The following is a 144179-nucleotide window of genomic DNA, read 5'->3' on the forward strand; positions in this document are numbered from 1 at the left end:
CTACTAGTGAATGTAATGTAACACACACCCATACAATGCGCACCACCCCGTGATGTTTTTCTCACTGCTACTAGTGAATGTAATGTAACACACACCCATACAATGCGCAGCACCCCGTGATGTTTTTCTCACTCCTACTAGTGAATATAATGTAACACACACCCATACAATGCACACCACCCCGTGATGTTTTTCTCACTCCTAATAGTGAATGTAATGTTACACACACCCATACAATGCGCACCACCCCGTGATGTTTTTCTCACTCCTACTAGTGAATGTAATGTAACACACACCCATACAATGCGCACCACCCCGTGATGTTTTTCTCACTGCTACTAGTGAATGTAATGTAACACACACCCATACAATGCGCAGCACCCCGTGATGTTTTTCTCACTCCTACTAGTGAATATAATGTAACACACACCCATACAATGCACACCACCCCGTGATGTTTTTCTCACTCCTAATAGTGAATGTAATGTTACACACACCCATACAATGCGCACCACCCCGTGATGTTTTTCTCACTCCTACTAGTGAATGTAATGTAACACACACCCATACAATGCGCACCACCCCGTGATGTTTTTCTCACTGCTACTAGTGAATCTAATGTAACACACACCCATACAATGCACACCACCCCGCGATGTTTTTCAGAAACCTATCCTACATTGGCACTGCATGTTCCCTGACCTCCCCATGCTGACCACCCCGCGGTGCTTTTCTCCATCCTACATTGCCACTCACTGCCTAACCTAATTCAGCCCCTCCGATTCACACCACGCCGTGATGTTTTTCTCACTCCTACTAGTGAATGTAATGTAACACACACCCATACAATGCGCACCACCACGTGATGAGTTTCTCACTCCTAGTAGTGAATGTAATGTAACACACACCCATACAATGCGCACCACCCCGTGATGTTTTTCTCACTCCTACTAGTGAATGTAATGTAGCACACACCCATACAATGCGCACCAGCCCGTGATGTTTTTCTCACTCCTACTACTGAATGTAATGTAACACACACCCTTACAATGCGCACCACCCCGTGATGTTTTTCTCACTCCTACTAGTGAATGTAATGTAGCACACACCCATACAATGCGAACTAGCCCGTGATGTTTTTCTCCTCCTACTAGTGAATGTAATGTAACACACACCCATACAATGCGCACCACCCCGTGATGTTTTTCTCACTGCTACTAGTGAATGTAATGTAACACACACCCATACAATGCGCAGCACCCCGTGATGTTTTTCTCACTCCTACTAGTGAATGTAATGTAACACACACCCATACAATGCGCACCACCCCGTGATGTTTTTCTCACTCCTAATAGTGAATGTAATGTAACACACACCCATACAATGCGCAGCACCCCGTGATGTTTTTCTCACTCCTACTAGTGAATGTAATGTAACACACACCCATACAATGCGCTCCACCCCGTGATGTTTTTCTCACTGCTACTAGTGAATCTAATGTAACACACACCCATACAATGCGCACCACCCCGCGATGTTTTTCAGAAACCTATCCTACATTGCCACTGCATGTTCCCTGACCTCCCCATGCTGACCACCCCGCCGTGCTTTTCTCCATCCTACATTGCCACTCACTGCCTAACCTAATTCAGACCCTCCGATTCACACCACCCCGTGATGTTTTTCTCACTCCTACTAGTGAATGTAATGTAACACACACCCATACAATGCGCACCACCCCGTGATGAGTTTCTCACTCCTAGTAGTGAATGTAATGTAGCACACACCCATACAATGCGCACCACCCCGCGATGTTTTTCAGAAACCTATCCTACATTGCCACTGCATGTTCCCTGACCTCCCCATGCTGACCACCCCGGGGTGCTTTTCTCCATCCTACATTGCCACTCACTGACTATCCTAATTCACACCCTCCGATTCACACCACCCCGTGATGTTCTTCTCACTCCTACTAGTGAATGTAATGTAACACACACCCATACAATGCGCACCACCTCGTGATGTATTTCTCACTCCTAATAGTGAATGTAATGTAACACACACCCATACAATGCGCACCACCCCGTGATGTTTTTCTCACTCCTACTAGTGAATGTAATGTAACACACACCCATACAATGCGCACCACCCCGTGATGTTTTTCTCACTCCTATTAGTGAATGTAATGTAACACACACCCATACAATGCGCACCACCCCGTGATGTGTTTCTCACTCCTACTAGTGAATGTAATGTAACACACACCCATACAATGCGCACCACCCCGTGATGATTTTCTCACTCCTACTAGTGAATGTAATGTAACACACACCCATACAATGCGCACCACCCCGTGATGTTTTTCTCACTCCTACTAGTGAATGTAATGTAGCACACACCCATACAATGCACACCACCCCGTGATGTTTTTCTCACTCCTACTAGTGAATGTAATGTAACACACACCCATACAATGCGCACCACCCCGTGATGTTTTTCTCACTCCTACTAGTGAATGTAATGTAACACACACCCATACATTGCGCACCACCGCGTGATGTTTTTCTCACTCCTAATAGTGAATGTAATGTAACACACACCCATACAATGCGCACCACCCCGTGATGTTTTTCTCACTCCTACTAGTGAATGTAATGTAACACACACCCATACAATGCGCACCACCCCGTGATGTTTTTCTCACTGCTACTAGTGAATCTAATGTAACACACACCCATACAATGCGCACCACCCCGCGATGTTTTTCAGAAACCTATCCTACATTGGCACTGCATGTTCCCTGACCTCCCCATGCTGACCACCCCGCGGTGCTTTTCTCCATCCTACATTGCCACTCACTGCCTAACCTAATTCAGACCCTCCGATTCACACCACCCCATGATGTTTTTCTCACTCCTACTAGTGAATGTAATGTAACACACACCCATACAATGCGCACCACCCCGTGATGTTTTTCTCACTCCTACTACTGAATGTAATGTAGCACACACCCATACAATGCGCACCAGCCCGTGATGTTTTTCTCACTCCTACTACTGAATGTAATGTAACACACACCCATACAATGCGCACCACCCCGTGATGTTTTTCTCACTCCTACTACTGAATGTAATGTAACACACACCCATACAATGCGCACCAGCCCGTGATGTTTTTCTCACTCCTACTACTGAATGTAATGTAACACACACCCTTACAATGCGCACCACCCCGTGATGTTTTTCTCACTCCTACTAGTGAATGTAATGTAGCACACACCCATACAATGCGCACCACCCCGTGATGAGTTTCTCACTCCTAGTAGTGAATGTAATGTAACACACACCCATACAATGCGCACCACCCCGTGATGTTCTTCTCACTCCTACTAGTGAATGTAATGTAGCACAAACCCATACAATGCGCACCAGCCCGTGATGTTTTTCTCACTCCTACTACTGAATGTAATGTAACACACACCCTTACAATGCGCACCACCCCGTGATGTTCTTCTCACTCCTACTAGTGAATGTAATGTAGCACACACCCATACAATGCGCACCACCCCGTGATGTTTTTCTCACTCCTACTAGTGAATGTAATGTAACACACACCCATACAATGCGCACCACCCCGTGATGTTTTTCTCACTGCTACTAGTGAATGTAATGTAACACACACCCATACAATGCGCAGCACCCCGTGATATTTTTCTCACTCCTACTAGTGAATGTAATGTAACACACACCCATACAATGCGCACCACCCCGTGATGTTTTTCTCACTCCTAATAGTGAATGTAATATAACACACACCCATACAATGCGCACCACCCCGTGATGTTTTTCTCACTCCTACTAGTGAATGTAATGTAACACACACCCATACAATGCGCACCACCCCGTGATGTTTTTCTCACTGCTACTAGTGAATCTAATGTAACACACACCCATACAATGCGCACCACCCCGTGATGTTTTTCTCACTCCTACTAGTGAATGTAATGTAACACACACCCATACAATGCGCACCACCCCGTGATGTTTTTCTCACTGCTACTAGTGAATCTAATGTAACACACACCCATACAATGCGCACCACCCCGTGATGTTTTTCTCACTCCTACTACTGAATGTAATGTAACACACACCCATAAAATGCGCACCAGCCCGTGATGTTTTTCTCACTCCTACTACTGAATGTAATGTAACACACACCTTTACAATGCGCACCACCCCGTGATGTTTTTCTCACTCCTACTAGTGAATGTAATGTAGCACACACCCATACAATGCGCACCACCCCGTGATGAGTTTCTCACTCCTAGTAGTGAATGTAATGTAACACACACCCATACAATGCGCACCACCCCGTGATGTTTTTCTCACTCCTACTAGTGAATGTAATGTAGCACACACCCATACAATGCGCACCAGCCCGTGATTTTTTTCTCAATCCTACTACTGAATGTAATGTAACACACACCCATACAATGCGCACCAGCCCGTGATGTTTTTCTCACTCCTACTACTGAATGTAATGTAACACACACCCTTACAATGCGCACCACCCCGTGATGTTTTTCTCACTCCTACTAGTGAATGTAATGTAGCACACACCCATACAATGCGCACCACCCCGTGATGAGTTTCTCACTCCTAGTAGTGAATGTAATGTAACACACACCCATACAATGCGCACCACCCCGTGATGTTTTTCTCACTCCTACTAGTGAATGTAATGTAGCACACACCCATACAATGCACACCAGCCCGTGATGTATTTCTCACTCCTACTACTGAATGTAATGTAATACACACCCTTACAATGCGCACCACCCCGTGATGTTTTTCTCACTCCTACTAGTGAATGTAATGTAGCACACACCCATACAATGCTCACCACCCCGCGATGTTTTTCTCACTCATACTAGTGAATGTAATGTAACACACACCCATACAATGCGCACCACCCCGTGATGTTTTTCTCACTCCTACTACTGAATGTAATGTAACACACACCCTTACAATGCGCACCACCCCGTGATGTTTTTCTCACTCCTACTAGTGAATGTAATGTAGCACACACCCATACAATGCGCACTAGCCCGTGATGTTTTTCTCACTCCTACTACTGAATGTAATGTAACACACACCCTTACAATGCGCACCACCCCGTGATGTTTTTCTCACTCCTACTAGTGTATGTAATGTAACACACACCCATACAATGCGCACCACCCCGTGATGTTTTTCTCACTGCTACTAGTGAATGTAATGTAACACACACCCATACAATGTGCAGCACCCCGTGATGTTTTTCTCACTCCTACTAGTGAATGTAATGTAACACACACCCATACAATGCGCACCACCCCGTGATGTTTTTCTCACTCCTAATAGTGAATGTAATGTAACACACACCCTTACAATGCGCACGACCCCGTGATGTTTTTCTCACTCCTACTAGTGTATGTAATGTAACACACACTCATACAATGCGCACCACCCCGTGATGTTTTTCTCACTGCTACTAGTGAATCTAATGTAACACACACCCATACAATGCGCATCACCCCGCGATGTTTTTCAGAAACCTATCCTACATTGGCACTGCATGTTCCCTGACCTCCCCATGCTGACCACCCCGCGGTGCATTTCTCCATCCTACATTGCCACTCACTGCCTAACCTAATTCAGACCCTCTGATTCACACCACCCCGTGATGTTTTTCTCACTCCTACTAGTGAATGTAATGTAACACACACCCATACAATGCGCACCACCCCGTGATGTTTTTCTCACTCCTACTAGTGAATGTAATGTAACACACACCCATACAATGCGCACCACCCCGTGATGTTTTTCTCACTCCTACTAGTGAATGTAATGTAACACACCCCCATACAATGCGCACCACCCCGTGATGTTTTTCTCACTCTTACTAGTGAATGTAATGTAACACACACCCATACAATGCGCACCACCCCGTGATGTTTTTCTCACTCCTATTAGTGAATGTAATGTAACACAAACCCATACAATGAGCACCAGCCCGTGATGCTTTTCTCACTCCTATTAGTGAATGTAATGTAACACACACCCTTACAATGCGCACCACCCCGTGATGTTTTTCTCACTCCTACTAGTGAATGTAATGTAACACACACCCATACAATGTGCACCACCCCGTGATGTTTTTCTCACTCCTACTAGTGAATGTAATGTAACACACACCCATACAATGCGCACCACCCCGCGATGTTTTTCAGAAACCTATCCTACATTACCCCTGCATGTTCCCTGACATCCCCATGCTGACCACCCCGCGGTGCTTTTCTCCATCCTACATTGCCACTCACTGTCTGTCCTAATTCAGACACTCTGATTCACACCACCCCGTGATGATTTTCTCACTCCTACTAGTGAATGTAATGTAACACACACCCATACAATGCGCATCACCCCGTGATGTTTTTCTCAATCCTTCTAGTGAATGTAATGTAACACACACCCATACAATGCGCACCACCCCGTGATGTTTTTCTCACTCCTACTAGTGAATGTAATGTAACACACACCCATACAATGCGCACCACCCCGTGATGTTTTTCTCACTCCTACTACTGAATGTAATGTAACACACACCCTTACAATGCGCACCACCCCGTGATGTTCTTCTCACTCCTACTAGTGAATGTAATGTAGCACACACCCATACAATGCGCACCACCCCGTGATGTTTTTCTCACTCCTACTAGTGAATGTAATGTAACACACACCCATACAATGCGCACCACCCCGTGATGTTTTTCTCACTGCTACTAGTGAATGTAATGTAACACACACCCATACAATGCGCAGCACCCAGTGATATTTTTCTCACTCCTACTAGTGAATGTAATGTAACACACACCCATACAATGCGCACCACCCCGTGATGTTTTTCTCACTCCTAATAGTGAATGTAATGTAACACACACCCATACAATGCGCACCACCCCGTGATGTTTTTCTCACTCCTACTAGTGAATGTAATGTAACACACACCCATACAATGCGCACCACCCCGTGATGTTTTTCTCACTGCTACTAGTGAATCTAATGTAACACACACCCATACAATGCGCACCACCCCGCGATGTTTTTCAGAAACCTATCCTACATTGGCACTGCATGTTCCCTGACCTCCCCATGCTGACCACCCCGCGGTGCTTTTCTCCATCCTACATTGCCACTCACTGCCTAACCTAATTCAGACCCTCCGATTCACACCACCCCGTGATGTTTTTCTCACTCCTACTAGTGAATGTAATGTAGCACACACCCATACAATGCGCACCAGCCCGTGATGTTTTTCTCACTCCTACTACTGAATGTAATGTAACACACACCCATACAATGCGCACCACCCCGTGATGTTTTTCTCACTCCTACTACTGAATGTAATGTAACACACACCCATAAAATGCGCACCAGCCCGTGATGTTTTTCTCACTCCTACTACTGAATGTAATGTAACACACACCTTTACAATGCGCACCACCCCGTGATGTTTTTCTCACTCCTACTAGTGAATGTAATGTAGCACACACCCATACAATGCGCACCACCCCGTGATGAGTTTCTCACTCCTAGTAGTGAATGTAATGTAACACACACCCATACAATGCGCACCACCCCGTGATGTTTTTCTCACTCCTACTAGTGAATGTAATGTAGCACACACCCATACAATGCGCACCAGCCCGTGATTTTTTTCTCAATCCTACTACTGAATGTAATGTAACACACACCCATACAATGCGCACCAGCCCGTGATGTTTTTCTCACTCCTACTACTGAATGTAATGTAACACACACCCTTACAATGCGCACCACCCCGTGATGTTTTTCTCACTCCTACTAGTGAATGTAATGTAGCACACACCCATACAATGCGCACCACCCCGTGATGAGTTTCTCACTCCTAGTAGTGAATGTAATGTAACACACACCCATACAATGCGCACCACCCCGTGATGTTTTTCTCACTCCTACTAGTGAATGTAATGTAGCACACACCCATACAATGCACACCAGCCCGTGATGTATTTCTCACTCCTACTACTGAATGTAATGTAATACACACCCTTACAATGCGCACCACCCCGTGATGTTTTTCTCACTCCTACTAGTGAATGTAATGTAGCACACACCCATACAATGCGCACCACCCCGCGATGTTTTTCTCACTCATACTAGTGAATGTAATGTAACACACACCCATACAATGCGCACCACCCCGTGATGTTTTTCTCACTCCTACTACTGAATGTAATGTAACACACACCCTTACAATGCGCACCACCCCGTGATGTTTTTCTCACTCCTACTAGTGAATGTAATGTAGCACACACCCATACAATGCGCACTAGCCCGTGATGTTTTTCTCACTCCTACTACTGAATGTAATGTAACACACACCCTTACAATGCGCACCACCCCGTGATGTTTTTCTCACTCCTACTAGTGTATGTAATGTAACACACACCCATACAATGCGCACCACCCCGTGATGTTTTTCTCACTGCTACTAGTGAATGTAATGTAACACACACCCATACAATGCGCAGCACCCCGTGATGTTTTTCTCACTCCTACTAGTGAATGTAATGTAACACACACCCATACAATGCGCACCACCCCGTGATGTTTTTCTCACTCCTAATAGTGAATGTAATGTAACACACACCCTTACAATGCGCACGACCCCGTGATGTTTTTCTCACTCCTACTAGTGTATGTAATGTAACACACACCCATACAATGCGCACCACCCCGTGATGTTTTTCTCACTGCTACTAGTGAATCTAATGTAACACACACCCATACAATGCGCATCACCCCGCGATGTTTTTCAGAAACCTATCCTACATTGGCACTGCATGTTCCCTGACTTCCCCATGCTGACCACCCCGCGGTGCATTTCTCCATCCTACATTGCCACTCACTGCCTAACCTAATTCAGACCCTCTGATTCACACCACCCCGTGATGTTTTTCTCACTCCTACTAGTGAATGTAATGTAACACACACCCATACAATGCGCACCACCCCGTGATGTTTTTCTCACTCCTACTAGTGAATGTAATGTAACACACACCCATACAATGCGCACCACCCCGTGATGTTTTTCTCACTCCTACTAGTGAATGTAATGTAACACACCCCCATACAATGCGCACCACCCCGTGATGTTTTTCTCACTCTTACTAGTGAATGTAATGTAACACACACCCATACAATGCGCACCACCCCGTGATGTTTTTCTCACTCCTATTAGTGAATGTAATGTAACACAAACCCATACAATGAGCACCAGCCCGTGATGCTTTTCTCACTCCTATTAGTGAATGTAATGTAACACACACCCTTACAATGCGCACCACCCCGTTATGTTTTTCTCACTCCTACTAGTGAATGTAATGTAACACACACCCATACAATGTGCACCACCCCGTGATGATTTTCTCACTCCTACTAGTGAATGTAATGTAACACACACCCATACAATGCGCACCACCCCGCGATGTTTTTCAGAAACCTATCCTACATTACCCCTGCATGTTCCCTGACATCCCCATGCTGACCACCCCGCGGTGCTTTTCTCCATCCTACATTGCCACTCACTGTCTGTCCTAATTCAGACACTCTGATTCACACCACCCCGTGATGATTTTCTCACTCCTACTAGTGAATGTAATGTAACACACACCCATACAATGCGCATCACCCCGTGATGTTTTTCTCAATCCTTCTAGTGAATGTAATGTAACACACACCCATACAATGCGCACCACCCCGTGATGTTTTTCTCACTCCTACTAGTGAATGTAATGTAACAGACACCCATACAATGCGCACCACCCCGTGATGTTTTTCTCACTGCTACTAGTGAATGTAATGTAACACACACCCATACAATGCGCACAACCCCGTGATGTTTTTCTCACTCCTACTAGTGAATGTAATGTAACACACACCCATACAATGCGCACAACCCCGTGATGTTTTTCTCACTCCTACTAGTGAATATAATGTAACACACACCCATACAATGCGCACCACCCCGTGATGTTTTTCTCACTCCTACTAGTGAATGTAATGTAACACACACCCGTACAATGCGCACCAGCTTGTGATGTTTTTCTCACTCCTACTACTGAATGTAATGTAACACACACCCTTACAATGCGCACCACCCCGTGTTTTTCTCACTCCTATTGTGAATGTAATGTAGCACACACCCATACAATGCGCACCACCCCGTGATGTTTTTCTCACTCCTACTAGTGAATGTAATGTAACACACACCCATACAATGCGCACCACCCCGTGATGTTTTTCTCACTGCTACTAGTGAATGTAATGTAACACACACCCATACAATGCACACCAGCCCGTGATGTTTTTCTCACTCCTACTACTGAATGTAATGTAACACACACCCTTACAATGCGCACCACCCCGTGATGTTCTTCTCACTCCTACTAGTGAATGTAATGTAGCACACACCCATACAATGCGCACCACTGTGATGTTTTTCTCACTCCTACTAGTGAATGTAATGTAACACACACCCATACAATGCGCACCACCCCGTGATGTTTTTCTCACTGCTACTAGTGAATGTAATGTAACACACACCCATACAATGTGCAGCACCCCGTGATATTTTTCTCACTCCTACTAGTGAATGTAATGTAACACACACCCATACAATGCGCACCACCCCGTGATGTTTTTCTCACTCCTAATAGTGAATGTAATGTAACACACACCCATACAATGCGCACCACCCCGTGATGTTTTTCTCACTCCTACTAGTGAATGTAATGTAACACACACCCATACAATGCGCACCACCCCGTGATGTTTTTCTCACTGCTACTAGTGAATCTAATGTAACACACACCCATACAATGCGCACCACCCCGCGATGTTTTTCAGAAACCTATCCTACATTGGCACTGCATGTTCCCTGACCTCCCCATGCTGACCACCCCGCGGTGCTTTTCTCCATCCTACATTGCCACTCACTGCCTAACCTAATTCAGACCCTCCGATTCACACCACCCCGTGATGTTTTTCTCACTCCTACTAGTGAATGTAATGTAGCACACACCCATACAATGCGCACCAGCCCGTGATGTTTTTCTCACTCCTACTACTGAATGTAATGTAACACACACCCATACAATGCGCACCACCCCGTGATGTTTTTCTCACTCCTACTACGGAATGTAATGTAACAACACACCCATAAAATGCGCACCAGCCCGTGATGTTTTTCTCACTCCTACTACTGAATGTAATGTAACACACACCCTTACAATGCGCACCACCCCGTGATGTTTTTCTCACTCCTACTAGTGAATGTAATGTAGCACACACCCATACAATGCGCACCACCCCGTGATGAGTTTCTCACTCCTAGTAGTGAATGTAATGTAACACACACCCATACAATGCGCACCACCCCATGATGTTTTTCTCACTCCTACTAGTGAATGTAATGTAGCACACACCCATACAATGCGCACCAGCCCGTGATTTTTTTCTCAATCCTACTACTGAATGTAATGTAACACACACCCATACAATGCGCACCAGCCCGTGATGTTTTTCTCACTCCTACTACTGAATGTAATGTAACACACACCCTTACAATGCGCACCACCCCGTGATGTTTTTCTCACTCCTACTAGTGAATGTAATGTAGCACACACCCATACAATGCGCACCACCCCGTGATGAGTTTCTCACTCCTAGTAGTGAATGTAATCTAACACACACCCATACAATGCGCACCACCCCGTGATGTTTTTCTCACTCCTACTAGTGAATGTAATGTAGCACACACCCATACAATGCACACCAGCCCGTGATGTATTTCTCACTCCTACTACTGAATGTAATGTAACACACACCCTTACAATGCGCACCACCCCGTGATGTTTTTCTCACTCCTACTAGTGAATGTAATGTAGCACACACCCATACAATGCGAACCACCCCGCGATGTTTTTCTCACTCCTACTAGTGAATGTAATGTAACACACACCCATACAATGCGCACCACCCCGTGATGTTTTTCTCACTCCTACTACTGAATGTAATGTAACACACACCCTTACAATGCGCACCACCCCGTGATGTTTTTCTCACTCCTACTAGTGAATGTAATGTAGCACACACCCATACAATGCGCACCAGCCCGTGATGTTTTTCTCACTCCTACTACTGAATGTAATGTAACACACACCCTTACAATGCGCACCACCCCGTGATGTTTTTCTCACTCCTACTAGTGTATGTAATGTAACACACACCCATACAATGCGCACCACCCCGTGATGTTTTTCTCACTGCTACTAGTGAATGTAATGTAACACACACCCCTACAATGCGGAGCACCCCGTGATGTTTTTCTCACTCCTACTAGTGAATGTAATGTAACACACACCCATACAATGCGCACCACCCGGTGATGTTTTTCTCACTCCTAATAGTGAATGTAATGTAACACACACCCATACAATGCGCACCACCCCGTGATGTTTTTCTCACTCCTACTAGTGAATGTAATGTAACACACACCCATACAATGCGCACCACCCCGTGATGTTTTTCTCACTGCTACTAGTGAATGTAATGTAACACACACCCATACAATGCGCAGCACCCCGTGATGTTTTTCTCACTCCTACTAGTGAATGTAATGTAACACACACCCATACAATGCGCACCACCCCGTGATGTTTTTCTCACTCCTAATAGTGAATGTAATGTAACACACACCCATACAATGCGCACCACCCTGTGATGTTTTTCTCACTCCTACTAGTGAATGTAATGTAACACACAGCCATACAATGCGCACCACCCCGTGATGTTTTTCTCACTGCTACTAGTGAATCTAATGTAACACACACCCATACAATGCGCATCACCCCGCGATGTTTTTCAGAAACCTATCCTACATTGGCACTGCATGTTCCCTGACCTCCTCATGCTGACCACCCCGCGGTGCTTTTCTCCATCCTACATTGCCACTCACTGCCTAACCTAATTCAGACCCTCTGATTCACACCACCCCGTGATGTTTTTCTCACTCCTACTAGTGAATGTAATGTAACACACACCCATACAATGCGCACAACCCCGTGATGTTTTTCTCACTCCTACTAGTGAATGTAATGTAACACACACCCATACAATGCGCACCACCCCGTGATGTTTTTCTCACTCCTACTAGTGAATGTAATGTAACACACCCCCATACAATGCGCACCACCCCGTGATGTTTTTCTCACTCTTACTAGTGAATGTAATGTAACACACACCCATACAATGCGCACCACCCCGTGATGTTTTTCTCACTCCTATTAGTGAATGTAATGTAACACAAACCCATACAATGCGCACCAGCCCGTGATGCTTTTCTCACTCCTATTAGTGAATGTAATGTAACACACACCCTTACAATGCGCACCACCCCGTGATGTTTTTCTCACTCCTACTAGTGAATATAATGTAACACACACCCATACAATGCGCACCACCCCGTGATGTTTTTCTCACTCCTACTAGTGAATTTAATGTAACACACACCCATACAATGTGCACCACCCCGTGATGTTTTTCTCACTCCTACTAGTGAATGTAATGTAACACACACCCATACAATGCGCACCACCCCGCGATGTTTTTCAGAAACCTATCCTACATTACCCCTGCATGTTCCCTGACATCCCCATGCTGACCACCCCGCGGTGCTTTTCTCCATCCTGCATTGCCACTCACTGTCTGTCCTAATTCAGACACTCTGATTCACACCACCCCGTGATGATTTTCTCACTCCTACTAGTGAATGTAATGTAACACACACCCATACAATGCGCATCACCCCGTGATGTTTTTCTCAATCCTTCTAGTGAATGTAATGTAACACACACGCATACAATGCGCACCACCCCGTGATGTTTTTCTCACTCCTACTAGTGAATGTAATGTAACACACACCAATACAATGCGCACCACCCCGCGATGTTTTTCTCACTCCTACTAGTGAATGTAATGTAACACACACCCATACAATGCGCATCACCCCGTGATGTTTTTCTCACTCCTACTAGTGAATATAATGTAACACACACCCATACAATGCGCACCACCCCGTGATGTTTTTCTCACTCCTACTAGTGAATGTAATGTAACACACACCCGTACAATGCGCACCAGCTTGTGATGTTTTTCTCACTCCTACTACTGAATGTAATGTAACACACACCCTTACAATGCGCACCACCCCGTGTTTTTCTCACTCCTACTAGTGAATGTAATGTAGCACACACCCATACAATGCGCACCACCCCGTGATGTTTTTCTCACTCCTACTAGTGAATGTAATGTAACACACACCCATAAAATGCGCACCACCCCGTGATGTTTTTCTCACTGCTACTAGTGAATGTAATGTAACACACACCCATACAATGCGCACCAGCCCGTGATGTTTTTCTCACTCCTACTACTGAATGTAATGTAACACACACCCTTACAATGCGCACCACCCCGTGATGTTTTTCTCACTCCTACTAGTGAATGTAATGTATCACACACCCATACAATGCGCACCACCCCGTGATGTTTTTCTCACTCCTACTAGTGAATGTAATGTAACACACACCCATACAATGCGCACCACCCCGTGATGTTTTTCTCACTGCTACTAGTGAATGTAATGTAACACACACCCATACAATGCGCAGCACCCCGTGATATTTTTCTCACTCCTACTAGTGAATGTAATGTAACACACACCCATACAATGCGCACCACCCCGTGATGTTTTTCTCACTCCTAATAGTGAATGTAATGTAACACACACCCATACAATGCGCACCACCCCGTGATGTTTTTCTCACTCCTACTAGTGAATGTAATGTAACACACACCCATACAATGCGCACCACCCCGTGATGTTTTTCTCACTGCTACTAGTGAATCTAATGTAACACACACCCATACAATGCGCACCACCCCGCGATGTTTTTCAGAAACCGATCCTACATTGGCACTGCATGTTCCCTGACCTCCCCATGCTGACCACCCCGCGGTGCTTTTCTCCATCCTACATTGCCACTCACTGCCTAACCTAATTCAGACCCTCCGATTCACACCACCCCTTGATGTTTTTCTCACTCCTACTAGTGAATGTAATGTAGCACACACCCATACAATTCGCACCAGCCCATGATGTTTTTCTCACTCCTACTACTGAATGTAATGTAACACACACCCATACAATGCGCACCACCCCGTGATGTTTTTCTCACTCCTACTAGTGAATGTAATGTAACACACACCCATACAATGCGCACCAGCCCGTGATGTTTTTCTCACTCCTACTACTGAATGTAATGTAACACACACCCTTACAATGCGCACCACCCCGTGATGTTTTTCTCACTCCTACTAGTGAATTTAATGTAGCACACACCCATACAATGCGCACCACCCCGTGATGAGTTTCTCACTCCTAGTAGTGAATGTAATGTAACACACACCCATACAATGCGCACCACCCCGTGATGTTTTTCTCACTCCTACTAGTGAATGTAATGTAGCACACACCCATACAATGCGCACCAGCCCGTGATGTTTTTCTCACTCCTACTACTGAATGTAATGTAACACACACCAATACAATGCGCACCACCCCGTGATGTTTTTCTCACTCCTACTACTGAATGTAATGTAACACACACCCTTACAATGCGCACCACCCCGTGATGTTTTTCTCACTCCTACTAGTGAATGTAATGTAGCACACACCTATACAATGCGCACCACCCCGTGATGAGTTTCTCACTCCTAGTAGTGAATGTAATGTAACACACACCCATACAATGCGCACCACCCCGTGATGTTTTTCTCCCTCCTACTAGTGAATGTAATGTAGCACACACCCATACAATGCGCACCAGCCCGTGATGTTTTTCTCACTCCTACTACTGAATGTAATGTAACACACACCCTTACAATGCGCACCACCCCGTGATGTTTTTCTCACTCCTACTAGTGAATGTAATGTAGCACACACCCATACAATGCGCACCACACCGTGATGTTTTTCTCACTCCTACTAGTGAATGTAATGTAACACACACCCATACAATGCCCACCACCCCGTGAAGTTTTTCTCACTCCTACTACTGAATGTAATGTAACACACACCCTTACAATGCACACCACCCCGTGATGTTTTTCTCACTCCTACTAGTGAATGTAATGTAGCACACACCCATACAATGCGCACCAGCCCGTGACGTTTTTCTCACTCCTACTACTGAATGTAATGTAACACACACCCTTACAATGCGCACCACCCCGTGATGTTTTTCTCACTCCTACTAGTGAATGTAATGTAGCACACACCCATACAATGCGCACCACCCCGTGATGTTTTTCTCACTCCTACTAGTGAATGTAATGTAACACACACCCATACAATGCGCACAACCCCGTGATGTTTTTCTCACTCCTACTAGTGTATGTAATGTAACACACACCCATACAATGCGCACCACCCCGTGATGTTTTTCTCACTGCTACTAGTGAATGTAATGTAACACACACCCATACAATGCGCAGCACCCCGTGATGTTTTTCTCACTCCTACTAGTGAATATAATGTAACACACACCAATACAATGTGCACCACCCCGTGATGTTTTTCTCACTCCTAATAGTGAATGTAATGTAACACACACCCATACAATGCGCACCACCCCGTGATGTTTTTCTCACTCCTAATATTGATTGTAATGTAACACACACCCATACAATGCGCACCACCCCGTGATGTTTTTCTCACTGCTACTAGTGAATCTAATGTAACACACACCCATACAATGCGCACCACCCCGCGATGTTTTTCAGAAACCTATCCTACATTGGCACTGCATGTTCCCTGACCTCCCCATGCTGACCACCCCGCGGTACTTTTCTCCATCCTACATTGCCACTCACTGCCTAACCTAATTCAGACCCTCCGATTCACACCACCCCGTGATGTTTTTCTCACTCCTACTAGTGAATGTAATGTAACACACACCCATACAATGCGCACCACCACGTGATGAGTTTCTCACTCCTAGTAGTGAATGTAATGTAACACACACCCATACAATGCGCACCACCCCGTGATGTTTTTCTCACTCCTACTAGTGAATGTAATGTAGCACACACCCATACAATGCGCACCAGCCCGTGATGTTTTTCTCACTCCTACTACTGAATGCAATGTAACACACACCCATACAATGCGCACCAGCCCGTGATGTTTTTCTCACTCCTACTAGTGAATATAATGTAACACACACCCATACAATGCGCACCACCCCGTGATGTTTTTCTCACTCCTACTAGTGAATGTAATGTAACACACACCCATACAATGTGCACCACCCCGTGATGTTTTTCTCACTCCTACTAGTGAATGTAATGTAACACACACCCATACAATGCGCACCACCCCGCGATGTTTTTCAGAAACCTATCCTACATTGCCCCTGCATGTTCCCTGACATCCCCATGCTGACCACCCCGCGGTGCTTTTCTCCATCCTACATTGCCACTCACTGTCTGTCCTAATTCAGACACTCTGATTCACACCACCCCGTGATGTTTTTCTCACTCCTACTACTGAATGTAATGTAACACACACCCTTACAATGCGCACCACCCCGTGATGTTTTTCTCACTCCTACTAGTGAATGTAATGTAGCACACACCCATACAATGCGCACCACCCCGTGATGTGTTTCTCACTCCTACTAGTGAATGTAATGTAACACACACCCATACAATGCGCACCACCCCGTGATGTTTTTCTCACTGCTACTAGTGAATGTAATGTAACACACACCCATACAATGCGCACCAGCCCGTGATGTTTTTCTCACTCCTACTACTGAATGTAATGTAACACACACCCTTACAATGCGCACCACCCCGTGATGTTTTTCTCACTCCTACTAGTGAATGTAATGTAGCACACACCCATACAATGCGCACCACCCCGTGATGTTTTTCTCACTCCTACTAGTGAATGTAATGTAACACACACCCATACAATGCGCACCACCCCGTGATGTTTTTCTCACTGCTACTAGTGAATGTAATGTAACACACACCCATACAATGCGCAGCACCCCGTGATATTTTTCTCACTCCTACTAGTGAATCTAATGTAACACACACCCATACAATGCGCACCACCCCGCGATGTTTTTCAGAAACCTATCCTACATTGGCACTGCATGTTCCCTGACCTCCCCATGCTGACCACCCCGCGGTGCTTTTCTCCATCCTACATTGCCACTCACTGCCTAACCTAATTCAGACCCTCCGATTCACACCACCCCGTGATGTTTTTCTCACTCCTACTAGTGAATGTAATGTAGCACACACCCATACAATGCGCACCAGCCCGTGATGTTTTTCTCACTCCTACTACTGAATGTAATGTAACACACACCCATACAATGCGCACCACCCCGTGATGTTTTTCTCACTCCTACTACTAAATGTAATGTAACACACACCCATACAATGCGCACCAGCCCGTGATGTTTTTCTCACTCCTACTACTGAATGTAATGTAACACACACCCTTACAATGCGCACCACCCCGTGATGTTTTTCTCACTCCTACTAGTGAATGTAATGTAGCACACACCCATACAATGCGCACCACCGCGTGATGAGCTTCTCACTCCTAGTAGTGAATGTAATGTAACACACACCCATACAATGCGCACCACCCCGTGATGTTTTTCTCACTCCTACTAGTGAATGTAATGTAGCACACACCCATACAATGCGCACCAGCCCGTGATGTTTTTCTCACTCCTACTACTGAATGTAATGTAACACACACCCATACAATGCGCACCAGCCCGTGATGTTTTTCTCACTCCTACTACTGAATGTAATGTAACACACACCCTTACAATGCGCACCACCCCGTGATGTTTTTCTCACTCCTACTAGTGAATGTAATGTAGCACACACCTATACAATGCGCACCACCCCGTGATGAGTTTCTCACTCCTAGTAGTGAATGTAATGTAACACACACCCATACAATGCGCACCACCCCGTGATGTTTTTCTCACTCCTACTAGTGAATGTAATGTAGCACACACCCATACAATGCGCACCAGCCCGTGATGTTTTTCTCACTCCTACTACTGAATGTAATGTAACACACACCCATACAATGCGCACCACCCCGTGATGTTTTTCTCACTCCTACTAGTGAATGTAATGTAGCACACACCCATACAATGCGCACCACCCCGTGATGTTTTTCTCACTCCTACTAGTGAATGTAATGTAACACACACCCATACAATGCGCACCACCCTGTGAAGTTTTTCTCACTCCTACTACTGAATGTAATGTAACACACACCCTTACAATGCGCACCACCCCGTGATGTTTTTCTCACTCCTACTAGTGAATGTAATGTAGCACACACCCATACAATGCGCACCAGCCCGTGATGTTTTTCTCACTCCTACTCCTGAATGTAATGTAACACACACCCTTACAATGCGCACCACCCCGTGATGTTTTTCTCACTCCTACTAGTGAATGTAATGTAGCACACACCCATACAATGCGCACCACCCCGTGATGTTTTTCTCACTCCTACTAGTGAATGTAATGTAACACACACCCATACAATGCGCACCACCCCGTGATGTTTTTCTCACTCCTACTAGTGTATGTAATGTAACACACACCCATACAATGCGCACCACCCCGTGATGTTTTTCTCACTGCTACCAGTGAATGTAATGTAACACACACCCATACAATGCGCAGCACCCCGTGATGTTTTTCTCACTCCTACTAGTGTATGTAATGTAACACACACCCATACAATGCGCACCACCCCGTGATGTTTTTCTCACTCCTAATAGTGAATGTAATGTAACACACACCCATACAATGCGCACCACCCCGTGATGTTTTTCTCACTCCTACTAGTGAATGTAATGTAACACACACCCATACAATGCGCACCACCCCGTGATGTTTTTCTCACTGCTACTAGTGAATCTAATGTAACAAACACCCATACAATGCGCACCACCCCGCGATGTTTTTCAGAAACCTATCCTACATTGGCACTGCATGTTACCTGATCTCCCCATGCTGACCACCCCGCGGTACTTTTCTCCATCCTACATTGCCACTCACTGCCTAACCTAATTCAGACCCTCCGATTCACACCACCCCGTGATGTTTTTCTCACTCCTACTAGTGAATGTAATGTAACACACACCCATACAATGCGCACCACCACGTGATGAGTTTCTCACTCCTAGTAGTGAATGTAATGTAACACACACCCATACAATGCGCACCACCCCGTGATGTTTTTCTCACTCCTACTAGTGAATGTAATGTAGCACACCCCCATACAATGCGCACCAGTCCGTGATGTTTTTCTCACTCCTACTACTGAATGTAATGTAACACACACCCATACAATGCGCACCAGCCCGTGATGTTTTTCTCACTCCTACTACTGAATGTAATGTAACAAACACCCTTACAATGCGCACCACCCCGTGATGTTTTTCTCACTCCTACTAGTGAATGTAATGTAGCACAAACCCATACAATGCGCACCACCCCGTGATGAGTTTCTCACTCCTAGTAGTGAATGTAATGTAACACACACCCATACAATGCGCACCACCCCGTGATGTTTTTCTCACTCCTACTAGTGAATGTAATGTAGCACACACCCATACAATGCGCACCAGTCAGTGATGTTTTTCTCACTCCTAATACTGAATGTAATGTAACACACACCCTTACAATGCGCACCACCCCGTGATGTTTTTCTCACTCCTACTAGTGAATGTAATGTAGCACACACCCATACAATGCGCACCACCCCGTGATGTTTTTCTCACTCCTACTAGTGAATGTAATGTAACACACACCCATACAATGCGCACCACCCCGTGATGTTTTTCTCACTGCTACTAGTGAATGTAATGTAACACACACCCATACAATGCGCAGCACCCCGTGATGTTTTTCTCACTCCTACTAGTGAATGTAATGTAACACACACCCATACAATGCGCACCACCCCGTGATGTTTTTCTCACTCCTAATAGTGAATGTAATGTAACACACACCCATACAATGCGCACCACCCCGTGATGTTTTTCTCACTCCTACTAGTGAATGTAATGTAGCACACACCCATACAATGCGCACCAGCCCGTGATGTTTTTTTCACTCCTACTACTGAATGTAAAGTAACACACACCCATACAATGCGCACCAGCCCGTGATGTTTTTCTCACTCCTACTACTGAATGTAATGTAACACACACCCTTACAATGCGCACCACCCCGTGATGTTTTTCTCACTCCTACTAGTGAATGTAATGTAGCACACACCCATACAATGCGCACCACCCCGTGATGAGTTTCTCACTCCTAGTAGTGAATGTAATGTAACACACACCCATACAATGCGCACCACCCCGTGATGTTTTTCTCACTCCTACTAGTGAATGTAATGTAGCACACACCCATACAATGCGCACCAGCCCGTGATGTTTTTCTCACTCCTACTACTGAATGTAATGTAACACACACCCTTACAATGCGCACCACCCCGTGATGTTTTTCTCACTCCTACTAGTGAATGTAATGTAGCACACACCCATACAATGCGCACCACCCCGTGATGTTTTTCTCACTCCTACTAGTGAATGTAATGTAACACACACCCATACAATGCGCACCACCCCGTGATGTTTTTCTCACTGCTACTAGTGAATGTAATGTAACACACACCCATACAATGCGCAGCACCCCGTGATGTTTTTCTCACTCCTACTAGTGAATGTAATGTAACACACACCCATACAATGCGCACCACCCCGTGATGTTTTTCTCACTGCTACTAGTGAATCTAATGTAACACACACCCATACAATGCGCACCACCCGGCGATATTTTTCAGAAACCTATCCTACATTGGCACTGCATGTTCCCTGACCTCCCCATGCTGACCACCCGGCGGTGCTTTTCTCCATCCTACATTGCCACTCACTGCCTATCCTAATTCACACCCTCCGATTCACACCACCCCGTGATGTTCTTCTCACTCCTACTAGTGAATGTAATGTAACACACACCCATACAATGCGCACCACCCGGTGATGATTTTCTCACTCCTAATAGTGAATGTAATGTAACACACACCCATACAATGCGCAGCACGCCGTGATGTTTTTCTCACTCCTACTAGTGAATGTAATGTAACACACACCCATACAATGCGCACCACCCCGTGATGTTTTTCTCACTCCTATTAGTGAATGTAATGTAACACACACCCATATAATGCGCACCACCCCGTGATGTTTTTCTCACTCCTACTAGTGAATGTAATGTAACACACACCCATAAAATGCGCACCACCCCGTGATGATTTTCTCACTCCTACTAGTGAATGTAATGTAACGCACACCCATAAAATGCGCACCACCCCGTGATGTTTTTCTCACTCCTACTAGTGAATGTAATGTAGCACACACCCATACAATGCACACCACCCCGTGATGTTTTTCTCACTCCTACTATTGAATGTAATGTAACACACACCCATACAATGCGCACCACCCCGTGATGTTTTTCTCACTCCTAATAGTGAATGTAATGTAACACACACCCATACAATGCGCACCACCCCGTGATGTTTTTCTCACTCCTACTAGTGAATGTAATGTAGCACACACCAATACAATGCGCACCAGCCCGTGATGTTTTTCTCACTCCTACTACTGAATGTATTCACTAGTAGGAGTGAGAAAAATAAAACGGGGTGATGTGACTCGAAGGCCTGAATCAGGAGAGGCATTGAGTGGCAATGTAGGATGGAGAGCACCACCCCGTGATGTTTTTCTCACTCCTACTAGTGAATGTAATGTAGCACACACCCATACAATGCGCACCACCCCGTGATGTTTTTCTCACTCCTACTAGTGAATGTAATGTAACACACACCCATACAATGCGCACCACCCCGTGATGTTTTTCTCACTCCTACTAGTGTATGTAATGTAACACACACCCATACAATGCGCACCACCCCGTGATGTTTTTCTCACTGCTACTAGTGAATGTAATGTAACACACACCCATACAATGCGCAGCACCCCGTGATGTTTTTCTCACTCCTACTAGTGAATGTAATGTAACACACACCAATACAATGCGCACCACCCCGTGATGTTTTTCTCACTCCTAATAGTGAATGTAATGTAACACACACCCATACAATGCGCACCACCCCGTGATGTTTTTCTCACTCCTACTAGTGAATGTAATGTAACACACACCCATACAATGCGCACCACCCCGTGATGTTTTTCTCACTGCTACTAATGAATGTAATGTAACACACATCCATACAATGCGCAGCACCCCGTGATGTTTTTCTCACTCCTACTAGTGAATGTAATGTAACACACACCCATACAATGCGCACCACCCCGTTATGTTTTCCTCACTCCTAATAGTGAATTTAATGTAACACACACCCATACAATGCGCACCAACCCGTGATGTTTTTCTCACTCCTACTAGTGAATGTAATGTAACACACACCCATACAATGCGCACCACCCCGTGATGTTTTTCTCACTCCTACTCGTGAATGTAATGTAACACACACCCATACAATGCGCACCACCCCGCGATGTTTTTCAGAAACCTATCCTACATTGCCCCTGCATGTTCCCTGTCATCCCCATGCTGACCACCCCGCGGTGATTTTCTCCATCCTACATTGCCACTCAATGTCTGTCCTAATTCAGACACTCTGATTCACACCACCCCGTGATGATTTTCTCACTCCTACTAGTGAATGTAATGTAACACACACCCATACAATGCGCACCACCCCGTGATGTTTTTCTCACTCCTTCTAGTGAATGTAATGTAACACACACCCATACAATGCGCACCACCCCGTGATGTTTTTCTCACTCCTACTAGTGAATGTAATGTAACACACACCCATACAATGCGCACCACCCCGCGATGTTTTTCTCACTCCTACTAGTGAATGTAATGTAACACACACCCATACAATGCGCACCACCCCGTGATGTTTTTCTCACTCCTACTAGTGAATATAATGTAACACACACCCATACAATGCGCACCACCCCGTGATGTTTTTCTCACTCCTACTAGTGAATGTAATGTAACACACACCCGTACAATGCGCACCAGCCCGTGATGTTTTTCTCACTGCTACTACTGAATGTAATGTAACACACACCCATACAATGCGCACCACCCCGTGATGTTTTTCTCACTCCTACTACTGAATGTAATGTAACACACACCCATACAATGCGCACCAGCCCGTGATGTTTTTCTCACTCCTACTACTGAATGTAATGTAACACACACCCTTACAATGCGCACCACCCCGTGATGTTTTTCTCACTCCTACTAGTGAATGTAATGTAGCACACACCCATACAATGCGCATCACCCCGTGATGAGTTTCTCACTACTAGTAGTGAATGTAATGTAACACACACCCATACAATGCGCACCACCCCGTGATGTTTTTCTCACTCCTACTACTGAATGTAATGTAACACACACCCATACAATGCGCACCAGCCCGTGATGTTTTTCTCACTCCTACTACTGAATGTAATGTAACACACACCCTTACAATGCGCACCACCCCGTGATGTTTTTCTCACTGCTACTAGTGAATCTAATGTAACACACACCCATACAATGCGCACCACCCGGCGATATTTTTCAGAAACCTATCCTACATTGGCACTGCATGTTCCCTGACCTCCCCATGCTGACCACCCGGCGGTGCTTTTCTCCATCCTACATTGCCACTCACTGCCTATCCTAATTCACACCCTCCGATTCACACCACCCCGTGATGTTCTTCTCACTCCTACTAGTGAATGTAATGTAACACACACCCATACAATGCGCACCACCCGGTGATGATTTTCTCACTCCTAATAGTGAATGTAATGTAACACACACCCATACAATGCGCAGCACGCCGTGATGTTTTTCTCACTCCTACTAGTGAATGTAATGTAACACACACCCATACAATGCGCACCACCCCGTGATGTTTTTCTCACTCCTATTAGTGAATGTAATGTAACACACACCCATATAATGCGCACCACCCCGTGATGTTTTTCTCACTCCTACTAGTGAATGTAATGTAACACACACCCATAAAATGCGCACCACCCCGTGATGATTTTCTCACTCCTACTAGTGAATGTAATGTAACGCACACCCATAAAATGCGCACCACCCCGTGATGTTTTTCTCACTCCTACTAGTGAATGTAATGTAGCACACACCCATACAATGCACACCACCCCGTGATGTTTTTCTCACTCCTACTATTGAATGTAATGTAACACACACCCATACAATGCGCACCACCCCGTGATGTTTTTCTCACTCCTAATAGTGAATGTAATGTAACACACACCCATACAATGCGCACCACCCCGTGATGTTTTTCTCACTCCTACTAGTGAATGTAATGTAGCACACACCAATACAATGCGCACCAGCCCGTGATGTTTTTCTCACTCCTACTACTGAATGTAATGTAACACACACCCTTACAATGCGCACCACCCCGTGATGTTTTTCTCACTCCTACTAGTGAATGTAATGTAGAACACACCCATACAATGCGCACCACCCCGTGATGTTTTTCTCACTCCTACTAGTGAATGTAATGTAGCACACACCCATACAATGCGCACCACCCCGTGATGTTTTTCTCACTCCTACTAGTGAATGTAATGTAACACACACCCATACAATGCGCACCACCCCGTGATGTTTTTCTCACTCCTACTAGTGTATGTAATGTAACACACACCCATACAATGCGCACCACCCCGTGATGTTTTTCTCACTGCTACTAGTGAATGTAATGTAACACACACCCATACAATGCGCAGCACCCCGTGATGTTTTTCTCACTCCTACTAGTGAATGTAATGTAACACACACCAATACAATGCGCACCACCCCGTGATGTTTTTCTCACTCCTAATAGTGAATGTAATGTAACACACACCCATACAATGCGCACCACCCCGTGATGTTTTTCTCACTCCTACTAGTGAATGTAATGTAACACACACCCATACAATGCGCACCACCCCGTGATGTTTTTCTCACTGCTACTAATGAATGTAATGTAACACACATCCATACAATGCGCAGCACCCCGTGATGTTTTTCTCACTCCTACTAGTGAATGTAATGTAACACACACCCATACAATGCGCACCACCCCGTTATGTTTTCCTCACTCCTAATAGTGAATTTAATGTAACACACACCCATACAATGCGCACCAACCCGTGATGTTTTTCTCACTCCTACTAGTGAATGTAATGTAACACACACCCATACAATGCGCACCACCCCGTGATGTTTTTCTCACTCCTACTCGTGAATGTAATGTAACACACACCCATACAATGCGCACCACCCCGCGATGTTTTTCAGAAACCTATCCTACATTGCCCCTGCATGTTCCCTGTCATCCCCATGCTGACCACCCCGCGGTGATTTTCTCCATCCTACATTGCCACTCAATGTCTGTCCTAATTCAGACACTCTGATTCACACCACCCCGTGATGATTTTCTCACTCCTACTAGTGAATGTAATGTAACACACACCCATACAATGCGCACCACCCCGTGATGTTTTTCTCACTCCTTCTAGTGAATGTAATGTAACACACACCCATACAATGCGCACCACCCCGTGATGTTTTTCTCACTCCTACTAGTGAATGTAATGTAACACACACCCATACAATGCGCACCACCCCGCGATGTTTTTCTCACTCCTACTAGTGAATGTAATGTAACACACACCCATACAATGCGCACCACCCCGTGATGTTTTTCTCACTCCTACTAGTGAATATAATGTAACACACACCCATACAATGCGCACCACCCCGTGATGTTTTTCTCACTCCTACTAGTGAATGTAATGTAACACACACCCGTACAATGCGCACCAGCCCGTGATGTTTTTCTCACTGCTACTACTGAATGTAATGTAACACACACCCATACAATGCGCACCACCCCGTGATGTTTTTCTCACTCCTACTACTGAATGTAATGTAACACACACCCATACAATGCGCACCAGCCCGTGATGTTTTTCTCACTCCTACTACTGAATGTAATGTAACACACACCCTTACAATGCGCACCACCCCGTGATGTTTTTCTCACTCCTACTAGTGAATGTAATGTAGCACACACCCATACAATGCGCATCACCCCGTGATGAGTTTCTCACTACTAGTAGTGAATGTAATGTAACACACACCCATACAATGCGCACCACCCCGTGATGTTTTTCTCACTCCTACTACTGAATGTAATGTAACACACACCCATACAATGCGCACCAGCCCGTGATGTTTTTCTCACTCCTACTACTGAATGTAATGTAACACACACCCTTACAATGCGCACCACCCCATGATGTTTTTCTCACTCCTACTAGTGAATGTAATGTAGCACACACCCATACAATGCGCATCACCCCGTGATGAGTTTCTCACTACTAGTAGTGAATGTAATGTAACACACACCCATACAATGCGCACCACCCCGTGATGTTTTTCTCACTCCTATTAGTGAAAGTAATGTAGCACACACCCATACAATGCGCACCAGCCCGTGATGTTTTTCTCACTCCTATTAGTGAATCTAATGTAACACACACCCATACAATGCGCACCACCCCGCGATGTTTTTCAGAAACCTATCCTACATTGGCACTGCATGTTACCTGACCTCCCCATGCTGACCACCCCGCGGTACTTTTCTCCATCCTACATTGCCACTCACTGCCTAAACTAATTCAGACCCTCCGATTCACACCGCCCCGTGATGTTTTTCTCACTCCTACTAGTGAATGTAATGTAACACACACCCATACAATGCGCACCACCACGTGATGAGTTTCTCACTCCTAGTAGTGAATGTAATGTAACACACACCCATACAATGCGCACCACCCCGTGATGTTTTTCTCACTCCTACTAGTGAATGTAATGTAGCACACACCCATACAATGCGCACCAGCCCGTGATGTTTTTCTCACTCCTACTACTGAATGTAATGTAACACACACCCATACAATGCGCACCAGCCCGTGATGTTTTTCTCACTCCTACTACTGAATGTAATGTAACACACACCCTTACAATGCGCACCACCCCGTGATGTTTTTCTCACTCCTACTAGTGAATGTAATGTAGCACACACCCATACAATGCGCACCACCCCGTGATGAGTTTCTCACTCCTAGTAGTGAATGTAATGTAACACACACCCATACAATGCGCACCACCCCGTGATGTTTTTCTCACTCCTACTAGTGAATGTAATGTAACACACACCCATACAATGCGCACCACCCCGTGATGTTTTTCTCACTCCTACTAGTGAATCTAATGTAACACACACCCATACAATGCGCACCACCCCGTGATGTTTTACTCACTCCTACTAGTGAATGTAATGTAACACACACCCATACAATGCGCACCACCCCGTGATGTTTTTCTCACTCCTATTAGTGAATGTAATGTAACACACACCCATACAATGCGCACCACCCCGTGATGTTTTTCTCACTCCTACTAGTGAATGTAATGTAACACACACCCATACAATGCGCACCACCCCGTGATGATTTTCTCACTCCTACTAGTGAATGTAATGTAACACACACCCATACAATGCGCACCACCCCGTGATGTTTTTCTCACTCCTACTAGTGAATGTAATGTAGCACACACCCATACAATGCACACCGCCCCGTGATGTTTTTCTCACTCCTACTAGTGAATGTAATGTAACACACACCCATACAATGCGCACCACCACGTGATGAGTTTCTCACTCCTAGTAGTGAATGTAATGTAACACACACCCATACAATGCGCACCACCCCGTGATGTTTTTCTCACTCCTACTAGTGAATGTAATGTAGCACACACCCATACAATGCGCACCAGCCCGTGATGTTTTTCTCACTCCTACTACTGAATGTAATGTAACACACACCCATACAATGCGCACCAGCCCGTGATGTTTTTCTCACTCCTACTACTGAATGTAATGTAACACACACCCTTACAATGCGCACCACCCCGTGATGTTTTTCTCACTCCTACTAGTGAATGTAATGTAGCACACACCCATACAATGCGCACCACCCCGTGATGAGTTTCTCACTCCTAGTAGTGAATGTAATGTAACACACACCCATACAATGCGCACCACCCCGTGATGTTTTTCTCACTCCTACTAGTGAATGTAATGTAGCACACACCCATACAATGCGCACCAGTCCGTGATGTTTTTCTCACTCCTACTACTGAATGTAATGTAACACACACCCTTACAATGCGCACCACCCCGTGATGTTTTTCTCACTCCTACTAGTGAATGTAATGTAGCACACACCCATACAATGCGCACCACCCCGTGATGTTTTTCTCACTCCTACTAGTGAATGTAATGTAACACACACCCATACAATGCGCACCACCCCGTGATGTTTTTCTCACTGCTACTAGTGAATGTAATGTAGCACACACCCATACAATGCGCACCACCCCGTGATGTTTTTCTCACTCCTACTAGTGAATGTAATGTAACACACACCCATACAATGCGCACCACCCCGTGATGTTTTTCTCACTGCTACTAGTGAATCTAATGTAACACACACCCATACAATGCGCACCACCCCGCAATGTTTTTCAGAAACCTATCCTACATTGCCACTGCATGTTCCCTGACCTCCCCATGCTGACCATCCCGGGGTGCTTTTCTCCATCCTACATTGCCACTCACTGCCTATCCTAATTCACACCCTCCGATTCACACCACCCCGTGATGTTCTTCTCACTCCTACTAGTGAATGTAATGTAACACACACCCATACAATGCGCACCACCCCGTGATGTTTTTCTCACTCCTACTAGTGAATCTAATGTAACACACACCCATACAATGCGCACCACCCCGTGATGTTTTACTCACTCCTACTAGTGAATGTAATGTAACACACACCCATACAATGCGCACCACCCCGTGATGTTTTTCTCACTCCTATTAGTGAATGTAATGTAACACACACCCATACAATGCGCACCACCCCGTGATGTTTTTCTCACTCCTACTAGTGAATGTAATGTAACACACACCCATACAATGCGCACCACCCCGTGATGATTTTCTCACTCCTACTAGTGAATGTAATGTAACACACACCCATACAATGCGCACCACCCCGTGATGTTTTTCTCACTCCTACTAGTGAATGTAATGTAGCACACACCCATACAATGCACACCACCCCGTGATGTTTTTCTCACTCCTACTAGTGAATGTAATGTAACACACACCCATACAATGCGCAGCACCCCGTGATGTTTTTCTCACTCCTAATAGTGAATGTAATGTAACACACACCCATACAATGCGCACCACCCCGTGATGTTTTTCTCACTCCTACTAGTGAATGTAATGTAGCACACACCCATACAATGCGCACCAGCCCGTGATGTTTTTCTCACTCCTACTACTGAATGTAATGTAACACACACCCTTACAATGCGCACCACCCCGTGATGTTTTTCTCACTCCTACTAGTGAATGTAATGTAACACACACCCATACAATGCGCACCACCCCGTGATGTTTTTCTCACTCCTACTAGTGAATGTAATGTAGCACACACCCATACAATGCGCACCACCCCGTGATGTTTTTCTCACTCCTACTAGTGAATGTAATGTAACACACACCCATACAATGCGCACCACCCCGTGATCTTTTTCTCACTGCTACTAGTGAATCTAATGTAACACACACCCATACAATGCGCACCACCCCGCGATGTTTTTCAGAAACCTATCCTACATTGCCACTGCATGTTCCCTGACCTCCCCATGCTGACCACCCCGGGGTGCTTTTCTCCATCCTACATTGCCACTCACTGCCTATCCTAATTCACACCCTCCGATTCACACCACCCCGTGATGTTCTTCTCACTCCTACTAGTGAATGTAATGTAACACACACCCATACAATGCGCACCACCCCGTGATGTTTTTCTCACCCCTAATAGTGAATGTAATGTAACACACACCCATACAATGCGCACCACCCCGTGATGTTTTTCTCACTCCTACTAGTGAATGTAATGTAACACACACCCATACAATGCGCACCAACCCTTGATGTTTTTCTCACTCCTATTAGTGAATGTAATGTAACACACACCCATACAATGAGCACCACCCCGTGATGTTTTTCTCACTCCTACTAGTGAATGTAATGTAACACACACCCATACAATGCGCACCACCCCGTGATGATTTTCTCACTCCTACTAGTGAATGTAATGTAACACACCCATACAATGCGCACCACCCCGTGATGTTTTTCTCACTCCTACTAGTGAATGTAATGTAGCACACACCCATACAATGCACACCACCCCGTGATGTTTTTCTCACTCCTACTAGTGAATGTAATGTAACACACACCCATACAATGCGCACAACCCCGTGATGTTTTTCTCACTCCTACTAGTGAATGTAATGTAACACACACCCATACAATGCGCACCACCGCGTGATGTTTTTCTCACTCCTACTAGTGAATGTAATGTAACACACACCCATACAATGCGCACCACCCCGTGATGTTTTTCTCACTCCTACTAGTGAATGTAATGTAACACACACCCATACAATGCGCACCACCCCGTGATGTTTTTCTCACTCCTACTAGTGAATGTAATGTAACACACACCCATACAATGCGCACCACCGCGTGATGTTTTTCTCACTCCTACTAGTGAATGTAATGTAACACACACCCATACAATGCGCACCACCCCGTGATGTTTTTCTCACTCCTATTAGTGAATGTAATGTAACACAAACCCATACAATGCGCACCAGCCCGTGATGCTTTTCTCACTCCTATTAGTGAATGTAATGTAACACACACCCTTACAATGCGCACCACCCCGTGATGTTTTTCTCACTCCTACTAGTGAATATAATGTAACACACACCCATACAATGCGCACCACCCGTGATGTTTTTCTCACTCCTAATAGTGAATGTAATGTAACACACACCCATACAATGTGCACCACCCCGTGATGTTTTTCTCACTCCTACTAGTGAATGTAATGTAACACACACCCATACAATGCGCACCACCCCGCGATGTTTTTCAGAAACCTATCCTACATTGCCCCTGCATGTTCGCTGACATCCCCATGCTGACCACCCCGCGGTGCTTTTCTCCATCCTACATTGCCACTCACTGTCTGTCCTAATTCAGACACTCTGATTCACACCACCCCGTGATGTTTTTCTCACTCCTACTAGTGAATGTAATGTAGCACACACCCATACAATGCGCACCACCCCGTGATGAGTTTCTCACTCCTAGTAGTGAATGTAATGTAACACACACCCATACAATGCGCACCACCCCGTGATGTTTTTCTCACTCCTACTAGTGAATGTAATGTAGCACACACCCATACAATGCTCACCAGCCCGTGATGTTTTTCTCACTCCTACTACTGAATGTAATGTAACACACACCCTTACAATGCGCACCACCCCGTGATGTTTTTCTCACTCCTACTAGTGAATGTAATGTAGCACACACCCATACAATGCGCACCACCCCGTGATGTTTTTCTCACTCCTACTAGTGAATGTAATGTAACACACACCCATACAATGCGCACCACCCCGTGATGTTTTTCTCACTGCTACTAGTGAATGTAATGTAACACACACCCATACAATGCGCAGCACCCCGTGATGTTTTTCTCACTCCTACTAGTGAATGTAATGTAACACACACCCATACAATGCGCACCACCCCGTGATGTTTTTCTCACTCCTAATAGTGAATGTAATGTAACACACACCCATACAATGCGCACCACCCCGTGATGTTTTTCTCACTCCTACTAGTGAATGTAATGTAACACACACCCATACAATGCGCACCACCCCGTGATGTTTTTCTCACTGCTACTAGTGAATCTAATGTAACACACACCCATACAATGCGCACCACCCCGCGATGTTTTTCAGAAACCTATCCTACATTGCCACTGCATGTTCCCTGACCTCCCCATGCTGACCACCCCGGGGTGCTTTTCTCCATCCTACATTGCCACTCACTGCCTATCCTAATTCACACCCTCCGATTCACACCACCCCGTGATGTTCTTCTCACTCCTACTAGTGAATGTAATGTAACACACACCCATACAATGCGCACCACCCCGTGATGTTTTTCTCACTCCTAATAGTGAATGTAATGTAACACACACCCATACAATGCGCACCACCCCGTGATGTTTTTCTCACTCCTACTAGTGAATGTAATGTAACACACACCCATACAATGCGCACCAACACTTGATGTTTTTCTCACTCCTATTAGTGAATGTAATGTAACACACACCCATACAATGAGCACCACCCCGTGATGTTTTTCTCACTCCTACTAGTGAATGTAATGTAACACACACCCATACAATGCGCACCACCCCGTGATGTTTTTCTCACTCCTACTAGTGAATGTAATGTAGCACACACCCATACAATGCTCACCAGCCCGTGATGTTTTTCTCACTCCTACTACTGAATGTAATGTAACACACACCCTTACAATGCGCACCACCCCGTGATGTTTTTCTCACTCCTACTAGTGAATGTAATGTAGCACACACCCATACAATGCGCACCACCCCGTGATGTTTTTCTCACTCCTACTAGTGAATGTAATGTAACACACACCCATACAATGCGCACCACCCCGTGATGTTTTTCTCACTGCTACTAGTGAATGTAATGTAACACACACCCATACAATGCGCAGCACCCCGTGATGTTTTTCTCACTCCTACTAGTGAATGTAATGTAACAAACACCCATACAATGCGCACCACCCCGTGATGTTTTTCTCACTCCTAATAGTGAATGTAATGTAACACACACCCATACAATGCGCACCACCCCGTGATGTTTTTCTCACTCCTACTAGTGAATGTAATGTAACACACACCCATACAATGCGCACCACCCCGTGATGTTTTTCTCACTGCTACTAGTGAATCTAATGTAACACACACCCATACAATGCGCACCACCCCGCGATGTTTTTCAGAAATCTATCCTACATTGCCACTGCATGTTCCCTGACCTCCCCATGCTGACCACCCCGGGGTGCTTTTCTCCATCCTACATTGCCACTCAGTGCCTATCCTAATTCACACCCTCCGATTCACACCACCCCGTGATGTTCTTCTCACTCCTACTAGTGAATGTAATGTAACACACACCCATACAATGCGCACCACCCCGTGATGTTTTTCTCACTCCTAATAGTGAATGTAATGTAACACACACCCATACAATGCGCACCACCCCGTGATGTTTTTCTCACTCCTACTAGTGAATGTAATGTAACACACACCCATACAATGCGCACCAACACTTGATGTTTTTCTCACTCCTATTAGTGAATGTAATGTAACACACACCCATACAATGAGCACCACCCCGTGATGTTTTTCTCACTCCTACTAGTGAATGTAATGTAACACACACCCATACAATGCGCACCACCCCGTGATGATTTTCTCACTCCTACTAGTGAATGTAATGTAACACACCCATACAATGCGCACCACCCCGTGATGTTTTTCTCACTCCTACTAGTGAATGTAATGTAGCACACACCCATACAATGCACACCACCCCGTGATGTTTTTCTCACTCCTACTAGTGAATGTAATGTAACACACACCCATACAATGCGCACAACCCCGTGATGTTTTTCTCACTCCTACTAGTGAATGTAATGTAACACACACCCATACAATGTGCACCACCCCGTGATATTTTTCTCACTCCTACTAGTGAATGTAATGTAACACACACCCATACAATGCGCACCACCCCGCGATGCTTTTCAGAAACCTATCCTACATGCATGTTCGCTGACATCCCCATGCTGACCACCCCGCGGTGCTTTTCTCCATCCTACATTGCCACTCACTGTCTGTCCTAATTCAGACACTCTGATTCACACCACCCCGTGATGATTTTCTCACTCCTACTAGTGAATGTAATGTAACACACACCCATACAATGCGCACCACCCCGTGATGTTTTTCTCACTCCTTCTAGTGAATGTAATGTAACACACACCCATACAATGCGCACCACCCCGTGATGTTTTTCTCACTCCTACTAGTGAATGTAATGTAGCACACACCCATACAATGCGCACCAGCCCGTGATGTTTTTTTCACTCCTACTACTGAATGTAATGTAACACACACCCATACAATGCGCACCAGCCCGTGATGTTTTTCTCACTCCTACTACTGAATGTAATGTAACACACACCCTTACAATGCGCACCACCCCGTGATGTTTTTCTCACTCCTACTAGTGAATGTAATGTAGCACACACCCATACAATGCGCACCACCCCGTGATGAGTTTCTCACTCCTAGTAGTGAATGTAATGTAACACACACCCATACAATGCGCACCACCCCGTGATGTTTTTCTCACTCCTACTAGTGAATGTAATGTAGCACACACCCATACAATGCGCACCATCCCGTGATGTTTTTCTCACTCCTACTACTGAATGTAATGTAACACACACCCTTACAATGCGCACCACCTCGTGATGTTTTTCTCACTCCTACTAGTGAATGTAATGTAACACACACCCATACAATGCGCACCACCCCGTGATGAGTTTCTCACTCCTAGTAGTGAATGTAATGTAGCACACACCCATACAATGCGCACCACCCCGCGATGTTTTTCAGAAACCTATCCTACATTGCCACTGCATGTTCCCTGACCTCCCCATGCTGACCACCCCGGGGTGCTTTTCTCCATCCTACATTGCCACTCACTGCCTATCCTAATTCACACCCTCCGATTCACACCACCCCGTGATGTTCTTCTCACTCCTACTAGTGAATGTAATGTAACACACACCCATACAATGCGCACCACCCCGTGATGTTTTTCTCACTCCTACTAGTGAATGTAATGTAAAACACACCCATACAATGCGCACCACCCCGTGATGTTTTTCTCACTCCTATTAGTGAATGTAATGTAACACACACCCATACAATGCGCACCACCCCGTGATGTTTTTCTCACTCCTACTAGTGAATGTAATGTAACACACACCCATACAATGCGCACCACCCCGTGATGATTTTCTCACTCCTACTAGTGAATGTAATGTAACACACACCCATACAATGCGCACCACCCCGTGATGTTTTTCTCACTCCTACTAGTGAAAGTAATGTAGCACACACCCATACAATGCACACCACCCCGTGATGTTTTTCTCACTCCTACTAGTGAATGTAATGTAACACACACCCATACAATGCGCACAACCACGTGATGCTTTTCTCACTCCTACTAGTGAATGTAATGTAACACACACTCATACAATGCGCACCACTGCGTGATGTTTTTCTCACTCCTACTAGTGAATGTAATGTAACACACACCCATACAATGCGCACCACCCCGTGATGTTTTTCTCACTCCTACTAGTGAATGTAATGTAAAACACACCCATACAATGCGCACCACCCCGTGATGTTTTTCTCACTCCTATTAGTGAATGTAATGTAACACACACCCATACAATGCGCACCACCCCGTGATGTTTTTCTCACTCCTACTAGTGAATGTAATGTAACACACACCCATACAATGCGCACCACCCCGTGATGATTTTCTCACTCCTACTAGTGAATGTAATGTAACACACACCCATACAATGCGCACCACCCCGTGATGTTTTTCTCACTCCTACTAGTGAAAGTAATGTAGCACACACCCATACAATGCACACCACCCCGTGATGTTTTTCTCACTCCTACTAGTGAATGTAATGTAACACACACCCATACAATGCGCACAACCACGTGATGCTTTTCTCACTCCTACTAGTGAATGTAATGTAACACACACTCATACAATGCGCACCACTGCGTGATGTTTTTCTCACTCCTACTAGTGAATGTAATGTAACACACACCCATACAATGCGCACCACCCCGTGATGTTTTTCTCACTCCTACTAGTGAATGTAATGTAACACACACCCATACAATGCGCACCACCCCGTGATGTTTTTCTCACTCCTACTAGTGAATGTAATGTAACACACACCCATACAATGCGCACCACCCCGTGATGTTTTTGTCACTCCTACTAGTGAATCTAATGTAACACACACCCATACAATGCGCACCGCCCCGTGATGTTTTTCTCACTCCTACTAGTGAATGTAATGTAACACACACCCATACAATGCGCACCACCCCGTGATGTTTTTCTCACTCCTACTAGTGAATGTAATGTAACACACACCCATACAATGCGCACCACCCCGTGATGAGTTTCTCACTCCTAGTAGTGAACCTAATGTAACACACACCCATACAATGCGCACCACCCCGCGATGTTTTTCAGAAACCTATCCTGCATTGCCACTGCATGTTCCCTGACCTCCCCATGCTGACCACCCCGCGGTGCTTTTCTCCATCCTACATTGCCACTCACTGCCTATCCTAATTCAGACCCTCCGATTCACACCACCCCGTGATGTTTTTCTCACTCCTACTAGTGAATGTAATGTAACACACACCCATACAATGCGCACCACCCCGTGATGTTTTTCTCCCTCCTACTAGTGAATGTAATGTAACACACACCCATACAATGCGCACCAGCCCGTGATGTTTTTCTCACTCCTACTAGTGAATGTAATGTAACACACACCCATACAATGCGCACCAGCCCGTGATGTTTTTCTCACTCCTACTAGTGAATGTAATGTAACACACACCCATACAATGCGCACCACCCCGTGATGTTTTTCTCACTCCTACTAGTGAATGTAATGTAACACACACCCATACAATGCGCACCACCCCGTGATGTTTTTCTCACTCCTACTAGTGAATGTAATGTAACACACACCCATACAATCCGCACCACCCCGTGATGTTTTTCTCACTCCTACTAGTGAATGTAATGTAACACACACCCATACAATGCGCACCACCCCGTGATGTTTTTCTCACTCCTACTAGTGAATGTAATGTAACACACACCCATACAATGCGCACCAGCCCGTGATGTTTTTCTCACTCCTACTAGTGAATGTAATGTAACACACACCCATACAATGCGCACCACCCCGTGATGTTTTTCTCACTCCTACTAGTGAATGTAATGTAACACACACCCATACAATGCGCACCACCCCGTGATGTTTTTCTCACTCCTACTAGTGAATGTAATGTAGCACACACCCATAAAATGCGCACCACCCCGTGATGAGTTTCTCACTCCTAGTAGTGAATGTAATGTAACACACACCCATACAATGCGCACCACCCCGTGATGTTTTTCTCACTCCTACTAGTGAATGTAATGTAGCACACACCCATACAATGCTCACCAGCCCGTGATGTTTTTCTCACTCCTACTACTGAATGTAATGTAACACACACCCTTACAATGCGCACCACCCCGTGATGTTTTTCTCACTCCTACTAGTGAATGTAATGTAGCACACACCCATACAATGCGCACCACCCCGTGATGTTTTTCTCACTCCTACTAGTGAATGTAATGTAACACACACCCATACAATGCGCACCACCCCGTGATGTTTTTCTCACTGCTACTAGTGAATGTAATGTAACACACACCCATACAATGCGCAGCACCTCGTGATGTTTTTCTCACTCCTACTAGTGAATGTAATGTAACACACACCCATACAATGCGCACCACCCCGTGATGTTTTTCTCACTCCTAATAGTGAATGTAATGTAACACACACCCATACAATGCGCACCACCCCGTGATGTTTTTCTCACTCCTACTAGTGAATGTAATGTAACACACACCCATACAATGCGCACCACCCCGTGATGTTTTTCTCACTGCTACTAGTGAATCTAATGTAACACACACCCATACAATGCGCACCACCCCGCGATGTTTTTCAGAAACCTATCCTACATTGCCACTGCATGTTCCCTGACCTCCCCATGCTGACCACCCCGGGGTGCTTTTCTCCATCCTACATTGCCACTCACTGCCTATCCTAATTCACACCCTCCGATTCACACCACCCCGTGATGTTCTTCTCACTCCTACTAGTGAATGTAATGTAACACACACCCATACAATGCGCACCACCCCGTGATGTTTTTCTCACTCCTAATAGTGAATGTAATGTAACACACACCCATACAATGCGCACCACCCCGTGATGTTTTTCTCACTCCTACTAGTGAATGTAATGTAACACACACCCATACAATGCGCACCAACACTTGATGTTTTTCTCACTCCTATTAGTGAATGTAATGTAACACACACCCATACAATGAGCACCACCCCGTGATGTTTTTCTCACTCCTACTAGTGAATGTAATGTAACACACACCCATACAATGCGCACCACCCCGTGATGTTTTTCTCACTCCTACTAGTGAATGTAATGTAGCACACACCCATACAATGCTCACCAGCCCGTGATGTTTTTCTCACTCCTACTACTGAATGTAATGTAACACACACCCTTACAATGCGCACCACCCCGTGATGTTTTTCTCACTCCTACTAGTGAATGTAATGTAGCACACACCCATACAATGCGCACCACCCCGTGATGTTTTTCTCACTCCTACTAGTGAATGTAATGTAACACACACCCATACAATGCGCACCACCCCGTGATGTTTTTCTCACTGCTACTAGTGAATGTAATGTAACACACACCCATACAATGCGCAGCACCCCGTGATGTTTTTCTCACTCCTACTAGTGAATGTAATGTAACAAACACCCATACAATGCGCACCACCCCGTGATGTTTTTCTCACTCCTAATAGTGAATGTAATGTAACACACACCCATACAATGCGCACCACCCCGTGATGTTTTTCTCACTCCTACTAGTGAATGTAATGTAACACACACCCATACAATGCGCACCACCCCGTGATGTTTTTCTCACTGCTACTAGTGAATCTAATGTAACACACACCCATACAATGCGCACCACCCCGCGATGTTTTTCAGAAACCTATCCTACATTGCCACTGCATGTTCCCTGACCTCCCCATGCTGACCACCCCGGGGTGCTTTTCTCCATCCTACATTGCCACTCACTGCCTATCCTAATTCACACCCTCCGATTCACACCACCCCGTGATGTTCTTCTCACTCCTACTAGTGAATGTAATGTAACACACACCCATACAATGCGCACCACCCCGTGATGTTTTTCTCACTCCTAATAGTGAATGTAATGTAACACACACCCATACAATGCGCACCACCCCGTGATGTTTTTCTCACTCCTACTAGTGAATGTAATGTAACACACACCCATACAATGCGCACCAACACTTGATGTTTTTCTCACTCCTATTAGTGAATGTAATGTAACACACACCCATACAATGAGCACCACCCCGTGATGTTTTTCTCACTCCTACTAGTGAATGTAATGTAACACACACCCATACAATGCGCACCACCCCGTGATGATTTTCTCACTCCTACTAGTGAATGTAATGTAACACACCCATACAATGCGCACCACCCCGTGATGTTTTTCTCACTCCTACTAGTGAATGTAATGTAGCACACACCCATACAATGCACACCACTTCGTGATGTTTTTCTCACTCCTACTAGTGAATGTAATGTAACACACACCCATACAATGCGCACAACCCCGTGATGTTTTTCTCACTCCTACTAGTGAATGTAATGTAACACACACCCATACAATGTGCACCACCCCGTGATATTTTTCTCACTCCTACTAGTGAATGTAATGTAACACACACCCATACAATGCGCACCACCCCGCGATGCTTTTCAGAAACCTATCCTACATGCATGTTCGCTGACATCCCCATGCTGACCACCCCGCGGTGCTTTTCTCCATCCTACATTGCCACTCACTGTCTGTCCTAATTCAGACACTCTGATTCACACCACCCCGTGATGATTTTCTCACTCCTACTAGTGAATGTAATGTAACACACACCCATACAATGCGCACCACCCCGTGATGTTTTTCTCACTCCTTCTAGTGAATGTAATGTAACACACACCCATACAATGCGCACCACCCCGTGATGTTTTTCTCACTCCTACTAGTGAATGTAATGTAGCACACACCCATACAATGCGCACCAGCCCGTGATGTTTTTTTCACTCCTACTACTGAATGTAATGTAACACACACCCATACAATGCGCACCAGCCCGTGATGTTTTTCTCACTCCTACTACTGAATGTAATGTAACACACACCCTTACAATGCGCACCACCCCGTGATGTTTTTCTCACTCCTACTAGTGAATGTAATGTAGCACACACCCATACAATGCGCACCACCCCGTGATGAGTTTCTCACTCCTAGTAGTGAATGTAATGTAACACACACCCATACAATGCGCACCACCCCGTGATGATTTTCTCACTCCTACTAGCGAATGTAATGTAGCACACACCCATACAATGCGCACCATCCCGTGATGTTTTTCTCACTCCTACTACTGAATGTAATGTAACACACACCCTTACAATGCGCACCACCCCGTGATGTTTTTCTCACTCCTACTAGTGAATGTAATGTAACACACACCCATACAATGCGCACCACCCCGTGATGAGTTTCTCACTCCTAGTAGTGAATGTAATGTAGCACACACCCATACAATGCGCACCACCCCGCGATGTTTTTCAGAAACCTATCCTACATTGCCACTGCATGTTCCCTGACCTCCCCATGCTGACCACCCCGGGGTGCTTTTCTCCATCCTACATTGCCACTCACTGCCTATCCTAATTCACACCCTCCGATTCACACCACCCCGTGATGTTCTTCTCACTCCTACTAGTGAATGTAATGTAACACACACCCATACAATGCGCACCACCCCGTGATGTTTTTCTCACTCCTACTAGTGAATGTAATGTAAAACACACCCATACAATGCGCACCACCCCGTGATGTTTTTCTCACTCCTATTAGTGAATGTAATGTAACACACACCCATACAATGCGCACCACCCCGTGATGTTTTTCTCACTCCTACTAGTGAATGTAATGTAACACACACCCATACAATGCGCACCACCCCGTGATGATTTTCTCACTCCTACTAGTGAATGTAATGTAACACACACCCATACAATGCGCACCACCCCGTGATGTTTTTCTCACTCCTACTAGTGAAAGTAATGTAGCACACACCCATACAATGCACACCACCCCGTGATGTTTTTCTCACTCCTACTAGTGAATGTAATGTAACACACACCCATACAATGCGCACAACCACGTGATGCTTTTCTCACTCCTACTAGTGAATGTAATGTAACACACACTCATACAATGCGCACCACTGCGTGATGTTTTTCTCACTCCTACTAGTGAATGTAATGTAACACACACCCATACAATGCGCACCACCCCGTGATGTTTTTCTCACTCCTACTAGTGAATGTAATGTAAAACACACCCATACAATGCGCACCACCCCGTGATGTTTTTCTCACTCCTATTAGTGAATGTAATGTAACACACACCCATACAATGCGCACCACCCCGTGATGTTTTTCTCACTCCTACTAGTGAATGTAATGTAACACACACCCATACAATGCGCACCACCCCGTGATGATTTTCTCACTCCTACTAGTGAATGTAATGTAACACACACCCATACAATGCGCACCACCCCGTGATGTTTTTCTCACTCCTACTAGTGAAAGTAATGTAGCACACACCCATACAATGCACACCACCCCGTGATGTTTTTCTCACTCCTACTAGTGAATGTAATGTAACACACACACATACAATGCGCACAACCACGTGATGCTTTTCTCACTCCTACTAGTGAATGTAATGTAACAGACACTCATACAATGCGCACCACTGCGTGATGTTTTTCTCACTCCTACTAGTGAATGTAATGTAACACACACCCATACAATGCGCACCACCCCGTGATGTTTTTCTCACTCCTACTAGTGAATGTAATGTAACACACACCCATACAATGCGCACCACCCCGTGATATTTTTCTCACTCCTACTAGTGAATGTAATGTAACACACACCCATACAATGCGCACCACCCCGTGATGTTTTTGTCACTCCTACTAGTGAATCTAATGTAACACACACCCATACAATGCGCACCGCCCCGTGATGTTTTTCTCACTCCTACTAGTGAATGTAATGTAACACACACCCATACAATGCGCACCACCCCGTGATGTTTTTCTCACTCCAACTAGTGAATGTAATCTAACACACACACATACAATGCGCACCAGCCCGTGATGTTTTTTTCACTCCTACTACTGAATGTAATGTAACACACACCCATACAATGCGCACCAGCCCGTGATGTTTTTCTCACTCCTACTACTGAATGTAATGTAACACACACCCTTACAATGCGCACCACCCCGTGATGTTTTTCTCACTCCTACTAGTGAATGTAATGTAGCACACACCCATACAATGCGCACCACCCCGTGATGAGTTTCTCACTCCTAGTAGTGAATGTAATGTAACACACACCCATACAATGCGCACCACCCCGTGATGTTTTTCTCACTCCTACTAGTGAATGTAATGTAGCACACACCCATACAATGCGCACCATCCCGTGATGTTTTTCTCACTCCTACTACTGAATGTAATGTAACACACACCCTTACAATGCGCACCACCCCGTGATGTTTTTCTCACTCCTACTAGTGAATGTAATGTAACACACACCCATACAATGCGCACCACCCCGTGATGAGTTTCTCACTCCTAGTAGTGAATGTAATGTAGCACACACCCATACAATGCGCACCACCCCGCGAAGTTTTTCAGAAACCTATCCTACATTGCCACTGCATGTTCCCTGACCTCCCCATGCTGACCACCCCTATGTGCTTTTCTCCATCCTACATTGCCACTCACTGCCTATCCTAATTCACACCCTCCGATTCACACCACCCCGTGATGTTCTTCTCACTCCTACTAGTGAATGTAATGTAACACACACCCATACAATGCGCACCACCCCGTGATGTTTTTCTCACTCCTACTAGTGAATGTAATGTAAAACACACCCATACAATGCGCACCACCCCGTGATGTTTTTCTCACTCCTATTAGTGAATGTAATGTAACACACACCCATACAATGCGCACCACCCCGTGATGTTTTTCTCACTCCTACTAGTGAATGTAATGTAACACACACCCATACAATGCGCACCACCCCGTGATGATTTTCTCACTCCTACTAGTGAATGTAATGTAACACACACCCATACAATGCGCACCACCCCGTGATGTTTTTCTCACTCCTACTAGTGAAAGTAATGTAGCACACACCCATACAATGCACACCACCCCGTGATGTTTTTCTCACTCCTACTAGTGAATGTAATGTAACACACACCCATACAATGCGCACAACCACGTGATGCTTTTCTCACTCCTACTAGTGAATGTAATGTAACACACACTCATACAATGCGCACCACTGCGTGATGTTTTTCTCACTCCTACTAGTGAATGTAATGTAACACACACCCATACAATGCGCACCACCCCGTGATGTTTTTCTCACTCCTACTAGTGAATGTAATGTAAAACACACCCATACAATGCGCACCACCCCGTGATGTTTTTCTCACTCCTATTAGTGAATGTAATGTAACACACACCCATACAATGCGCACCACCCCGTGATGTTTTTCTCACTCCTACTAGTGAATGTAATGTAACACACACCCATACAATGCGCACCACCCCGTGATGATTTTCTCACTCCTACTAGTGAATGTAATGTAACACACACCCATACAATGCGCACCACCCCGTGATGTTTTTCTCACTCCTACTAGTGAAAGTAATGTAGCACACACCCATACAATGCACACCACCCCGTGATGTTTTTCTCACTCCTACTAGTGAATGTAATGTAACACACACCCATACAATGCGCACAACCACGTGATGCTTTTCTCACTCCTACTAGTGAATGTAATGTAACACACTCATACAATGCGCACCACTGCGTGATGTTTTTCTCACTCCTACTAGTGAATGTAATGTAACACACACCCATACAATGCGCACCACCCCGTGATGTTTTTCTCACTCCTACTAGTGAATGTAATGTAACACACACCCATACAATGCGCACCACCCCGTGATGTTTTTCTCACTCCTACTAGTGAATGTAATGTAACACACACCCATACAATGCGCACCACCCCGTGATGTTTTTGTCACTCCTACTAGTGAATCTAATGTAACACACACCCATACAATGCGCACCGCCCCGTGATGTTTTTCTCACTCCTACTAGTGAATGTAATGTAACACACACCCATACAATGCGCACCACCCCGTGATGTTTTTCTCACTCCTACTAGTGAATGTAATGTAACACACACCCATACAATGCGCACCACCCCGTGATGAGTTTCTCACTCCTAGTAGTGAACCTAATGTAACACACACCCATACAATGTGCACCACCCCGCGATGTTTTTCAGAAACCTATCCTGCATTGCCACTGCATGTTCCCTGACCTCCCCATGCTGACCACCCCGCGGTGCTTTTCTCCATCCTACATTGCCACTCACTGCCTATCCTAATTCAGACCCTCCGATTCACACCACCCCGTGATGTTTTTCTCACTCCTACTAGTGAATGTAATGTAACACACACCCATACAATGCGCACCACCCCGTGATGTTTTTCTCCCTCCTACTAGTGAATGTAATGTAACACACACCCATACAATGCGCACCAGCCCGTGATGTTTTTCTCACTCCTACTAGTGAATGTAATGTAACACACACCCATACAATGCGCACCAGCCCGTGATGTTTTTCTCACTCCTACTAGTGAATGTAATGTAACACACACCCATACAATGCGCACCACCCCGTGATGTTTTTCTCACTCCTACTAGTGAATGTAATGTAACACACACCCATACAATGCGCACCACCCCGTGATGTTTTTCTCACTCCTACTAGTGAATGTAATGTAACACACACCCATACAATCCGCACCACCCCGTGATGTTTTTCTCACTCCTACTAGTGAATATAATGTAACACACACCCATACAATGCGCACCACCCCGTGATGTTTTTCTCACTCCTACTAGTGAATGTAATGTAACACACACCCATACAATGCGCACCAGCCCGTGATGTTTTTCTCACTCCTACTAGTGAATGTAATGTAACACACACCCATACAATGCGCACCACCCCGTGATGTTTTTCTCACTCCTACTAGTGAATGTAATGTAACACACACCCATACAATGCGCACCACCCCGTGATGTTTTTCTCACTCCTACTAGTGAATGTAATGTAACACACACCCATACAATCCGCACCACCCCGTGATGTTTTTCTCACTCCTACTAGTGAATATAATGTAACACACACCCATACAATGCGCACCACCCCGTGATGTTTTTCTCACTCCTACTAGTGAATGTAATGTAACACACACCCATACAATGCGCACCAGCCCGTGATGTTTTTCTCACTCCTACTACTGAATGTAATGTAACACACACCCTTACAATGCGCACCACCACGTGATGTTTTTCTCACTCCTACTAGTGAATGTAATGTAGCACACACCCATACAATGCGCACCACCCCGTGATGTTTTTCTCACTCCTACTAGTGAATGTAATGTAACACACACCCATACAATGCGTACCACCCCGCGATGTTTTTCAGAAACCTATCCTACATTGCCACTGCATGTTCCCTGACCTCCCCATGCTGACCACCCCGCGGTGCTTTTCTCCATCCTACATTGCCACTCACTGCCTAACCTAATTCAGACCCTCCGATTCACACCACCCCGTGATGTTTTTCTCACTCCTACTAGTGAATGTAATGTAACACACACCCTTACAATGCGCACCACCCCGTGATGTTTTTCTGACTCCTACTAGTGAATATAATGTAACACACACCCATACAATGCGCACCACCCCGTGATGTTTTTCTCACTCCTACCAGTGAATGTAATGTAACACACACCCATACAATGTGCACCACCCGGTGATGTTTTTCTCACTCCTACTAGTGAATGTAATGTAACACACACCCATACAATGCGCACCACCCCGCGATGTTTTTCAGAAGCCTATCCTACATTGCCCCTGCATGTTCCTTGACATCCCCATGCTGACCACCCCGTGGTGCTTTTCTCCATCCTACATTGCCACTCACTGTCTATCCTAATTCAGACACTCTGATTCACACCACCCCGTGATGATTTTCTCACTCCTACTAGTGAATGTAATGTAACACACACCCATACAATGTGCACCACCCCGTGATGTTTTTCTCACTCCTTCTAGTGAATGTAATGTAACACACACCCATACAATGCGCACCACCCCGTGATGTTTTTCTCACTCCTACTAGTGAATGTAATGTAACACACACCCATACAATGCGCACCACCCCGCGATGTTTTTCTCACTCCTACTAGTGAATGTAATGTAACACACACCCATACAATGCGCACCACCCCGTGATGTTTTTCTCACTCCTACTAGTGAATATAATGTAACACACACCCATACAATGCGCACCACCCCGTGATGTTTTTCTCACTCCTACTAGTGAATGTAATGTAACACACACCCGTACAATGCGCACCAGCCCGTGATGTTTTTCTCACTCCTACTACTGAATGAAATGTAACACACACCCTTACAATGCGCACCACCCCGTGATGTTTTTCTCACTCCTACTAATGAATGTAATGTAGCACACACCCATACAATGCGAACCACCCCGTGATGTTTTTCTCACTCCTACTAGTGAATGTAATGTAACACACACCCATACAATGCGCACCACCCCGTGATGTTTTTCTCACTCCTACGAGTGAATGTAATGTAACACACACCCATACAATGCGCACCACCCCGTGATGTTTTTCTCACTGCTACTAGTGAATGTAATGTAACACACACCCATACAATGCGCAGCACCCCGTGATGTTTTTGTCACTCCTACTAGTGAATGTAATGTAACACACACCCATACAATGCGCAGCACCCCGTGATGTTTTTCTCACTCCTAATAGTGAATGTAATGTAACACACACCCATACAATGCGCACCACCCCGTGATGTTTTTCTCACTCCTACTATTGAATGTAATGTAGCACACACCCATACAATGCGCACCACCCCGTGATATTTTTCTCACTGCTACTAGTGAATCTAATGTAACACACACCCATACAATGCGCACCACCCCGCGATGTTTTTCAGAAACCTATCCTACATTGCCACTGCATGTTCCCTGACCTCCCCATGCTGACCACCCCGCGGTGCTTTTCTCCATCCTACATTGCCACTCACTGCCTAACTTAATTCAGACCCTCCGATTCACACCACCCCGTGATGTTTTTCTCACTCCTACTAGTGAATGTAATGTAACACACACCCATACAATGCGCACAACCCCGTGATGAGTTTCTCACTCCTAGTAGTGAATGTAATGTAGCACACACCCATACAATGCGCACCACCCCGCGATGTTTTTCAGAAACCTATCCTACATTGCCACTGCATGTTCCCTGACCTCTCCATGCTGACCACCCCGGGGTGCTTTTCTCCATCCTACATTGCCACTCACTGCCTATCCTAATTCACAACCTCCGATTCACACCACCCCGTGATGTTCTTCTCACTCCTACTAGTGAATGTAATGTAACACACACCCATACAATGCGCACCACCCCGTGATGTTTTTCTCACTCCTAATAGTGAATGTAATGTAACACACACCCATACAATGCGCACCACCCCGTGATGTTTTTCTCACTCCTACTAGTGAATGTAATGTAACACACACCCATACAATGCGCACCACCCCGTGATGTTTTTCTCACTCTTATTAGTGAATGTAATGTAACACACACCCATACAATGCGCACCACCCCGTGATGTTTTTCTCACTCCTAATAGTGAATGTAATGTAACACACACCCATACAATGCGCACCACCCAGTGATGATTTTCTCACTCCTGCTAGTGAATGTAATGTAACACACACCCATACAATGCGCACCACCCCGTGATGTTTTTCTCACTCCTACTAGTGAATGTAATGTAGCACACACCCATTCAATGCACACCACCCCGTGATGTTTTTCTCACTCCTACTAGTGAATGTAATGTAACACTCACCCATACAATGCGCACAACCACGTGATGTTTTTCTCACTCCTACTAGTGAATGTAATGTAACACACACTCATACAATGCACACCACCCCGTGATGTTTTTCTCACTCCTACTAGTGAATGTAATGTAACACACACCCATACAATGCGCACCAGCCCGTGATGTTTTTCTCACTCCTACTACTGAATGTAATGTAACACACACCCTTACAATGCGCACCACCACGTGATGTTTTTCTCACTCCTACTAGTGAATGTAATGTAGCACACACCCATACAATGCGCACCACCCCGTGATGTTTTTCTCACTCCTACTAGTGAATGTAATGTAACACACACCCATACAATGCGTACCACCCCGCGATGTTTTTCAGAAACCTATCCTACATTGCCACTGCATGTTCCCTGACCTCCCCATGCTGACCACCCCGCGGTGCTTTTCTCCATCCTACATTGCCACTCACTGCCTAACCTAATTCAGACCCTCCGATTCACACCACCCCGTGATGTTTTTCTCACTCCTACTAGTGAATGTAATGTAACACACACCCTTACAATGCGCACCACCCCGTGATGTTTTTCTGACTCCTACTAGTGAATATAATGTAACACACACCCATACAATGCGCACCACCCCGTGATGTTTTTCTCACTCCTACTAGTGAATGTAATGTAACAAACACCCATACAATGTGCACCACCCCGTGATGTTTTTCTCACTCCTACTAGTGAATGTAATGTAACACACACCCATACAATGCGCACCACCCCGCGATGTTTTTCAGAAGCCTATCCTACATTGCCCCTGCATGTTCCTTGACATCCCCATGCTGACCACCCCGTGGTGCTTTTCTCCATCCTACATTGCCACTCACTGTCTATCCTAATTCAGACACTCTGATTCACACCACCCCGTGATGATTTTCTCACTCCTACTAGTGAATGTAATGTAACACACACCCATACAATGTGCACCACCCCGTGATGTTTTTCTCACTCCTTTTAGTGAATGTAATGTAACACACACCCATACAATGCGCACCACCCCGTGATGTTTTTCTCACTCCTACTAGTGAATGTAATGTAACACACACCCATACAATGCGCACCACCCCGCGATGTTTTTCTCACTCCTACTAGTGAATGTAATGTAACACACACCCATACAATGCGCACCACCCCGTGATGTTTTTCTCACTCCTACTAGTGAATATAATGTAACACACACCCATACAATGCGCACCACCCCGTGATGTTTTTCTCACTCCTACTAGTGAATGTAATGTAACACACACCCGTACAATGCGCACCAGCCCGTGATGTTTTTCTCACTCCTACTACTGAATGAAATGTAACACACACCCTTACAATGCGCACCACCCCGTGATGTTTTTCTCACTCCTACTAATGAATGTAATGTAGCACACACCCATACAATGCGAACCACCCCGTGATGTTTTTCTCACTCCTACTAGTGAATGTAATGTAACACACACCCATACAATGCGCACCACCCCGTGATGTTTTTCTCACTCCTACGAGTGAATGTAATGTAACACACACCCATACAATGCGCACCACCCCGTGATGTTTTTCTCACTGCTACTAGTGAATGTAATGTAACACACACCCATACAATGCGCAGCACCCCGTGATGTTTTTGTCACTCCTACTAGTGAATGTAATGTAACACACACCCATACAATGCGCACCACCCCGTGATGTTTTTCTCACTCCTAATAGTGAATGTAATGTAACACACACCCATACAATGCGCACCACCCCGTGATGTTTTTCTCACTCCTACTATTGAATGTAATGTAGCACACACCCATACAATGCGCACCACCCCGTGATATTTTTCTCACTGCTACTAGTGAATCTAATGTAACACACACCCATACAATGCGCACCACCCCGCGATGTTTTTCAGAAACCTATCCTACATTGCCACTGCATGTTCCCTGACCTCCCCATGCTGACCACCCCGCGGTGCTTTTCTCCATCCTACATTGCCACTCACTGCCTAACTTAATTCAGACCCTCCGATTCACACCACCCCGTGATGTTTTTCTCACTTCTACTAGTGAATGTAATGTAACACACACCCATACAATGCGCACCACCCCGTGATGAGTTTCTCACTCCTAGTAGTGAATGAAATGTAGCACACACCCATACAATGCGCACCACCCCGTGATGTTTTTCTCACTCCTAATAGTGAATGTAATGTAACACACACCCATACAATGCGCACCACCCAGTGATGATTTTCTCACTCCTGCTAGTGAATGTAATGTAACACACACCCATACAATGCGCACCACCCCGTGATGTTTTTCTCACTCCTACTAGTGAATGTAATGTAGCACACACCCATTCAATGCACACCACCCCGTGATGTTTTTCTCACTCCTACTAGTGAATGTAATGTAACACTCACCCATACAATGCGCACAACCACGTGATGTTTTTCTCACTCCTACTAGTGAATGTAATGTAACACACACTCATACAATGCACACCACCCCGTGATGTTTTTCTCACTCCTACTAGTGAATGTAATGTAACACACACCCATACAATGCGCACCAGCCCGTGATGTTTTTCTCACTCCTACTACTGAATGTAATGTAACACACACCCTTACAATGCGCACCACCACGTGATGTTTTTCTCACTCCTACTAGTGAATGTAATGTAGCACACACCCATACAATGCGCACCACCCCGTGATGTTTTTCTCACTCCTACTAGTGAATGTAATGTAACACACACCCATACAATGCGTACCACCCCGCGATGTTTTTCAGAAACCTATCCTACATTGCCACTGCATGTTCCCTGACCTCCCCATGCTGACCACCCCGCGGTGCTTTTCTCCATCCTACATTGCCACTCACTGCCTAACCTAATTCAGACCCTCCGATTCACACCACCCCGTGATGTTTTTCTCACTCCTACTAGTGAATGTAATGTAACACACACCCTTACAATGCGCACCACCCCGTGATGTTTTTCTGACTCCTACTAGTGAATATAATGTAACACACACCCATACAATGCGCACCACCCCGTGATGTTTTTCTCACTCCTACTAGTGAATGTAATGTAACAAACACCCATACAATGTGCACCACCCCGTGATGTTTTTCTCACTCCTACTAGTGAATGTAATGTAACACACACCCATACAATGCGCACCACCCCGCGATGTTTTTCAGAAGCCTATCCTACATTGCCCCTGCATGTTCCTTGACATCCCCATGCTGACCACCCCGTGGTGCTTTTCTCCATCCTACATTGCCACTCACTGTCTATCCTAATTCAGACACTCTGATTCACACCACCCCGTGATGATTTTCTCACTCCTACTAGTGAATGTAATGTAACACACACCCATACAATGTGCACCACCCCGTGATGTTTTTCTCACTCCTTTTAGTGAATGTAATGTAACACACACCCATACAATGCGCACCACCCCGTGATGTTTTTCTCACTCCTACTAGTGAATGTAATGTAACACACACCCATACAATGCGCACCACCCCGCGATGTTTTTCTCACTCCTACTAGTGAATGTAATGTAACACACACCCATACAATGCGCACCACCCCGTGATGTTTTTCTCACTCCTACTAGTGAATATAATGTAACACACACCCATACAATGCGCACCACCCCGTGATGTTTTTCTCACTCCTACTAGTGAATGTAATGTAACACACACCCGTACAATGCGCACCAGCCCGTGATGTTTTTCTCACTCCTACTACTGAATGAAATGTAACACACACCCTTACAATGCGCACCACCCCGTGATGTTTTTCTCACTCCTACTAATGAATGTAATGTAGCACACACCCATACAATGCGAACCACCCCGTGATGTTTTTCTCACTCCTACTAGTGAATGTAATGTAACACACACCCATACAATGCGCACCACCCCGTGATGTTTTTCTCACTCCTACGAGTGAATGTAATGTAACACACACCCATACAATGCGCACCACCCCGTGATGTTTTTCTCACTGCTACTAGTGAATGTAATGTAACACACACCCATACAATGCGCAGCACCCCGTGATGTTTTTGTCACTCCTACTAGTGAATGTAATGTAACACACACCCATACAATGCGCACCACCCCGTGATGTTTTTCTCACTCCTAATAGTGAATGTAATGTAACACACACCCATACAATGCGCACCACCCCGTGATGTTTTTCTCACTCCTACTATTGAATGTAATGTAGCACACACCCATACAATGCGCACCACCCCGTGATATTTTTCTCACTGCTACTAGTGAATCTAATGTAACACACACCCATACAATGCGCACCACCCCGCGATGTTTTTCAGAAACCTATCCTACATTGCCACTGCATGTTCCCTGACCTCCCCATGCTGACCACCCCGCGGTGCTTTTCTCCATCCTACATTGCCACTCACTGCCTAACTTAATTCAGACCCTCCGATTCACACCACCCCGTGATGTTTTTCTCACTTCTACTAGTGAATGTAATGTAACACACACCCATACAATGCGCACCACCCCGTGATGAGTTTCTCACTCCTAGTAGTGAATGAAATGTAGCACACACCCATACAATGCGCACCACCCCGCGATGTTTTTCAGAAACCTATCCTACATTGCCACTGCATGTTCCCTGACCTCCCCATGCTGACCACCCCGGGGTGCTTTTCTCCATCCTACATTGCCACTCACTGCCTATCCTAATTCACAACCTCCGATTCACACCACCCCGTGATGTTCTTCTCACTCCTACTAGTGAATGTAATGTAACACACACCCATACAATGCGCACCACCCCGTGATGTTTTTCTCACTCCTAATAGTGAATGTAATGTAACACACACCCATACAATGCGCACCACCCCGTGATGTTTTTCTCACTCCTACTAGTGAATGTAATGTAACATACACCCATACAATGCGCACCACCCCGTGATGTTTTTCTCACTCTTATTAGTGAATGTAATGTAACAAACACCCATACAATGCGCACCACCCCGTGATGTTTTTCTCACTCCTAATAGTGAATGTAATGTAACACACACCCATACAATGCGCACCACCCAGTGATGATTTTCTCACTCCTGCTAGTGAATGTAATGTAACACACACCCATACAATGCGCACCACCCCGTGATGTTTTTCTCACTCCTACTAGTGAATGTAATGTAGCACACACCCTTTCAATGCACACCACCCCGTGATGTTTTTCTCACTCCTACTAGTGAATGTAATGTAACACTCACCCATACAATGCGCACAACCACGTGATGTTTTTCTCACTCCTACTAGTGAATGTAATGTAACACACACTCATACAATGCGCACCACCGCGTGATGTTTTTCTCACTCCTACTAGTGAATGTAATGTAACAGACACCCATACAATGCGCACCACCCCGTGATGTTTTTCTCACTCCCACTAGTGAATGTAATGTAACACACACCCATACAATGCGCACCACCCCGTGATGTTTTTCTCACTCCTACTAGTGAATGTAATGTAACACACACCCATACAATGCGCACCACCCCGTGATGTTTTTGTCACTCCTACTAGTGAATCTAATGTAACACACACCCATACAATGCGCACCGCCCCGTGATGTTTTTCTCACTCCTACTAGTGAATGTAATGTAACACACACCCATACAATGCGCACCACCCCGTGATGTTTTTCTCACTCCTACTAGTGAATGTAATGTAACACACACCCATACAATGCGCACCACCCCGTGATGTTTTTCTCACTCCTACTAGTGAATGTAATGTAACACACACCCATACAATGCGCACCACCCCGTGATGTTTTTCTCACTCCTACTAGTGAATGTAATGTAACACACACCCATACAATGCGCACCACCCCGTGATGATTTTCTCACTCCTAGTAGTGAATCTAATGTAACACACACCCATACAATGCGCACCACCCCGCGATGTTTTTCAGAAACCTATCCTGCATTGCCACTGCATGTTCCCTGACCTCCCCATGCTGACCACCCCGCGGTGCTTTTCTCCATCCTACATTGCCACTGACTGCCTATCCTAATTCAGACCCTCTGATTCAAACCACCCCGTCATGTTTTTCTCACTCCTACTAGTGAATGTAATGTAACACACACCCATACAATGCGCACCACCCCGTGATGTTTTTCTTACTCCTACTAGTGAATGTAATGTAACACACACCCATACAATGCGCACCAGCCCGTGATGCTTTTCTCACTCCTATTAGTGTATGTAATGTAACACACACCCATACAATGCGCACCACCCCGTGATGTTTTTCTCACTCCTACTAGTGAATGTAATGTAACACACACCCATACAATGCGCACCACCCCGTGATGTTTTTCTCACTCCTACTAGTGAATGTAATGTAACACACACCCATACAATGCGCACCACCCCGTGATGTTTTTCTCACTCCTACTAGTGAATGTAATGTAACACACACCCATACAATGCGCACCACCCCGTGATGTTTTTGTCACTCCTACTAGTGAATCTAATGTAACACACACCCATACAATGCGCACCGCCCCGTGATGTTTTTCTCACTCCTACTAGTGAATGTAATGTAACACACACCCATACAATGCGCACCACCCCGTGATGTTTTTCTCACTCCTACTAGTGAATGTAATGTAACACACACCCATACAATGCGCACCACCCCGTGATGTTTTTCTCACTCCTACTAGTGAATGTAATGTAACACACACCCATACAATGCGCACCACCCCGTGATGTTTTTCTCACTCCTACTAGTGAATGTAATGTAACACACACCCATACAATGCGCACCACCCCGGGATGATTTTCTCACTCCTAGTAGTGAATCTAATGTAACACACACCCATACAATGCGCACCACCCCGCTATGTTTTTCAGAAACCTATCCTGCATTGCCACTGCATGTTCCCTGACCTCCCCATGCTGACCACCCCGCGGTGCTTTTCTCCATCCTACATTGCCACTGACTGCCTATCCTAATTCAGACCCTCTGATTCAAACCACCCCGTGATGTTTTTCTCACTCCTACTACTGAATGTAATGTAACACACACCCATACAATGCGCACCACCCCGTGATGTTTTTCTCACTCCTACTAGTGAATGTAATGTAACACACACCCATACAATGCGCACCACCCCGTGATGTTTTTCTCACTCCTACTAGTGAATGTAATGTAACACACACCCATACAATGCGCACCACCCCGTGATGTTTTTCTCACTGCTACTAGTGAATCTAATGTAACACACACCCATACAATGCGCACCACCCCGCGATGTTTTTCAGAAAACTATCCTACATTGCCACTGCATGTTCCCTGACCTCCCCATGCTGACCACCCCGCGGTGCTTTTCTCCATCCTACATTGCCACTCACTGCCTAACCTAATTCAGACCCTCCGATTCACACCACCCCGTGATGTTTTTCTCACTCCTACTAGTGAATGTAATGTAACACACACCCTTACAATGCGCACCACCCCGTGATGTTTTTCTCACTCCTACTAGTGAATATAATGTAACACACACCCATACAATGCGCACCACCCCGTGATGTTTTTCTCACTCCTACTAGTGAATGTAATGTAACACACACCCATACAATGTGCACCACCCCGTGATATTTTTCTCACTCCTACTAGTGAATGTAATGTAACACACACCCATACAATGCGCACCACCCCGCGATGTTTTTCAGAAACCTATCCTACATTGCCCCTGCATGTTCCTTGACATCCCCATGCTGACCACCCCGCGGTGCTTTTCTCCATCCTACATTGCCACTCACTGTCTATCCTAATTCAGACACTCTGATTCACACCACACCGTGATGATTTTCTCACTCCTACTAGTGAATGTAATGTAACACACACCCATACAATGCGCACCACCCCGTGATGTTTTTCTCACTCCTTCTAGTGAATGTAATGTAACACACACCCATACAATGCGCACCACCCCGTGATGTTTTTCTCACTCCTACTAGTGAATGTAATGTAACACACACCCATACAATGCGCACCACCCCGTGATGTTTTTCTCACTCCTATTAGTGAATGTAATGTAACACACACCCATACAATGCGCACCACCCCGTGATGTTTTTCTCACTCCTACTACTGAATGTAATGTAACACACACCCATACAATGCGCACCACCCCGTGATGATTTTCTCACTCCTACTAGTGAATGTAATGTAACACACACCCATACAATGCGCACCACCCCGTGATGTTTTTCTCACTCCTACTAATGAATGTAATGTAGCACACACCCATACAATGCGCACCACCCCGTGATGTTTTTCTCACTCCTACTAGTGAATGTAATGTAACACACACCCATACAATGCGCACCAGCCCGTGATGTTTTTCTCACTCCTATTAGTGAATGTAATGTAACACACACCCATACAATGCGCACCACCCCGTGATGTTTTTCTCACTCCTACTAGTGAATGTAATGTAACACACACCCATACAATGCGCACCACCCCGTGATGATTTTCTCACTCCTACTAGTGAATGTAATGTAACACACACCCATACAATGCGCACCACCCCGTGATGTTTTTCTCACTCCTACTAGTGAATGTAATGTAGCACACACCCATACAATGCGCACCACCCCGTGATGTTTTTCTCACTCCTACTAATGAATGTAATGTAGCACACACCCATACAATGCGCACCACCCCGTGATGTTTTTCTCACTCCTACTAGTGAATGTAATGTAACACACACCCATACAATGCGCACCAGCCCGTGATGTTTTTCTCACTCCTACTAGTGAATGTAATGTAACACACACCCATACAATGCGCACCAGCCCGTGATGTTTTTCTCACTCCTACTACTGAATGAAATGTAACACACACCCATACAATGCGCACCACCCCGTGATGTTTTTCTCACTCCTACTAGTGAATGTAATGTAACACACACCCATACAATGCGCACCAGCCCGTGATGTTTTTCTCACTCCTACTAGTGAATGTAATGTAACACACACCCATACAATGCGCACCACCCCGTGATGTTTTTCTCACTCCTACTAGTGAATGTAATGTAACACACACCCATACAATGCGCACCAGCCCGTGATGTTTTTCTCACTCCTACTACTGAATGAAATGTAACACACACCCATACAAAGCGCACCACCCCGTGATGTTTTTCTCACTCCTACTAGTGAATGTAATGTAACACACACCCATACAATGCGCACCACCCCGTGAAATTTTTCTCACTCCTACTAGTGAATGTAATGTAACACACACCCATACAATGCGCACCACCCCTTGATGTTTTTCTCACTGCTACTAGTGAATCTAATGTAACACACACCCATACAATGCGCACCACCCCGCGATGTTTTTCAGAAACCTATCCTACATTGCCACTGCATGTTCCCTGTCCTCCACATGCTGACCACCCCGCGGTGCTTTTCTCCATCCTACATTGCCACTCACTGCCTATCCTAATTCAGACCCTCCGATTCACACCACCCCGTGATGTTTTTCTCACTCCTAGTAGTGAATGTAATGTAACACAAACCCATACAATGCGCACCGCCCCGTGATGTTTTTCTCACTCCTACTAGTGAATGTAATGTAACACACACCCATACAATGCGCACAACCCCGTGATGTTTTTCTCACTCCTACTAGTGAATGTAATGTAACACACACCCATACAATGCGCACCACCCCGTGATGTTTTTCTCACTCCTACTAGTGAATGTAATGTAACACACACCCATACAATGCGCACCACCCCGAGATGTTTTTCTCACTCCTACTAGTGAATGTAATGTAACACACACCCATACAATGCGCACCACCCCGTGATGATTTTCTCACTCCTAGTAGTGAATCTAATGTAACACACACCCATACAATGCGCACCACCCCGCGATGTTTTTCAGAAACCTATCCTGCATTGCCACTGCATGTTCCCTGACCTCCCCATGCTGACCACCCCGCGGTGCTTTTCTCCATCCTACATTACCACTCACTGCCTATCCTAATTCAGACCCTCCGATTCAAACCACCCCGTGATGTTTTTCTCACTCCTACTAGTGAATGTAATGTAACACACACCCATACAATGCGCACCACCCCGTGATGTTTTTCTCACTCCTACTAGTGAATGTAATGTAACACACACCCATACAATGCGCACCACCCCGTGATGTTTTTCTCACTCCTACTAGTGAATGTAATGTAACACACACCCATACAATGCGCACCGCCCCGTGATGTTTTTCTCACTCCTACTAGTGAATCTAATGTAACACACACCCATACAATGCGCACCGCCCCGTGATGTTTTTCTCACTCCTACTAGTGAATGTAATGTAACACACACCCATACAATGCGCACCACCCCGTGATGTTTTTCTCACTCCTACTAGTGAATGTAATGTAACACACACCCATACAATGCGCACCACCCCTTGATGTTTTTCTCACTGCTACTAGTGAATCTAATGTAACACACACCCATACAATGCGCACCACCCCGCGATGTTTTTCAGAAACCTATCCTACATTGCCACTGCATGTTCCCTGTCCTCCACATGCTGACCACCCCGCGGTGCTTTTCTCCATCCTACATTGCCACTCACTGCCTATCCTAATTCAGACCCTCCGATTCACACCACCCCGTGATGTTTTTCTCACTCCTAGTAGTGAATGTAATGTAACACACACCCATACAATGCGCACCGCCCCGTGATGTTTTTCTCACTCCTACTAGTGAATGTAATGTAACACACACCCATACAATGCGCACCACCCCGTGATGTTTTTCTCACTCCTACTAGTGAATGTAATGTAACACACACCCATACAATGCGCACCACCCCGTGATGTTTTTCTCACTCCTACTAGTGAATCTAATGTAACACACACCCATACAATGCGCACCGCCCCGTGATGTTTTTCTCACTCCTACTAGTGAATGTAATGTAACACACACCCATACAATGCGCACCACCCCGTGATGTTTTTCTCACTCCTACTAGTGAATGTAATGTAACACACACCCATACAATGCGCACCACCCCTTGATGTTTTTCTCACTGCTACTAGTGAATCTAATGTAACACACACCCATACAATGCGCACCACCCCGCGATGTTTTTCAGAAACCTATCCTACATTGCCACTGCATGTTCCCTGTCCTCCACATGCTGACCACCCCGCGGTGCTTTTCTCCATCCTACATTGCCACTCACTGCCTATCCTAATTCAGACCCTCCGATTCACACCACCCCGTGATGTTTTTCTCACTCCTAGTAGTGAATGTAATGTAACACACACCCATACAATGCGCACCGCCCCGTGATGTTTTTCTCACTCCTACTAGTGAATGTAATGTAACACACACCCATACAATGCGCACAACCCCGTGATGTTTTTCTCACTCCTACTAGTGAATGTAATGTAACACACACCCATACAATGCGCACCACCCCGTGATGTTTTTCTCACTCCTACTAGTGAATGTAATGTAACACACACCCATACAATGCGCACCACCCCGAGATGTTTTTCTCACTCCTACTAGTGAGTGTAATGTAACACACACCCATACAATGCGCACCACCCCGTGATGATTTTCTCACTCCTAGTAGTGAATCTAATGTAACACAAACCCATACAATGCGCACCACCCCGCGATGTTTTTCAGAAACCTATCCTGCATTGCCACTGCATGTTCCCTGACCTCCCCATGCTGACCACCCCGCGGTGCTTTTCTCCATCCTACATTACCACTCACTGCCTATCCTAATTCAGACCCTCCGATTCAAACCACCCCGTGATGTTTTTCTCACTCCTACTAGTGAATGTAATGTAACACACACCCATACAATGCGCACCACCCCGTGATGTTTTTCTCACTCCTACTAGTGAATGTAATGTAACACACACCCATACAATGCGCACCACCCCGTGATGTTTTTCTCACTCCTACTAGTGAATGTAATGTAACACACACCCATACAATGCGCACCACCCCGTGATGTTTTTCTCACTCCTACTAGTGAATGTAATGTAACACACACCCATACAATGCGCACCAGCCCGTGATGTTTTTCTCACTCCTACTAGTGAATGTAATGTAACACACACCCTTACAATGCGCACCACCCCGTGATGTTTTTCTCACTCCTACTAGTGAATGTAATGTAGCACACACCCATACAATGCGCACCACCCCGTGATGTTTTTCTCACTCCTACTAGTGAATGTAATGTAGCACACACCCATACAATGCGCACCACCCCGTGATGCTTTTCTCACTCCTACTAGTGAATGTAATGTAACACACACCCTTACAATGCGCACCACCCCGTGATGTTTTTCTCACTCCTACTAGTGAATGTAATGTAGCACACACCCATACAATGCGCACCACCCCGTGATATTTTTCTCACTCCTACTAGTGAATGTAATGTAAAACACACCCATACAATGCGCACCACCCCGTGATGATTTCCTCACTCCTAGTAGTGAATCTAATGTAACACACACCCATACAATGCGCACCACCCCGCGATGTTTTTCAGAAACCTATCCTGCATTGCCACTGCATGTTCCCTGACCTCCCCATGCTGACCACCCCGCGGTGCTTTTCTCCATCCTACATTGCCACTCACTGCCTAACCTAATTCAGACCCTCCGATACACACCACCCCGTGATGTTTTTCTCACTCCTACTAGTGAATGTAATGTAACACACACCCTTACAATGCGCACCACCCCGTGATGTTTTTCTGACTCCTACTAGTGAATATAATGTAACACACACCCATACAATGCGCACCACCCCGTGATGTTTTTCTCACTCCTACTAGTGAATGTAATGTAACACACACCCATACAATGTGCACCACCCCGTGATGTTTTTCTCACTCCTACTAGTGAATGTAATGTAACACACACCCATACAATGCGCACCACCCCGCGATGTTTTTCAGAAGCCTATCCTACATTGCCCCTGCATGTTCCTTGACATCCCCATGCTGACCACCCCGCGGTGCTTTTCTCCATCCTACATTGCCACTCACTGTCTATCCTAATTCAGACACTCTGATTCACACCACCCCGTGATGATTTTCTCACTCCTACTAGTGAATGTAATGTAACACACACCCATACAATGTGCACCACCCCGTGATGTTTTTCTCACTCCTTCTAGTGAATGTAATGTAACACACACCCATACAATGCGCACCACCCCGTGATGTTTTTCTCACTCCTACTAGTGAATGTAATGTAACACACACCCATACAATGCGCACCACCCCGCGATGTTTTTCTCACTCCTACTAGTGAATGTAATGTAACACACACCCATACAATGCGCACCACCCCGTGATGTTTTTCTCACTCCTACTAGTGAATATAATGTAACACACACCCATACAATGCGCACCACCCCGTGATGTTTTTCTCACTCCTACTAGTGAATGTAATGTAACACACACCCGTACAATGCGCACCAGCCCGTGATGTTTTTCTCACTCCTACTACTGAATGAAATGTAACACACACCCTTACAATGCGCACCACCCCGTGATGTTTTTCTCACTCCTACTAATGAATGTAATGTAGCACACACCCATACAATGCGCACCACCCCGTGATGTTTTTCTCACTCCTACTAGTGAATGTAATGTAACACACACCCATACAATGCGCACCACCCCGTGATGTTTTTCTCACTCCTACGAGTGAATGTAATGTAACACACACCCATACAATGCGCACCACCCCGTGATGTTTTTCTCACTGCTACTAGTGAATGTAATGTAACACACACCCATACAATGCGCAGCACCCCGTGATGTTTTTGTCACTCCTACTAGTGAATGTAATGTAACACACACCCATACAATGCGCACCACCCCGTGATGTTTTTCTCACTCCTAATAGTGAATGTAATGTAACACACACCCATACAATGCGCACCACCCCGTGATGTTTTTCTCACTCCTACTATTGAATGTAATGTAGCACACACCCATACAATGCGCACCACCCCGTGATGTTTTTCTCACTGCTACTAGTGAATCTAATGTAACACACACCCATACAATGCGCACCACCCCGCGATGTTTTTCAGAAACCTATCCTACCTTGCCACTGCATGTTCCCTGACCTCCCCATGCTGACCACCCCGCGGTGCTTTTCTCCATCCTACATTGCCACTCACTGCCTAACTTAATTCAGACCCTCCGATTCACACCACCCCGTGATGTTTTTCTCACTCCTACTAGTGAATGTAATGTAACACACACCCATACAATGCGCACCACCCCGTGATGAGTTTCTCACTCCTAGTAGTGAATGTAATGTAGCACACACCCATACAATGCGCACCACCCCGCGATGTTTTTCAGAAACCTATCCTACATTGCCACTGCATGTTCCCTGACCTCCCCATGCTGACCACCCCGGGGTGCTTTTCTCCATCCTACATTGCCACTCACTGCCTATCCTAATTCACAACCTCCGATTCACACCACCCCGTGATGTTCTTCTCACTCCTACTAGTGAATGTAATGTAACACACACCCATACAATGCGCACCACCCCGTGATGTTTTTCTCACTCCTAATAGTGAATGTAATGTAACACACACCCATACAATGCGCACCACCCCGTGATGTTTTTCTCACTCCTACGAGTGAATGTAATGTAACACACACCCATACAATGCGCACCACCCCGTGATGTTTTTCTCACTCCTATTAGTGAATGTAATGTACCACACACCCATACAATGCGCACCACCCCGTGATGTTTTTCTCACTCCTAATAGTGAATGTAATGTAACACACACCCATACAATGCGCACCACCCAGTGATGATTTTCTCACTCCTGCTAGTGAATGTAATGTAACACACACCCATACAATGCGCACCACCCCGTGATGTTTTTCTCACTCCTACTAGTGAATGTAATGTAGCACACACCCATACAATGCACACCACCCCGTGATGTTTTTCTCACTCCTACTAGTGAATGTAATGTAACACTCACCCATACAATGCGCACAACCACGTGATGTTTTTCTCACTCCTACTAGTGAATGTAATGTAACACACACTCATACAATGCGCACCACCGCGTGATGTTTTTCTCACTCCTACTAGTGAATGTAATGTAACACACACCCATACAATGCGCACCACCCCGTGATGTTTTTCTCACTCCTACTAGTGAATGTAATGTAACACACACCCATACAATGAGCACCACCCCGTGATGTTTTTCTCACTCCTACTAGTGAATGTAATGTAACACACACCCATACAATGCGCACCGCCCCGTGATGTTTTTGTCACTCCTACTAGTGAATCTAATGTAACACACACCCATACAATGCGCACCGCCCCGTGATGTTTTTCTCACTCCTACTAGTGAATGTAATGTAACACACACCCATACAATCCGCACCACCCCGTGATGTTTTTCTCACTCCTACTAGTGAATGTAATGTAACACACACCCATACAATGCGCACCACCCCGTGATGTTTTTCTCACTCCTACTAGTGAATGTAATGTAACACACACCCATACAATGCGCACCACCCCGTGATGTTTTTCTCACTCCTACTAGTGAATGTAATGTAACACACACCCATACAATGCGCACCACCCCGTGATGATTTTCTCACTCCTAGTAGTGAATCTAATGTAACACACACCCATACAATGCGCACCACCCCGCGATGTTTTTCAGAAACCTATCCTGCATTGCCACTGCATGTTCCCTGACCTCCCCATGCTGACCACCCCGCGGTGCTTTTCTCCATCCTACATTGCCACTGACTGCCTATCCTAATTCAGACCCTCTGATTCAAACCACCCCGTCATGTTTTTCTCACTCCTACTAGTGAATGTAATGTAACACACACCCATACAATGCGCACCACCCCGTGATGTTTTTCTCACTCCTACTAGTGAATGTAATGTAACACACACCCATACAATGCGCACCAGCCCGTGATGCTTTTCTCACTCCTATTAGTGTATGTAATGTAACACACACCCATACAATGCGCACCACCCCGTGACGTTTTTCTCACTCCTACTAGTGAATGTAATGTAACACACACCCATACAATGCGCACAACCACGTGATGTTTTTCTCACTCCTACTAGTGAATGTAATGTAACACACAGTCATACAATGCGCACCACCGCGTGATGTTTTTCTCACTCCTACTAGTGAATGTAATTTAACACACACCCATACAATGCGCACCACCCCGTGATGTTTTTCTCACTCCTACTAGTGAATGTAATGTAACACACACCCATACAATGCGCACCACCCCGTGATGTTTTTCTCACTCCTACTAGTGAATGTAATGTAACACACACCCATACAATGCGCACCACCCCGTGATGTTTTTCTCACTCCTAATAGTGAATGTAATGTAACACACACCCATACAATGCGCACCACCCCGTGATGTTTTTCTCACTCCTACTATTGAATGTAATGTAGCACACACCCATACAATGCGCACCACCCCGTGATGTTTTTCTCACTGCTACTAGTGAATCTAATGTAACACACACCCATACAATGCGCACCACCCCGCGATGTTTTTCAGAAACCTATCCTACATTGCCACTGCATGTTCCCTGACCTCCCCATGCTGACCACCCCGCGGTGCTTTTCTCCATCCTACATTGCCACTCACTGCCTAACTTAATTCAGACCCTCCGATTCACACCACCCCGTGATGTTTTTCTCACTCCTACTAGTGAATGTAATGTAACACACACCCATACAATGCGCACCACCCCGTGATGAGTTTCTCACTCCTAGTAGTGAATGTAATGTAGCACACACCCATACAATGCGCACCACCCCGCGATGTTTTTCAGAAACCTATCCTACATTGCCACTGCATGTTCCCTGACCTCCCCATGCTGACCACCCCGGGGTGCTTTTCTCTATCCTACATTGCCACTCACTGCCTATCCTAATTCACAACCTCCGATTCACACCACCCCGTGATGTTCTTCTCACTCCTACTAGTGAATGTAATGTAACACACACCCATACAATGCGCACCACCCCGTGATGTTTTTCTCACTCCTAATAGTGAATGTAATGTAACACACACCCATACAATGCGCACCACCCCGTGATGTTTTTCTCACTCCTACTAGTGAATGTAATGTAACACACACCCATACAATGCGCACCACCCCGTGATGTTTTTCTCACTCCTATTAGTGAATGTAATGTACCACACACCCATACAATGCGCACCACCCCGTGATGTTTTTCTCACTCCTAATAGTGAATGTAATGTAACACACACCCATACAATGCGCACCACCCAGTGATGATTTTCTCACTCCTGCTAGTGAATGTAATGTAACACACACCCATACAATGCGAACCACCCCGTGATGTTTTTCTCACTCCTACTAGTGAATGTAATGTAGCACACACCCATACAATGCACACCACCCCGTGATGTTTTTCTCACTCCTACTAGTGAATGTAATGTAACACTCACCCATACAATGCGCACAACCACGTGATGTTTTTCTCACTCCTACTAGTGAATGTAATGTAACACACACTCATACAATGCGCACCACCGCGTGATGTTTTTCTCACTCCTACTAGTGAATGTAATGTAACACACACCCATACAATGCGCACCACCCCGTGATGTTTTTCTCACTCCTACTAGTGAATGTAATGTAACACACACCCATACAATGAGCACCACCCCGTGATGTTTTTCTCACTCCTACTAGTGAATGTAATGTAACACACACCCATACAATGCGCACCACCCCGTGATGTTTTTGTCACTCCTACTAGTGAATCTAATGTAACACACACCCATACAATGCGCACCGCCCCGTGATGTTTTTCTCACTCCTACTAGTGAATGTAATGTAACACACACCCATACAATCCGCACCACCCCGTGATGTTTTTCTCACTCCTACTAGTGAATGTAATGTAACACACACCCATACAATGCGCACCACCCCGTGATGTTTTTCTCACTCCTACTAGTGAATGTAATGTAACACACACCCATACAATGCGCACCACCCCGTGATGTTTTTCTCACTCCTACTAGTGAATGTAATGTAACACACACCCATACAATGCGCACCACCCCGTGATGATTTTCTCACTCCTAGTAGTGAATCTAATGTAACACACACCCATACAATGCGCACCACCCCGCGATGTTTTTCAGAAACCTATCCTGCATTGCCACTGCATGTTCCCTGACCTCCCCATGCTGACCACCCCGCGGTGCTTTTCTCCATCCTACATTGCCACTGACTGCCTATCCTAATTCAGACCCTCTGATTCAAACCACCCCGTCATGTTTTTCTCACTCCTACTAGTGAATGTAATGTAACACACACCCATACAATGCGCACCACCCCGTGATGTTTTTCTCACTCCTACTAGTGAATGTAATGTAACACACACCCATACAATGCGCACCACCCCGTGATGTTTTTCTCACTCCTACTAGTGAATGTAATGTAACACACACCCATACAATGCGCACCACCCCGTGATGTTTTTCTCACTCCTACTAGTGAATGTAATGTAACACACACCCATACAATGCGCACCACCCCGTGATGTTTTTCTCACTCCTACTAGTGAATGTAATGTAACACACACCCATACAATGCGCACCACCCCGTGATGATTTTCTCACTCCTAGTAGTGAATCTAATGTAACACACACCCATACAATGCGCACCACCCCGCTATGTTTTTCAGAAACCTATCCTGCATTGCCACTGCATGTTCCCTGACCTCCCCATGCTGACCACCCCGCGGTGCTTTTCTCCATCCTACATTGCCACTGACTGCCTATCCTAATTCAGACCCTCTGATTCAAACCACCCCGTGATGTTTTTCTCACTCCTACTACTGAATGTAATGTAACACACACCCATACAATGCGCACCACCCCGTGATGTTTTTCTCACTCCTACTAGTGAATGTAATGTAACACACACCCATACAATGCGCACCAGCCCGTGATGTTTTTCTCACTCCTATTAGTGTATGTAATGTAACACACACCCATACAATGCGCACCACAACGTGATGTTTTTCTCACTCCTACTAGTGAATGTAATGTAACACACACCCATACAATGCGCACCACCCCGTGATGTTTTTCTCACTCCTACTAGTGAATGTAATGTAACACACACCCATACAATGCGCACCACCCCGTGATGTTTTTCTCACTCCTACTAGTGAATGTAATGTAACACACACCCATACAATCCGCACCACCCCGTGATGTTTTTCTCACTCCTACTAGTGAATATAATGTAACACACACCCATACAATGCGCACCACCCCGTGATGTTTTTCTCACTCCTACTAGTGAATGTAATGTAACACACACCCATACAATGCGCACCAGCCCGTGATGTTTTTCTCACTCCTACTACTGAATGTAATGTAACACACACCCTTACAATGCGCACCACCCCGTGATGTTTTTCTCACTCCTACTAGTGAATGTAATGTAGCACACACCCATACAATGCGCACCAGCCCGTGATGTTTTTCATACTCCTACTACTGAATGTAATGTAACACACACCCTTACAATGCGCACCACCCCGTGATGTTTTTCTCACTCCTACTAGTGAATGTAATGTAGCACACACCCATACAATGCGCACCACCCCGTGATGTTTTTGTCACTCGTACTAGTGAATGTAATGTAACACACACCCATACAATGCGCACCACCCCGTGATGTTTTTGTCACTGCTATTAGTGAATGTAATGTAACACACACCCATACAATGCGCAGCACCCCGTGATGTTTTTCTCACTCCTACTAGTGAATGTAATGTAACACACACCCATACAATGCGCACCACCCCGTGATGTTTTTCTCACTCCTACTAGTGAATGTAATGTAACACACACCCATACAATGCGCACCACCCCGTGATGTTTTTCTCACTGCTACTAGTGAATCTAATGTAACACACACCCATACAATGCGCACCACCCCGCGATGTTTTTCAGAAAACTATCCTACATTGCCACTGCATGTTCCCTGACCTCCCCATGCTGACCACCCCGCGGTGCTTTTCTCCATCCTACATTGCCACTCACTGCCTAACCTAATTCAGACCCTCCGATTCACACCACCCCGTGATGTTTTTCTGACTCCTACTAGTGAATGTAATGTAACACACACCCTTACAATGCGCACCACCCCGTGATGTTTTTCTCACTCCTACTAGTGAATATAATGTAACACACACCCATACAATGCGCACCACCCCGTGATGTTTTTCTCACTCCTACTAGTGAATGTAATGTAACACACACCCATACAATGTGCACCACCCCGTGATATTTTTCTCACTCCTACTAGTGAATGTAATGTAACACACACCCATACAATGCGCACCACCCCGCGATGTTTTTCAGAAACCTATCCTACATTGTCCCTGCATGTTCCTTGACATCCCCATGCTGACCACCCCGCGGTGCTTTTCTCCATCCTACATTGCCACTCACTGTCTATCCTAATTCAGACACTCTGATTCACACCACCCCGTGATGATTTTCTCACTCCTACTAGTGAATGTAATGTAACACACACCCATACAATGCGCACCACCCCGTGATGTTTTTCTCACTCCTTCTAGTGAATGTAATGTAACACACACCCATACAATGCGCACCAACCCGTGATGTTTTTCTCACTCCTACTAGTGAATGTAATGTAACACACACCCATACAATGCGCACCACCCCGTGATGTTTTTCTCACTCCTATTAGTGAATGTAATGTAACACACACCCATACAATGCGCACTACCCCGTGATGTTTTTCTCACTCCTACTAGTGAATGTAATGTAACACACACCCATACAATGCGCACCACCCCGTGATGATTTTCTCACTCCTACTAGTGAATGTAATGTAACACACACCCATACAATGCGCACCACCCCGTGATGTTTTTCTCACTCCTACGAATGAATGTAATGTAGCACACACCCATACAATGCGCACCACCCCGTGATGTTTTTCTCACTCCTACTAGTGAATGTAATGTAACACACACCCATACAATGCGCACCAGCCCGTGATGTTTTTCTCACTCCTATTAGTGAATGTAATGTAACACACACCCATACAATGCGCACCACCCCGTGATGTTTTTCTCACTCCTACTAGTGAATGTAATGTAACACACACCCATACAATGCGCACCACCCCGTGATGATTTTCTCACTCCTACTAGTGAATGTAATGTAACACACACCCATACAATGCGCACCACCCCGTGATGTTTTTCTCACTCCTACTAGTGAATGTAATGTAGCACACACCCATACAATGCGCACCACCCCGTGATGTTTTTCTCACTCCTACTAATGAATGTAATGTAGCACACACCCATACAATGCGCACCACCCCGTGATGTTTTTCTCACTCCTACTAGTGAATGTAATGTAACACACACCCATACAATGCGCACCAGCCCGTGATGTTTTTCTCACTCCTACTACTGAATGAAATGTAACACACACCCTTACAATGCGCACCACCCCGTGATGTTTTTCTCACTCCTACTAATGAATGTAATGTAGCACACACCCATACAATGCGCACCACCCCGTGATGTTTTTCTCACTCCTACTTGTGAATGTAATGTAACATACACCCATACAATGCGCACCACCCCGTGATGTTTTTCTCACTGCTACTAGTGAATGTAATGTAACACACACCCATACAATGCGCACCACCCCGTGATGTTTTTCTCACTCCTACTAGTGAATGTAATGTAACACACACCCATACAAAGCGCACCACCCCGTGATGTTTTTCTCACTCCTACTAGTGAATGTAATGTAACACACACCCATACAATGCGCACCACCCCGTGAAATTTTTCTCACTCCTACTAGTGAATGTAATGTAACACACACCCATACAATGCGCACCACCCCTTGATGTTTTTCTCACTGCTACTAGTGAATCTAATGTAACACACACCCATACAATGCGCACCACCCCGCGATGTTTTTCAGAAACCTATCCTACATTGCCACTGCATGTTCCCTGTCCTCCACATGCTGACCACCCCGCGGTGCTTTTCTCCATCCTACATTGCCACTCACTGCCTATCCTAATTCAGACCCTCCGATTCACACCACCCCGTGATGTTTTTCTCACTCCTAGTAGTGAATGTAATGTAACACACACCCATACAATGCGCACCGCCCCGTGATGTTTTTCTCACTCCTACTAGTGAATGTAATGTAACACACACCCATACAATGCGCACAACCCCGTGATGTTTTTCTCACTCCTACTAGTGAATGTAATGTAACACACACCCATACAATGCGCACCACCCCGTGATGTTTTTCTCACTCCTACTAGTGAATGTAATGTAACACACACCCATACAATGCGCACCACCCCGAGATGTTTTTCTCACTCCTACTAGTGAATGTAATGTAACACACACCCATACAATGCGCACCACCCCGTGATGATTTTCTCACTCCTAGTAGTGAATCTAATGTAACACACACCCATACAATGCGCACCACCCCGCGATGTTTTTCAGAAACCTATCCTGCATTGCCACTGCGTGTTCCCTGACCTCCCCATGCTGACCACCCCGCGGTGCTTTTCTCCATCCTACATTACCACTCACTGCCTATCCTAATTCAGACCCTCCGATTCAAACCACCCCGTGATGTTTTTCTCACTCCTACTAGTGAATGTAATGTAACACACACCCATACAATGCGCACCACCCCGTGATGTTTTTCTCACTCCTACTAGTGAATGTAATGTAACACACACCCATACAATGCGCACCACCCCGTGATGTTTTTCTCACTCCTATTAGTGAATGTAATGTAACACACACCCATACAATGCGCACCACCCCGTGATGTTTTTCTCACTCCTACTAGTGAATGTAATGTAACACACACCCATACAATGCGCACCAGCCCGTGATGTTTTTCTCACTCCTACTAGTGAATGTAATGTAACACACACCCTTACAATGCGCACCACCCCGTGATGTTTTTCTCACTCCTACTAGTGAATGTAATGTAGCACACACCCATACAATGCGCACCACCCCGTGATGTTTTTCTCACTCCTACTAGTGAATGTAATGTAGCACACACCCATACAATGCGCACCACCCCGTGATGTTTTTCTCACTCCTACTAGTGAATGTAATGTAACACACACCCTTACAATGCGCACCACCCCGTGATGTTTTTCTCACTCCTACTAGTGAATGTAATGTAGCACACACCCATACAATGCGCACCACCCCGTGATATTTTTCTCACTCTTACTAGTGAATGTAATGTAAAACACACCCATACAATGCGCACCACCCCGTGATGATTTCCTCACTCCTAGTAGTGAATCTAATGTAACACACACCCATACAATGCGCACCACCCCGCGATGTTTTTCAGAAACCTATCCTGCATTGCCACTGCATGTTCCCTGACCTCCCCATGCTGACCACCCGGCGGTGCTTTTCTCCATCCTACATTGCCACTCACTGCCTATCCTAATTCAGACCCTCCGATTCACACCACCCCGTGATGTTTTTCTCACTCCTACTAGTGAATGTAATGTAACACACACCCATAAAATGCGCACCACCCCGTGATGTTTTTCTCACTCCTACTAGTGAATGTAATGTAACACACACTCATACAATGCGCACCACCGCGTGATGTTTTTCTCATTCCTATTAGAGAATGTAATGTAACACACACACATACAATGCGCACCACCCCGTGATGTTTTTCTCACTCCTATTAGTGAATGTAATGTAACACACACCCATACAATGCGCACCACCCCGCGATGTTTTTCAGAAACCTCTCCTGCATTGCCACTGCATGTTCCCTGACCTCCCCATGCTGACAACCCCGCGGTGCTTTTCTCCATCCTACATTGCCACTTACTGCCTATCTTAATACAGACCCTCCGATTCACACCACCCCGTGATGTTTTTCTCACTCCTACTAGTGAATGTAATGTAACACACACCCATACAATGCGCACCACCCCGTGATGTTTTTCTCACTCCTACTAGTGAATGTAATGTAACACACACCCATTCAATGCGCACCACCCCGTGATGTTTTTCTCACTCCTACTAGTGAATGTAATGTAACACACACCCATACAATGCGCACCACCCCGTGATGTTTTTCTCACTCCTACTACTGAATGTAATGTAACACACACCCATACAATGCGCACCACCCCGTGATGTTTTTCTCACTCCTACTAGTGAATGTAATGTAACACACACCCATACAATGCGCACCACCCCGTGATGTTTTTCTCACTCCTACTAGTGAATATAATGTAACACACACTCATACAATGCGCACCACCCCGTGATGTTTTTCTCACTGCCACTAGTGAATGTAATGTAACACACACCCATACAATGCGCACCAGCCCATGATGTTTTTCTCACTCCTACTAGTGAATGTAATGTAACACACACCCATACAATGCGCACCACCCCGTGATGATTTTCTCACTCCTAGTAGTGAATGTAATGTAACACACACCCATACAATGGGCACCACCCCGTGATGTTTTTCTCACTCCTACTAGTGAATCTAATGTAACACACACCCATACAATGCGCACCACCCCGCGATGTTTTTTAGAAACCTATCCTGCATTGCCACTGCATGTTCCGTGACCTCCCCATGCTGACGACCCCGCGGTGCTTTTCTCCATCCTACATTGCCACTCACTGCCTATCCTAATTCAGACCCTCCGATTCACACCACCCCGTGATGTTTTTCTCACTCCTACTAGTGAATGTAATGTAACACACACCCATACAATGCGCACCGCCCCGTGATGTTTTTCTCACTCCTACTAGTGAATGTAATGTAACACACACCCATACAATGCGCACCACCCCGTGATGTTTTTCTCACTGCTACTAGTGAATGTAATGTAACACACACCCATACAATGCGCACCACCCCGTGATGTTTTACTCACTCCTACTAGTGAATGTAATGTAACACACACCCTTACAATGCGCACCACCCCGTGATGTTTTTCTCACTCCTACTAGTGAATGTAATGTAGCACACACCCATACAATGCGCACCACCTCGTGATGTTTTTCTCACTCCTACTAGTGAATGTAATGTAGCACACACCCATACAATGCGCACCACCCCGTGATGTTTTTATCACTCCTACTAGTGAATGTAATGTAGCACACACCCTTACAATGCGCACCACCCCGTGATGTTTTTCTCACTCCTACTAGTGAATGTAATGTAGCACACATCCATACAATGCGCACCACCCCATGATGTTTTTCTCACTCCTACTAGTGAATGTAATGTAACACACACCAATACAATGCGCACCACCCCGTGATGTTTTTCTCACTCCTAATAGTGAATGTAATGTAACACACACCCATACAATGCGCACCACACCGTGATGTTTTTCTCACTCCTACTAGTGAATGTAATGTAACACACACGCATACAATGCGCACCAGCCCGTGATGTTTTTCTCAGTCCTATTAGTGAATGTAATGTAACACACACCCATACAATGCGCACCACCCCGTGATGTTTTTCTCACTCCTACTAGTGAATGTAATGTAAAACACACCCATACAATGCGCACCACCCCGTGATGATTTCCTCACTCCTAGTAGTGAATCTAATGTAACACACACCCATACAATGCGCACCACCCCGCGATGTTTTTCAGAAACCTATCCTGCATTGCCACTGCATGTTCCCTGACCTCCCCATGCTGACCACCCCGCGGTGCTTTTCTCCATCCTACATTGCCACTTACTGCCTATCCTAATTCAGACCCTCCGATTCACACCGCCCCGTGATGTTTTTCTCACTCCTACTAGTGAATGTAATGTAACACACACCCATACAATGCGCACCACCCCGTGATGTTTTTCTCACTCCTACTAGTGAATGTAATGTAACACACACCCATACAATGCGCACCACCCCGTGATGTTTTTCTCACTCCTACTAGTGAATCTAATGTAACACACACCCATACAATGCGCACCGCCCCGTGATGTTTTTCTCACTCCTACTAGTGAATGTAATGTAACACACACCCATACAATGCGCACCACCCCGTGATGTTTTTCTCACTCCTACTAGTGAATGTAATGTAACACACACCCATACAATGCGCACCACCCCGTGATGTTTTTCTCACTCCTACTAGTGAATGTAATGTAACACACACCCATACAATGCGCACCACCCCGTGATGTTTTTTTCACTCCTACTACAGAATGTAATGTAACACACACCCATACAATGCGCACCAGCCCGTGATGTTTTTCTCACTCCTACTAGTGAATGTAATGTAACACACACCCATACAATGCGCACCACCCCGTGATGTTTTTCTCACTCCTATACTGAATGTAATGTAACACACACCCATACATTGCGCACCACCCCGTGATGTTTTTCTCACTCCTACTAGTGAATGTAATGTAACTCACACCCATACAATGCGCACCACCCCGTGATGTTTTTCTCACTCCTACTAGTGAATATAATGTAACACACACCCATATAATGCGCACCACCCCGTGATGTTTTTCTCACTGCTACTAGTGAATGTAATGTAACACACACCCATACAATGCGCACCAGCCCGTGATGTTTTTCTCACTCCTACTACTGAATGTAATGTAACACACACCCTTACAATGCGCACCACCCCGTGATGTTTTTCTCACTCCTACTAGTGAATGTAATGTAACACACACCCATACAATGCGCACCACGCTGTGATGTTTTTCTCACTCCTACTAGTGAATGTAATGTAAAACACACCCATACAATGCGCACCACCCCGTTATGATTTTCTCACTCCTAGTAGTGAATCTAATGTAACACACACCCATACAATGCGCACCACCCCGCGATGTTTTTCAGAAACCTCTCCTGCATTGCCACTGCATGTTCCCTGACCTCCCCATGCTGACCACCCCGCGGTGCTTTTCTCCATCCTACATTGCCACTTACTGCCTATCTTAATACAGACCCTCCGATTCACACCACCCCGTGATGTTTTTCTCACTCCTACTAGTGAATGTAATGTAACACACACCCATACAATGCGCACCACCCCGTGATGTTTTTCTCACTCCTACTAGTGAATGTAATGTAACACACACCCATACAATGCGCACCACCCCGTGATGTTTTTCTCACTCCTACTAGTGAATGTAATGTAACACACACCCATACAATGCGCACCACCCCGTGATGTTTTTCTCACTCCTACTAGTGAATCTAATGTAACACACACCCATACAATGCGCACCACCCCGTGATGTTTTTCTCACTCCTACTAGTGAATGTAATGTAACACACACCCATACAATGCGCACCACCCTGTGATGTTTTTCTCACTCCTACTAGTGAATGTAATGTAACACACACCCATACAATGCGCACCACCCCGTGATGTTTTTCTCACTCCTACTAGTGAATGTAATGTAACACACACCCATACAATGCGCACCACCCCGTGATGTTTTTTTCACTCCTACTACTGAATGTAATGTAACACACACCCATACAATGCGCACCAGCCCGTGATGTTTTTCTCACTCCTACTAGTGAATGTAATGTAACACACACCCATACAATGCGCACCACCCCGTGATGTTTTTCTCACTCCTATACTGAATGTAATGTAACACACACCCATACAATGCGCACCACACCGTGATGTTTTTCTCACTCCTACTAGTGAATGTAATGTAACTCACACCCATACAATGCGCACCACCCCGTGATGTTTTTCTCACTCCTACTAGTGAATATAATGTAACACACACTCATACAATGCGCACCACCCCGTTTTGTTTTTCTCACTGCTACTAGTGAATGTAATGTAACACACACCCATACAATGCGCACCAGCCCGTGATGTTTTTCTCACTCCTACTAGTGAATGTAATGTAACACACACCCATACAATGCGCACCACCCCGTGATGATTTTCTCACGCCTAGTAGTGAATGTAATGTAACACACACCCATACAATGGGCACCACCCCGTGATGTTTTTCTCACTCTTACTAGTGAATCTAATGTAACACACACCCATACAATGCGCACCACCCCGCGATGTTTTTTAGAAACCTATCCTGCATTGCCACTGCATGTTCCGTGACCTCCCCATGCTGACCACCCCGCGGTGCTTTTCTCCATTCTACATTGCACTCACTGCCTATCCTAATTCAGACCCTCCGATTCACACCACCCCGTGATGTTTTTCTCACTCCTACTAGTGAATGTAATGTAACACACACCCATACAATGCGCACCACCCCGTGATGTTTTTCTCACTCCTACTAGTGAATGTAATGTAACACACACCCATACAATGCGCACCACCCCGTGATGTTTTTCTCACTCCTACTAGTGAATGTAATGTAACACACACCCATACAATGCGCACCACCCCGTGATGTTTTTCTCACTCCTACTAGTGAATGTAATGTAACACACACCCATACAATGCGCACCACCCCGTGATGTTTTTCTCACTCCTACTAGTGAATGTAATGTAACACACACCCATACAATGCGCACCAGCCCGTGATGTTTTTCTCACTCCTACTAGTGAATGTAATGTAACACACACCCTTACAATGCGCACCACCCCGTGATGTTTTTCTCACTCCTAATAGTGAATGTAATGTAGCACACACCCATAAAATGCGCACCACCTCGTGATGTTTTTCTCACTCCTACTAGTGAATGTAATGTAGCACACACCCATACAATGCGCACCACCCCGTGATGTTTTTATCACTCCTACTAGTGAATGTAATGTAGCACACACCCTTACAATGCGCACCACCCCGTGATGTTTTTCTCACTCCTACTAGTGAATGTAATGTAGCACACATCCATACAATGCGCACCACCCCATGATGTTTTTCTCACTCCTACTAGTGAATGTAATGTAACACACACCAATACAATGCGCACCACCCCGTGATGTTTTTCTCACTCCTACTAGTGAATGTAATGTAACACACCCCCATACAATGCGCACCACCCCGTGATGTTTTTCTCACTCCTACTAGTGAAGGTAATGTAACACACACGCATACAATGCGCACCAGCCCGTGATGTTTTTCTCACTCCTATTAGTGAATGTAATGTAACACACACCCATACAATGCGCACCAGCCCGTGATGTTTTTCTCACTCCTACTAGTGAATGTAATGTAACACACACCCATACAATGCGCACCACCCCGTGATGTTTTTCTCACTCCTACTAGTGAATGTAATCTAACACACACCCATACAATGCGCACCACCCCGTGATGTTTTTCTCACTCCTACTAGTGAATATAATGTAACACACACCCATACAATGCACACCACCCCGTGATGGTTTTCTCACTCCTACTAGTGAATGTAATGTAACACACACCCATACAATGCGCACCACCCCGTGATGTTGTTCTCACTCCTATTAGTGAATGTAATGTAACACACACCAATACAATGCGCACCACCCCGTGATGTTTTTCTCACTCCTACTAGTGAATGTAATGTAACACACACCCATACAATGCGCACCAGCCCGTGATGTTTTTCTCACTCCTACTAGTGAATGTAATGTAACACACACCCTTACAATGCGCACCACCCCGTGATTTTTTTCTCACTCCTACTAGTGAATGTAATGTAGCACACACCCATACAATGCGCACCACCCCGTGATGTTTTTCTCACTCCTACTAGTGAATGTAATGTAACACACACCCATACAATGCGCACCACCCCGTGATGTTTTTCTCACTCCTACTAGTGAATGTAATGTAACACACACCAATACAATGCGCACCACCCCGCGATGTTTTTCTCACTCCTACTAGTGAATGTAATGTAACACACACCCATACAATGCGCACCACCCCGTGATGTTTTTCTCACTCCTACTAGTGAATGTAATGTAACACACACGCATACAATGCGCACCAGCCCGTGATGTTTTTCTCACTCCTATTAGTGAATGTAATGTAACACACACCCATACAATGCGCACCACCCCGTGATGTTTTTCTCACTCCTACTAGTGAATGCAATGTAACACACACCCATACAATGCGCACCACCCCGTGATGTTTTTCTCACTCCTACTAGTGAATGTAATGTAACACACACCCATACAATGCGCACCACCCCGTGATGTTTTTCTCACTCCTACTAGTGAATATAATGTAACACACACCCATACAATGCACACCACCCCGTGATGTTTTTCTCACTCCTACTAGTGAATGTAATGTAACACACACCCATACAATGCGCACCACCCCGTGATGTTTTTCTCACTCCTAGCAGTGAATGTAATGTAACACACACCTATACAATGCGCACCACCCCGTGATGTTTTTCTCACTCCTACTAGTGAATCGAATGTAACACACCCCCATACAATGCGCACCACCCCGCAATGTTTTTCCGAAACCTATCCTACATTGCCACTGCATGTTCCCTGACCTCCCCATGCTGACCACCCCGCGGTGCTTTTCTCCGTCTTACATTGGCACTCACTGCCTATCCTAATTCAAACCCTCCGATTCACACCACCCCGTGATGTGTTTCTCACTCCTACTAGTGAATGTAATGTAACACACACCCATACAATGCGCACCACCCCGTGATGTTTTTCTCACTCCTACTAGTGAATGTAATGTAACACACACCCATACAATGCGCACCAGCCCGTGATGTTTTTCTCACTCCTACTAGTGAATGTAATGTATCACACACCCTTACAATGCGCACCACCCCGTGATGTTTTTCTCACTCCTACTAGTGAATGTAATGTAGCACACACCCATACAATGCGCACCACCCCGTGATGTTTTTCTCACTCCTACTAGTGAATGTAATGTAACACACACCCATACTAAACGCACCACCACGCGATGTTTTTCTCACTCCTACTAGTGAATGTAATGTAACAAACACCAATACAATGCGCACCACCCCGTGATGTTTTTCTCACTCCTACTAGTGAATGTAATGTAACACACACCCATACAATGCGCACCACCCCGTGATGTTTTTCTCACTCCTACTAGTGAATGTAATGTAACACACACGCATACAATGCGCACCAGCCCGTGATGTTTTTCTCACTCCTATTAGTGAATGTAATGTAACACACACCCATACAATGCGCACCACCCCGTGATGTTTTTCTCACTCCTACTAGTGAATGCAATGTAACACACACCCATACAATGCGCACCACCCCGTGATGTTTTTCTCACTCCTACTAGTGAATGTAATGTAACACACACCCATACAATGCGCACCACCCCGTGATGTTTTTCTCACTCCTACTAGTGAATATAATGTAACACACACCCATACAATGCACACCACCCCGTGATGTTTTTCTCACTCCTACTAGTGAATGTAATGTAACACACACCCATACAATGCGCACCAGCCCGTGATGTTTTTCTCACTCCTAGCAGTGAATGTAATGTAACACACACCTATACAATGCGCACCACCCCGTGATGTTTTTCTCACTCCTACAAGTGAATCGAATGTAACACACCCCCATACAATGCGCACCACCCCGCAATGTTTTTCCGAAACCTATCCTACATTGCCACTGCATGTTCCCTGACCTCCCCATGCTGACCACACCGCGGTGCTTTTCTCCGTCTTACATTGGCACTCACTGCCTATCCTAATTCAAACCCTCCGATTCACACCACCCCGTGATGTTTTTCTCACTCCTAGTAGTGAATGTAATGTAATACACACCAATACAATGCGCACCACCCCGTGATGTTTTTCTCACTCCTACTAGTGAATGTAATGTAACACACACCCATACAATGCGCACCACCCCGTGATGTTTTTCTCACTCCTACTAGTGAATGTAATGTAACACACACCCATACAATGCGCACCACCCCGTGATGTTTTTCTCCCTGCTACTAGTGAATGTAATGTAACAAACACCCATACAATGCGCACCACCCCGTGATGTTTTTCTCACTCCTAGTAGTGAATGTAATGTAACACACACCAATGCAATGCGCACCACCCCGTGATGTTTTTCTCACTCCTACTAGTGAATGTAATGTAACACACACCCATACAATGCGCACCACCCCGTGATGTTTTTCTCACTCCTATTAGTGAATGTAATGTAACACACACACATACAATGCGAACCACACCGTGATGTTTTTCTCACTCCTATTAGTGAATGTAATGTAACACACACCCATACAATGCGCACCACCCCGTGACGTATTTCTCACTCCTACTAGTGAATGTAATGTAACACACACCCATACAATGCGCACCACCCCGTGATGTTTTTCTCACTCCTACTACTGAATGTAATGTAACACACACCCATACAATGCGCACCACCCCGTGATGATTTTCTCACTCCTAGTAGTGATTATAATGTAACACACACCCATACAAAGCGCACCACCCCGCGATGTTTTTCAGAAACCTATCCTGCATTGCCACTGCATGTTCCCTGACCTCCCCATGCTGAACACCCCGCGGTGCTTTTCTCCATCCTACATTGCCACTCACTGCCTATCCTAATTCAGACCCTCCGATTAACACTACCCCGTGATGTTTTTCTCACTCCTACTAGTGAATGTAATGTAACACACACCCATACAATGCGCACCACCCCGTGATGTTTTTCTCACTCCTATTAGTGAATGTAATGTAACACACACCCATACAATGCGCACCACCCCGTGATGTTTTTCTCACTCCTACTAGTGAATGTAATGTAACACACACCCATACAATGCGCACCACCCCGTGATGTTTTTCTCACTCCTACTACTGAATATAATGTAACACACACCCATACAATGCACACCACCCCGTGATGTTTTTCTCACTCCTAATAGTGAATGTAATGTAACACACACCCATACAATGCGCACCAGCCCGTGATTTTTTTCTCACTCCTACTACTGAATGTAATGTAACACACACCCTTACAATGCGCACCACCGCGTGATGTTTTTCTCACTCCTACTAGTGAATGTAATGTAGCACACACCCATACAATGCGCACCACCCCGTGATGTTTTTCTCACTCCTACTAGTGAATGTAATGTAACACACACCCATACAATATGCACCACCCCGTGATGTTTTTCTCAGTGCTACTAGTGAATGTAATGTAACACACACCCATACAAGGCGCACCACCCCGTGATGTTTTTCTCACTCCTACTAGTGAATGTAATGTAACACACACCCATACAATGCACACCACCCCGTGATGTTTTTCTCACTCCTACTATTGAATGTAATGTAACACACACCCTTTCAATGCGCACCACCCCGTGATGTTTTTCTCACTCCTACTAGTGAATGTAATGTAACACACACCCATACAATGCGCACCACCCCGTGATGTTTTTCTCACTGCTACTGGTGAATCTAATGTAACACACACCGATACAATGCGCACCACCCCGCGATGTTTTTCAGAAACCTATCCTACATTGCCACTGCATGTTCCCTGACCTCCCCATGCTGACCACCCCGCGGTGCTTTTCTCCATCCTACATTGCCACTCACTGCCTATCCTAATTCAGACCCTCCGATTCACACCACCCCGTGATGTTTTTCTCACTCCTACTAGTGAATGTAATGTAATACACACCCATACAATGCGAACCACCCCGTGATGTATTTCTCACTCCTACTAGTGAATGTAATGTAACACACACCCATACAATGCGCACCGCCCCGTGATGTTTTTGTCACTCCTACTAGTGTATCTAATGTAAGACACACCCATACAATGCGCACCGCCTCGTGATGTTTTTCTCACTCCTACTAGTGAATGTAATGTAACACACACCGATACAATGCGCACCGCCCCGTGATGTTTTTCTCACTACTACTAGTGAATGTAATGTAACACACACCCATACAATGCGCACCACCCCGTGATGTTTTTCTCACTCCTACTAGTGAATGTAATGTAACACACACCTATACAATGCCCACCACCCCGTGATGTTTTTCTCACTCCTACTAGTGAATGTAATGTAACACACACCCATACAATGCGCACCACCCCGTGATGTTTTTCTCACTCCTACTAGTGAATGTAATGTAACACACACCCATACAATGCGCACCACCCCATGATGTTTTTCTCACTCCTATTATTGAATGTAATGTAACACACACACATACAATGCGCACCACCCCGTGATGTTTTTCTCACTCCTATTAGTGAATGTAATGTAACACACACCCATACAATGCGCACCACCCCGTGATGTTTTTCTCACTCCTACTAGTGAATGTAATGTAACACACACCCATACAATGCGCACCACCCCGTGATGTTTTTCTCACTCCTACTAGTGAATGTAATGTAACACACACCCATACAATGCGCACCACCCCGTGATGTTTTTCTCCCTCCTTCTTGTGAATGTAATGTAACACACACCCATACAATTCGCACCACCCCGTGATGATTTTCTCACTCCTAGTAGTGAATGTAATGTAACACACACCCATACAATGCGCACCACCCCGTGATGTTTTTCTCACTCCTACTAGTGAATCTAATGTAACACACACCCATACAATGCGCACCACCCCGCGATGTTTTTCAGAAACCTATCCTGCATTGCCACTGCATGTTCCCTGACCTACCCATACTGACCACCCCGTGGTGATTTTCTCCATCCTACATTGCCACTCACTGCCTATCCCAATTCAGACCCTCCGATTCACACCACCCCGTGATGTTTTTCTCACTCCTACTAGTGAATGTAATGTAACACACACCCATAAAATGCGCACCACCCCGTGATGTTTTTCTCACTCCTACTAAGTGAAAGTAATGTAACACACACCCATACAATGCGCACCACCCTGTGATGTTTTTCTCACTCCTACTAGTGAATGTAATGTAACACACACCCATACAATGCGCACCACCCAGTGATGTTTTTCTCACTCCTATTAGTGAATGTAATGTAACACACACACATACAATGCGCACCACCCCGTGATGTTTTTCTCACTCCTATTAGTGAATGTAATGTAACACACACCCATACAATGCGCACCACCCCGTGATGTTTTTCTCACTCCTCCTAGTGAATGTAATGTAACACACACCCATACAATGCGCACCACCCCGTGATGTTTTTGTCACTCCTACTAGTGAATGTAATGTAACACACACCCATACAATGCGCACCACCCCGTGATGATTTTCTCACTCCTAGTAGTGATTCTAATGTAACATACACCCATACAATGCGCACCACCCCGCGATGTTTTTCAGAAACCTATCCTGCATTGCCACTGCATGTTCCCTGACCTCCCCATGCTGACCACCCCGAGGTGCTTTTCTCCATCCTACATTGCCACTCACTGCCTATCCTAATTCAGACCTTCCGATTCACACCACCCCGTGATGTTTTTCTCACTCCTACTAGTGAATGTAATGTAACACACACCCATACAATGCGCACCACGCCGTGATGTTTTTCTCACTCCTACTAGTGAATGTAATGTAACACACACCCATACAATGCGCACCACCCCGTGATGTTTTTCTCACTCCTATTAGTGAATGTAATGTAACACACACCCATACAATGCGCACCATCCCGTGATGTTTTTCTCACTCCTACTAGTGAATGTAATGTAACACACACCCATACAATGCGCACCACCCCGTGATGTTTTTCTCACTCCTACTACTGAATGTAATGTAACACACACCCTTACAATGCGCACCACCCCATGATGTTTTTTTCACTCCTACTAGTGAATGTAATGTAGCACACACCCATACAATGCGCACCACCCCGTGATGTTTTTCTCACTCCTACTAGTGAATGTAATGTAGCACACACCCATACAATGCGCACCACCCCGTGATGTTTTTCTCACTGCTACTAGTGAATGTAATGTAACACACACCCATACAATGCGCACCACCCCGTGATGTTTTTCTCACTCCTACTAGTGAATGTAATGTAGCACACACCCATACAATGCGCACCACCCCGTGATGTTTTTCTCACTCCTACTAGTGAATGTAATGTAACACACACCCATACAATGCGCACCACCCCGTGATGTTTTTCTCACTCCTACTAGTGAATGTAATCTAACACACACCCATACAATGCGCACCACACCGTGATGTTTTTCTCACTGCTACTAGTGAATCTAATGTAACACACACCCATACAATGCGCACCACCCCGCGATGTTTTTCAGAAACCTATCCTACATTGCCACTGCATGTTCCCTTACCTCCCCATGCTGACCACCCCGCGGTGCTTTTCTCCATCCTACATTGCCACTCTCTGCCTATCCTAATTCAGACCCTCCGATTCACACCACCCCGTGATGTTTTTCTCACTCCTACTAGTGAATGTAATGTAACACACACCCATACAATGCGCACCACCCCGTGATGTTTTTCTCACTCCTACTAGTGAATGTAATGTAACACACACCCATACAATGCGCACCACCCCGTGAAGTTTTTCTCACTCCTAGTAGTGAATGTAATGTAACACACACCCATACAATACGCACCACCCCGTGATGTTTTTCTCACTCCTACTAGTGAATCTAATGTAACACACACCCATACAATGCGCACCACCCCGCGATGTTTTACAGAAACCTATCCTGCATTGCAACTGCATGTTCCCTGACCTCCCCATGCTGACCACCCTGCAGTGCTTTTCTCCATCCTACATTGCCACTCACTGCCTATCCTAATTCAGCCCCTCCGATTCACACCACCCCGTGATGTTTTTCTCACTGCTAGTAGTGAATGTAATGTAACACACACCCATACAATGCGCAACACCCCGTGATGTTTTTCTCACTCCTACTAGTGAAAGTAATGTAACACACACCCATACAATGCGCACCACCCTGTGATGTTTTTCTCACTCCTACTAGTGAATGTAATGTAACACACACCCATACAATGCGCACCACCCAGTGATGTTTTTCTCACTCCTATTAGTGAATGTAATGTAACACACACACATACAATGCGCACCACCCCGTGATGTTTTTCTCACTCCTATTAGTGAATGTAATGTAACACACACCCATACAATGCGCACCACCCCGTGATGTTTTTCTCACTCCTCCTAGTGAATGTAATGTAACACACACCCATACAATGCGCACCACCCCGTGATGTTTTTCTCACTCCTACTAGTGAATGTAATGTAACACACACCCATAGAATGCGCACCACCCCGTGATGATTTTCTCACTCCTAGTAATGATTCTAATGTAACATACACCCATACAATGCGCACCACCCCGCGATGTTTTTCAGAAACCTATCCTGCATTGCCACCGCATGTTCCCTGACCTCCCCATGCTGACTACCCCGAGGTGCTTTTCTCCATCCTACATTGCCACTCACTGCCTATCCTAATTCAGACCCTCCGATTCACACCACCCCGTGATGTTTTTCTCACTCCTACTAGTGAATGTAATGTAACACACACCCATACAATGCGCACCACCCCGTGATGTTTTTCTCACTCCTACTAGTGAATGTAATGTAACACACACCCATACAATGCGCACAACCCCGTGATGTTTTTCTCACTCCTATTAGAGAATGTAATGTAACACACACCCATACAATGCGCACCAGCCCGTGATGTTTTTCTCACTCCTACTAGTGAATGTAATGTAACACACACCCATACAATGCGCACCAGCCCGTGATGTTTTTCTCACTCTTACTACTGAATGTAATGTAACACACACCCTTACAATGCGCACCACCCCGTGATGTTTTTCTCACTCCTACTATTGAATGTAATGTAGCACACACCCATACAATGCGCACCACCCAGGGATGATTTCTCACTCCTACTAGTGAATGTAATGTAACACACACCCATACAATGCGCACCACCGCATGATGTTTTACTCACTCATACTAGTGAATGTAATGTAACACACACCCATACAATGCGCACCACCCCGTGATGTTTTTCTCACTCCTACTAGTGAATGTAATGTAACACACACCCATACAATGTGCACCACCTAGTGATGTTTTTCTCACTTCTACTAGTGAATGTAATGTAACACACACCCATACAATGCGCACCACCGCATGATGTTTTACTCACTCATACTAGTGAATGTAATGTAACACACACCCATACAATGCGCACCACCCCGTGATGTTTTTCTCACTCCTACTAGTGAATGTAATGTAACACACACCCATACAATGTGCACCACCCAGTGATGTTTTTCTCACTTCTACTAGTGAATGTAATGTAACACACACCCATACAATGCGCACCACCCCGTGATGTTTTTCTCACTCCTACTAGTGAATGTAATGTAACACCAATCCATACAATGCGCACCACCCCGTGATGTTTTTCTCACTCCTACTAGTGAATGTAATGTAACACACACCCATACAATACGCACCACCCCATGATGTTTTTCTCACTCCTACTAGTGAATGTAATGTAACACACAATCATACAATGCGCACCACCCCGTGATGTTTTTCTCACTCGTACTCGTGAATGTAATGTAACACACACCCATAGAATGCGCACCACCCCGTGATGTTTTTCTCACTCCTACTAGTGAATGTAACGTAACACACACCCATACAATGCGCACCACCCCGTGATGATTTTCTCACTCCTACTGGTGAATGTAATGTAACACACACCCATACAATGCGCACCACTTCGTGATGTTTTTCTCACTCCTACTGGTGAATGTAATGTAACACACACCCATACAATGCGCACCACCCCGTGATGTTTTTCTCACTCCTACTGGTGAATGTAATGTAACACACACCCATACAATGCGCACCACCCCGTGATGTTTTTCTCACTCCTACTAGTGAATGTAATGTAACACACACCCATACAATGCGCACCACCCCGTGATGTTTTTCTCACTCCTACTGGTGAATGTAATGTAACACACACCCATACAATGCGCACCACCGCGTGATGTTTTTCTCACTCCTACTAGTGAATATAATGTAACACACACCCATACAATGCGCACCACCCCGTGATGTTTTTCTCACTCCTACTTGTGAATGTAATGTAACACACACCCATACAATGCGCACCACCTCGTGATGTTTTTCTCACTCCTACTAGTGAATGTAATGTAACACACAGCCATACAATGCGGACCACCCCGTGATGTTTTTCTCACTCCTACTAGTGAATGTAATGTAACACACACCCATAAAATGCGCACCACCCCGTGATGTTTTTCTCACTCCTACTAGTGAATGTAATGTAACACACACCCATACAATGCTCACCACCCCGTGATGTTTTTCTCACTCCTACTAGTGAATGTAATGTAACACACACCCATACAATGCGCACCAGCCCGTGATGTTTTTCTCACTCCTACTACTGAATGTAATGTAACACACACCCTTACAATGCGCACCACCCCGTGATGTTTTTCTCACTCGTACTAGTGAATGTAATGTACCACACACCCATACAATGCGCACCACCCCGTGATGTTTTTCTCACTCCTACTAGTGAATGTAATGTAACACACACCCATACAATGCGCACCACCCCGTGATGTTTTTCTCACTGCTACTAGTGAATGTAATGTAACACACACCCATACAATGCGCACCACCCCGTGATGTTTTTCTCACTCCTACTAGTGAATGTAATGTAACACACACCCATACAATGCGCACCACCACGTGATGATTTTCTCACTCCTACTAGTGAATGTAATGTAACACACACCCATACAATGCGCACCACGCCGTGATGTTCTTCTCACTGCTACTAGTGAATCTAATGTAACACACACCCATACAATGCGCACCACCCCGCGATATTTTTCAGAAACCTATCCTAAATTGCCACTGCTTGTTCCCTGACCTCCCCATGCTAACCACCCCGTGGTGCTTTTCTCCATCCTACATTGCCACTCACTGCCTATCCTAATTCAGACCCTCCGATTCACACCACCCCGTGATGTTTTTCTCACTCCTACTAGTGAATGTAATGTAATACACACCCATACAATGCGCACCACCCCGTGATGTTTTTCTCACACCTACTAGTGAATGTAATGTAACACACACCCATACAATGCGCACCACCCCGTGATATTTTTGTCACTCCTACTAGTGAATCTAATGTAACACACACCCATACAATGCGCACCGCCCCGTGATGTTTTTCTCACTCCTACTAGTGAATGTAATGTAACACACACCCATACAATGCGCACCACCCCGTGATGTTTTTCTCACTCCTACTAGTGAATGTAATGTAACACACACCCATACAATGCGCACCACCCCGTGATGTTTTTCTCACTCCTACTAGTGAATGTAATGTAACACACACCCATACAATGCGCACCACCCCGTGATGTTTTTCTCACTCCTACTAGTGAATCTAATGTAACACACACCCATACAATGCGCACCACCCCGCGATGTTTTTCAGAAACCTATCCTGCATTGCCACTGCATGTTCCCTGACCTACCCATACTGACCACCCCGTGGTGATTTTCTCCATCCTACATTGCCACTCACTGCCTATCCCAATTCAGACCCTCCGATTCACACCACCCCGTGATGTTTTTCTCACTCCTACTAGTGAATGTAATGTAACACACACCCATAAAATGCGCACCACCCCGTGATGTTTTTCTCACTCCTACTAAGTGAAAGTAATGTAACACACACCCATACAATGCGCACCACCCTGTGATGTTTTTCTCACTCCTACTAGTGAATGTAATGTAACACACACCCATACAATGCGCACCACCCAGTGATGTTTTTCTCACTCCTATTAGTGAATGTAATGTAACACACACACATACAATGCGCACCACCCCGTGATGTTTTACTCACTCCTATTAGTGAATGTAATGTAACACACACCCATACAATGCGCACCACCCCGTGATGTTTTTCTCACTCCTCCTAGTGAATGTAATGTAACACACACCCATACAATGCGCACCACCCCGTGATGTTTTTCTCACTCCTACTAGTGAATGTAATGTAACACACACCCATACAATGCGCACCACCCCGTGATGATTTTCTCACTCCTAGTAGTGATTCTAATGTAACATACACCCATACAATGCGCACAACCCCGCGATGTTTTTCAGAAACCTATCCTGCATTGCCACTGCATGTTCCCTGACCTCCCCATGCTGACCACCCCGAGGTGCTTTTCTCCATCCTACATTGCCACTCACTGCCTATCCTAATTCAGACCTTCCGATTCACACCACCCCGTGATGTTTTTCTCACTCCTACTAGTGAATGTAATGTAACACACACCCATACAATGCGCACCACCCCGTGATGTTTTTCTCACTCCTACTAGTGAATGTAATGTAACACACACCCATACAATGCGCACCACCCCGTGATGTTTTTCTCACTCCTATTAGTGAATGTAATGTAACACACACCCATACAATGCGCACCATCCCGTGATGTTTTTCTCACTCCTACTAGTGAATGTAATGTAACACACACCCATACAATGCGCACCACCCCGTGATGTTTTTCTCACTCCTACTACTGAATGTAATGTAACACACACCCTTACAATGCGCACCACCCCATGATGTTTTTTTCACTCCTACTAGTGAATGTAATGTAGCACACACCCATACAATGCGCACCACCCCGTGATGTTTTTCTCACTCCTACTAGTGAATGTAATGTAGCACACACCCATACAATGCGCACCACCCCGTGATGTTTTTCTCACTGCTACTAGTGAATGTAATGTAACACACACCCATACAATGCGCACCACCCCGTGATGTTTTTCTCACTCCTACTAGTGAATGTAATGTAGCACACACCCATACAATGCGGACCACCCCGTGATGTTTTTCTCACTCCTACTAGTGAATGTAATGTAACACACACCCATACAATGCGCACCACCCCGTGATGTTTTTCTCACTCCTACTAGTGAATGTAATCTAACACACACCCATACAATGCGCACCACACCGTGATGTTTTTCTCACTGCTACTAGTGAATCTAATGTAACACACACCCATACAATGCGCACCACCCCGCGATGTTTTTCAGAAACCTATCCTACATTGCCACTGCATGTTCCCTTACCTCCCCATGCTGACCACCCCGCGGTGCTTTTCTCCATCCTACATTGCCACTCTCTGCCTATCCTAATTCAGACCCTCCGATTCACACCACCCCGTGATGTTTTTCTCACTCCTACTAGTGAATGTAATGTAACACACACCCATACAATGCGCACCACCCCGTGATGTTTTTCTCACTCCTACTAGTGAATGTAATGTAACACACACCCATACAATGCGCACCACCCCGTGAAGTTTTTCTCACTCCTACTAGTGAATGTAATGTAACACACACCCATACAATGCGCACCACCCCGTGATGTTTTTCTCACTCCTACTAGTGAATCTAATGTAACACACACCCATACAATGCGCACCACCCCGTGATGTTTTTCTCACTCCTACTAGTGAATGTAATGTAACACACACCCATACAATGCGCACCACCCCGTGATGATTTTCTCACTCCTAGTAGTGAATGTAATGTAACACACACCCATACAATGCGCACCACCCCGTGATGTTTTTCTCACTCCTACTAGTGAATCTAATGTAACACACACCCATACAATGCGCACCACCCCGCGATGTTTTTCAGAAACCTATCCTGCATTGCCACTGCATGTTCCCTGACCTCCCCATGCTGACCACCCTGCGGTGCTTTTCTCCATCCTACATTGCCACTCACTGCCTATCCTAATTCAGCCCCTCCGATTCACACCACCCCGTGATGTTTTTCTCACTGCTAGTAGTGAATGTAATGTAACACACACCCAAACAATGCGCAACACCCCGTGATGTTTTTCTCACTCCTACTAGTGAAAGTAATGTAACACACACCCATACAATGCGCACCACCCTGTGATGTTTTTCTCACTCCTACTAGTGAATGTAATGTAACACACACCCATACAATGCGCACCACCCAGTGATGTTTTTCTCACTCCTATTAGTGAATGTAATGTAACACACACACATACAATGCGCACCACCCCGTGATGTTTTTCTCACTCCTATTAGTGAATGTAATGTAACACACACCCATACAATGCGCACCACCCCGTGATGTTTTTCTCACTCCTCCTAGTGAATGTAATGTAACACACACCCATACAATGCGCACCACCCCGTGATGTTTTTCTCACTCCTACTAGTGAATGTAATGTAACACACACCCATACAATGCGCACCACCCCGTGATGATTTTCTCACTCCTAGTAGTGATTCTAATGTAACATACACCCATACAATGCGCACCACACCGCGATGTTTTTCAGAAACCTATCCTGCATTGCCACCGCATGTTCCCTGACCTCCCCATGCTGACTACCCCGAGGTGCTTTTCTCCATCCTACATTGCCACTCACTGCCTATCCTAATTCAGACCCTCCGATTCACACCACCCCGTGATGTTTTTCTCACTCCTACTAGTGAATGTAATGTAACACACACCCATACAATGCGCACCACCCCGTGATGTTTTTCTCACTCCTACTAGTGAATGTAATGTAACACACACCCATACAATGCGCACAACCCCGTGATGTTTTTCTCACTCCTATTAGAGAATGTAATGTAACACACACCCATACAATGCGCACCAGCCCGTGATGTTTTTCTCACTCCTACTAGTGAATGTAATGTAACACACACCCATACAATGCGCACCAGCCCGTGATGTTTTTCTCACTCTTACTACTGAATGTAATGTAACACACACCCTTACAATGCGCACCACCCCGTGATGTTTTTCTCACTCCTACTATTGAATGTAATGTAGCACACACCCATACAATGCGCACCACCCCGTGATGTTTTTCTCACTCCTACTAGTGAATGTAATGTAGCACACACCCATACAATGCGCACCACCCCGTGATGTTTTTCTCACTGCTACTAGTGAATGTAATGTAACACACACCCATACAATGCGCACCACCCCGTGATGTTTTTCTCACTCCTACTAGTGAATGTAATGTAACACACACCCATACAATGCGCACCACCCCGTGATGTTTTTGTCACTCCTACTAGTGAATCTAATGTAACACACACCCATACATTGCGCACCGCCACGTGATGTTTTTCTCACTCCTACTAGTGAATGTAATGTAACACACACCCATACAATGCGCACCACCCCGTGATGTTTTTCTCACTCCTACTAGTGAATGTAATGTAACACACACCCATACAATGCGCACCACCCCGCGATGTTTTTCAGAAACCTATCCTACATTGCCACTGCATGTTCCCTGACCTCCGCATGCTGACCACCCCGCGGTGCTTTTCTCCATCCTACATTGCCACTCTCTGCCTATCCTAATTCAGACCCTCCGATTCATACCACCCCGTGATGTTTTTCTCACTCCTACTAGTGAATGTAATGTAACACACACCCATACAATGCACACCACCCCGTGATGTTTTTCTCACTCCTACTAGTGAATGTAATGTAACACACACCCATACAATGCGCACCACCCCGTGATATTTTTGTCACTCCTACTAGTGAATCTAATGTAACACACACCCATACAATGCGCACCGCCCCGTGATGTTTTTCTCACTCCTACTTGTGAATGTAATGTAACACACACCCATACAATGCGCACCACCCCGTGATGTTTTTCTCACTCCTACTAGTGAATGTAATGTAACACACACCCATACAATGCGCACCACCCCGTGATGATTTTCTCACTCCTAGTAGTGATTCTAATGTAACATACACCCATACAATGCGCACCACCCCGCGATGTTTTTCAGAAACCTATCCTGCATTGCCACTGCATGTTCCCTGACCTCCCCATGCTGACCACCACGAGGTGCTTTTCTCCATCCTACATTGCCACTCACTGCCTATCCTAAATCAGACCCTCCGATTCACACCACCCCGTGATGTTTTTCTCACTCCTACTAGTGAATGTAATGTAACACACACCCATACAATGCGCACCACCCCGTGATGTTTTTCTCACTCCTACTAGTGAATGTAATGTAACACACACCCATACAATGCGCACCACGCCGTGATGTTTTTCTCACTGCTACTAGTGAATCTAATGTAACACACACCCATACAATGCGCACCACCCCGCGATGTTTTTCAGAAACCTATCCTACATTGCCACTGCATGTTCCCTGACCTCCCCATGCTGACCACCCCGCGGTGCTTTTCTCCATCCTACATTGCCACTCTCTGCCTATCCTAATTCAGACCCTCCGATTCACACCACCCCGTGATGTTTTTCTCACTCCTACTAGTGAATGTAATGTAACACACACCCATACAATGCGCACCACCCCGTGATGTTTTTCTCACTCCTACTGGTGAATGTAATGTAACACCAATCCATAAAATGCGCACCACCCCGTGATGTTTTTCTCACTCCAACTAGTGAATGTAATGTAACACACACCCATACAATGCGCACCACCCCGTGATGTTTTTCTCACTCCTACTAGTGAATGTAATGTAACACACACCCATACAATGCGCACCACCCCGTGATGTTTTTCTCACTCCTACTAGTGAATGTAATGTAACACACCCATACAATGCGCACCACCCCGTGATGTTTTTCTCACTGCTACTAGTGAATGTAATGAAACACCAATCCATACAATGCGCACCACCCCGTGATGTTTTTCTCACTCCTACTAGTGAATGTAATGTAACACACACCCATACAATGCGCACCACCCCATGATGTTTTTCTCACTCCTACTAGTGAATGTAATGTAACACACACCCATACATTGCGCACCACCCCGTGATGTTTTTCTCACTCGTACTAGTGAATGTAATGTAACACACACCCATACAATGCGCACCACCCGGTGATGTTTTTCTCAGTCCTACTCGTGAATGTAATGTAACACACACCCATACAATGCGCACCACCCCGTGATGTTTTTCTCACTCCTACTCGTGAATGTAATGTAACACACACCCATACAATGCGCACCACCCCGTGATGTTTTCTCACTCCTACTAGTGAATGTAATGTAACACACACCCATACAATGCGCACCACCCCGTGATGTTTTTCGCACTCCTACTAGTGAATATAATGTAACACACACCCATAGAATGCGCACCACCCCGCGATGTTTTTCAGAAACCTATCCTACATTGCCACTGCATGTTCCCTGACCTCCCCATGTTGACCACCCCTCGGTGCTTTTCTCCATGATACATTGCCACTCAATGCCTATCCTAATTCAGACACACCGATTCACAACACCCCGTGATGTTTTTCTCACTCCTAGTAGTGAATGTAATGTAACACACACCCATACAATGCGCACCACCCCGTGATGTTTTTCTCAGTCCTACTAGTGAATGTAATGTAACATACACCCATCCAATGCGCACCACCCCGTGATGTTTTTCTCACTCCTAGTAGTGAATGTAATGTAACACACACCCATACAATGCGCACCACCCCGTGATGTTTTTCTCACTCCTACTAGTGAATGTAATGTAACACACACCCATACAATGCGCACCACCCCGTGATGTTTTTCTCACTCCTACTAGTGAATGTAATGTAACACACACCCATACAATGCGCACCACCCCGTGATGTTTTTCTCACTCTTACTAGTGAATGTAATGTAACACACACCCATACAATGCGCACCACCCCGTGATGATTTCTCACTCCTACTAGTGAATGTAATGTAACACACACCCATACAATGCGCACCACCGCATGATGTTTTACTCACTCATACTAGTGAATGTAATGTAACACACACCCATACAATGCGCACCACCCCGTGATGTTTTTCTCACTCCTACTAGTGAATGTAATGTAACACACACCCATACAATGCGCACCACCCAGTGATGTTTTTCTCACTTCTACTAGTGAATGTAATGTAACACACACCCATACAATGCGCACCACCCCGTGATGTTTTTCTCACTCCTACTAGTGAATGTAATGTAACACCAATCCATACAATGCGCACCACCCCGTGATGTTTTTCTCACTCCTACTAGTGAATGTAATGTAACACACACCCATACAATGCGCACCACCCCATGATGTTTTTCTCACTCCTACTAGTGAATGTAATGTAACACACACCCATACAATGCGCACCACCCCGTGATGTTTTTCTCACTCGTACTCGTGAATGTAATGTAACACACACCCATAGAATGCGCACCACCCCGTGATGTTTTTCTCACTCCTACTAGTGAATGTAACGTAACACACACCCATACAATGCGCACCACCCCGTGATGTTTTTCTCACTCCTACTGGTGAATGTAATGTAACACACACCCATACAATGCGCACCATTTCGTGATGTTTTTCTCACTCCTACTGGTGAATGTAATGTAACACACACCCATACAATGCGCACCACCCCGTGATGTTTTTCTCACTCCTGGTGAATGTAATGTAACACACACCCATACAATGCGCACCACCCCGTGATGTTTTTCTCACTCCTACTAGTGAATGTAATGTAACACACACCCATACAATGCGCACCACCCCGTGATGTTTTTCTCACTCCTACTGGTGAATGTAATGTAACACACACCCATACAATGCGCACCACCCCGTGATGTTTTTCTCACTCCTACTAGTGAATATAATGTAACACACACCCATACAATGCGCACCACCCCGTGATGTTTTTCTCACTCCTACTTGTGAATGTAATGTAACACACACCCATACAATGCGCACCACCTCGTGATGTTTTTCTCACTCCTACTAGTGAATGTAATGTAACACACAGCCATACAATGCGGACCACCCCGTGATGTTTTTCTCACTCCTACTAGTGAATGTAATGTAACACACACCCATAAAATGCGCACCACCCCGTGATGTTTTTCTCACTCCTACTAGTGAATGTAATGTAACACACACCCATACAATGCTCACCACCCCGTGATGTTTTTCTCACTCCTACTAGTGAATGTAATGTAACACACACCCATACAATGCGCACCAGCCCGTGATGTTTTTCTCACTCCTACTACTGAATGTAATGTAACACACACCCTTACAATGCGCACCACCCCGTGATGTTTTTCTCACTCGTACTAGTGAATGTAATGTACCACACACACATACAATGCGCACCACCCCGTGATGTTTTTCTCACTCCTACTAGTGAATGTAATGTAACACACACCCATACAATGCGCACCACCCCGTGATGTTTTTCTCACTGCTACTAGTGAATGTAATGTAACACACACCCATACAATGCGCACCACCCCGTGATGTTTTTCTCACTCCTACTAGTGAATGTAATGTAACACACACCCATACAATGCGCACCACCACGTGATGATTTTCTCACTCCTACTAGTGAATGTAATGTAACACACACCCATACAATGCGCACCACGCCGTGATGTTCTTCTCACTGCTACTAGTGAATCTAATGTAACACACACCCATACAATGCGCACCACCCCGCGATATTTTTCAGAAACCTATCCTAAATTGCCACTGCTTGTTCCCTGACCTCCCCATGCTAACCACCCCGTGGTGCTTTTCTCCATCCTACATTGCCACTCACTGCCTATCCTAATTCAGACCCTCCGATTCACACCACCCCGTGATGTTTTTCTCACTCCTACTAGTGAATGTAATGTAATACACACCCATACAATGCGCACCACCCCGTGATGTTTTTCTCACTCCTACTAGTGAATGTAATGTAACACACACCCATACAATGCGCACCACCCCGTGATATTTTTGTCACTCCTACTAGTGAATCTAATGTAACACACACCCATACAATGCGCACCGCCCCGTGATGTTTTTCTCACTCCTACTAGTGAATGTAATGTAACACACACCCACACAATGCGCACCACCCCGTGATGTTTTTCTCACTCCTACTAGTGAATGTAATGTAACACACACCCATACAATGCGCACCACCCCGTGATGTTTTTCTCACTCCTACTAGTGAATGTAATGTAACACACACCCATACAATGCGCACCACCCCGTGATGTTTTTCTCACTCCTACTAGTGAATGTAATGTAACACACACCCATACAATGCGCACCACCTCGTGATGTTTTTCTCACTCGTACTAGTGAATGTAATGTAACACACACACATACAATGCGCACCACCCCGTGATGTTTTTCTCACTCCTACTAGTGAATGTAATGTAACACACACCCATACAATGAGCACCACCCCGTGATGTTTTTCCCACTCCTACTAGTGAATCTAATGTAACACACACCCATACAATGCGCACCACCCCGTGATGTTTTTCTCACTCCTACTAGTGAATGTAATGTAACACACACCCATACAATGCGCACCACCCCGTGATGTTTTTCTCACTCCTACTACTGAATGTAATGTAACACACACCCATACAATGAGCACCAGCCCGTGATGTTTTTCTCACTCCTACTAGTGAATGTAATGTAACACACACCCATACAATGCGCACCACCCCGTGATGTTTTTCTCACTCCTACTAGTGAATGTAATGTAACACACACCCATACAATGCGCACCACCCCGTGATGTTTTTCTCACTCCTACTAGTGAATGTAATGTAACACACACGCATACAATGTGCACCACCCCGCGATGTTTTTCAGAAACCTATCCTACATTGCCACTGCATGTTCCCTGACCTCCCCATGCTGACCACCCCGCGGTGCTGTTCTCCATCCTACATTGCCACTCACTGCCTATCCTAATTCAGACCCTCCGATTCACACCACCCCGTGATGTTTTTCTCACTCCTAATAGTGAATGTAATGTAACACACACCCATACAATGCGCACCACCCCGTGATGTTTTTCTCACTCCTATTAGTGAATGTAATGTAACACACACCCATACAATGCGCACCACCCCGTGATGTTTTTCTCACTCCTCCTAGTGAATGTAATGTAACACACACCCATACAATGCGCACCACCCCGTGATGTTTTTCTCACTCCTACTAGTGAATGTAATGTAACACACACCCATACAATGCGCACCACCCCGTGATGATTTTCTCACTCCTAGTAGTGATTCTAATGTAACACACACCCATACAATGCGCACCACCCCGCGATGTTTTTCAGAAACCTATGCTGCATTGCCACTGCATGTTCCCTGACCTCCCCATGCTGACCACCCCGAGGTGCTTTTCTCCATCCTACATTGCCACTCACTGCCTATGCTAATTCAGACCCTCCGATTCACACCACCCCGTGATGTTTTTCTCACTCAAACTAGTGAATGTAATGTAACACACACCCGTACAATGCGCACCATCCCGTGATGTTTTTCTCACTCCTACTAGTGAATGTAATGTAACACACACCCATACAATGCGCACCACCCCGTGATGTTTTTCTCACTCCTACTAGTGAATGTAATGTAACACACACCCATACAATGCGCACCAGCCCGTGATGTTTTTCTCACTCCTACTACTGAATGTAATGTAACAAACACCCTTACAATGCGCACCACCCCGTGATGTTTTTCTCACTCCTACTAGTGAATGTAATGTAGCACACACCCATACAATGCGCACCACCCCGTGATGTTTTTCTCACTCCTACTAGTGAATGTAAAGTAACACACACCCATACAATGCGCACCACCCCGTGATGTTTTTGTCACTGCTTCTAGTGAATGTAATGTAACACACACCCATACAGTGCGCACCACCCCGTGATGTTTTTCTCACTCCTACTAGTGAATGTAATGTAACACACACCCATACAATGCGCACCACCCCGTGATGTTTTTCTCACTCCTACTAGTGAATGTAATGTAACACACACCCATACAATGCGCACCACCCCGTGATGTTTTTCTCACTCCTACTAGTGAATGTAATGTAACACACACCCATACAATGCGCACCACCCCGTGATGTTTTTCTCACTCCTACTAGTGAATGTAATGTAACACACACCCATACAATGCGCACCATGCCGTGATGTTTTTCTCACTGCTACTAGTGAATCTAATGTAACACACACCCATACAATGCGCACCACCCCGCGATGTTTTTCAGAAACCTATCCTACATTGCCACTGCATGTTCCCTGACCTCCCCATGCTGACCACCCCGCGGTGCTTTTCTCCATCCTACATTGCCACTCACTGCCTATCCTAATTCAGCCCCTCCGATTCATACCACCCCGTCATGTTTTTCTCACTCCTACTAGTGAATGTAATGTAATACACACCCATACAATGCGCACCACCCCGTGATGTTTTTCTCACTCCTACTAGTGAATGTAATGTAATACACACCCATACAATGCGCACCACCCCGTGATATTTTTGTCACTCCTACTAGTGAATCTAATGTAACACACACCCATACAATGCGCACCGCCCCGTGATGTTTTTCTCACTCCTACTAGTGAATGTAATGTAACACACAACCATACAATGCGCACCACCCCGTGATGTTTTTCTCACTCCTACTAGTGAATGTAATGTAACACACACCCATAAAATGCGCACCACCCCGTGATGTTTTTCTCACTCCTACTAGTGAATGTAATGTAACACACACCCATAGAATGCGCAGCACCCCGTGATGTTTTTCTCACTCCTACTAGTGAATGTAATGTAACACACACCCATACAATGCGCACCACCCCGTGATGTTTTTCTCACTCCTACTAGTGAATGTCATGTAACACAAACCCATACAATGCACACCACCCCGTGATGTTTTTCTCACTCCTACTAGTGAATGTAATGTAACACACACCCATACAATGCGCACCACCCCGTGATGTTTTTCTCACTCCTACTACTGAATGTAATGTAACACACACCCATACAATGCGCACCACCCCGTGATGTTTTTCTCACTCCTACTAGTGAATGTAATGTAACACACACCCATACAATGCGCACCACCCCGTGATGTTTTTCTCACTCCTACTAGTGAATGTAATGTAACACACACCCATACAATGCGCACCACCCCGTGATGTTTTTCTCACTCCTACTACTGAATGTAATGTAACACACACCCATACAATGCGCACCACCCCGTGATGTTTTTCGCACTCCTACTAGTGAATGTAATGTAACACACACCCATACAATGCCCACCACCCCGCGATGTTTTTCAGAAACCTATCTTACATTGCCACTGCATGTTCCCTGACCTCCCCATGTTGACCACCCCGCGGTGCTTTTCTCCATGCTACATTGCCACTCACTGCCTATCCTAATTCAGACCCTCCGATTCACACCACCCCGTGATGTTTTTCTCACTCCTAGTAGTGAATGTAATGTAACACACACCCATACAATGCGCACCACCCCGTGATGTTTTTCTCAGTCCTACTAGTGAATGTAATGTAACACACACCCATCCAATGCGCACCACCCCGTGGTGTTTTTCTCACTGCTACTAGTGAATGTAATGTAACACACACCCATACAATGCGCACCACCCCGTGATGTTTTTCTCACTCCTACTAGTGAATGTAATGTAACACACACCCATAAAATGCGCACCACCCCGTGATGTTTTTCTCACTCTTACCAGTGAATGTAATGTAACACACACCCATACAATGCGCACCACCCCGTGATGATTTCTCACTCCTACTAGTGAATGTAATGTAACACACACCCATACAATGCGCACCACCGCATGATGTTTTACTCACTCATACTAGTGAATGTAATGTAACACACACCCATACAATGCGCACCACCCCGTGATGTTTTTCTCACTCGTACTCGTGAATGTAATGTAACACACACCCATAGAATGCGCACAAACCCCGTGATGTTTTTCTCACTCCTACTAGTGAATGTAATGTAAAACACACCCATACAATGCGCACCACCCCGTGATGATTTTCTCACTCCTAGTAGTGATTCTAATGTAACACACACCCATACAATGCGCACCAACCCGCGATGTTTTTCAGAAACCTATCCTGCATTGCCACTGCATGTTCCCTGACCTCCCCATGCTGACCACCCCGAGGTGCTTTTCTCCATCCTACATTGCCACTCACTGCCTATCCTAATTCAGACCCTCCGATTCACACCACCCCGTGATGTTTTTCTCACTCCTACTAGTGAATGTAATGTAATACACACCCATACAATGCGCACCACCCCGTGATGTTTTTCTCACTCCTACTAGTGAATGTAATGTAACACACACACATACAATGCGCACCACCCCGTGATGTTTTTCTCACTCCTACTAGTGAATGTAATGTAACACACACCCATACAATGCGCACCACCCCGTGATGTTTTTCTCACTCCTACTAGTGAATGTAATGTAACACACACCCATACAATGCGCACCATGCCGTGATGTTTTTCTCACTGCTACTAGTGAATCTAATGTAACACACACCCATACAATGCGCACCACCCCGCGATGTTTTTCAGAAACCTATCCTACATTGCCACTGCATGTTCCCTGACCTCCCCATGCTGACCACCCCGCGGTGCTTTTCTCCATCCTACATTGCCACTCACTGCCTATCCTAATTCAGACCCTCCGATTCATACCACCCCGTGATGTTTTTCTCACTCCTACTAGTGAATGTAATGTAATACACACCCATACAATGCGCACCACCCCGTGATGTTTTTCTCACTCCTACTAGTGAATGTAATGTAATACACACCCATACAATGCGCACCACCCCGTGATATTTTTGTCACTCCTACTAGTGAATCTAATGTAACACACACCCATACAATGCGCACCGCCCCGTGATGTTTTTCTCACTCCTACTAGTGAATGTAATGTAACACACAACCATACAATGCGCACCACCCCGTGATGTTTTTCTCACTCCTACTAGTGAATGTAATCTAACACACACCCATACAATGCGCAGCACCCCGTGATGTTTTTCTCACTCCTACTAGTGAATGTAATGTAACACACACCCATACAATGCGCACCACCCCGTGATGTTTTTCTCACTCCTACTAGTGAATGTAATGTAACACACACCCATACAATGCGCACCACCCCGTGATGTTTTTCTCACTCCTACTAGTGAATGTAATGTAACACACACCCATACAATGCGCACCACCCCGTGATGTTTTTCTCACTCCTACTAGTGAATGTAATGTAACACACACCCATACAATGCGCACCACCCCGTGATGTTTTTCTCACTCCTACTAGTGAATGTAATGTAACACAAATCCATACAATGCGCACCACCCCGTGATGTTTTTCTCACTCCTACTACTGAATGTAATGTAACACACACCCATACAATGCGCACCACCCCGTGATGTTTTTCGCACTCCTACTAGTGAATGTAATGTAACACACACCCATACAATGCCCACCACCCCGCGATGTTTTTCAGAAACCTATCCTACATTGCCACTGCATGTTCCCTGACCTCCCCATGTTGACCACCCCGCGGTGCTGTTCTCCATGCTACATTGCCACTCACTGCCTATCCTAATTCAGACCCTCCGATTCACACCACCCCGTGATGTTTTTCTCACTCCTAGTAGTGAATGTAATGTAACACACACCCATACAATGCGCACCACCCCGTGATGTTTTTCTCAGTCCTACTAGTGAATGTAATGTAACACACACCCATCCAATGCGCACCACCCCGTGGTGTTTTTCTCACTGCTACTAGTGAATGTAATGTAACACACACCCATACAATGCGCACCACCCCGTGATGTTTTTCTCACTCCTACTAGTGAATGTAATGTAACACACACCCATAAAATGCGCACCACCCCGTGATGTTTTTCTCACTCTTACCAGTGAATGTAATGTAACACACACCCATACAATGCGCACCACCCCGTGATGATTTCTCACTCCTACTAGTGAATGTAATGTAACACACACCCATACAATGCGCACCACCGCATGATGTTTTACTCACTCATACTAGTGAATGTAATGTAACACACACCCATACAATGCGCACCACCCCGTGATGTTTTTCTCACTCGTACTCGTGAATGTAATGTAACACACACCCATAGAATGCGCACCAGCCCTGAATGTTTTTCTCACTCCTACTAGTGAATGTAATGTAAAACACACCCATACAATGCGCACCACCCCGTGATGATTTTCTCACTCCTAGTAGTGATTCTAATGTAACACACACCCATACAATGCGCACCAACCCGCGATGTTTTTCAGAAACCTATCCTGCATTGCCACTGCATGTTCCCTGACCTCCCCATGCTGACCACCCCGAGGTGCTTTTCTCCATCCTACATTGCCACTCACTGCCTATCCTAATTCAGACCCTCCGATTCACACCACCCCGTGATGTTTTTCTCACTCCTACTAGTGAATGTAATGTAATACACACCCATACAATGCGCACCACCCCGTGATGTTTTTCTCACTCCTACTAGTTAATGTAATGTAACACACACACATACAATGCGCACCACCCCGTGAGGTTTTTCTCACTCCTATTAGTGAATGTAATGTAACACACAACCATACAATGCGCACCACCCCGTGATGTTTTTCTCACTCCTACTAGTGAATGTAATGTAACACACACCCATACAATGCGCACCAGCCCGTGATGTTTTTCTCACTCCTACTACTGAATGTAATGTAACACACACCCATACAATGCGCACCACCCCGTGATGTTTTTCTCACTCCTACTAGTGAACGTAATGTAGCACACACCCATACAATGCGCACCACCCCGTGATGTTTTTCTCACTCCTACTAGTGAATGTAATGTAACACACACCCATACAATGCGCACCACCCCGTGATGTTTTTCTCACTGCTACTAGTGAATGTAATGTAACACACACCCATACAATGCGCACCACCCCGTGATGTTTTTCTCACTCCTACTAGTGAATGTAATGTAACACACACCCATACAATGCGCACCACCCCGTGATGTTTTTCTCACTCGTACTAGTGAATGTAATGTAACACACACCCATACAATGCGCACCACGCCGTGATGTTTTTCCCACTGCTACTAGTGAATCTAATGTACCACACACCCATACAATGCGCAGCACCCCCCGATGTTTTTCAGAAACCTATCCTACATTGCCACTGCATGTTCCCTGACCTCCCCATGCTGACCACCCCGCGGTGCTTTTCTCCATCCTACATTGCCACTCACTGCCTATCCTAATTCAGACCTTCCGATTCACACCACCCCGTGATGTTTTTCTCACTCCTACTAGTGAATGTAATGTAACACACACCCATACAATGCGCACCACCCCGTGATGTTTTTCTCACTCCTACTAGTGAATGTAATGTAACACACACACATACAATGCGCACCACCCCGTGATGATTTTCTCATTCCTAGTAGTGATTCTAATGTAACATACACCCATACAATGCGCACCACCCCGCGATGTTTTTCAGAAACCTATCCTGCATTGCCACTGCATGTTCCCTGACCTCCCCTGCTGACCACCCCGAGGTGCTTTTCTCCATCCTACATTGCCACTCACTGCCTATCCTAAATCAGACCCTCCGATTCACACCACCCCGTGATGTTTTTCTCACTCCTACTAGTGAATGTAATGTAACACACACCCATACAATGCGCACCACCCCGTGATGTTTTTCTCACTCCTACTAGTGAGAGTAATGTAACACACACCCATACAATGCGCACCACCCCGTGATGTTTTTCTCACTCCTATTAGTGAATGTAATGTAACACACACCCATACAATGCGCACCACCCCGTGATGTTTTTCTCACTCCTACTAGTGAATGTAATGTAACACACACCCATACAATGCGCACCAGCCCGTGATGTTTTTCTCACTCCTACTACTGAATGTAATGTAACACACACCCTTACAATGCGCACCACCCCGTGATGTTTTTCTCACTCCTACTAGTGAATGTAATGTAGCACACACCCATACAATGCGCACCACCCCTTGATGTTTTTCTCACTCCTACTAGTGAATGTAATGTAGCACACACCCATACAATGCGCACCACCCCGTCATGTTTTTCTCACTGCTACTAGTGAATGTAATGTAACACACACCCATACAATGCGCACCACCCCGTGATGTTTTTCTCACTCCTACTAGTGATTGTAATGTAACACACACCCTTACAATGCGCACCACCCCGTGATGTTTTTCTCACTCCTACTAGTGAATGTAATGTAACACACACCCATACAATGCGCACCACCCCGTGATGTTTTTCTCACTCCTACTAGTGAATGTAATGTAACACACACCCATACAATGCGCACCACGCCGTGATGTTTTTCTCACTGCTACTAGTGAATCTAATGTAACACACACCCATACAATGCGCACCACCCCGCGATGTTTTTCAGAAACCTATCCTACATTGCCACTGCATGTTCCCTGACCTCCCCATGCTGACCACCCCGCGGTGCTTTTCTCCATCCTACATTGCCACTCTCTGCCTATCCTAATTCAGACCCTCCGATTCACACCACCCCGTGATGATTTTCTCACTCCTACTAGTGAATGTAATGTAATACACACCCATACAATGCGCACCACCCCGTGATGTTTTTCTCACTCCTACTAGTGAATGTAATGTAACACACACCCATACAATGCGCACCACCCCGTGATATTTTTGTCACTCCTACTAGTGAATCTAATGTAACACACACCCATACAATGCGCACCGCCCCGTGATGTTTTTCTCACTCCTACTAGTGAATGTAATGTAACACACACCCATACAATGCGCACCACCCCGTGATGTTTTTCTCACTCCTACTAGTGAATGTAATGTAACACCAATCCATACAATGCGCACCACCTCGTGATGTTTTTCTCACTCCTACTAGTGAATGTAATGTAACACACACCCATACAATGCGCACCACCCCGTGATGTTTTTCTCACTCCTACTAGTGAATGTAATGTAACACACACCCATACAATGCGCACCACCCCGTGATGTTTTTCTCACTCCTACTAGTGAATGTAATGTAACACACACCCATACAATGCGCACCACCCCGTGATGTTTTTCTCACTGCTACTAGTGAATGTAATGAAACACCAATCCATACAATGCGCACCACCCCGTGATGTTTTTCTCACTCCTACTAGTGAATGTAATGTAACACACACCCATACAATGCGCACCACCCCATGATGTTTTTCTCACTCCTACTCGTGAATGTAATGTAACACACACCCATACATTGCGCACCACCCCGTGATGTTTTTCTCACTCGTACTAGTGAATGTAATGTAACACACACCCATACAATGCGCACCACCCGGTGATGTTTTTCTCACTCCTACTCGTGAATGTAATGTAACACACACCCATACAATGCGCACCACCCCGTGATGTTTTTCTCACTCCTACTCGTGAATGTAATGTAACACACACCCATACAATGCGCACCACCCCGTGATGTTTTTCTCACTCCTACTAGTGAATGTAATGTAACACACACCCATACAATGCGCACCACCCCGTGATGTTTTTCGCACTCCTACTAGTGAATATAATGTAACACACACCCATAGAATGCGCACCACCCCGCGATGTTTTTCAGAAACCTATCCTACATTGCCACTGCATGTTCCCTGACCTCCCCATGTTGACCACCCCTCGGTGCTTTTCTCCATGATACATTGCCACTCAATGCCTATCCTAATTCAGACCCTCCGATTCACACCACCCCGTGATGTTTTTCTCACTCCTAGTAGTGAATGTAATGTAACACACACCCATACCATGCGCACCACCCCGTGATGTTTTTCTCAGTCCTACTAGTGAATGTAATGTAACACACACCCATCCAATGCGCACCACCCCGTGATGTTTTTCTCACTCCTAGTAGTGAATGTAATGTAACACACACCCATACAATGCGCACCATCCCGTGATGTTTTTCTCACTCCTACTACTGAATGTAATGTAACACACACCCATACAATGCGCACCACCCCGTGATGTTTTTCGCACTCCTACTAGTGAATGTAATGTAACACACACCCATACAATGTGCACCACCCCGTGATGTTTTTCTCACTCCTACTACTGAATGTAATGTAACACACACCCATACATTGCGCACCACCCCGTGATGTTTTTCGCACTCCTACTAGTGAATGTAATGTAACACACACCCATACAATGCGCACCACCCCGTGATGTTTTTCTCACTCCTACTAGTGAATGTAATGTAACACACACCCATACAATGCGCACCACCCCGTGATGTTTTTCTCACTCCTACTACTGAATGTAATGTAACACACACCCATACAATGCGCACCACCCCGTGATGTTTTTCGCACTCCTACTAGTGAATGTAATGTAACACACACCCATACAATGCCCACCACCCCGCGATGTTTTTCAGAAACCTATCCTACATTGCCACTGCATGTTCCCTGACCTCCCCATGTTGACCACCCCGCGGTGCTTTTCTCTATGCTACATTGCCACTCACTGCCTATCCTAATTCAGACCCTCCGATTCACACCACCCCGTGATGTTTTTCTCACTCCTAGTAGTGAATGTAATGTAACACACACCCATACAATGCGCACCACCCCGTGATGTTTTTCTCAGTCCTACTAGTGAATGTAATGTAACACACACCCATCCAATGCGCACCACCCCGTGGTGTTTTTCTCACTGCTACTAGTGAATGTAATGTAACACACACCCATACAATGCGCACCACCCCGTGATGTTTTTCTCACTCCTACTAGTGAATGTAATGTAACACACACCCATAAAATGCGCACCACCCCGTGATGTTTTTCTCACTCTTACCAGTGAATGTAATGTAACACACACCCATACAATGCGCACCACCCCGTGATGATTTCTCACTCCTACTAGTGAATGTAATGTAACACACACCCATACAATGCGCACCACCGCATGATGTTTTACTCACTCATACTAGTGAATGTAATGTAACACACACCCATACAATGCGCACCACCCCGTGATGTTTTTCTCACTCGTACTCGTGAATGTAATGTAACACACACCCATAGAATGCGCACCACCCCGTGATGTTTTTCTCACTCCTACTAGTGAATGTAATGTAAAACACACCCATACAATGCGCACCACCCCGTGATGATTTTCTCACTCCTAGTAGTGATTCTAATGTAACACACACCCATACAATGCGCACCAACCCGCGATGTTTTTCAGAAACCTATCCTGCATTGCCACTGCATGTTCCCTGACCTCCCCATGCTGACCACCCCGAGGTGCTTTTCTCCATCCTACATTGCCACTCACTGCCTATCCTAATTCAGACCCTCCGATTCACACCACCCCGTGATGTTTTTCTCACTCCTACTAGTGAATGTAATGTAATACACACCCATACAATGCGCACCACCCCGTGATGTTTTTCTCACTCCTACTAGTGAATGTAATGTAACACACACACATACAATGCGCACCACCCCGTGAGGTTTTTCTCACTCCTATTAGTGAATGTAATGTAACACACAACCATACAATGCGCACCACCCCGTGATGTTTTTCTCACTCCTACTAGTGAATGTAATGTAACACACACCCATACAATGCGCACCAGCCCGTGATGTTTTTCTCACTCCTACTACTGAATGTAATGTAACACACACCCATACAATGCGCACCACCCCGTGATGTTTTTCTCACTCCTACTAGTGAACGTAATGTAGCACACAACCATACAATGCGCACCACCCCGTGATGTTTTTCTCACTCCTACTAGTGAATGTAATGTAACACACACCCATACAATGCGCACCACCCCGTGATGTTTTTCTCACTGCTACTAGTGAATGTAATGTAACACACACCCATACAATGCGCACCACCCCGTGATGTTTTTCTCACTCCTACTAGTGAATGTAATGTAACACACACCCATACAATGCGCACCACCCCGTGATGTTTTTCTTACTCGTACTAGTGAATGTAATGTAACACACACCCATACAATGCGCACCACGCCGTGATGTTTTTCCCACTGCTACTAGTGAATCTAATGTACCACACACCCATACAATGCGCACCACCCCCCGATGTTTTTCAGAAACCTATCCTACATTGCCACTGCATGTTCCCTGACCTCCCCATGCTGACCACCCCGCGGTGCTTTTCTCCATCCTACATTGCCACTCACTGCCTATCCTAATTCAGACCTTCCGATTCACACCACCCCGTGATGTTTTTCTCACTCCTACTAGTGAATGTAATGTAACACACACCCATACAATGCGCACCACCCCGTGATGTTTTTCTCACTCCTACTAGTGAATGTAATGTAACACACACCCATACAATGCGCACCACCCCGTGATGATTTTCTCATTCCTAGTAGTGATTCTAATGTAACATACACCCATACAATGCGCACCACCCCGCGATGTTTTTCAGAAACCTATCCTGCATTGCCACTGCATGTTCCCTGACCTCCCCCTGCTGACCACCCCGAGGTGCTTTTCTCCATCCTACATTGCCACTCACTGCCTATCCTAAATCAGACCCTCCGATTCACACCACCCCGTGATGTTTTTCTCACTCCTACTAGTGAAAGTAATGTAACACACACCCATACAATGCGCACCACCCCGTGATGTTTTTCTCACTCCTACTAGTGAGAGTAATGTAACACACACCCATACAATGCGCACCACCCCGTGATGTTTTTCTCACTCCTATTAGTGAATGTAATGTAACACACACCCATACAATGCGCACCACCCCGTGATGTTTTTCTCACTCCTACTAGTGAATGTAATGTAACACACACCCATACAATGCGCACCAGCCCGTGATGTTTTTCTCACTCCTACTACTGAATGTAATGTAACACACACCCTTACAATGCGCACCACCCCGTGATGTTTTTCTCACTCCTACTATTGAATGTAATGTAGCACACACCCATACAATGCGCACCACCCCTTGATGTTTTTCTCACTCCTACTAGTGAATGTAATGTAGCACACACCCATACAATGCGCACCACCCCGTCATGTTTTTCTCACTGCTACTAGTGAATGTAATGTAACACACACCCATACAATGCGCACCACCCCGTGATGTTTTTCTCACTCCTACTAGTGAATGTAATGTAACACACACCCATACAATGCGCACCACCCCGTGATGTTTTTCTCACTCCTACTAGTGAATGTAATGTAACACACACCCATACAATGCGCACCACCCCGTGATGTTTTTCTCACTCCTACTAGTGAATGTAATGTAACACACACCCATACAATGCGCACCACGCCGTGATGTTTTTCTCACTGCTACTAGTGAATCTAATGTAACACACACCCATACAATGCGCACCACACCGCGATGTTTTTCAGAAACCTATCCTACATTGCCACTGCATGTTCCCTGACCTCCCCATGCTGACCACCCCGCGGTGCTTTTCTCCATCCTACATTGCCACTCTCTGCCTATCCTAATTCAGACCCTCCGATTCACACCACCCCGTGATGTTTTTCTCACTCCTACTAGTGAATGTAATGTAATACACACCCATACAATGCGCACCACCCCGTGATGTTTTTCTCACTCCTACTAGTGAATGTAATGTAACACACACCCATACAATGCGCACCACCCCGTGATATTTTTGTCACTCCTACTAGTGAATCTAATGTAACACACACCCATACAATGCGCACCGCCCCGTGATGTTTTTCTCACTCCTACTAGTGAATGTAATGTAACACACACCCATACAATGCGCACCACCCCGTGATGTTTTTCTCACTCCTACTAGTGAATGTAATGTAACACCAATCCATACAATGCGCACCACCTCGTGATGTTTTTCTCACTCCTACTAGTGAATGTAATGTAACACACACCCATACAATGCGCACCACCCCGTGATGTTTTTCTCACTCCTACTAGTGAATGTAATGTAACACACACCCATACAATGCGCACCACCCCGTGATGTTTTTCTCACTCCTACTAGTGAATGTAATGTAACACACACCCATACAATGCGCACCACCCCGTGATGTTTTTCTCACTGCTACTAGTGAATGTAATGAAACACCAATCCATACAATGCGCACCACCCCGTGATGTTTTTCTCACTCCTACTAGTGAATGTAATGTAACACACACCCATACAATGCGCACCACCCCATGATGTTTTTCTCACTCCTACTAGTGAATGTAATGTAACACACACCCATACATTGCGCACCACCCCGTGATGTTTTTCTCACTCGTACTAGTGAATGTAATGTAACACACACCCATACAATGCGCACCACCCGGTGATGTTTTTCTCACTCCTACTCGTGAATGTAATGTAACACACACCCATACAATGCGCACCACCCCGTGATGTTTTTCTCACTCCTACTCGTGAATGTAATGTAACACACACCCATACAATGCGCACCACCCCGTGATGTTTTTCTCACTCCTACTAGTGAATGTAATGTAACACACACCCATACAATGCGCACCACCCCGTGATGTTTTTCGCACTCCTACTAGTGAATATAATGTAACACACACCCATAGAATGCGCACCACCCCGCGATGTTTTTCAGAAACCTATCCTACATTGCCACTGCATGTTCCCTGACCTCCCCATGTTGACCACCCCTCGGTGCTTTTCTCCATGATACATTGCCACTCAATGCCTATCCTAATTCAGACCCTCCGATTCACACCACCCCGTGATGTTTTTCTCACTCCTAGTAGTGAATGTAATGTAACACACACCCATACAATGCGCACCACCCCGTGATGTTTTTCTCAGTCCTACTAGTGAATGTAATGTAACACACACCCATCCAATGCGCACCACCCCGTGATGTTTTTCTCACTCCTAGTAGTGAATGTAATGTAACACACACCCATACAATGCGCACCATCCCGTGATGTTTTTCTCACTCCTACTACTGAATGTAATGTAACACACACCCATACAATGCGCACCACCCCGTGATGTTTTTCGCACTCCTACTAGTGAATGTAATGTAACACACACCCATACAATGTGCACCACCCCGTGATGTTTTTCTCACTCCTACTACTGAATGTAATGTAACACACACCCATACATTGCGCACCACCCCGTGATGTTTTTCGCACTCCTACTAGTGAATGTAATGTAACACACACCCATACAATGCGCACCACCCCGCGATGTTTTTCAGAAACCTATCCTACATTGCCACTGCATGTTCCCTGACCTCCCCATGTTGACCACCCCGCGGTGCTTTTCTCCATGCTACATTGCCACTCACTGCCTATCCTAATTCAGACCCTCCGATTCACACCACCCCGTGATGTTTTTCTCACTCCTAGTAGTGAATGTAATGTAACACACACCCATACAATGCGCACCACCCCGTGATGTTTTTCTCAGTCCTACTAGTGAATGTAATGTAACACACACCCATCCAATGCGCACCACCCCGTGGTGTTTTTCTCACTCCTACTAGTGAATGTAATGTAACACACACCCATACAATGCGCACCACCCCGTGATGTTTTTCTCACTCCTACTAGTGAATGTAATGTAACACACACCCATAAAATGCGCACCACCCCGTGATGTTTTTCTCACTCTTACTAGTGAATGTAATGTAACACACACCCATACAATGCGCACCACCCCGTGATGATTTCTCACTCCTACTAGTGAATGTAATGTAACACACACCCATACAATGCGCACCACCGCATGATGTTTTACTCACTCATACTAGTGAATGTAATGTAACACACACCCATACAATGCGCACCACCCCGTGATGTTTTTCTCACTCGTACTCGTGAATGTAATGTAACACACACCCATAGAATGCGCACCACCCCGTGATGTTTTTCTCACTCCTACTAGTGAATGTAATGTAAAACACACCCATACAATGCGCACCACCCCGTGATGATTTTCTCACTCCTAGTAGTGATTCTAATGTAACACACACCCATACAATGCGCACCAACCCGCGATGTTTTTCAGAAACCTATCCTGCATTGCCACTGCATGTTCCCTGACCTCCCCATGCTGACCACCCCGAGGTGCTTTTCTCCATCCTACATTGCCACTCACTGCCTATCCTAATTCAGACCCTCCGATTCACACCACCCCGTGATGTTTTTCTCACTCCTACTAGTGAATGTAATGTAATACATACCCATACAATGCGCACCACCCCGTGATGTTTTTCTCACTCCTACTAGTGAATGTAATGTAACACACACCCATACAATGCGCACCACCCCGTGAGGTTTTTCTCACTCCTATTAGTGAATGTAATGTAACACACAACCATACAATGCGCACCACCCCGTGATGTTTTTCTCACTCCTACTAGTGAATGTAATGTAACACACACCCATACAATGCGCACCAGCCCGTGATGTTTTTCTCACTCCTACTACTGAATGTAATGTAACACACACCCATACAATGCGCACCACCCCGTGATGTTTTTCTCACTCCTACTAGTGAATGTAATGTAGCACACACCCATACAATGCGCACCACCCCGTGATATTTTTCTCACTCCTACTAGTGAATGTAATGTAACACACACCCATACAATGCGCACCACCCCGTGTTTTTCTCACTGCTACTAGTGAATGTAATGTAACACACACCCATACAATGCGCACCACCCCGTGATGTTTTTCTCACTCCTACTAGTGAATGTAATGTAACACACACCCATACAATGCGCACCACCCCGTGATGTTTTTCTCACTCCTACTAGTGAATGTAATGTAACACACACCCATACAATGCGCACCACCCCGTGATGTTTTTCTCACTCGTACTAGTGAATGTAATGTAACACACACCCATACAATGCGCACCACGCCGTGATGTTTTTCTCACTGCTACTAGTGAATCTAATGTAACACACACCCATACAATGCGCACCACCCCCCGATGTTTTTCAGAAACCTATCCTACATTGCCACTGCATGTTCCCTGACCTCCCCATGCTGACCACCCCGCGGTGCTTTTCTCCATCCTACATTGCCACTCACTGCCTATCCTAATTCAGACCTTCCGATTGACACCACCCCGTGATGTTTTTCTCACTCCTACTAGTGAATGTAATGTAACACACACCCATACAATGCGCACCACCCCGTGATGTTTTTCTCACTCCTACTAGTGAATGTAATGTAACACACACCCATACAATGCGCACCACCCCGTGATGATTTTCTCACTCCTAGTAGTGATTCTAATGTAACATACACCCATACAATGCGCACCACCCCGCGATGTTTTTCAGAAACCTATCCTGCATTGGCACTGTATGTTCCCTGACCTCCCCATGCTGACCACCCCGAGGTGCTTTTCTCCATCCTACATTGCCACTCACTGCCTATCCTAAATCAGACCCTCCGCTTCACACCACCCCGTGATGTTTTTCTCACTCCTACTAGTGAATGTAATGTAACACACACCCATACAATGCGCACCACCCCGTGATGTTTTTCTCACTCCTACTAGTGAGAGTAATGTAACACACACCCATACAATGCGCACCACCCCGTGATGTTTTTCTCACTCCTATTAGTGAATGTAATGTAACACACACCCATACAATGCGCACCACCCCGTGATGTTCTTCTCACTCCTACTAGTGAATGTAATGTAACACACACCCATACAATGCGCACCAGCCCGTGATGTTTTTCTCACTCCTACTACTGAATGTAATGTAACACACACCCTTACAATGCGCACCACCCCGTGATGTTTTTCTCACTCCTACTATTGAATGTAATGTAGCACACACCCATACAATGCGCACCACCCCGTGATGTTTTTCTCACTCCTACTAGTGAATGTAATGTAGCACACACCCATACAATGCGCACCACCCCGTCATGTTTTTCTCACTGCTACTAGTGAATGTAATGTAACACACACCCATACAATGCGCACCACCCCGTGATGTTTTTCTCACTCCTACTAGTGAATGTAATGTAACACACACCCATACAATGCGCACCACCCCGTGATGTTTTTCTCACTCCTACTAGTGAATGTAATGTAACACACACCCATACAATGCGCACCACCCCGTGATGTTTTTCTCACTCCTACTAGTGAATGTAATGTAACACACACCCATACAATGCGCACCACGCCGTGATGTTTTTCTCACTGCTACTAGTGAATCTAATGTAACACACACCCATACAATGCGCACCACCCCGTGATGTTTTTCTCACTCCTACTAGTGAATGTAATGTAACACACACCCATACAATGCGCACCACCCCGTGATGTTTTTCTCACTCCTACTAGTGAATGTAATGTAACACACACCCATACAATGCGCACCACCCCGTGATATTTTTGTCACTCCTACTAGTGAATCTAATGTAACACACACCCATACAATGCGCACCGCCCCGCGATGTTTTTCAGAAACCTATCCTACATTGCCACTGCATGTTCACTGACCTCCCCATGCTGACCACCCCGCGGTGCTTTTCTCCATCCTACATTGCCACTTTCTGCCTATCCTAATTCAGACCCTCCGATTCACACCACCCCGTGATGTTTTTCTCACTCCTACTAGTGAATGTAATGTAATACACACCCATACAATGCGCACCACCCCGTGATGTTTTTCTCACTCCTACTAGTGAATGCAATGTAACACACACCCATACAATGCGCACCACCCCGTGATATTTTTGTCACTCCTACTAGTGAATCTAATGTAACACACACCCATACAATGCGCACCGCCCCGTGATGTTTTTCTCACTCTTACTAGTGAATGTAATGTAACACACACCCATACAATGCGCACCACCCCGTGATGTTTTTCACACTCCTACTAGTGAATGTAATGTAACACCAATCCATACAATGCGCACCACCCCGTGATGTTTTTCTCACTCCTACTAGTGAATGTAATGTAACACACACCCATACAATGCGCACCACCCCGTGATGTTTTTCTCACTCCTACTAGTGAATGTAATGTAACACACACCCATACAATGCGCACCACCCCGTGATGTTTTTCTCACTCCTACTAGTGAATGTAATGTAACACACACCCATACAATGCGCACCACCCCGTGATGTTTTTCTCACTGCTACTAGTGAATGTAATGAAACACCAATCCATACAATGCGCACCACCCCGTGATGTTTTTCTCACTCCTACTAGTGAATGTAATGTAACACACACCCATACAATGCGCACCACCCCATGATGTTTTTCTCACTCCTACTAGTGAATGTAATGTAACACACACCCATACATTGCGCACCACCCCGTGATGTTTTTCTCACTCGTACTAGTGAATGTAATGTAACACACACCCATACAATGCGCACCACCCGGTGATGTTTTTCTCACTCCTACTCGTGAATGTAATGTAACACACACCCATACAATGCGCACCACCCCGTGATGTTTTTCTCACTCCTACTCGTGAATGTAATGTAACACACACCCATAAAATGCGCACCACCCCGTGATGTTTTTCTCACTCCTACTAGTGAATGTAATGTAACACACACCCATACAATGCGCACCACCCCGTGATGTTTTTCGCACTCCTACTAGTGAATATAATGTAACACACACCCATAGAATGCGCACCACCCCGCGATGTTTTTCAGAAACCTATCCTACATTGCCACTGCATGTTCCCTGACCTCCCCATGTTGACCACCCCTCAGTGCTTTTCTCCATGATACATTGCCACTCAATGCCTATCCTAATTCAGACCCTCCGATTCACACCACCCCGTGATGTTTTTCTCACTCCTAGTAGTGAATGTAATGTAACACACACCCTTACAATGCGCACCACCCCGTGATGTTTTTCTCAGTCCTACTAGTGAATGTAATGTAGCACACACCCATACAATGCGCACCACCCCGTGATGTTTTTCTCACTCCTACTAGTGAATGTAATGTAACACACACCCATACAATGCGCACCACCACGTGATGTTTTTCTCACTCCTACTAGTGAATGTAATGTAACACACACCCATACAATGCGCACCACCCCGTGATGTTTTTCTCACTCCTACTAGTGAATGTAATGTGACACACACCCATACAATGCGCACCACGCCGTGATGTTTTTCTCACTGCTACTAGTGAATCTAATGTAACACACACCCATACAATGCGCACCACCCCGTGATGTTTTTCAGAAACCTATCCTACATTGCCACTGCTTGTTCCCTGACCTCCCCATGCTTACCACCCCGCGGTGCTTTTCTCCATCCTACATTGCCACTCACTGCCTATCCTAATTCAGACCCTCCGATTCACACCACCCCGTGATGTTTTTCTCACTCCTACTAGTGAATGTAATGTAATACACACCCATACAATGCGCACCACCCCGTGATGTTTTTCTCACTCCTACTAGTGAATGTAATGTAACACACAATCATACAATGCGCACCACCCCGTGATGTTTTTCTCACTCCTACTTGTGAATGTAATGTAACACACACCCATACAATGCGCACCACCTCGTGATGTTTTTCTCACTCCTACTAGTGAATGTAATGTAACACACACCCATACAATGCGCACCACCCCGTGATGATTTCTCACTCCTACTAGTGAATGTAATGTAACACACACCCATACAATGCGCACCACCGCATGATGTTTTACTCACTCATACTAGTGAATGTAATGTAACACACACCCATACAATGCGCACCACCCAGTGATGTTTTTCTCACTTCTACTAGTGAATGTAATGTAACACACACCCATACAATGCGCACCACCCCGTGATGTTTTTCTCACTCCTACTAGTGAATATAATGTAACACCAATCCATACAATGCGCACCACCCCGTGATGTTTTTCTCCCTCCTACTAGTGAATGTAATGTAACACACACCCATACAATGCGCACCACCCCATGATGTTTTTCTCACTCCTACTAGTGAATGTAATGTAACACACACCCATACAATGCGCACCACCCCGTGATGTTTTTCTCACTCGTACTCGTGAATGTAATGTAACACACACCCATAGAATGCGCACCACCCCGTGATATTTTTCTCACTCCTACTAGTGAATGTAATGTAACACACACCCATACAATGCGCACCACCCCGTGATGTTTTTCTCACTCCTACTGGTGAATGTAATGTAACACACACCCATACAATGCGCACCACCCCGTGATGTTTTTCTCACTCCTACTGGTGAATGTAATGTAACACACACCCATACAATGCGCACCACCCCGTGATGTTTTTCTCACTCCTACTGGTGAATGTAATGTAACACACACCCATACAATGCGCACCACCCCGTGATGTTTTTCTCACTCCTACTAGTGAATGTAATGTAACACACACCCATACAATGCGCACCACCCCGTGATGTTTTTCTCACTCCTACTTGTGAATGTAATGTAACACACACCCATACAATGCGCACCACCTCGTGATGTTTTTCTCACTCCTACTAGTGAATGTAATGTAACACACAGCCATACAATGCGGACCACCCCGTGATGTTTTTCTCACTCCTACTAGTGAATGTAATGTAACACACACCCATAAAATGCGCACCACCCCGTGATGTTTTTCTCACTCCTACTAGTGAATGTAATGTAACACACACCCATACAATGCGCACCACCCCGTGATGTTATTCTCACTCCTACTAGTGAATGTAATGTAACACACACCCATACAATGCGCACCAGCCCGTGATGTTTTTCTCACTCCTACTACTGAATGTAATGTAACACACACCCTTACAATGCGCACCACCCCGTGATGTTTTTCTCACTCGTACTAGTGAATGTAATGTAGCACACACCCATAAAATGCGCACCACCCCGTGATGTTTTTCTCACTCCTACTAGTGAATGTAATGTAACACACACCCATACAATGCGCACCACCCCGTGATGTTTTTCTCACTGCTACTAGTGAATGTAATGTAACACACACCCATACAATGCGCACCACCCCGTGATGTTTTTCTCACTCCTACTAGTGAATGTAATGTAACACACACCCATACAATGCGCACCACCACGTGATGTTTTTCTCACTCCTACTAGTGAATGTAATGTAACACACACCCATACAATGCGCACCACGCCGTGATGTTTTTCTCACTCCTACTACTGAATGTAATGTAACACAGACCCATACAATGTGCACCACCCCGTGATGTTTTTCTCACTCCTACTAGTGAATGTAATGTAACACACACCCATACAATGCGCACCACCCCGTGATGTTTTTCTCACTCCTACTAGTGAATGTAATGTAACACACACGCATACAATGTGCACCACCCCGCGATGTTTTTCAGAAACCTATCCTACATTGCCACTGCATGTTCCCTGACCTCCCCATGCTGACCACCCCGCGGTGCTTTTCTCCATCCTACATTGCCACTCACTGCCTATCCTAATTCAGACCCTCCGATTCACACCACCCCGTGAAGTTTTTCTCACTCCTAATAGTGAATGTAATGTAACACACACCCATACAATGCGCACCACCCCGTGATGTTTTTCTCACTCCTATTAGTGAATGTAATGTAACACACACCCATACAATGCGCACCACCCCGTGATGTTTTTCTCACTCCTCCTAGTGAATGTAATGTAACACACACCCATACAATGCGCACCAGCCCGTGATGTTTTTCTCACTCCTACTACTGAATGTAATGTAACAAACACCCTTACAATGCGCACCACCCCGTGATGTTTTTCTCACTCCTACTAGTGAATGTAATGTAGCACACACCCATACAATGCGCACCACCCCGTGATGTTTTTCTCACTCCTACTAGTGAATGTAATGTAACACACACCCATACAATGCGCACCACCCCGTGATGTTTTTGTCACTGCTTCTAGTGAATGTAATGTAACACACACCCATACAATGCGCACCACCCCGTGATGTTTTTCTCACTCCTACTAGTGAATGTAATGTAACACACACCCATACAATGCGCACCACCCCGTGATGTTTTTCTCACTCCTACTAGTGAATGTAATGTAACACACACCCATACAATGCGCACCACCCCGTGATGTTTTTCTCACTCCTACTAGTGAATGTAATGTAACACACACCCATACAATGCGCACCACCCCGTGATGTTTTTCGCACTCCTACTAGTGAATATAATGTAACACACACCCATAGAATGCGCACCACCCCGCGATGTTTTTCAGAAACCTATCCTACATTGCCACTGCATGTTCCCTGACCTCCCCATGTTGACCACCCCTCAGTGCTTTTCTCCATGATACATTGCCACTCAATGCCTATCCTAATTCAGACCCTCCGATTCACACCACCCCGTGATGTTTTTCTCACTCCTAGTAGTGAATGTAATGTAACACACACCCTTACAATGCGCACCACCCCGTGATGTTTTTCTCAGTCCTACTAGTGAATGTAATGTAGCACACACCCATACAATGCGCACCACCCCGTGATGTTTTTCTCACTCCTACTAGTGAATGTAATGTAACACACACCCATACAATGCGCACCACCACGTGATGTTTTTCTCACTCCTACTAGTGAATGTAATGTAACACACACCCATACAATGCGCACCACCCCGTGATGTTTTTCTCACTCCTACTAGTGAATGTAATGTGACACACACCCATACAATGCGCACCACGCCGTGATGTTTTTCTCACTGCTACTAGTGAATCTAATGTAACACACACCCATACAATGCGCACCACCCCGTGATGTTTTTCAGAAACCTATCCTACATTGCCACTGCTTGTTCCCTGACCTCCCCATGCTTACTACCCCGCGGTGCTTTTCTCCATCCTACATTGCCACTCACTGCCTATCCTAATTCAGACCCTCCGATTCACACCACCCCGTGATGTTTTTCTCACTCCTACTAGTGAATGTAATGTAATACACACCCATACAATGCGCACCACCCCGTGATGTTTTTCTCACTCCTACTAGTGAATGTAATGTAACACACAATCATACAATGCGCACCACCCCGTGATGTTTTTCTCACTCCTACTTGTGAATGTAATGTAACACACACCCATACAATGCGCACCACCTCGTGATGTTTTTCTCACTCCTACTAGTGAATGTAATGTAACACACACCCATACAATGCGCACCACCCCGTGATGTTTTTCTCACTCCTACTAGTGAATGTAATGTAACACACACCCATACAATGTGCACCACCCCGTGATGTTTTTCTCACTCCTACTAGTGAATGTAATGTAACACACACCCATACAATGCGCACCACCTCGTGATGTTTTTCTCACTCGTACTAGTGAATGTAATGTAACACACACACATACAATGCGCACCACCCCGTGATGTTTTTCTCACTCCTACTATTGAATGTAATGTAACACACACCCATACAATGAGCACCACCCCGTGATGTTTTTCCCACTCCTACTAGTGAATCTAATGTAACACACACCCATACAATGCGCACCACCCCGTGATGTTTTTCTCACTCCTACTAGTGAATGTAATGTAACACACACCCATACAATGCGCACCACCCCGTGATGTTTTTCTCACTCCTACTACTGAATGTAATGTAACACACACCCATACAATGAGCACCAGCCCGTGATGTTTTTCTCACTCCTACTAGTGAATGTAATGTAACACACACCCATACAATGCGCACCACCCCGTGATGTTTTTCTCACTCCTACTAGTGAATGTAATGTAACACACACCCATACAATGCGCACCACCCCGTGATGTTTTTCTCACTCCTACTAGTGAATGTAATGTAACACACACGCATACAATGTGCACCACCCCGCGATGTTTTTCAGAAACCTATCCTAAATTGCCACTGCATGTTCCCTGACCTCCCCATGCTGACCACCCCGCGGTGCTTTTCTCCATCCTACATTGCCACTCACTGCCTATCCTAATTCAGACCCTCCGATTCACACCACCCCGTGAAGTTTTTCTCACTCCTAATAGTGAATGTAATGTAACACACACCCATACAATGCGCACCACCCCGTGATGTTTTTCTCACTCCTATTAGTGAATGTAATGTAACACACACCCATACAATGCGCACCACCCCGTGATGTTTTTCTCACTCCTCCTAGTGAATGTAATGTAACACACACCCATACAATGCGCACCAGCCCGTGATGTTTTTCTCACTCCTACTACTGAATGTAATGTAACAAACACCCTTACAATGCGCACCACCCCGTGATGTTTTTCTCACTCCTACTAGTGAATGTAATGTAGCACACACCCATACAATGCGCACCACCCCGTGATGTTTTTCTCACTCCTACTAGTGAATGTAATGTAACACACACCCATACAATGCGCACCACCCCGTGATGTTTTTGTCACTGCTTCTAGTGAATGTAATGTAACACACACCCATACAATGCGCACCACCCCGTGATGTTTTTCTCACTCCTACTAGTGAATGTAATGTAACACACACCCATACAATGCGCACCACCCCGTGATGTTTTTCTCACTCCTACTAGTGAATGTAATGTAACACACACCCATACAATGCGCACCACCCCGTGATGTTTTTGTCACTGCTTCTAGTGAATGTAATGTAACACACACCCATACAATGCGCACCACCCCGTGATGTTTTTCTCACTCCTACTAGTGAATGTAATGTAACACACACCCATACAATGCGCACCACCCCGTGATGTTTTTCTCACTCCTACTAGTGAATGTAATGTAACACACACCCATACAATGCGCACCACCCCGTGATGTTTTTCTCACTCCTACTAGTGAATGTAATGTAACACACACCCATACAATGCGCACCACCCCGTGATGTTTTTCGCACTCCTACTAGTGAATATAATGTAACACACACCCATAGAATGCGCACCACCCCGCGATGTTTTTCAGAAACCTATCCTACATTGCCACTGCATGTTCCCTGACCTCCCCATGTTGACCACCCCTCAGTGCTTTTCTCCATGATACATTGCCACTCAATGCCTATCCTAATTCAGACCCTCCGATTCACACCACCCCGTGATGTTTTTCTCACTCCTAGTAGTGAATGTAATGTAACACACACCCTTACAATGCGCACCACCCCGTGATGTTTTTCTCAGTCCTACTAGTGAATGTAATGTAGCACACACCCATACAATGCGCACCACCCCGTGATGTTTTTCTCACTCCTACTAGTGAATGTAATGTAACACACACCCATACAATGCGCACCACCACGTGATGTTTTTCTCACTCCTACTAGTGAATGTAATGTAACACACACCCATACAATGCGCACCACCCCGTGATGTTTTTCTCACTCCTACTAGTGAATGTAATGTGACACACACCCATACAATGCGCACCACGCCGTGATGTTTTTCTCACTGCTACTAGTGAATCTAATGTAACACACACCCATACAATGCGCACCACCCCGTGATGTTTTTCAGAAACCTATCCTACATTGCCACTGCTTGTTCCCTGACCTCCCCATGCTTACTACCCCGCGGTGCTTTTCTCCATCCTACATTGCCACTCACTGCCTATCCTAATTCAGACCCTCCGATTCACACCACCCCGTGATGTTTTTCTCACTCCTACTAGTGAATGTAATGTAATACACACCCATACAATGCGCACCACCCCGTGATGTTTTTCTCACTCCTACTAGTGAATGTAATGTAACACACAATCATACAATGCGCACCACCCCGTGATGTTTTTCTCACTCCTACTTGTGAATGTAATGTAACACACACCCATACAATGCGCACCACCTCGTGATGTTTTTCTCACTCCTACTAGTGAATGTAATGTAACACACACCCATACAATGCGCACCACCCCGTGATGTTTTTCTCACTCCTACTAGTGAATGTAATGTAACACACACCCATACAATGTGCACCACCCCGTGATGTTTTTCTCACTCCTACTAGTGAATGTAATGTAACACACACCCATACAATGCGCACCACCTCGTGATGTTTTTCTCACTCGTACTAGTGAATGTAATGTAACACACACACATACAATGCGCACCACCCCGTGATGTTTTTCTCACTCCTACTATTGAATGTAATGTAACACACACCCATACAATGAGCACCACCCCGTGATGTTTTTCCCACTCCTACTAGTGAATCTAATGTAACACACACCCATACAATGCGCACCACCCCGTGATGTTTTTCTCACTCCTACTAGTGAATGTAATGTAACACACACCCATACAATGCGCACCACCCCGTGATGTTTTTCTCACTCCTACTACTGAATGTAATGTAACACACACCCATACAATGAGCACCAGCCCGTGATGTTTTTCTCACTCCTACTAGTGAATGTAATGTAACACACACCCATACAATGCGCACCACCCCGTGATGTTTTTCTCACTCCTACTAGTGAATGTAATGTAACACACACCCATACAATGCGCACCACCCCGTGATGTTTTTCTCACTCCTACTAGTGAATGTAATGTAACACACACGCATACAATGTGCACCACCCCGCGATGTTTTTCAGAAACCTATCCTACATTGCCACTGCATGTTCCCTGACCTCCCCATGCTGACCACCCCGCGGTGCTTTTCTCCATCCTACATTGCCACTCACTGCCTATCCTAATTCAGACCCTCCGATTCACACCACCCCGTGAAGTTTTTCTCACTCCTAATAGTGAATGTAATGTAACACACACCCATACAATGCGCACCACCCCGTGATGTTTTTCTCACTCCTATTAGTGAATGTAATGTAACACACACCCATACAATGCGCACCACCCCGTGATGTTTTTCTCACTCCTCCTAGTGAATGTAATGTAACACACACCCATACAATGCGCACCAGCCCGTGATGTTTTTCTCACTCCTACTACTGAATGTAATGTAACAAACACCCTTACAATGCGCACCACCCCGTGATGTTTTTCTCACTCCTACTAGTGAATGTAATGTAGCACACACCCATACAATGCGCACCACCCCGTGATGTTTTTCTCACTCCTACTAGTGAATGTAATGTAACACACACCCATACAATGCGCACCACCCCGTGATGTTTTTGTCACTGCTTCTAGTGAATGTAATGTAACACACACCCATACAATGCGCACCACCCCGTGATGTTTTTCTCACTCCTACTAGTGAATGTAATGTAACACACACCCATACAATGCGCACCACCCCGTGATGTTTTTCTCACTCCTACTAGTGAATGTAATGTAACACACACCCATACAATGCGCACCACCCCGTGATGTTTTTCTCACTCCTACTAGTGAATGTAATGTAACACACACCCATACAATGCGCACCACCCCGTGATGTTTTTCGCACTCCTACTAGTGAATATAATGTAACACACACCCATAGAATGCGCACCACCCCGCGATGTTTTTCAGAAACCTATCCTACATTGCCACTGCATGTTCCCTGACCTCCCCATGTTGACCACCCCTCAGTGCTTTTCTCCATGATACATTGCCACTCAATGCCTATCCTAATTCAGACCCTCCGATTCACACCACCCCGTGATGTTTTTCTCACTCCTAGTAGTGAATGTAATGTAACACACACCCTTACAATGCGCACCACCCCGTGATGTTTTTCTCAGTCCTACTAGTGAATGTAATGTAGCACACACCCATACAATGCGCACCACCCCGTGATGTTTTTCTCACTCCTACTAGTGAATGTAATGTAACACACACCCATACAATGCGCACCACCACGTGATGTTTTTCTCACTCCTACTAGTGAATGTAATGTAACACACACCCATACAATGCGCACCACCCCGTGATGTTTTTCTCACTCCTACTAGTGAATGTAATGTGACACACACCCATACAATGCGCACCACGCCGTGATGTTTTTCTCACTGCTACTAGTGAATCTAATGTAACACACACCCATACAATGCGCACCACCCCGTGATGTTTTTCAGAAACCTATCCTACATTGCCACTGCTTGTTCCCTGACCTCCCCATGCTTACTACCCCGCGGTGCTTTTCTCCATCCTACATTGCCACTCACTGCCTATCCTAATTCAGACCCTCCGATTCACACCACCCCGTGATGTTTTTCTCACTCCTACTAGTGAATGTAATGTAATACACACCCATACAATGCGCACCACCCCGTGATGTTTTTCTCACTCCTACTAGTGAATGTAATGTAACACACAATCATACAATGCTCACCACCCCGTGATGTTTTTCTCACTCCTACTTGTGAATGTAATGTAACACACACCCATACAATGCGCACCACCTCGTGATGTTTTTCTCACTCCTACTAGTGAATGTAATGTAACACACACCCATACAATGCGCACCACCCCGTGATGATTTCTCACTCCTACTAGTGAATGTAATGTAACACACACCCATACAATGCGCACCACCGCATGATGTTTTACTCACTCATACTAGTGAATGTAATGTAACACACACCCATACAATGCGCACCGCCCCGTGATGTTTTTCTCACTCCTACTAGTGAATGTAATGTAACACACACCCATACAATGCGCACCACCCAGTGATGTTTTTCTCACTTCTACTAGTGAATGTAATGTAACACACACCCATACAATGCGCACCACCCCGTGATGTTTTTCTCACTCCTACTAGTGAATATAATGTAACACCAATCCATACAATGCGCACCACCCCGTGATGTTTTTCTCACTCCTACTAGTGAATGTAATGTAACACACACCCATAAAATGCGCACCACCCCATGATGTTTTTCTCACTCCTACTATTGAATGTAATGTAACACACACCCATACAATGCGCACCACCCCGTGATGTTTTTCTCACTCGTACTCGTGAATGTAATGTAACACACACCCATAGAATGCGCACCACCCCGTGATATTTTTCTCACTCCTACTAGTGAATGTAATGTAACACACACCCATACAATGCGCACCACCCCGTGATGTTTTTCTCACTCCTACTGGTGAATGTAATGTAACACACACCCATACAATGCGCACCACCCCGTGATGTTTTTCTCACTCCTACTGGTGAATGTAATGTAACACACACCCATACAATGCGCACCACCCCGTGATGTTTTTCTCACTCCTACTGGTGAATGTAATGTAACACACACCCATACAATGCGCACCACCCCGTGATGTTTTTCTCACTCCTACTAGTGAATGTAATGTAACACACACCCATACAATGCGCACCACCCCGTGATGTTTTTCTCACTCCTACTTTTGAATGTAATGTAACACACACCCATACAATGCGCACCACCTCGTGATGTTTTTCTCACTCCTACTAGTGAATGTAATGTAACACACAGCCATACAATGCGGACCACCCCGTGATGTTTTTCTCACTCCTACTAGTGAATGTAATGTAACACACACCCATAAAATGCGCACCACCCCGTGATGTTTTTCTCACTCCTACTAGTGAATGTAATGTAACACACACCCATACAATGCGCACCACCCCGTGATGTTATTCTCACTCCTACTAGTGAATGTAATGTAACACACACCCATACAATGCGCACCAGCCCGTGATGTTTTTCTCACTCCTACTACTGAATGTAATGTAACACACACCCTTACAATGCGCACCACCCCGTGATGTTTTTCTCACTCGTACTAGTGAATGTAATGTAGCACACACCCATAAAATGCGCACCACCCCGTGATGTTTTTCTCACTCCTACTAGTGAATGTAATGTAACACACACCCATACAATGCGCACCACCCCGTGATGTTTTTCTCACTGCTACTAGTGAATGTAATGTAACAAACACCCATACAATGCGCACCACCCCGTGATGTTTTTCTCACTCCTACTAGTGAATGTAATGTAACACACACCCATACAATGCGCACCACCACGTGATGTTTTTCTCACTCCTACTAGTGAATGTAATGTAACACACACCCATACAATGCGCACCACGCCGTGATGTTCTTCTCACTGCTACTAGTGAATCTAATGTAACACACACCCATACAATGCGCACCACCCCGCGATGTTTTTCAGAAACCTATCCTAAATTGCCACTGCTTGTTCCCTGACCTCCCCATGCTAAACACCCCGCGGTGCTTTTCTCCATCCTACATTGCCACTCACTGCCTATCCTAATTCAGACCCTCCGATTCACACCACCCCGTGATGTTTTTCTCACTCCTACTAGTGAATGTAATGTAATACACACCCATACAATGCGCACCACCCCGTGATGTTTTTCTCACTCCTACTAGTGAATGTAATGTAACACACACCCATACAATGCGCACCACCCCGTGATATTTTTGTCACTCCTACTAGTGAATCTAATGTAACACACACCCATACAATGCGCACCGCCCCGTGATGTTTTTCTCACTCCTACTAGTGAATGTAATGTAACACACACCCATACAATGCGCACCACCCCGTGATGTTTTTCTCACTCCTACTAGTGAATGTAATGTAACACACACCCATACAATGCGCACCACCCCGTGATGTTTTTCTCACTCCTACTAGTGAATGTAATGTAACACACACCCATACAATGTGCACCACCCCGTGATGTTTTTCTCACTCCTACTAGTGAATGTAATGTAACACACACCCATACAATGCGCACCACCTCGTGATGTTTTTCTCACTCGTACTAGTGAATGTAATGTAACACACACACATACAATGCGCACCACCCCGTGATGTTTTTCTCACTCCTACTATTGAATGTAATGTAACACACACCCATACAATGAGCACCACCCCGTGATGTTTTTCCCACTCCTACTAGTGAATCTAATGTAACACACACCCATACAATGCGCACCACCCCGTGATGTTTTTCTCACTCCTACTAGTGAATGTAATGTAACACACACCCATACAATGCGCACCACCCCGTGATGTTTTTCTCACTCCTACTACTGAATGTAATGTAACACACACCCATACAATGAGCACCAGCCCGTGATGTTTTTCTCACTCCTACTAGTGAATGTAATGTAACACACACCCATACAATGCGCACCACCCCGTGATGTTTTTCTCACTCCTACTAGTGAATGTAATGTAACACACACCCATACAATGCGCACCACCCCGTGATGTTTTTCTCACTCCTACTAGTGAATGTAATGTAACACACACGCATACAATGTGCACCACCCCGCGATGTTTTTCAGAAACCTATCCTACATTGCCACTGCATGTTCCCTGACCTCCCCATGCTGACCACCCCGCGGTGCTTTTCTCCATCCTACATTGCCACTCACTGCCTATCCTAATTCAGACCCTCCGATTCACACCACCCCGTGAAGTTTTTCTCACTCCTAATAGTGAATGTAATGTAACACACACCCATACAATGCGCACCACCCCGTGATGTTTTTCTCACTCCTATTAGTGAATGTAATGTAACACACACCCATACAATGCGCACCACCCCGTGATGTTTTTCTCACTCCTCCTAGTGAATGTAATGTAACACACACCCATACAATGCGCACCAGCCCGTGATGTTTTTCTCACTCCTACTACTGAATGTAATGTAACAAACACCCTTACAATGCGCACCACCCCGTGATGTTTTTCTCACTCCTACTAGTGAATGTAATGTAGCACACACCCATACAATGCGCACCACCCCGTGATGTTTTTCTCACTCCTACTAGTGAATGTAATGTAACACACACCCATACAATGCGCACCACCCCGTGATGTTTTTGTCACTGCTTCTAGTGAATGTAATGTAACACACACCCATACAATGCGCACCACCCCGTGATGTTTTTCTCACTCCTACTAGTGAATGTAATGTAACACACACCCATACAATGCGCACCACCCCGTGATGTTTTTCTCACTCCTACTAGTGAATGTAATGTAACACACACCCATACAATGCGCACCACCCCGTGATGTTTTTCTCACTCCTACTAGTGAATGTAATGTAACACACACCCATACAATGCGCACCACGCCGTGATGTTTTTCTCACTGCTACTAGTGAATCTAATGTAACACACACCCATACAATGCGCACCACCCCGCGATGTTTTTCAGAAACCTATCCTACATTGCCACTGCATGTTCCCTGACCTCCCCATGCTGACCACCCCGCGGTGCTTTTCTCCATCCTACATTGCCACTCACTGCCTATCCTAATTCAGACCCTCCGATTCATACCACCCCGTGATGTTTTTCTCACTCCTACTAGTGAATGTAATGTAATACACACCCATACAATGCGCACCACCCCGTGATGTTTTTCTCACTCCTACTAGTGAATATAATGTAACACACACCCATACAATGCGCACCACCCCGTGATATTTTTGTCACTCCTACTAGTGAATCTAATGTAACACACACCCATACAATGCGCACCGCCCCGTGATGTTTTTCTCACTCCTACTAGTGAATGTAATGTAACACACACCCATACAATGCGCACCACCCCGTGATGTTTTTCTCACTCCTACTAGTGAATGTAATGTAACACACACCCATACAATGCGCACCACCCCGTGATGTTTTTCTCACTCCTACTAGTGAATGTAATGTAACACACACCCATACAATGCGCACCACCCCGTGATGTTTTTCTCACTCCTACTAGTGAATGTAATGTAACACACACCCATACAATGCGCACCACCCCGTGATGTTTTTCTCACTCCTACTAGTGAATGTAATGTAACACAAACCCATACAATGCGCACCACCCCGTGATGTTTTTCTCACTCCTACTAGTGAATGTAATGTAACACACACCCATACAATGCGCACCACCCCGTGATGTTTTTCTCACTCCTACTAGTGAATGTAATGTAACACACACCCATACAATGCGCACCACCCCGTGATGTTTTTCTCACTCCTACTAGTGAATGTAATGTAACACACACCCATACAATGCGCACCACCCCGTGATGTTTTTCTCACTCCTACTAGTGAATGTAATGTAACACACACCCATACAATGCGCACCACCCCGTGATGTTTTTCTCACTCCTACTACTGAATGTAATGTAACACACACCCATACAATGCGCACCACCCCGTGATGTTTTTCGCACTCCTACTAGTGAATGTAATGTAACACACACCCATACAATGCGCACCACCCCGCGATGTTTTTCAGAAACCTATCCTACATTGCCACTGCATGTTCCCTGACCTCCCCATGTTGACCACCCCGCGGTGCTTTTCTCCATGCTACATTGCCACTCACTGCCTATCCTAATTCAGACCCTCCGATTCACACCACCCCGTGATGTTTTTCTCACTCCTAGTAGTGAATGTAATGTAACACACACCCATACAATGCGCACCACCCCGTGATGTTTTTCTCAGTCCTACTAGTGAATGTAATGTAACACACACCCATCCAATGCGCACCACCCCGTGGTGTTTTTCTCACTCCTACTAGTGAATGTAATGTAACACACACCCATACAATGCGCACCACCCCGTGATGTTTTTCTCACTCCTACTAGTGAATGTAATGTAACACACACCCATAAAATGCGCACCACCCCGTGATGTTTTTCTCACTCTTACTAGTGAATGTAATGTAACACACACCCATACAATGCGCACCACCCCGTGATGATTTCTCACTCCTACTAGTGAATGTAATGTAACACACACCCATACAGTGCGCACCACCGCATGATGTTTTACTCACTCATACTAGTGAATGTAATGTAACACACACCCATACAATGCGCACCACCCCGTGATGTTTTTCTCACTCGTACTCGTGAATGTAATGTAACACACACCCATAGAATGCGCACCACCCCGTGATGTTTTTCTCACTCCTACTAGTGAATGTAATGTAAAACACACCCATACAATGCGCACCACCCCGTGATGATTTTCTCACTCCTAGTAGTGATTCTAATGTAACACACACCCATACAATGCGCACCAACCCGCGATGTTTTTCAGAAACCTATCCTGCATTGCCACTGCATGTTCCCTGACCTCCCCATGCTGACCACCCCGAGGTGCTTTTCTCCATCCTACATTGCCACTCACTGCCTATCCTAATTCAGACCCTCCGATTCACACCACCCCGTGATGTTTTTCTCACTCCTACTAGTGAATGTAATGTAATACACACCCATACAATGCGCACCACCCCGTGATGTTTTTCTCACTCCTACTAGTGAATGTAATGTAACACACACACATTCAATGCGCACCACCCCGTGAGGTTTTTCTCACTCCTATTAGTGAATGTAATGTAACACACAACCATACAATGCGCACCACCCCGTGATGTTTTTCTCACTCCTACTAGTGAATGTAATGTAACACACACCCATACAATGCGCACCAGCCCGTGATGTTTTTCTCACTCCTACTACTGAATGTAATGTAACACACACCCATACAATGCGCACCACCCCGTGATGTTTTTCTCACTCCTACTAGTGAAGGTAATGTAGCACACACCCATACAATGCGCACCACCCCGTGATGTTTTTCTCACTCCTACTAGTGAATGTAATGTAACACACACCCATACAATGCGCACCACCCCGTGATGTTTTTCTCACTGCTACTAGTGAATGTAATGTAACACACACCCATACAATGCGCACCACCCCGTGATGTTTTTCTCACTCCTACTAGTGAATGTAGTGTAACACACACCCATACAATGCGCACCACCCCGTGATGTTTTTCTCACTCGTACTAGTGAATGTAATGTAACACACCCCCATACAATGCGCACCACGCCGTGATGTTTTTCTCACTGCTACTAGTGAATCTAATGTAACACACACCCATACAATGCGCACAACCCCCCGATGTTTTTCAGAAACCTATCCTAAATTGCCACTGCATGTTCCCTGACCTCCCCATGCTGACCACCCCGCGGTGCTTTTCTCCATCCTACATTGCCACTCACTGCCTATCCTAATTCAGACCTTCCGATTCACACCACCCCGTGATGTTTTTCTCACTCCTACTAGTGAATGTAATGTAACACACACCCATACAATGCGCACCACCCCGTGATGTTTTTCTCACTCCTACTAGTGAATGTAATGTAACACACACCCATACAATGCGCACCACCCCGTGATGATTTTCTCACTCCTAGTAGTGATTCTAATGTAACATACACCCATACAATGCGCACCACCACGCGATGTTTTTCAGAAACCTATCCTGCATTGCCACTGCATGTTCCCTGACCTCCCCATGCTGACCACCCCGAGGTGCTTTTCTCCATCCTACATTGCCACTCACTGCCTATCCTAAATCAGACCCTCCGATTCACACCACCCCGTGATGTTTTTCTCACTCCTACTAGTGAATGTAATGTAACACACACCCATACAATGCGCACCACCCCGTGATGTTTTTCTCACTCCTACTAGTGAGAGTAATGTAACACACACCCATACAATGCGCACCACCCCGTGATGTTTTTCTCACTCCTATTAGTGAATGTAATGTAACACACACCCATACAATGCGCACCACCCCGTGATGTTTTTCTCACTCCTACTAGTGAATGTAATGTAACACACACCCATACAATGCGCACCAGCCCGTGATGTTTTTCTCACTCCTACTACTGAATGTAATGTAACACACACCCTTACAATGCGCACCACCCCGTGATGTTTTTCTCACTCCTACTATTGAATGTAATGTAGCACACACCCATACAATGCGCACCACCCCGTGATGTTTTTCTCACTCCTACTAGTGAATGTAATGTGGCACACACCCATACAATGCGCACCACCCCGTCATGTTTTTCTCACTGCTACTAGTGAATGTAATGTAACACACACCCATACAATGCGCACCACCCCGTGATGTTTTTCTCACTCCTACTAGTGAATGTAATGTAACACACACCCATACAATGCGCACCACCCCGTGATGTTTTTCTCACTCCTACTAGTGAATGTAATGTAACACACACCCATACAATGCGCACCACCCCGTGATGTTTTTCTCACTCCTACTAGTGAATGTAATGTAACACACACCCATACAATGCGCACCACGCCGTGATGTTTTTCTCACTGCTACTAGTGAATCTAATGTAACACACACCCATACAATGCGCACCACCCCGCGATGTTTTTCAGAAACCTATCCTACATTGCCACTGCATGTTCCCTGACCTCCCCATGCTGACCACCCCGCGGTGCTTTTCTCCATCCTACATTGCCACTCTCTGCCTATCCTAATTCAGACCCTCCGATTCACACCACCCCGTGATGTTTTTCTCACTCCTACTAGTGAATGTAATGTAATACACACCCATACAATGCGCACAACCCCGTGATGTTTTTCTCACTCCTACTAGTGAATGTAATGTAACACACACCCATACAATGCGCACCACCCCGTGATATTTTTGTCACTCCTACTAGTGAATCTAATGTAACACACACCAATACAATGCGCACCGCCCCGTGATGTTTTTCTCACTCCTACTAGTGAATGTAATGTAACACACACCCATCCAATGCGCACCACCCCGTGGTGTTTTTCTCACTCCTACTAGTGAATGTAATGTAACACACACCCATACAATGCGCACCACCCCGTGATGTTTTTCTCACTCCTACTAGTGAATGTAATGTAACACACACCCATAAAATGCGCACCACCCCGTGATGTTTTTCTCACTCTTACTAGTGAATGTAATGTAACACACACCCATACAATGCGCACCACCCCGTGATGATTTCTCACTCCTACTAGTGAATGTAATGTAACACACACCCATACAGTGCGCACCACCGCATGATGTTTTACTCACTCATACTAGTGAATGTAATGTAACACACACCCATACAATGCGCACCACCCCGTGATGTTTTTCTCACTCGTACTCGTGAATGTAATGTAACACACACCCATAGAATGCGCACCACCCCGTGATGTTTTTCTCACTCCTACTAGTGAATGTAATGTAAAACACACCCATACAATGCGCACCACCCCGTGATGATTTTCTCACTCCTAGTAGTGATTCTAATGTAACACACACCCATACAATGCGCACCAACCCGCGATGTTTTTCAGAAACCTATCCTGCATTGCCACTGCATGTTCCCTGACCTCCCCATGCTGACCACCCCGAGGTGCTTTTCTCCATCCTACATTGCCACTCACTGCCTATCCTAATTCAGACCCTCCGATTCACACCACCCCGTGATGTTTTTCTCACTCCTACTAGTGAATGTAATGTAATACACACCCATACAATGCGCACCACCCCGTGATGTTTTTCTCACTCCTACTAGTGAATGTAATGTAACACACACACATTCAATGCGCACCACCCCGTGAGGTTTTTCTCACTCCTATTAGTGAATGTAATGTAACACACAACCATACAATGCGCACCACCCCGTGATGTTTTTCTCACTCCTACTAGTGAATGTAATGTAACACACACCCATACAATGCGCACCAGCCCGTGATGTTTTTCTCACTCCTACTACTGAATGTAATGTAACACACACCCATACAATGCGCACCACCCCGTGATGTTTTTCTCACTCCTACTAGTGAAGGTAATGTAGCACACACCCATACAATGCGCACCACCCCGTGATGTTTTTCTCACTCCTACTAGTGAATGTAATGTAACACACACCCATACAATGCGCACCACCCCGTGATGTTTTTCTCACTGCTACTAGTGAATGTAATGTAACACACACCCATACAATGCGCACCACCCCGTGATGTTTTTCTCACTCCTACTAGTGAATGTAGTGTAACACACACCCATACAATGCGCACCACCCCGTGATGTTTTTCTCACTCGTACTAGTGAATGTAATGTAACACACCCCCATACAATGCGCACCACGCCGTGATGTTTTTCTCACTGCTACTAGTGAATCTAATGTAACACACACCCATACAATGCGCACAACCCCCCGATGTTTTTCAGAAACCTATCCTACATTGCCACTGCATGTTCCCTGACCTCCCCATGCTGACCACCCCGCGGTGCTTTTCTCCATCCTACATTGCCACTCACTGCCTATCCTAATTCAGACCTTCCGATTCACACCACCCCGTGATGTTTTTCTCACTCCTACTAGTGAATGTAATGTAACACACACCCATACAATGCGCACCACCCCGTGATGTTTTTCTCACTCCTACTAGTGAATGTAATGTAACACACACCCATACAATGCGCACCACCCCGTGATGATTTTCTCACTCCTAGTAGTGATTCTAATGTAACATACACCCATACAATGCGCACCACCACGCGATGTTTTTCAGAAACCTATCCTGCATTGCCACTGCATGTTCCCTGACCTCCCCATGCTGACCACCCCGAGGTGCTTTTCTCCATCCTACATTGCCACTCACTGCCTATCCTAAATCAGACCCTCCGATTCACACCACCCCGTGATGTTTTTCTCACTCCTACTAGTGAATGTAATGTAACACACACCCATACAATGCGCACCACCCCGTGATGTTTTTCTCACTCCTACTAGTGAGAGTAATGTAACACACACCCATACAATGCGCACCACCCCGTGATGTTTTTCTCACTCCTATTAGTGAATGTAATGTAACACACACCCATACAATGCGCACCACCCCGTGATGTTTTTCTCACTCCTACTAGTGAATGTAATGTAACACACACCCATACAATGCGCACCAGCCCGTGATGTTTTTCTCACTCCTACTACTGAATGTAATGTAACACACACCCTTACAATGCGCACCACCCCGTGATGTTTTTCTCACTCCTACTATTGAATGTAATGTAGCACACACCCATACAATGCGCACCACCCCGTGATGTTTTTCTCACTCCTACTAGTGAATGTAATGTAGCACACACCCATACAATGCGCACCACCCCGTCATGTTTTTCTCACTGCTACTAGTGAATGTAATGTAACACACACCCATACAATGCGCACCACCCCGTGATGTTTTTCTCACTCCTACTAGTGAATGTAATGTAACACACACCCATACAATGCGCACCACCCCGTGATGTTTTTCTCACTCCTACTAGTGAATGTAATGTAACACACACCCATACAATGCGCACCACCCCGTGATGTTTTTCTCACTCCTACTAGTGAATGTAATGTAACACACACCCATACAATGCGCACCACGCCGTGATGTTTTTCTCACTGCTACTAGTGAATCTAATGTAACACACACCCATACAATGCGCACCACCCCGCGATGTTTTTCAGAAACCTATCCTACATTGCCACTGCATGTTCCCTGACCTCCCCATGCTGACCACCCCGCGGTGCTTTTCTCCATCCTACATTGCCACTCTCTGCCTATCCTAATTCAGACCCTCCGATTCACACCACCCCGTGATGTTTTTCTCACTCCTACTAGTGAATGTAATGTAATACACACCCATACAATGCGCACAACCCCGTGATGTTTTTCTCACTCCTACTAGTGAATGTAATGTAACACACACCCATACAATGCGCACCACCCCGTGATATTTTTGTCACTCCTACTAGTGAATCTAATGTAACACACACCAATACAATGCGCACCGCCCCGTGATGTTTTTCTCACTCCTACTAGTGAATGTAATGTAACACACACCCATACAATGCGCACCACCCCGTGATGTTTTTCTCACTCCTACTAGTGAATGTAATGTAACACCAATCCATACAATGCGCACCACCCCGTGATGTTTTTCTCACTCCTACTAGTGAATGTAATGTAACACACACCCATACAATGCGCACCACCCCGTGATGTTTTTCTCACTCCTACTAGTGAATGTAATGTAACACACACCCATACAATGCGCACCACCCCGTGATGTTTTTCTCACTCCTACTAGTGAATGTAATGTAACACACACCCATACAATGCGCACCACCCCGTGATGTTTTTCTCACTGCTACTAGTGAATGTAATGAAACACCAATCCATACAATGCGCACCACCCCGTGATGTTTTTCTCACTCCTACTAGTGAATGTAATGTAACACACACCCATACAATGCGCACCACCCCATGATGTTTTTCTCACTCCTACTCGTGAATGTAATGTAACACACACCCATACAATGCGCACCACCCCGTGATGTTTTTCTCACTGCTACTAGTGAATGTAATGAAACACCAATCCATACAATGCGCACCACCCCGTGATGTTTTTCTCACTCCTACTAGTGAATGTAATGTAACACACACCCATACATTGCGCACCACCCCGTGATGTTTTTCTCACTCGTACTAGTGAATGTAATGTAACACACACCCATACAATGCGCACCACCCGGTGATGTTTTTCTCACTCCTACTCGTGAATGTAATGTAACACACACCCATAAAATGCGCACCACCCCGTGATGTTTTTCTCACTCCTACTCGTGAATGTAATGTAACACACACCCATACAATGCGCACCACCCCGTGATGTTTTTCTCACTCCTACTAGTGAATGTAATGTAACACACACCCATACAATGCGCACCACCCCGTGATGTTTTTCGCACTCCTACTAGTGAATATAATGTAACACACACCCATAGAATGCGCACCACCCCGCGATGTTTTTCAGAAACCTATCCTACATTGCCACTGCATGTTCCCTGACCTCCCCATGTTGACCACCCCTCGGTGCTTTTCTCCATGATACATTGCCACTCAATGCCTATCCTAATTCAGACCCTCCGATTCACACCACCCCGTGATGTTTTTCTCACTCCTAGAAGTGAATGTAATGTAACACACACCCATCCAATGCGCACCACCCCGTGATGTTTTTCTCACTCCTAGTAGTGAATGTAATGTAACACACACCCATACAATGCGCACCATCCCGTGATGTTTTTCTCACTCCTACTACTGAATGTAATGTAACACACACCCATACAATGCGCACCACCCCGTGATGTTTTTCGCACTCCTACTAGTGAATGTAATGTAACACACACCCATACAATGCGCACCACCCCGTGATGTTTTTCTCACTCCTACTACTGAATGTAATGTAACACACACCCATACAATGCGCACCACCCCGTGATGTTTTTCGCACTCCTACTAGTGAATGTAATGTAACACACACCCATACAATGCGCACCACCCCGCGATGTTTTTCAAAAACCTATCCTACATTGCCACTGCATGTTCCCTGACCTCCCCATGTTGACCACCCCGCGGTGCTTTTCTCCATGCTACATTGCCACTCACTGCCTATCCTAATTCAGACCCTCCGATTCACACCACCCCGTGATGTTTTTCTCACTCCTAGTAGTGAATGTAATGTAACACACACCCATACAATGCGCACCACCCCGTGATGTTTTTCTCAGTCCTACTAGTGAATGTAATGTAACACACACCCATCCAATGCGCACCACCCCGTGGTGTTTTTCTCACTCCTACTAGTGAATGTAATGTAACACACACCCATACAATGCGCACCACCCCGTGATGTTTTTCTCACTCCTACTAGTGAATGTAATGTAACACACACCCATAAAATGCGCACCACCCCGTGATGTTTTTCTCACTCTTACTAGTGAATGTAATGTAACACACACCCATACAATGCGCACCACCCCGTGATGATTTCTCACTCCTACTAGTGAATGTAATGTAACACACACCCATACAATGCGCACCACCGCATGATGTTTTACTCACTCATACTAGTGAATGTAATGTAACACACACCCATACAATGCGCACCACCCCGTGATGTTTTTCTCACTCGTACTCGTGAATGTAATGTAACACACACCCATAGAATGCGCACCACCCCGTGATGTTTTTCTCACTCCTACTAGTGAATGTAATGTAAAACACACCCATACAATGCGCACCACCCCGTGATGATTTTCTCACTCCTAGTAGTGATTCTAATGTAACACACACCCATACAATGCGCACCAACCCGCGATGTTTTTCAGAAACCTATCCTGCATTGCCACTGCATGTTCCCTGACCTCCCCATGCTGACCACCCCGAGGTGCTTTTCTCCATCCTACATTGCCACTCACTGCCTATCCTAATTCAGACCCTCCGATTCACACCACCCCGTGATGTTTTTCTCACTCCTACTAGTGAATGTATTGTAATACATACCCATACAATGCGCACCACCCCGTGATGTTTTTCTCACTCCTACTAGTGAATGTAATGTAACACACACCCATACAATGCGCACCACCCCGTGAGGTTTTTCTCACTCCTATTAGTGAATGTAATGTAACACACAACCATACAATGCGCACCACCCCGTGATGTTTTTCTCACTCCTACTAGTGAATGTAATGTAACACACACCCATACAATGCGCACCAGCCCGTGATGTTTTTCTCACTCCTACTACTGAATGTAATGTAACACACACCCATACAATGCGCACCACCCCGTGATGTTTTTCTCACTCCTACTAGTGAATGTAATGTAGCACACACCCATACAATGCACACCACCCCGTGATGTTTTTCTCACTCCTACTAGTGAATGTAATGTAACACACACCCATACAATGCGCACCACCCCGTGATGTTTTTCTCACTGCTACTAGTGAATGTAATGTAACACACACCCATACAATGCGCACCACCCCGTGATGTTTTTCTCACTCCTACTAGTGAATGTAATGTAACACACACCCATACAATGCGCACCACCCCGTGATGTTTTTCTCACTCCTACTAGTGAATGTAATGTAACACACACCCATACAATGCGCACCACCCCGTGATGTTTTTCTCACTCGTACTAGTGAATGTAATGTAACACACACCCATACAATGCGCACCACGCCGTGATGTTTTTCTCACTGCTACTAGTGAATCTAATGTAACACACACCCATACAATGCGCACCACCCCCCGATGTTTTTCAGAAACCTATCCTACATTGCCACTGCATGTTCCCTGACCTCCCCATGCTGACCACCCCGCGGTGCTTTTCTCCATCCTACATTGCCACTCACTGCCTATCCTAATTCAGACCTTCCGATTCACACCACCCCGTGATGTTTTTCTCACTCCTACTAGTGAATGTAATGTAACACACACCCATACAATGCGCACCACCCCGTGATGTTTTTCTCACTCCTACTAGTGAATGTAATGTAACACACACCCATACAATGCGCACCACCCCGTGATGATTTTCTCACTCCTAGTAGTGATTCTAATGTAACATACACCCATACAATGCGCACCACCCCGCGATGTTTTTCAGAAACCTATCCTGCATTGCCACTGCATGTTCCCTGACCTCCCCATGCTGACCACCCCGAGGTGCTTTTCTCCATCCTACATTGCCACTCACTGCCTATCCTAAATCAGACCCTCCGATTCACACCACCCCGTGATGTTTTTCTCACTCCTACTAGTGAATGTAATGTAACACACACCCATACAATGCGCACCACCCCGTGATGTTTTTCTCACTCCTACTAGTGAGAGTAATGTAACACACACCCATACAATGCGCACCACCCCGTGATGTTTTTCTCACTCCTATTAGTGAATGTAATGTAACACACACCCATACAATGCGCACCACCCCGTGATGTTTTTCTCACTCCTACTAGTGAATGTAATGTAACACACACCCATACAATGCGCACCAGCCCGTGATGTTTTTCTCACTCCTACTACTGAATGTAATGTAACACACACCCTTACAATGCGCACCACCCCGTGATGTTTTTCTCACTCCTACTATTGAATGTAATGTAGCACACACCCATACAATGCGCACCACCCCGTGATGTTTTTCTCACTCCTACTAGTGAATGTAATGTAGCACACACCCATACAATGCGCACCACCCCGTCATGTTTTTCTCACTGCTACTAGTGAATGTAATGTAACACACACCCATACAATGCGCACCAACCCGTGATGTTTTTCTCACTCCTACTAGTGAATGTAATGTAACACACACCCATACAATGCGCACCACCCCGTGATGTTTTTCTCACTCCTACTAGTGAATGTAATGTAACACACACCCATACAATTCGCACCACCCCGTGATGTTTTTCTCACTCCTACTAG

Source organism: Cavia porcellus, unplaced genomic scaffold, assembly GCF_034190915.1.
Source record: "Cavia porcellus strain 051 isolate PalLab524CR breed Dunkin Hartley unplaced genomic scaffold, mCavPor4.1 scaffold_21, whole genome shotgun sequence".
In the NCBI taxonomy this organism is placed as follows: domain Eukaryota; kingdom Metazoa; phylum Chordata; class Mammalia; order Rodentia; family Caviidae; genus Cavia; species Cavia porcellus.